General features: G+C 35.4%; 4 protein-coding genes and 1 non-coding gene across 5 annotated transcripts; 2 read left to right on the top strand and 3 right to left on the bottom strand.

Moving 5' to 3' along the window:
- Nucleotides 1-33843: 33843 nt before the first annotated feature.
- LOC145002389 (uncharacterized) lies at nt 33844-34287 on the bottom strand. The gene has a single exon (XM_078961674.1). The coding sequence runs from the start codon at nt 34285-34287 to the stop codon at nt 33844-33846; it is 444 nt and encodes a 147-aa protein (XP_078817800.1).
- Nucleotides 34288-53322: 19035 nt separating this feature from the next.
- Nucleotides 53323-56425, bottom strand: LOC145000901 (Transducin/WD40 repeat-like superfamily protein). Its single transcript, XM_078960204.1, has 5 exons — nt 56070-56425; nt 55377-55628; nt 55113-55256; nt 54375-55043; nt 53323-53714 (listed from the first exon to the last, which is right to left on the bottom strand). The coding sequence occupies exons 1-5, from the start codon at nt 56190-56192 to the stop codon at nt 53469-53471; spliced, it is 1434 nt and encodes a 477-aa protein (XP_078816330.1). The 5' UTR covers nt 56193-56425; the 3' UTR covers nt 53323-53468.
- A 1749-nt stretch (nt 56426-58174) lies between these two features.
- LOC145000221 (V-type proton ATPase subunit a1-like) lies at nt 58175-65338 on the bottom strand. The gene is made up of 18 exons (XM_078959415.1): nt 64961-65338; nt 63811-63855; nt 63587-63709; nt 63354-63461; nt 62591-62701; nt 62333-62506; nt 62110-62247; nt 61866-61973; nt 61646-61753; nt 61371-61519; nt 61002-61155; nt 60747-60907; nt 60447-60653; nt 60186-60369; nt 59998-60081; nt 59711-59907; nt 59567-59626; nt 58175-58719 (listed from the first exon to the last, which is right to left on the bottom strand). Exons 1-18 carry the CDS (start codon nt 65099-65101, stop codon nt 58512-58514), a joined length of 2460 nt encoding a protein of 819 aa, XP_078815541.1. The 5' UTR covers nt 65102-65338; the 3' UTR covers nt 58175-58511.
- A 22757-nt stretch (nt 65339-88095) lies between these two features.
- TRNAE-CUC (transfer RNA glutamic acid (anticodon CUC)) lies at nt 88096-88168 on the top strand. Its single transcript has one exon. It is a non-coding gene; the product is annotated as a tRNA-Glu (tRNA).
- Nucleotides 88169-88203: 35 nt separating this feature from the next.
- LOC145003291 (Cysteine proteinases superfamily protein) lies at nt 88204-89921 on the top strand. Its single transcript, XM_078962424.1, has 3 exons — nt 88204-88314; nt 88815-88915; nt 89047-89921. The coding sequence occupies exon 3, from the start codon at nt 89060-89062 to the stop codon at nt 89729-89731; it is 672 nt and encodes a 223-aa protein (XP_078818550.1). The 5' UTR covers nt 88204-88314; nt 88815-88915; nt 89047-89059; the 3' UTR covers nt 89732-89921.
- The last annotated feature ends 54258 nt before the right edge of the window (nt 89922-144179 follow it).

The following is a 144179-nucleotide window of genomic DNA, read 5'->3' on the forward strand; positions in this document are numbered from 1 at the left end:
TCTCATACGATATCTAGAATGGAGGAATATATGATCCCTTATCTAAGGACACGCGTATCTGATAGGATCAGAGTTGACAACGGCTTTGGAAAGTTACGATTGCAAATCAGGATCTGAAGTCATACGCAGAATCGTTATTAGACTTATCCAAGTGGGAGACTGTTGGATTAGTGTCTAAGTCCATAGCTATTTTGGTATGTACTTGACCCAGTGGTGCATGGTCCTTTTGGGTTGCCTTCACCAAAGCAACTTGATTGGAGAAATATATAGAGAGAGAGGATAATATGATTTATTAATATGTTATAAGAATAATATATTAAAGGAGAAATCATATTTGTTTAATTAATATTGGTCAATAATTAATTAGGAATTAATTTTGCGATCAAGTTTAATTAATTAAACTAGAGGGGCTGATTTGTAATTATGTGATAGTTACAAAATAAGGTAAGGATTATCTTATTATTAGGTTGGACGAATTTAAGGTGATAAGGCCTTAGAATTCGACTATGATAAGGATTCAAGGATTATCTTATGGGTTGCTTTGTGGATAAGCAACTAGATAAGGATAATGACTGAAACTCTATCTCTACACCTATATAAAGACCCTAAGGCTCATGAATTTGTGTATCCCTTCCCAAGAAGTCCTAAGGACGAATTATAACCTCTCTCCTCTCTCTTTATACCTTCTCCATTTGCTCTTGGTGTTTGTAAGCCATTAGAGGAGTGACACTTGTGACTCTAAGCATTCCAAAGTCAAATCAAGGAGATTTGGGATTGTTATTGCTACATAACAATCAAGGTAATATCTTAAACCTAATTATATGTTAATATCGATTTCCATATACTAGAATTAGGGTTTATAGTCTTGGATTCTAAGCATGTACAATAGAGAAACTTAGATCCAAGCATTAGGGTTTGTATGAGCACATATGATGTCTTATGACCAAAACCCATCAATAAGAGGTGGTGGGCCACTTTTGAGTGGGCCTAGGACTCTAGTGTTATTGGGCTGGTGGCAAAAAGAAGACCCATGCATAAGGTTGGGTTACTAAAGATGTAAAAATGGACCTGTTCAGTCGAAGTTCATCTATGAGGTTTGCTATGGGTAGTTTTTGGGAGGTTAGTGACAATCATTCTGTCGGTGATTGGGTGACTTTGATCAGTTGAAACATCCAAAAATTTAGACCCAAAATTTTCATTTTTAATTTAACTAAAAACAGTATTCCAAAACATTGTTCATACAACCCAATAAAATAAGTATGTCAAACATCATAAAGATCAGAGTATGTCCCATAAACAGAATCCATATGGTGTGTGTTATGCAGTCAAACCAAGCTCTTCCTCTTGGAACCGGAAGTACCTAAAACATAAACTAAAAATTGTAAGCACAAAGTTTAGTGAGTTCCAAAAATACCGCATACCATACATATCATATAACAGGCCCCGCCCACACTCGTATAACGGGCCCCGCCGATACTCGAATAACAATGAGATACGGGCCCCACCCACACTCGAATAAAGGGCTCCGCCCAGTAAGCATACATATACAAGCACATACAAGTATCACATGGACAACAGTATAATAAAATAACCAATCGAGGGTCGACCTTGGTGCCTTAGACCCGTTAAACCCAGTACGGAAACTCACCTCGAATGTTGAGTCTCACAGAAATAAGTCGTTAGTTTCTTCCCTGACGACTCCACGAGCTGACAGTACAAAATAACACCCAATAAACACTTGGGTTCCCTGGCCTAGCTTGATCTAAAACTAAGGCCCAAGCCCACAATCTAGAGGGCCAAAAAAAAGTCATCCAAGGCCCTCCTATGGCCTAATTTTCCAAATTGAGCCCAACCCCTCATATAGGCCTTACCTAAGCCCAATAACATTCCTTAGCTCCAAAAGCTTGATTTCATATGGCCCACTAAGGCCCAAAGCAACCAAGTCAAAAGAAACAGCCCAACCGAGGCCCAACGATGTGACGCCCAATCTGACTAAGTACGTAGGGCATACTCAGCTATACGTTGAGCGTACACGCTGCATGGCTCGTACGTTACGCGTATTGGCTTGTATGCCCAACGTACTCCTTCATTAAGCCATTTCTCCTATTAAGCTCTTAATGCTTAAGCTTGATGGTCCAAAACACAGATCTAAGTCCCAAAGAGTACCTAGAACCATAAAGTCACTGACTTGGTGACTTTGCATGCCCCAAAAGAGCCCAAATTCAAAATATAACATTCTACTTCCATAAAAATGGCCATTTCACATGGATGGTTGGTTTTAAACTTCAAAGGTGACAACTTTCTCAATCTAGGACCAAAGGAACACTAAGAGTAGCAACTCTATGCTTCAGAAATGATATGAACCAGAAGATATCATCTAAGGGACCAAAAGGGATCCAAAAGCTAAAGAAAAGAGATCTAAGCTTCGAAAAATCAAGATCAAGACTTTATACCTTGCACAAGCTAGAAATGGAGCAGATAACTCAGATCTACAAGCTTCTCCTTGAACCACCACCTTGATCCAAACTTCTCCTTCTTGAAAATGGGACAAAACACACCAAAATGCACTCAAAAAACCTTCCAAGCATAAGAACACTCAACAATGGGGTTAGGATTTCATCGAGGTTGATTAGGGACAAAAGGGAGGCTGATAGAAAATGTCCTTGGGTCATAATGTTCATTATATAGTGCTCAAACCCTAAATATTAGGATTTTAGGGGTCTGGACACCTATGTTGTGCGTACTTCCTTGTACGCAGCACGTACTTGCATAGCATCCACGTCACATTTACACTAGCACGCCTAAGGTACATAGGGTGGTACGCCCCGTGTACAACACATCCTAAGCCCAAAATGAAAAAGGTCCAATGACTTCAAGGCCTAAACTCTAAATAATTAAATAACCAAAATTTAAATAAACACCTTAGAAATATCAAGCGTTACAATTCTCCCCCACTTGAATTAGACTTTGTCTTCAAAGTTCGCTTCCCCAAACAACTCTGAATAATCTTATCTCATCTCATCCTCGGGCTCCCAAGTCCACTATGACCCCTTACGGTGCAACCACTGCACCTTCACCAACTCTATAACCTTGTTCCTTAACGGTTTCATCTTCCGATTTAAAATAGCCACCAGTCTCTCAATATAATTAAGGCGGTCATCCACCTGAATATCCTCCAAAGATACAACTGCGGAATCATCAACTAAACACTTCCCCAGCTCGGAAACATGAAACATGCTATGAATCCGACTGAGCTTGACTATAAGATTTAGACGATACGCAACCGGCCCACCCAAGCCAAAACCCTAAAGGGACCAATATACTTGGGGCCCAACTTGCCCTACTTTCTGAATCAGATGACACCTTCAGGAGAACCATATCTCCCACCTGAAATTCCATCTCCGATCGGAGTCTGTCAGCATAAATCTTCTGCCTACTCTGAGTTGTCTGGAGCCTGCTCTGAACTTTTTGAATCGGCTCAGTAGTCTTGAGTACCAACTCAGTACTTCCCATGACTCGTTGACCAACCTCACCCAACACATCGGAGTCCTACACTTTCTCCCATAGAGCATCTTAAAAGGAGGTTGATCAATACTAGCGTGATAACTATTGTTATACTAAAAGTCCACTAACGGAAGATACGTATCCCAACTCCCAAAAAAATCTAACATGCATGATCGCAACATATTCTCAAGTGTCTGAATAGTCCACTCATTCTGACCATCGGTCTGTGGATGAAATGTTGTACTGAAATGGAGACGAGTGCCCAACTCTTCATGAAACCGCTTCCAAAACCTGGAAGTAAAGCGAACATCCCTGTCTGAAACCACTGATACCAGCATCCCATGACGTACCACCATTTCCCTAATATAAATACCGGCCAACTTCTCTGCAGAAATACTCTCCTGGATCAGAATGAAATGTACACTCTTGGTCAAACGATCCATAATGACCAAATAGAATCCACTCCGCACACAATCCTGGGAAGCTTCGTGATAAAATCCATAATGATGTCCTCCTATTTCTATACAGGATTAAATGAAATTCAACTATCCAAGTCAACTAAATGAGTTCAGACAGTTTTTTAATGGTTGCATCACAACAATTCAATCTAATTTTTGAAAAAATCGTCCGATTCAATTCGGTTTAGAACTTAGCATTAAACCGGTTTTTGAACTACTCTCATCTTCAATTTCAAGTCCGACTGATTCGAACCAGTTTTTAAACACCAATTGAGTGATCTTCAAATTGGTCAATCAACAACTTTAGATAGGAAGAAAATGGGACAGAGGAACTAAAAACAGAGTTTTATTTCTAAGTTTTAAGGGATATATACACTAAACTCTCAATATTTTCATCGATTTGACAAGAAAGTCTTAAACTTTATTTTTTTGACAGTAAAGTCCAAATTACCGATAGTTTTTGACACTTTTACCCATTTTTTCCAGTTAGCCGGTAATTAGGATTTTTTTGTCAAATAAATAAAGTTGAGGACTTTCTTGTCAAATCGACAATTAGGACTTTACTGTCAAAAAGTTAAAGTTTAGGACTTTCTTATCAAATCGTTTAAAATATTGGGACTTTAGTGTATATATCCCTTTTTTGGTTAGAAATTTAAAGGCATGATACTCTTTAAGCAAAAGAGTCATTGAAACCTTCTCTAGTCAGCTAGATCCTATTACATTCTTAATGTTTGCTTCTTGTTAAATCATTTTTTTAATCTCAACAAACTGACATTGAAAAAAATTAAGATAATCAAGAAAGAAAGAAAGAAAACAACCAGGGTTGTGTTGGCTTTTTGCAGTCCCAAAAATGGAGAAATAAGAATCCGAAAAAAATGAAATTTCCCTTCTTTCCCTTCTCCAGATTCACACTTTTTTGATTAGGCATGTATTGTTTGTGTTTGTATAATATGTCCCCACTTTTTAGTTCAAGATTTGGCAGCAAAGCAAGAAGAAAGTTTTACAAGTCTTTTCACCCTTTCTCGCTCTTTTTTGCATATGTTTCTCCTAGTCGTGATTGTGTCAGGGTAAAGATGATGATGATAAGTCCGGGGAACGGGCGTAGGAAAGCCTTGTGCGGGAAACGGAGAAGGGAGCCTCTCCCGCTCTCTCTCTCTCTTGCTGCGATTGGCCAGTGAATTTTTTTTTTTTTTTTGAAAAACAACCGTTAATCAACGGTAAAAAATGTAATTTTTTTTTGCTGTAACGGCTATTTGTGGTTTTTTTATCCTTTTTCCACTCCTATATATATATATATATATATATATATATATATATATATATATATATATATATATATATATATATATATATATATATATATATATATAACATCAAACATCACACTACCTTCTATTCTCTTTACTTTATATCGACAAAAAAAAAATGCATCCCGACAATCAAATCTCAACTTCCGATCTAAGGAAAAAAAAATCCATGGTTCGAGTATAAATGTCTCTCCTCGCAACATTTTTGTTATCGATTCATCAACTCAAGGAGTTTACTGCCCCCAACTCGATGCTCCCATTCAATCCCCACTACAATTCCAATACCAACATGTTGGCCAATATTACCCGATGCAAGTTCCAAATGTTCCGTCGCAAATGTTTTCAAACTTTGCTGTGTTTCCGGATCAACAATCGTCAAATCAACCTCAACCCCAAACTCAAACTAAAACTCAAACCCAAACCCAACAACAACACCAACTTGTCGATGAATCGGATGATACGGAAGAAGACATGGTTCCTGAAACTTAATCAACACCACCACCACAAAGACGTAAAGGGAAAAAAAACAAACGCACTAGGGTGTCGCATAAGCGGGAAGACAAAAGCCGATAGCATGGATTCCACACGAAGAGCTAGTTTTGGTCAAAGTTTGGATTGATATTTCTGAAGATTCGATTCAGGGAAACGCACAACCAGGAGAACATTTTTGGTTTCTCATTTTAGAACGATTTCGAGAGGAGCTAGGAAAATGTGATGACTACCGTACGAAACATCAATTTAATTCAAAGTTTCAAGAAATAGCAAAGGGGGTTTCAAAAATTAACGGGTTGTACAACAACCTAAAAACCCAACGAAAAAACGGCAAATGCGACAAAGAAATACTTCAAGAAGTGTTGCAGTTTTACCTTGAGGAAGTCGAAAAACCATTCAAGTAGCACGATTGTTAGAAATTATTGGTCCGAAGTCCTAGGTGGAAAAAATACGAGCAGGATTTTATTTTTGGAGTCCAACAATCAAAACGAACGAAAACGGGATCTAGTGGTTACACAACCTCCTTCGATGCTCGGGTCGGTCTATATTTAAATCAGGACGATGAACTCGAGCTAGAAGGAATTGTCCGCCCAATGGGTAGGGACAAAGCGAAGAGAAAGGGAAAAGGAACTTCTTCGAGTGCATCTGATTTCAGCGTGTACATTGACGAAATGTGGAAGATAACATCATCGTTTAATCGATATAATCTAAATTTCTCTGAACGTTTGTCTTTTGCCAAAGAAAAAGAAGAAACAAGAAAAAAAAGAGCGGGTGGAGAGACAAGAAATGGAAGAAATGAAGTTTTTGATGGAAAATGACGACTATCTGTCGGGACCGGCTCTCGAGCTCGTGATGAAGAAGAGGGAAAATTTCTAAAAAAATATTTTTCGTAGGTTGTTGTTGGTTTGTTTGATTTTTAGTTTGTGTGTGTGTGTGTGTGTGTGTATATATATATATATATTTCTACTTTTTAAATTTTAGGCTAAATGTAGGTTTTATTTTAATTAATGAAATGCTTTTTATTTTTAATTAAATTTATGTTTAGTATTAATTTAAAAATTATAATTCATAACAAAAAAATAATTTTATTTAATAACAAAAAAAAAAAGTGAGGGAAGCGTTTCCCACTCATTTATTGGGTTTTAGGTGAGGGAAAGAAAAGTGAATGAAATGACGGTATAGCCCATAAAAAGTAAGGGAAACTTCTCTTTCACTCCTTTCAGTCTAAAAAAAATAATGGCGCTGCAACAAAAGTCACAATTGAAAGTTTTTAGGTTACGAAAATACACTAAAGTTCCAATATTTTTAACGATTTGACAAGAATATCCTAAACATTATTTTTTTTTTTACAGTAAAATCCTAATTGACGATTTGACAAGAAAGTCCTAAACTTTTTTTTTTTTTGACAAAAAGACCCTAATTACCAGCTAACCGGAAAAAAAAAATGGTAAAAATGTTAAAAAGTGTCGGTAATTTAAACTTTACTGTCAAAAAAATATAGTTTAAGACTTTGTTTTCAAATCGATGAAAATATTGAAACTTTAGTGTATGTATCCCAAGTTTTAATAACACCACTGTAAAAACAACATTTATTAAAAATCTTCTTTTAAATTTTTTTTATGTAATAGTATCATGAAATTATGGTTGTTGACTTGTTTCATCATATTTATATTTTAAATAATTTAAAATGTTTCTAATCAATCAAATTCGACGGCTTGTACTATAGAGTAAATAATAAGAATAGCCCATATAGCATATCAGTCGTTACATTTTTATATAATTTTTAATTTGTTTCGCTCTTATTCTTAAGTTTTGTTTTCTATTTGGCCTTAGATCCTTTACTAGGTAAGCAACTTAGCGAAACTCCTGGCGCAATCCAACTAAACACGTATTGAACGGACACTGATTATGCTAATATAAGATGGTGTTTACGAAATTGTCACAAAATTTTTAATATGTTCCGAAAACTTTCAATTTAGCCTTAATTTTTTTAACATAAAAATCCAAATTATTTTATTTTGGTTCAAGTTTATAAAAAAGTTTTTTTCTTCTTTTCTTTTAACAAAAAATAATATATTATTGTGTAGAATCAAATAAGCAGAAATTTTCTGTTAAAAAAAATTAAGATTAAAGTAAAACTTTTCCAAAAATATTGAGATTTTTCTAGCAATTTCTCTTAACACTCTGTACCTAAACTCACAAAATTTGAGATTTAATACTATCAATGTCAATATTAGTATCGAAAACCGGTACGATAGTTACAAGTACTAGTAATATTAGTTTGGTTTATATTCAGTATCGTTTTTTCACTTATTCTAATACATGTGATTCTCATATTAATATTGGCCCCGACCTCTACTCATCCCTATCCCTCACCCACATAAAATAACAAATAATGTAATGAAAATATTTAAAAGGTATCATATAAATTAAAGAGTTCTTTTAAACAAACAAAAGACAAATATCTTTTTTAACAAGAATTGTAATTTTTAATATGCTTAAGGAGTAAGGACTATTCTTGTAATTTACTCAAATTGTTATTTTAACCTTTTGCCAATTTCGACACATGAATCATTTTCCTTTCTTTGTTTCAATTTAAAATTGGTAGACTTTAAAAATGATGGTTTATAGGACTGGGGGTACTTAAATGTTCTCTGCAAACGAATGATTAATCTGCAGAACGAAGTAACACAACTGACAATTACATCATTTTATCTTCCTCGCCATTTTTTAAGTTTTGTACTCTCTTTTTTCTAAAAAAGAATATAGAATGCATTAGTTTTAATAGATATAAAACAAATATATTTATCAACCATAAAATAATTATTTATAAATAATTAAATAAATAATTTAAAATATCTTCTTAAAAATTGTTTTGATTTTCATGAAAATCATTTTGTTGAAAGAAAACAAGATGATTTTTGTATTGACAAGTGTTAATGGATTAATAAATGATAATTAAATATTTGGAATGATGATTAATCATTACCAAGATCAAAATGAAGAGGGATTGTACAAAATAATCTTATATCAGTATGTACTTAATTTTTATGTGTTTGAAAATAATAATGTTATCACATTAATTTTAAAATGTTAACTTTTATATTAAATTGATATATAAAATTATAATTATTTTAACTTACATTATAATAAATATTTATTATAATCATATCACTTATAACTTCTAATCACGACATGTATACGTACAAAACTAAAAATTGTTATTGATTTAGTGTTGTTTAGAAATTATTTATTTGAATATTTTTTAGTTTCAATCATTATGATTAATAGAATTACTAACCGTTATTTGTAAAAGTAACATAATATAATATAATTTTATGTTACTATTAACTTTTAAGTATTATTAATCCTAATTAAGTTAAGTATCATTTATTTGGAAAGTTGTCAATCTTTAAATATTATTAAAAAATAAACCTCATGACATCATCTTAAACAATCTAGGCTCTTGATTATATATCAATCCAATGTTTTCAACTCTTAGATCAAATTGCTGATATCATCTTTCCCAAATGGAATGTATTTAATTCCAATAAAAACTTTTCAATTGTTAAACAAAATTAACTTACATCCGTTGAAATAAAAGTTATTTAATTCCAATAAAATTTTCCCATATTTTAAATCTTGAATTTTCGGTTATAAAAGTTTTAATATGATCAACTTTGAAAACATATTAGTAACAAACCATTTCAATTAAGACATTAATATAAACACGTTTATATTAGTAAACCATTAATATGAAATCCATTTTTATTAAGAAACCATTAATACCAAAAAATCAGATTCAAGTTATCACATATATATACGATTCATCATTTAATTCGTAGCTCACACTTATTTTCAATTGTTGTTTTTCTTCAAACCTCCTTCTACAATATCATTCTTATTGTTTATAACTTCCATTATCATTATCTGCTTCAAACCTTCGTTGTTGTGTAGTAGAAGGTTAGTACCTTCTTTCGCTTTATATATATATATATATATATATATATATATATATATATATATATATATATATATATATATATATATAGTCAAGATCAAATAAGAAAGAAATTTTTTGTAGGAATGTAAGAAGTTTTGTTTCTACATATTTTTTTCGCGAACAAACAAAATGAATCATTAGATGATTCATTTGTAAGATGATTCACAAGAAAAAATTCTCAAAAAAACATCTCGATGATTCATTTATACAATGATGTTGTTATTATTCACTAAAATTATCATAAAAATGATTTTTTTTTCTTAATTTACGTAAAAATGAATCATAAAAATGTTTTTTTGAGAATTTTTTCTTGTGAATCATCTTACAAATGAATCATCTAGTGATTCATTTATTTTGTTCGTCAAAAAAATATGTAGAAAAAAAACTTCTTACCTTCCTACCAAAAAAAATTTCTTACCGGATCTATATATATATATATATATATATATATATATATATATATATATATATATATATATATATATATATATATGTTTGTTCCTATATCAAATATATGTATTCATATATTTCGACTTTCTTTGTTACAAATTACATGAAATCGGTTAACTACTTTTCTGAAACTCTTCAAATAAACAGGAAAAGATATATTACATACCTTTAACAAAACAGAAATTAACTATCTTTGGAATTTTAAAGATGATTATGATTTTTTTAATTATTATGTCATAAGAATCCGGTTAATTTTGGTTTGATTTAAAAATATTTTGGTATAATCCTATTACACTTTTAGGTTTATTAAATAGGAAATAATATATAATCTATTTATGCATCCTTTGAAATTAAGTATGTAAAGAATTTTGTTGACAACTATAATAGTTTTCATACATCTTTATAAATCATACTTCTTTACAGATAAATGCATTGTATACGTATTTTTTATTTCATATAAAAGTTATTCATAATCCTAATTGTTTTCTCTTTCATTTTACACCTATGGCACAAAACTATCGTGATGTGGTTGTGCGACATCCCCAAAATCACGGCCAGAAAGACCGATTTCATTTATGCTTTTTAAAATAATTTCAGAGTAAATCCTTTTGATTTAAAAGTGTTGCGGAATTTGTTCCCAAAACAAAACATGATAAAATAATATTTATCAAAGCATTTCATCAAGAGATGCATTTTCATTATATAATTAAAACTCGGGGTGTCATGTTCCGATACAGATCATAAAGCATAAACGATAACATTACAAGTCATTCAACAAATATATACATATACAGACTTGTAAACAAAACAACTCGATGATTCATCCATCTTACGCCCTTGCGCCACTTCCTGTAATACAAATAAAACTGAGTGGGTCAGGCTTGGGAGCCTGGTGAGCATATAGGGTTTTCAACCCACAATAAGTAAATTATATTTAATTTCACCAACCAATCACTATCCTGATTACCCATTCCCATTATCCTCACTTTACGTCCCTAAAACAACATCTATCTCAAGGGACCTAATCTAGGATTTTCATCGGGACAGATATTACTGCTAAGGGGTTTCCTTAGCCATAGATATCCTAAAGGCAACCATGAGGGGGATAGAGTACACCGGTGAACACATTGTTCACAACACCTACAGGTTATGAACCTGCTAACGTTCCACAAGACTGTCTAGAAGGAGTTTGTGGTCGTTATCCATACTCCGCTGAATAACTAGGTCAACAACAACAACATCAAGGCCTCTCATCTGTTTACTACACACCAACTATCTACCCATGTTCTACCCAACATATTAGTAGATAAAAATATACATTTTTATACATAGTTTAAAACCTGTATAACATTTTCATCCAATATATATTCCACATAACAAATGAGGCATACCCACATAATACGTATTTCATAGAAAACAAATCAGATCTATGAGATTGAAGAGAATGAATATACATTCACACACATAACAACAAAATATACACATAACACATATTTCGTATAAAATACTTCATAATTATGCGTTAGAAGAAAGTAACCACACACTTACATGATCAGAAGATGATCGGACAGCACTACGGCTTGTAGAAGTAGTAATCCTCAGCAAATCTGGAAGATCTCTACAAAAATCGAACTTCTCGCGGACAGAGCTTCGGCTCGGAAAGCGCACTTCTCGGGATCTTCGGGGCTTCGAAACTTGTTTCGGGGCTTGGGAATATTACCGGGGCTTCGGGGTACTTGTGGCACGCAGAACGATACAAAATGGGAGAAAGAAGAGAGAAAATGAGAAAAAGAACTTAGCAGCCACGCATCCTATTTATAGGAGGCTGAAGCCTCGCCGTACGCTGGGCATACAGCCTTACACAGGGAGTAAGTCTCCGAATTCGTCACTGCATGCGTCATCCGAAGAACTCGAGTGCAAGGCGTGTCATGCTTCGCTGTACGCGGGGCGTACGTTGGGCGTACTTCGGATCAGATCGGTGACTCCCCTTCGGATAAGGCCGGTTTTAATAATTAAATCTAATTGTTAATTATTTAATAAACTTAGAAAATTCATATCTTCTTCATACGAACTCCGTTTTCGACGTTCTTTCTATCCACGCGTAGGTGAGACTATGCTGTACAACTTTCGTTTAGACTCCGTCGGCTAATTTTGACTTTATTTTTAATAGGCCGAGACAGAAAATTTCATTATAAATTCATAACTTCTTCGTTTGACGTCCGTTCTCGCCTAACTTTTTATCGCTGCGATACCAACAACGAGATCTTCGATTCTCGTTTAGATCACTAAGGCTAAATATCGCTCTAACGTAAATTTCACTTTTTACGTCATTCAGCGTTGCCGGTTCTGTCGCGAAACTTCAACAGGTCATAACTTCTTCGTTATAACCCGGATTTCGGCATTCTTTATATCTTCGAAAACCTCGTTTCAACTACTACAACATTATCTAAAAATATCAAAAGTTTATTTTACACATAAATTTTGACGCTTATTTTTATTCTTAATTAATCAAACCACATAATTAAGCAATTAAGCACAAAACACATAATACTCAAATAATACACTTCTATTATTTCAAAACGAGTTACAAAGGTTAACCTAGAATATTATATCAACATTAATGACAGGCCCAGAAACACAGACGTTACAGGTTGTCTTTGATAAGGTTGCTAACATCGATGCATCCACGGAAACCAGAAACATTCGTATTCAAGTACTCTTGCTTTCGAAGCAAACTTAAAGAACAACTCAAACATGTTTAACAGCTTGGACATGATTTTAATTGACAAGTAGGTACAAAATTTTCTTTTTATTATTATGTTGCTTTTAATTTATAAAAATTTAAACTTAACCAATTTTTTTCACTTACATGGCACTAAAGTACAAGTAACAATAAAAAAATCCTATTAGTTTGTTTGAAGCCCTCTTTGTTGAAGAATCTGTTATGGGTATGTAATTTGGTATGACCAGAAATAAAGAAGATTACATGCTAGTTAATCATAAGCATAAGAATAATTTCTACAAAACAATCAAAGTTCGTATATCAAATGATTTTGCAGTTATGGTGGATCCTTATAACTTTGTGACTTTTCAGGATTTGATAGTAAGGAATCTCGACACTCGTGTTGCATTTGGTAAGATTTTATTTTAACATTCTACCTTATCTACACGTAAATATTTATTGTATTGGACATCTATAATACAACAACCATTTTTTTGGTTTCCAGATTTTCTTGGTCAGGTTGTGTCGATTAATCCTATGAAAGTGATTATTGAGAATTCAAGGGAGAAACGGTTTTAAGTTAAGTATACGTGTTTAAAACATTTTATTTACTAAAGTGTTTTTCTATATGATACCATGAAACATGTCGTTTGCATGACAATGACATGTTCATATACACTTCAATATACATGTTTATTTTAGCATTACTTAAAACATTTTGAATCCACTAATTATAAAATTCACCTTTTGTCATATAGGAAATAATTCGTTGATCATTATCAGAGAGTCCATTTATGATCTTCTCGCTAACAATCGTTAACAAATTGGTCAAATGTGGTTAGAGCTCTTTCATACATTTTTTTATCACATGTCTTCATACTTTTAAGTTTTAAATTTTCATCTTCAAATTCGATTTTTTAGTTACATACGTTCATTGAAATTGTTTTTTTCTTGTTTAACATACCAACATACTTTGTTTTATCTTTATATAGTAACAATAAATTAAATAAATTTACACAACAATATACATATTTCGAATTTTGTCAGAGTATTAAACTTTACAAAATACAATTCTCTTCAAAATAATTTGCGTCGGTAATTTCATCAATAATTCCACCTAATTTAAATTTGTATTTTCTTTATATAAAATTTTTTAATGATTCCGATTTTTTTTCCTCCAAAAGTATATCAAGCATTTATGTCTTAGATAATGTTGCCCCATTATAATTATTATTTTCCAAAATATATCCGTTTACTGAGGAATTTAATTTAGTGAAGGAAGTAAATGTTAATTCAAACAAAATATATATTCCATAATTATTACACGAATTTATTAAAAAAAATCAAGATGTAAACATTAAACATTTTTAAAATGAAATTTCAAAATACATACAAAATATGATGTTGTACAATGAAATATAAAATTGAATAGACTGAAAAAAAAAACACTATTAAGACAGTCAATCTTGAAAATAGTATAGTTATGAAAAATTATAAAGTAAGATAAAAATTATAAGATATTAGGAGATTTGTAAGTACAATTAGTAAATGCGTTACGCTTATTAGAAAAAAAATAAGATAGTTAAGATTAGTAAAAATGCAATATATAAACTAAGTTATCACAATAGTAATGAAATATCATTATTTGATATTTCATATAATTGAAAGATATACCAAATTACAATGATGATATACTAAAATTATTCAAAATATCACCAAGACCAATGCAAAGTTCTTGCGAGCACAAAATAAATAAGAATAAACATAAAAGTTGGCTCTTATATTTATAATCAATTTAAAATAAACCAATCATGATTTAGAAAAGAATTCTTATTAATAATATACTAAAATTAAATTTTTATAACATTTAACAATCTATAAATTATGAATAAACAGAATAGTTGTCAATATTTAATGCAGTGAAAAAAAACGGTATATTGGTTGTCAATATAAACTTATATTAAGTAACCTTATTATGAAGGAACATACAATTAGAAAACTTATGCTTACATAACAATATCATAACCATATGTGACGAAGAAAGTCATTCAACTAATAAAAAAAATGTTGCGTACAAAGAGGTCCTTCAACGATTATAGATATTTATCGATTTCAATGTATCTTCCATGCATTTCAATAATACCAATAACCATAATTTTTTTTATAATTATTATGTTGTAGACATTTATATGTTTTTATGCGTTCCCCCCTTTAACGTGGGTTGTAATCTAGTTATAAAAAAAAATAGTTTTTTGATATGTTTTAGTTAATTTAACATATCGATTTAGGTTTTACATTTAAAATATTCAAATATTTTTACTATTTTAAAAAACAATCTTTAAACATTTTTTAAAGTTTATTTGATATTTTGATTGAGATTTTACATCATATTTAAATTAACAAATTAAGTATATTGTATTGATAATTTAAAAAATATATTATTAATATAATAATATTTTATATATAATAACATATTTAAATTAATAAGTTGAATACATTAGGTTTGAAAATTAAAAACTTTAACATGTTTCAAATTGATATGATAACCACTTTTATTAAGAGTTAAATAGATATAAATGACAATTTTAAACATTTAATCTTCATCTTGTTGATATCTTGTAAAGAAATCATAATCCTTATCGGTTTAAAACTAAATTCATAAAAATTTATAAAATCATTTAACAGCACATAAAGTAAAAAATATAGTATATTGAGTATATGGTTAAGATCGAGATATTACCCAATATTATTTTTTGTTTAGTAAGATCGTAATCGTAAGACCGGATTGGGGTCGAGAGATGGTGGGAGGAAGAAAACATCTTAATTACAAAACGAAACAACATCATTATGATCTACAATTAAAGGCTTAAGATCACAAACGTAGTGTAATTTGCCTAATTCGAAATGAAGTGATGAAGTGATGGTGGTGTATGATGATTTTGCAACTTGTAATGCTTGATTTCAAGTTGAAGAGAAGAAATTTTTAAGCTCAACAATATAATAAAAATATAGAGGTGCGATCAGATCGTATTAAGATCTAAAGATCGTATTTCGAATCCTAAGATCCCACTATACATATTGTTTCAGATGGATCATAGTGAGATTAGAATCATTTTTGGCGTGTAAGATCTTAAAATTGTAAGATCTTAAGATCAAGATCGTGATCGGGATCTTAACAACCAATTATTAAGTGTTATTTATACGTCAGAATAATATAACAAATATAAAAATAATAGATGTTATTAGGATTTATATTGACATTAAGTGTCACTAATTTAATGAATATATAAACTGATTTTTGTTTCAAATGAATATGATGTTAGATAACAAACTATCTGCAATTACATTACTTCAGATGACTTCTATTATAGTATAAAATATACTAAAATTTTATATCGAGAAAAATGGTTATGTATTTCGCAAATTGGTATTCATGAGAGTATTATAATTAGCTAAGTGAATCAACCGAAAAAAAGTGATATCATGAACAGTCTATGATGTTCTTTAATTTTTTGAGCATTTTTTTTGATAATGTTAATTAATTTATATCTATTGGGATTAATTGGTTTCATAAACACATTAGGATATATTGTCGAGTTACCCAACAAAGGTGATGTACGAAGATCGATAAATGTTGTTCATTATATGTCAAAACAATCTTTACATGTGTATAAGTTGGAATATTGTTTGGGATCCATTTAACCTCAATAGTAGTAATGATTAGTCTGAAATTAAAGAAGGGATTAATGATGTGGCATTGGGTAAATCAAACAATGATGAATGTCTCCATGTTTATGGAAATAGAAATTGTGTATGGGATATCCCTCTTATTCACCAAAGTTAGTTTGTAACACTTGAAATCTAGTAATTTTCCTTATTGTCCTTATTGTTATTAATGTTTCATTTTTGGTCCTTTAGTTGTACGTGAGGCATACCACATGGTATGCTTAGCGTACACATGCGAGGCGGGATCAGGACTCCAGACACGTAGGTTGGGCGTATGTGTATGTACGCAGGGCGTACGTGAGTCATTTAGAAACCCTAATTTTTGGGGTTGGGCACTATATAAACATCATTATGGACCATGAATCCCTTACCAACATCCATTGTCCCTATAGCCTCAAACACGAAACCCTATGTCACACCCCCAAACGAAGGATGGCGGAAACATCCGGGGGTGGAGGACTTCATGTATAGTATCATAACCATAATGGCAATAGTAATTTAAGCAAACACAACAAACATATATATAATTGAAAGAGTTACATCATTGTATGAATTACATGTTTCCAAATCAATTACAATATGTTGACAAAATGTGAAATGTTTGACCCTTAACGTATCATCCTCAAAATGCACTTGATTACATGTTTAGTGATTTCCTGAGAATACAAGTTGTTTGAAAAGTGTCAACACAAAGGTTGGTGAGTTCATAAACTTTTGTTTTAACTTGATAAAAGCCTTTCTCTTGTAAATGTAATGTTTGTTTCAGAAAAATCCAATATTTTCCTGAAAATGTGTAATGTAGTCTTATATCCAGAGACTGAAATGTATAAGTAACCTTTCTTACTTATAGTAAATAATGCAAGTTTAAGTCGACATAAACTCTTTTAATTTCAATGAGATTCCCGTAAATTCCTATGATTGTTAATACTTTCTGTGAGTTATTATAACCATGATGTGACCTAGTTGGCCTGAAACGACGTTCTTCAGGCATCGGAAATGTTATGACATTTGTCACCCCAGACCTGTCGGTCTAACTGTTGCATGCAGTTAAGGTGTGGGTTTTTCAAACCCAATATAGATCTATATACAACTATCACGCTCTCCCTCCAGGAGACTTTGGTTACAATACATGACTTATGGGTAAATGTGAAGCGAATATCTCATAAAGTCATTAACGAATTTACGTATAATGTAATGAAATCCTTTTTTGTATAAATGTACCCTTTTTGTATGAGTGTGTTATGTAATGTATCATAAACTATACCTATTATAGTTTATCAAAACAAGGGTAGTAGTGGTAATGTACGTAAACTATATTTAACATAGTTTATTCAAATGTTTGTATGAAATGGATGTACTTTGATTATAACAATTTGTTATCTTTTATATATGTATCAAAATCCATTTATTAACTGATGCATGTCTATATACCAAGACAAAATTTCATTTATTTGCAATAACATATATTCACATAAAGATGTACACCTTGCTCGACATGTTACAAGGTAAAATGAAATTGTTAGTATTTTTCTATTATTAACAGATTCCATTACTGTTTTTAGAAAATTTATACAAAATTCATAAAAGGTCCAAATCTGAATCCATAAATTTTGGGAGTTAGGAAAATGAGTCTAGTTTGTTCATAAATTTTACCATGATTTTTAGTGACCTCCAACTTAGGTGAAAACGTTCACAAACACAAACTAGTTCAGATAGGTTCTTGAAATGATAGGCAGTTTTGTAAAAATCACCATAAATTGTAGAAAAATCGTATGGAAATTTGAAAGTAGCCATTTTAAAGCTAAGAACTTGAAATACTTGCACCATTTACAGTTTTGAAAACTAAAATGTTTTAGTTGACCAAAACAGTCCGTGAATGGAGTCCAACTTTTCTGATGAAAGTTGTTAGAAAAATTTAGTTGTGTTCTTGGTGATTTAACTTGTATTCCCCCCCCCCCCCCCCCCCCACCTTTAAAACTTAAGAAAATATGAAAATATAGGGGTATGAACTCACATTGTGTGATTTTTTTGGATGGATGTTGGAGAAGGGAAGTGTTCAACTCAAGAACACTTAGAAGATTTGTTGAAGATTCGAAAATCTAACACAAATATGATGAAGTTTGTGTAAGTAATCTATCATTTGAGTAGAAGGAGGTGGGGTAATCATATAAATGATAATATTACTTACCAAAAATGGAAGAATACTTGATGATCAACCTTGAAATCTCGAATTTTTATAGGGAGAAAGTGAAAGGAAATTTGTGTTTGATCTTTGGTAAAATGAGAGAAATGAGTGAAGTGAGGAGTGATGTTCCAACTCTAATAACGTGGGAAAAGGTTGGAAATGATGAAAAAGTACATTGACATGACCTAGGCATGGTAGAAAGAGTGTCGCTGGTCAAAGAGTGGGTGTGAGTGGTTGCTTGTGTCATAAGTTAAAGCAAAGTCAACACTCCACCATAGTTACTCCAACCACTAAATCTTGGATAAGATTTGCATTAAAAACATGATTAATTAAGGCATATGGGTCTTAATATGTTAAAATAAAGTTTTGGGTGAAAATCCCGCTTTAAAATGACGAAAAACGGGCTTAAAATGCTAAAAATATTGAAAACCGAGAAAAAGTGTAAATTTCTGAAATTCTGGCCGAGGATGCGAGGGTTCGGCTCCTTAGGAGCTTAGAACTGAAGGTGAGGCTCGGTTTTTCATGGGGACTGAGAGTAGAAGAGGAACCGAGAGAAGGGGAAGGTGAACCGAAGCTGCGAAGGGAAGTGGCGAAAGTGAGGTTCGGTCATCAGGCGGGTTTCGGTCCTCGGAGTTTCGGTTCTCAGGGGTCTTAGTTCTCGGCTTCTTCTCAGTTCCAGGGGTTTTGGTTCTCCTAGGGTTCGGCTCTTAGGAGGGTCTCGGCTCCTAAGAGGGTTTCGGCTCCTAAGAGGAGTTTCGGCCCCTTAAGACTATTTTACTCATTTTTACTCTGTTTTAAGTGGTTTTTGACCTGGTTAAGGGTTGGGATGACCCAGGTGATTATAAAAATTTATGGGAACTCTTGAGAGAGATTTGGGATAGATTTAAAATGGAGAGAGAAATAGAGCGAATACGATTGAGAGAGGTTATGTTTGTGACATTTTTGAGTGTCCGGCTTCGCAATGCAAGGTCCATAAACCCCATTAAGCCATGTTTTAGTGTCCTACACACTCCCGATGATTGTGTAATAGTGTTTTATCGCTTTGGTTCATTGTTTAGCACTATCCCGACTAAGGAAAATTAAACACGTGAATTTTCCAATTAATGTTTTTGATGGGTTTTAGCCATAAGAACTTTCATATGTGCGCATGCAAAACCCTAATGCTCGGATCTAGGCTTTCTAATTAAACATGCTTTGAATCCAAGACTTCTAATGCCTAATTAGGTTAAATAACAACATTGAAATAGATCTAGAACCATACCTTTGAATTCCTTGTTGATCTTGTTGTCTTGGAGCTTCTAGAGTCACAAATGTCACTCCTCTAATGGCTTACAAACACCAATAGCAAGAAAGATGATTTAGGAGAGAGGAGAGGGGAGGAATTCGGCCAGAGTGTCTCTACTTTAGATGGTGTGTCGAATTCCCTCACCCCTAGGGTCTATTTATACTTGTAGACTCCTTAAGGATTACAGCTTTAACCCTAATTGGATAACTTAGACTTTAAGTTAATCCATATCCTTTCCTTGATAACCCTATGGACGATTTTGGCTTATCCAAGCCCTAGAAATCGTCCATCCTATCTTGGATAAGGATTTATAGTCTAAAGGGTAACTATCAAACAATTGACAGTTCATACCCTCTTATTTAATTAATCTCTTTAAGTCACCAAATTAATTCCAATTAATCTATGACTTATATTAATCAAATAACCATATATTATTCCTTATAATATTTACTCTCTCTTAACAAATCATCCATCAAGTTGCTATGGGGAAGGCAACCCAAAAGGACCATGCACAACCGGGTCAAATACTTGCCTAATATAGTTGCAGCCTTAGACATTATTCCAACAGTCTCCCACTTGGATAAGTCTAGTAACTATACAAGTACAATTCGGTTTGCAATCGTAGCTCTCAAAGACGCTATCAAACTCTGATCTAATCAATCTTGTCCTTTAGATAAGGGATCGTACAGTCCTCTGTTAGATATCATGCTGACAATCCTATGGAATGGTTAGTCTAGCATTTGATTTCTCGATCTCCGATTTATTCGACATAGAACTTAATCAAACACATCAATTCAGTTCTGACCGGGCCCGGCACATAAGTCAAATCAAATCATCGAGTGGCCAAGATATCGCTTTTACCTTTTGATAAAAGTTACAGATAAACTTCGACTTATATGCATTTACTTATTCATTAACCAACTATACACAACAATGCGTTTTATAACACTGAGTTACTGATGCGTTTTCGCATTATCAATGTACAATCAATTAACAAATAATAAACCATATATCTAGGTTTTAAGACTATATGATATTATCGTCTTGCGATCACCTTTTATATCGTATTCCATAAAGTGATTCCAGCAAGCGCGGGTTTGTTCCAATGCTCAAAAGCAATTCATAAGCACTCATGAACGTTGCAGCAACCCTTTGCTATGTCTAACACCATTTAGACAATCTACACACCAATTCATGACAATCTTCATTCATATCTACTTCCAACATATGAACGATTTTGGACAATTTGAACAATTCGATTATTCCTAATAAATTCAATTATTCGGGAAGTCAAAACATGCAAAGTGAAACAATAGTTAAACGATTAACATAAGACAGTTACATTACTCATAAATAAAACTCCTTTATTTAATCGCCAAATGTTAATTACATTTATCTATTATACGTTTCTAATACTATCTAATCTATACTAATATCATCCTTCAGCCCAATACTCCTAGCATGCTGCAAGTGCTTAACCCTACTCAGTCCCTTCGTAAGCGGATCTGTTGGGTTATCTTCTGATGATATCTTCTTAACTATGAGTTGTCCTTCTTCTACACGATGTCTAATGAAGTGATATTTTCTATCGATATGTCTTGATCTACCATGATCCCTCGGTTCCTTGGTCAAGGCAACCGCACCTTCGTTATCACAGAAAATCTCCATGGGCTCCTTTATGGCAGGCACAACTCCAAGATCACCGATGAAGTTCTTTAGCCATATTGCCTCCTTCGACGCTTCGCTCGCTGCGATGTACTCTGATTCGCACGTTGAATCAGCTACGGTTTCTTGCTTGGAACTCTTCCAAGTTACTGCTCCTCCATTTAGGGTAAAGACCCAGCCCGACTGCGAACGGTAGTTGTCCCTATCGGTCTGAAAACTGGCATCACTATACCCTCGCACCTTCAAGTCATCACTCCCTCCAAGGACTAAGAACCATTCTTTCGTCCTCCGAAGGTACTTAAGGATATTCTTCACCGCAATCCAATGTGCTTTGCCAGGGTTCCCTTGATATCTGCTAACCATGCTCAAAGCGAAGGCTACATCAGGGCGAGTACAAGTCATAGCGTACATGATTGAGCCAACTGCGGAAGCGTATGGTACTCGGCTCATTTCTGCTATTTCAGCTTCACTACTCGGACTTTGAGTCTTACTCAACTTGACATTTCCTTGTATCGGTAGTTCTCCCTTCTTTGAGTTTTCCATACTAAAACGTTTTAGTACCTTCTCTAAGTAAGTATTCTGACTAAGTCCAATTAGTCTCTTACTTCTTTCTCTTACTATCCTTATTCCCAAAATGTAAGAAGCCTCTCCGAGGTCCTTCATAGCGAAACACTTCCTGAGCCAGGACTTGACTTCCTGCAGAGTCGGGATGTCGTTTCCTATGAGTAATATGTCATCGACATATAGAACAAGGAAGCTTACTATACTCCCACTGGCTTTGACATATACACAAGATTCGTCTTCGCTTCGTACAAATCCAAACTCTTTGACTTTCTCATCGAAGCAAAGATTCCATCTGCGAGACGCTTGCTTAAGTCCATAAATGGACTTCTCAAGCTTACACACTCTATTTGGATGCTTCGGATTCACAAACCCCTCCGGCTGAGCCATGTAAACATCCTCAGCCAACTTTCCGTTAAGGAAGGCGGTCTTGACATCCATTTGCCAAATTTCATAATCATGAAATGCGGCAATTGCTAGCATCACTCTAATAGATTTAATCTTCGCAACTGGTAAGAAGGTCTCATCATAGTCAACTCCTGGAGTTTGAGTAAAGCCCTTATCGCGCTTTATACGTGTGTACGTTCCCATCCACGTTGGTCTTCTTCTTGAAGATCCATTTGCACCCAACGGTCTTACGTCCGGGCACATAATCAACCAAATTCCAAACTTGGTTATCGTACATGGATTGGATCTCGCTATCCATTGCCTCTTTCCATTTCGCAGACTCCGGGCCTGCCATGGCTTCCTTATAGCTATTAGGTTCATCAAGATTTACTAGTGTACCATCACTAATATACGTGTCCCCTTCGGTAGTAATATGAAAACCATAAAACTGGGGATGAACTCTAACTCTATCGGAACGTCTAAGAGGTAAGGACTCGTCAATCGGTTCAACCGGAGTTTCCTCCTCGGGTTGAGTGCCAGCGGTAGAGGTTCCTTCATCTATCGACTCTTGAATCTCCTCAAGTTCGATTTGCCTCCCACTGTCTCCTTGGCTTATGAGTTCTCGCTCTCGGAAAACTCCTCTCCTCGCAACAAAGACAACGTTGTCCTTCGGTCTATAGAAGAGATATCCAAAGGATGTCTGCGGGTAGCCGATGAAAATACATCGCTCACTTCGAGGTTCAAGCTTGTCGTGAGTATCTCGTCTTACGAAATCCTCGCAACCCCAAACCTTGATGTGTGCCAACAAGGGAGCTTTCCCCGTCCACATCTCGTGAGGTGTTTTGGCAACCTTCTTAGTAGGGACTCGGTTAAGGATATGGGCGGTAGTCTCTAAGGCATACCCCCAAAAGAAGATAGGTAGTGAAGCACGACTCATCATAGAGCGAACCATATCCCATAAGGTTCGATTACGCCTTTCTGCCACACCATTCAACTGCGGTGTCCTAGGAGGCGTCAATTGCGAAACTATTCCACACTCCTTGAGATAATCGTGGAATTCAAGACTTAGGTATTCTCCTCCTCGATCGTATCGAAGCATCTTGATTTTCCTGCCCAATTGATTCTCCACTTCATTCTTGAACTCTTTGAACTTTTCAAAGGTTTCTGACTTTTGCTTGATTAAATAGATATACCCATATCTACTATAATCATCGGTAAAAGTCACATAGAAGCGGTTCCCATCCTTCGTGGTTGATCTAAAGGGTCCACATACATCGGTATGTATTAGGTCCAATAGCCCCTCACCCCTTTCACAAGTATTCGTGAAGGGTGACTTAGTCATCTTTCCAAGAAAACAAGACTCGCATGTGTCATCTTCCCTAAGGTCGAATGACTCCAACACTCCATCCTTTTGGAGTTGGGCTATGCGTTTCTTGTTGACATGTCCAAGACGACAATGCCACAAGGATGTTTTATCCATACTAGTGGAAGAATCAATATTCAAAACATCATTTCCTAAGTTATCAAAAATCATAACAGTTTCATATATTCCATTACACGGTATAGCTTCAAAGTAAAAGACACTATTTAGATAAGCCAAAATAGAACCATTCTCATTATTAAAAGAAAATCTAAATCCTTGTCTATATAAACAATGAAATGAAATGATGTTTCTATCCATTTCTGGCGAATAGCAACAATTGTTCAAATCTAAACATAAATTATTCCTAAGCACTAAAGAATACACTCCAATCTTGGTAACAGGCGACGATCTTCTGTTCCCCATGATTAGATTGATCCTTCCTTGCTCTACATCCCTACTTCTTCTTAGTCCCTGCACATTTGAACAAATGTGATAACCACAACCGGTGTCAAGAACCCAAGAAATAGCATGATTAGAATCGTTAGATTTAATTGTGTATATACCTGCGAAAGATGGCTTGATCTTTCCTTCTTTGATTGCTTGCACGTATTCTGGGCAGCTTCTCTTCCAATATCCTATCTTGTGGCAGTGGTGACACTCTACCTCCTTCGGGTTAGGATAGGGCTTAGTGAGATCAAATTTGGTCCCACTATAAGAGGCACCATCTCGGGCTTTTACCTTGTGATAGTTCTTTGATGAAGCCTTCCTCTTCTTTCCCTTTCCTTGACCAATTGCCAAGACAGGAGCAGCAGACGGATTGGGAGCAGGTGCAACAAACTTGTCTTTGAAGTTGCTCTCAGCGACCCTCAAAAGACCTTGGAGTTTGCTTAAGGTGACCTCCTCTTTGTTCATGTGGTAGGTCATCCTAAATTGGTTGTACATCGGAGGCAAAGAGTGAAGCACCATGTCGATCGCCAAGTCTTCCCCAAAGTCAACATTTAACTTGCGAAGGCGATCGAAATACCTTTGCATCTTTTGCAGGTGCACGGTAAGAGATTCTCCATGACCCATCTTAGCGGAAATCATGTTAGTGAAAATCTCATAACGCTCTTGTCTCGCGTTTTGGTGGTATCTCTCCAATAAGTTTTGATGCATCTCGTATGGGTACATGTCCTCGTAGGACTTTTGGAATTCAGAGTTCATGGTGGCAATCATGATGCAATGTACCTTCGTTGCATCTCACTCATGAGTCTCAAAAGCGGTGATTTCGGCCGGAGTAGCGATTTTGGGGTTGATCTTCTCAAGCTTTTCATCGAGGACATACTCCTTATCCTCATAGCGAGCAATGGTGCGAATGTATCTTATCCATTCGCTAAAGTTCGTTCCATCGAAGGTGACCTTTTGGCAAAGGCTCATCAACGTGAAAGAACTAGCAGCAGCGTTGTTTGCGTTCGACATCTATAGAAAGGACAAAGATAGATTAGAATAAGAATCCCTAATTATCACCCAATAAGAAAAATTAGGGTTAGGATCCAACAATAACATTTACATATTAGAAAAGGGATGCCGTAATCTAACATGAAAATAAATTGAAGGTAAGTGAATGACGATTCACTAATTCTCCATTACAAAACCTAGACTATTAGTCCTAAGTGTATTGAGAATTCCTAGGTTCGGATGAGATTCATTGAAACTATTCAATGACATGTTTAAATCTCGATATGCCCCTCTTGTTTGTGACTGGGATGCCGAGGATCACAAAGTGGGTGTGAATTACCATGCAAATTCACATGGTGCCTTCATTGTAACGATCACCTATTCGATGTGCCGGTAAACCACACACGCTCCATCGAACTATGATAAACAATGAATCACCCTTTGCCACCTTTGCTTAGAACCAATTAGTGTGCCGGTAAACCACACACGCTCCACTAACTTCTTAGCAAGGGTGCAAAGTGTAATTTCATGGGATTGCATCAATTCACTTTTCCTAAAGTAACTAAGATTGGGAAATTTTTAAAACGTGTAGTTACTTTGTATTACTTATTATACTTTTAATGAGAGGATGAGGTTGCCCTATCCTACCCGTTCGGCTAATGACCCTCCACCAATCAAGCAAGCGGTGGGTGTGAGTGTACACCCATTAAGTGCCATTTTATAGGCCGCAACCTTATACCCACCTTATAGATTGGCTTCGTGAATGAGGCCTACTAACGGTAAGACTAGCATTTAGTTATACATATATATATATATATATATATATATATATATATATATATATTATTCTAGTAATATCATATTAGTATAAGGTTGTGTTTTAAACCTTTTAAAACGTAGGGTTTGAAATTTAAGTTGTCTAAATTAAAACTTTTAATCACAAATATAAATTTCAAAACTTGAGGGCGAGTTTTAAACATTTAAAACATGGAGGATCAAATAACAAATAATTCCAATTAACAATTAATATCCTAATTATCTATATTTGATTTATCCAAGATTTCTTTTAAGATAATTATCAAAATAATTAATCAATTATCATATAAGGAAATTAAATATTTTATTAGATGATAAATATCTTTAATTAGATCAAGATTATAGTCATATATATCAAAAAATCGGATTAGGGTTGATCTAATATGATTAAGGTAAGTTTCCATAAGATAAACATGAAAAAAACCCGGTTTTGGCTAATCCTGACGCCCGGACTCGCTGAGTACACAAAGGGACTCGCTGAGTCAGGGCAACTCGCCGAGTCCACTTTGGAACTCGCCGAGTCCATGACTCAGAAACCACAAAATCAAATTTTGCAGGTTTGTTTCAGTTAATCAAGCAACAATTTAAAGAAAACCAAGCTAGGCTCTGATACCACTGATGGGTTTTAGCCATAAGAACTTTCCTATGTGCGTATGCAAAACCCTAATGCTCGGATCTAGGCTTTCTAATTAAACATGCTTTGAATCCAAGACTTCTAATGCCTAATTAGGTTAAATAACAACATTGAAATAGATCTAGAACCATACCTTTGAATTCCTTGTTGATCTTGTTATCTTGGAGCTTCTAGAGTCACAAATGTCACTCCTCTAATGGCTTACAAACACCAATAGCAAGAAAGATGATTTAGGAGAGAGGAGATGGGAGGAATTCGGCCAGAGTGTCTCTACTTTAGATGCTGTGTCGAATTCCCTCACCCCTAGGGTCTATTTATACTTGTAGACTCCTTAAGGATTACAGCTTTAACCCTAATTGGATAACTTAGACTTTAAGTTAATCCATATCCTTTCCTTGATAACCTTATGGATGATTTTGGCTTATCCAAGCCCTAGAAATCGTCCATCCTATCTTGGATAAGGATTTATAGTCTAAAGTGTAACTATCAAACAATTGACAGTTCATACCCTCTTATTTAATTAATCTCTTTAAGTCACCAAATTAATTCCAATTAATCTATGACTTATATTAATCAAATAACCATATATTATTCCTTATAATATTTACTCTCTCTTAACAAATCATCCATCAAGTTGCTATGGTGAAGGCAACCCAAAAGGACCATGCACAACCGGGTCAAATACTTGCCTAATATAGTTGCAGCCTTAGACACTATTCCAACAGTTTTCTCATTAAAATAGCGAGTTGTTTAGTAATTACACAATGTAAACCATAATATACAAGGGCTAATTGAGTCGTCTGGTTTGACTTGTTGACTTTTTTTTACTTTGACTTGACCCGAAATTGACTATTGTCACACCCTAAGCCTCTCATTTGTGTTTTGAGCTCATTGTGTTCATTTTTGGTGGTTTGGGTAATATTCAAGAAGTACAAGCTTGGTGCAAGGAGGCGGATCAAGGAAGAGCTTGTGGATCTCATTTATTTGCTTCATTTCCATCTTCTTTGAGGTAAAAAAAACTAAGACCTTTCTCATTAGTGGCGTATCATTTGTGTGTTTTGGTCACTTTTAGCCCCAAGAATGAGATCTAGTGGTTTAATACCACTCTAGGAGCTTTAAGTTGCCACTCTTGGTGTTTCTAAGGTTCAAGATGCATAAAGTTGTCTCCTTTAAGGTTTAGATTCTTCCTTGCAAGAGTTTATGTCCATTTGATGAAAGTAGGGTATCGTAATTTGAATTCGGGTCTTTATAGGGCACACAAAGTCACCTAGTCAGTGACTTTATGGTTATAGACGCTTATTAGGACTTGGATCTGTGGTTTGGGCTTCTGATCTTAAGCATTAAGAACTTAGGTTGATTTTGGCTTAATGGTTAAGTATGTTGGGCGTACAAGTATGTACATGCGGCATACAACCCAAGTTGCGCGTATGCGTAGCGTACAACTGAGTACGCCCCGCGTACTCAGTCTGTTAGGCTTCGCAACTTTTGGGCCTCAGTTGAGTCATTTCTTGCTTTAAGCCTTAGTAGGCCACCTGGAATCAAGCTTTTTGGCTAAAGTTGGTCTAGGGAAAAATTTTGGGCTTTAGGGTAAGGCCCATGAAGGGGTTTAGGGTTGATTATTTAGTTTTGGGCTTTAAGATAAGGCCCATAAGTGGCCCTTGGTTGATTATTTAGTTTTGGGCCTTTTAGATATTGATTTTAGGCCTTAGCCTAGGCCAAACTAGGTGAAGGGTAAAATGGTTTTTTTACCCCAAGTATAGATTATTGGACTTATGGTTATGGATTGGAACCCAAATATTAATTAGGTGCTATTTTTCATTGATAGATTGAGGATTCATCAGGGCAGCAGCTAGGGATTTGCAGTGAGATTCAACAGTTGAGGTGAGTTTCCTCATCGGGTTTAGCAAGTCTAAGGCACCAATGTCGGCCCTTATTTATTATGCTAGGATAATAGGAGTCTGAGTGACCCTTGCATGTTTTATGTGCTGCTATGTATACCGGGCGGGGATCGATGTCGGGCGAGGCCCGATAACTGGAACATATGTTATTGTTTTATGATCATTGTGTGAATCTGTGAATCGCGTGCTAGTTAGGGTTAAGGATCTACTCAATTTTTACATGATAAAATGCTATAGATGCCTTTGTATGCATATTGTATGAGCTAGTAAACTTGCATGCTAGTGCTGATCAGTCAGTGATATGATGGGCTGATTAGGTTAAGCTTGGTTCCGGTTACTCGATGCTGACATGATGCTTGCTTTGTGCTTTTGGAAGCTCTAATTAGCTTCATCTAACTAGTAAACGAATATGCTAATGGGTTTTGATCATTAAAACATTCCTATGGTGCACATGTAACCCTAATTGATCTGGATCTAGTTCTTTCTCAAGTTATACATGCATAATAATTTTCCAAAGCAAAACCGTAATCTAGCATGCATATTTTCGGATTCAATGAATAAACAAAATTTAGATGAATACCTTTCTTATTGATTATTTGATCTTGACCTTCAAGAGCTTAGTGCCTCAATTGTTGCACCTCTAATGGAGTTACAAACACCACTAGCAATGAGGAAGAAGGAGAAAGGTTGTGGAGCTTCACAATTTTTGGCCAAAGGCTTCTCTAAGAATGCATCGCCGAAAACTGTAACCTAGGGGTTCCTTACAAAGTTGATTTGCTAGAGTTTTCCCACTGGAAACCCTAATTTCCCTTGCTTAGGCCCTAAGAAACATATGGATCCCCATATGGTAAGCCTTGGACAAAAACTCTATGGGCTCCCCATAGATTTTCGTCCATCCTATACCAATAGGATCCAGTAGCCCAAACTACACCTATTACTGATTTACATAATCATTCCCCGTTCTTTTAATCAGTCTCTTTTGATCACTAAATTAATTTAAAATTAATTTCTGATCAATACTAATGAAATAATATGATTTCTCAATTAATATATTATTCTTATAACATATTAATAAATCATTAATTAACCTCTTTCTCTAAAACTCATCCTATCATATTGCTATGGTGAAGGCAACCCAAAAGGACCATGCTACTATCGGGTCAAGTACATACCAATTATAGTTATGGGCTTAGACACCTAATCCAACAGTCTCCTACTTGGATAAGTCTAATAACTATAACTGCAAGTACGACTTCGAATTCCGATTAGAAATCGTAGCTCTCAAAAGCCGCTATCGAACCCTGACCTAGTCAATGATGCGTCCTTTAGATAAGGGATCATATAATCCTCCATTTTGCAAGATATCGTGTGCCCAATGACATGGAACATAATCATTCTCAATTTCCAACAGTTTGTTTCCCGACTTCTAATTTGTCTGACACATAACTTAATTGAACACATCAATTCAGTCCTAACTGGGCCCGACACATAAGTCAACACAAAATCATTGAGGGGCCCAAGATATCGCTTTTACCCTCTTAGGATAAAAGGAACAGATAAACTTTGATTTATATGCATGTACTATTTACTCATCAAATTGTACACAATAACATGTTTTATAACATCAAGTTACTGATGCGTTTACACATTATCAATGCACAACTAACTCGTAATCAACAACTCATATATCTCGGTTTAAAGATTATACCATATTATCATCTCACAATCACTCGTGATAAATTACGTGAAGTGATTCAAATGAGCATGAGTTTAATCCAATACTCAAATCTTATTTCAAGAGCACTCATGAACATTGCAACAAAGCTTTGCTATGTCTAAATACTTAGACAATCTACAAACCAATTCATGACAGTCTAACCTCATAACTTACTCCCAAAGTATGATTGACTGTGGATAATTTGAATAATCTAATTATTATGGAAGTAAAACATGCAAAAGTGAAACAATAGTAAATAATTGACACAAGATAGTAAACTTTACTCATCAATAAATCTCCATTACTTAATCATCAAATGTCAATTACATTTATCTATTACAAGTTTCTAAACATCTATCTAATCACTAAAACTAATATCATCCTTCATACCAATGCTCTTCACATGTTGTAAGTGTTTAACCCTGCTTAGACTCTTTCTGAGAGGATATGTTGGATTCTCCTCTGATGATACCCTCTTGACTACGAGGAGTCCCTCTTTTACCCGATGTCTGATGAAGTGGTATTTTCTGTCGATGTGTTTGGATCTACCATGATCCCTTGGTTCCTTGGTTAAGGAAACCGCTCCTTCGTTATCACATAAAATCTACATAGGCTCATTTATGGCTGGTACAACTCCAAGGTCTCCAATGAAGTTCTCCAACCATGTTGCCTCCTTCGACGCTTCGCTCGCTGCTATATACTCTGATTCGCACATTGAATCAGCCACAGTCTTTTGCTTGGAACTTTTCCAAGTAATTGCTCCTCCATTTAAGGTAAATACCCAGCCCGACTGAGAGCGGACGTTATCTCTGTCGGTCTGAAAGTTGGCGTCACTGTACCCTATCACTCTCAATTCATCACTCCCACCAAGTGTAAGGAACCAGGCCTTATCCTTCGCATGTACTTAAGAATGTTCTTTACTGCAGTCCAATGAGCTCTACCCAGGTTCCCGTGATATCGGCTAACCATGCTTAACGTAGAAGATGCATCAGTGCGAGTACATTTCATAGCGTGCATGATCGAGCAAACGGCGGAAGCATATGGCACTCGCCTCATTTCTGCTATCTTGGCATCGATACTCAAACTCTCCGTCTTACTCAACTTCGTATTGCTTTGGATTGGCAGTTCCCCTTTCTTGGAATTCTCCATGCTAAAACGTTTCAACACCTTGTCCAAGTAAGTATTTTGACAAAGTCCTATTAGTCTCCTACTTCTGTTTCTCAATATCCTTATCCACAGAATGTAAGTAGCATCCCCTAGATCCTTCATAGCAAAACACTTCTCAAGCCAGGACTTAACCTCCTGCAAAGTCGGCATGTCATTTCCTATTAGTAGTATGTCATCAATATACAAAACTAGATATAACACTATACTCCCACTGGCGAGAAGGTCTCATCATAGTCAACTCCTAGGGTTTGAGTAAAGCCCTTCGCAACCAGTCGTGCCTTGAACGTATACAGTTTCCCATCCATGTCGATATTCTTCATAAATATCCACTTACACCTGACCGTCTTACGACCTGGTACATTGTCAACCAAGTTCCAAACTTGATTGTCATACATGGACTGAATCTCCCTGTCCATTGCCTCTTTCCACTTTGCAGACTCTGGGCTTGCCATGGCTTCCTTGTAGTTAGTAGGCTCATATAAATTTACCAATGTACTATTACTGATAAGCGTATCACCTCCATTAGTAATATGAAAACCATAAAACTTCAGTACCATCCTAACTCGAGAGGAACGTCTTAGAGGTAATGACTCGTCAATCGGTTCAATAGGAATCTCTTCCTTAGGTTGACTGCTAGTGTTAGAGGTTCCTTCACTGCTTGATTATTTAAGTTCTTCAAGATCAATTTTCCTCCCACTGTCCTCTTGGCATATGAGTTCTCTCTCACGAAAAACCCCTATCCTTGCAACGAAGACCACATTGTCACTAGGTCTTTAGAAAAGATATCCAAAAGATTTATGTGGGTAGCCGATGAAAATACACCGCTCACTACGAGGTTCAACTTTGTCGTGAGTCTCTCATCTTATGAAATCCTCGCAACCCCAAACCTTGATATGTGCCAATGAGGGAACCTTACATATCCACATCTCGTGAGGTGTTTTGGAAACCTTCTTAGCTGGAACTAGATTAAGGATATGGGTGGCAGTCTCTAAGGTATACCCCCAGAATGAGATAGGTAACACAGTTCGACTCATCAAGGAACAAACCATGTCCAACAAGTTCTATTGTGCCTCTCAGCCACACCATTAAGCTACGGTGACCTAGGTGGTGTTAATTGTGAAACAATTCCACATTCCTTAAGATAGTCGTGGAACTCGATACTAAGATACTCACCACCCCTATCGGAGCTAAGCATTTTTATCTTCCTACCCAATTGATTCTCCACTTCTTGCTTAAACTGTTTGAACTTTTCAAAGGTTTCCGACTTGTGCTTGATCAAGTAGATATATCCATACCTGCTATAATCATCAGTAAAAGTCACATAGAAGCAACTAGAATCCCTTGTGGTGGATATTAAGGGCCCACACACATCTGTGTGTATGAGATCCAACAATCCCTCACCTCTTTCACAAGTACCAGTGAATGGTGATTTAGTCATCTTTCCAAGCAAACAAGATTCGCATGTGTCATCCGACTTTAGGTCAAATGAATCCAACACTCCATCCTTTTGGAGTTGGGATATGCACTTCTTGTTGACATTTCCAAGAATACAATGCCACAAACATGCCTTGTCTAAACCATTAGACGAATCGATATGCAACACATTATTTCCTAAGTTGTCTACAACCATCACAGTTTCATATACACCATTAAAAGACAATGCTTCAAAATATAAAGTACAATTATAGAAAGCATTAATAGAACCAATTTCATTATTAAATGAAAATCTAAAACCTTGTCTATACAAACCATGTCCTCGTCATCTCTGACAAGTAGAAACAACCATTAAACTTTAATCCTAACCCACTACTAAGCAATAATGAGTAAATCCCGATCTTGGTGGCAGATGACGATTTCCTATTCCTCATTATCAGGTTCATCTTTCTATGCTCCATATTCCTACTTCTTCTTATCCCCTGCAAATCAGAACAAATGTGAAAATCACAGCCTTTATCAAGGACCCAGGAACTAGCATGTGATGAGTTATTAGATTGAATAGTATAAATATTTGAGAAGGAGGGCTTTATCTTCCCATCCTTGATGTCCTGCAAGTATTTCGGGCAACTTCATTTCCAATGCTCCTTGTCATTACAGTAGAAGCACGTTGCTTCTTTAGGATCGGATGAGGGAGTAGCAGATCCAGTTTTACCTTTTGATCCGGAGGACCTATCTTGGTACTTTCCCTTGTGACTCTTAGAGGGATCTTTCCTATTCTTCCCTTTTCCATGTCCTATAGTGAGGACGAGGGCAGTAGCAGTAGGGGCGGACTCGACAACTTTGCCTTTGAAGCCACTTTCTGTAGTTCTCAACAAACCTTGAAGTTTGCTCAAGGTGACTTCCTCCTTATTCATATGATAATTCATCTTGAACTTATCATAACAAGGAGGTAAGGAGTGGAGAATGATATCAATCGCCAACTCTTCGTCAAATTTGACATTTAACTTGAGCAACCAATCCACATACCTTTGCATCCTTTGCAAGTGGCTCATGATGGGCTCTCCATCTTTCATCTAGGTTGCTATTAGCGAGGCAAAAATCTCATACCTTTCCTGACGCGCGCTTTCATGATACTTTTCCATCAAATCTTGGCACATGTCATAAGGTCAGTATTCCTCGAAGAACCGCTATGTAGCTCAGGAGTCATAGTGCATATAATTATGCACGACACCTTTGTTGTGTCTTTTTCATGAGCCCTATACTCAGCTATTTCTTCAGCATAAGCTTTTGTTTCATCTATCTCTTTGAGCTCTTTGTCGAGGACGTATTCTTTCTCCTCGTATCACAAGTCCATACGAATGTTGCGAATCCAATCATTGAAATTGGATCCATCGAAGGTGACCCTTCCACAAATGTTCAAAAAAAGAAAAGGAGTTTGAGGAGTTGGAGTTCGATCCAGAAGCATTGCTTAAGCCAGACATCTAAAAAAGTAAAGAGACAAAGTTTTGATTAGATAAAGAATCCTTAATATAATACCCAAATGAAATATTAAGGATAGGACCCAACACAACAATTCACAATTCGGAAGAGGGATTCCGTAATCAAATTGCAAATTATTTGAAGGTAGGTAAAGGATGATTTACCAATTCCACCACGAAAAACGAAATGAAAAATTAGGTTTTAATGAAATGAAATTCCTAGACTCTTTTGAGATTCATTAACTTTTCAATGGAAAGATTTATCTCGATTATGCCCTTCACGGGCCGACTCTCTGTAGCAGTAGCTCTGATGGCGGCGGGAGCAGACCCCTGAGATGCTCCGCGCAGCAGAGGACACTCTGCCTTCCGGTGTCCGGTTTGGTTACAGTGGAAGCACACTGTAAACCCCTTGGGGCAGTCCTTGGCCATATGCCCCTCCTTGCCACATTTGTAGCAAGACCCCGCTCGACAGACTCCATTGTGACCCTTGCCGCACTTTCCACAAGTGCGGCCCTTCTGGCTCCCGGGTCGGGGATCAGCGGGCTTGGCCCGCTTGGCTGCCGGCTGGGACTGTGCCGGCCACCGATCCCTCCCCAGAGACTCCGCCTCCTCCCTAGCCTGAGTCTCAAGCTCAATCTCCCTCTTCCGAGCATTTGCCTGAAGCTCGGCAAATGTCCGATACGAGGAGTTCGCAGCGAACTCCCGAATATCCCGTCTCAGAATGCTCAGGTAACGGCTCATACGTGCCTGCTTGGTGGACACGTGCTCAGGGCAGAACATCGCCCTCTCATGAAACATCCTCGTAATAGCTGTGACTGACTCGGTACCCTGCTTGAGGGTCAGAAACTCCTGTGTCAGATGTTTCCTCTCCACCTGAGGAACGTACTCATCTCGGAACATGGTAGTGAACCTCTCCCAGGTTACTGCCGAAAGCTCAGTCGGTGTGAAGTGTGCCGTCACAAACTTCCACCAGTCCTTCGCTCCCAAGCGAAGCTGGTTCAGCGCGAACCGAACCTTCAAATGCTCATGGGACGAGCAAGTGAAGAAGCATCCCTCCATATCAGATATCCACCTCATAGCTGCCACCGGATCCTGCGTGCCATCAAACTCTGGTGGCTTGGTGTTGCTGAACTCCCTAAACAATGTCGCATCACTTCCCTGGGGTCTTGCCGCAGCAATCGCTGCGGTAGCCGCTGCAACCGCAGCCTCAGAAAGAGCGGCATAGCGCTCGTCAAATGTCTCAATCAACGCGGTCTTAATGGACCCAAACATCTCTGGTAACTCAGCTCTGATGACCGCAGCCACCTCCTCATGAATGATCTGTCGAATTTCCTCATCGCTAGTTCCGGCATCCTCCGGCATGTGACGTGTCCTCACCATGATCAACCTCTGAAATACAACATGCGATAATTAGAATTTACTCGAACACTCTTACATTCGACAATCCTCCCCTCCTTGATTCCTGGTATCCCAAGATTCTTATTTGGACTGTGTACCGCACCGGTGCTTTCAGTAGTACGGGCCCAATACTACTGTTCGCACCGTCTCAGTACACACCCCAAATCTTCCTCTTCGGATCCCAATCCCCAAGTACTCTATTATACTTAAATCACTCTGTAACAGGTCTCACACAAGGTCCTAGCTGCTACCTAATTACTCTCAGCATCTCATAGCAGCTCACCCCTCCCTAGGCTAAGGCATCACAAAACAGGCCACTCTAGTCCTATTAGCAATACCTAGCCTACTCTAGCAAGCAAATACATCACATTAATAATAATTATCACATAATATAAAGGTATTTTGGGAATTCACCGTTCTGGCGCTGGCTGATCGTACACACGTTTCTTCCTGGAAAATCTTTTACTCTTAGAAAACTTTGGTTTTATTTTGAAATATCTCTTCAATTCCTCAGTTTGAGTTCGAATACCCCCGAAGGTGTACCCGAATCCCTCAAACCAAGGCTCTGATACCAATTTGTAACACCGAAAATTTTCAAAACAAAATTTTCAATTTTTTTTATAAAACATAATTCCATTGATATTCATAAAACAACCATTTTAATTATCCAGACAAGACAATACAAAATCCCAAGATCATGATATCAAGCTCCGAATGTGTGTGTGTACGGATCAAGCCGGAGCCTTCCCGCGGTCGTCACTAGTACCTGAAACAATAACATCAACACTGTAAGCACAAGGCTTAGTGAGTTCCCCAAAATACTACATATAACACATATTAGCCACTCGAGGCTAGAACTCTGTGGGTCCGTGCACCCAAACTCTGTGAACCCTCAGGTTCTAACTCTGTGAACCTTCCGGTTCTAACTCTGTAAACATGCACAGCATCAATCACATAGAAGTAATGCAGTACAACACATATCATACATAGCATACAAATACTCTATCACATAACTCTGGTTACCTACTCAAGGTAAAGTATAGTGAGAAGACTCACCTCGCGTGTCTCGGTAAATCGTAAACCTGAAATCGCTAATCACTCGACCTGTCGAGCTGTCGTCCCCCCCTATAGCACAATACACCTCTAATTAGCACTTTCCCAACTAGGGTTGACCACACTATAACAAGTCAATCTAGGTCAACGGTCAACTTTGACCGGACTCGGCGAGTACCCAGGCGACTCGGCGAGTCTGGGCGTGTACACCAATTTCCCTGGAATCCTCCCTTGACACGTCGAGCATTCCCTCAACTCGACGAGTTCCACCTGGCACGAGTTGTGGGGCCACCATGACTCACCTCGCCGAGTCTCAAGAACAACTCGGCGAGTCCAGTTAGACTCATTCCACCTGTCCATTCTGACTCCCCCTTGACTCACTGAGTCCACCTTTCCCAACTCGGCGAGGCCACTCACAGTGTGGTCGGGCAACATTCATGCTACTCGCCGAGTCTGTTCTTCGGACTCGGCGAGTCCATGCCATGCACTGACTCAATCTTGCTCTAAAGGTCAGATTCAGTTCATTAATCCATAGATCCAGTCCCTCCAAGCTCATTTAGCACGTAAAGTTACAATCTTGATGCACATACAACCTCTATATGACCATATATGATGTTTTTGACTCAAATACTACAACACGAGGTCAAAGACTCCATTGTCACCCAAAAAGCTTGATGAGTGAGGCCCTCTGGACCTCTATGGATCCAGATCCAAGGCCTCAACTCAAAGAGGGAACCAATGGGCACCAAATCAACCCATAAATGACCACATTAAGCCCTAAATTGCAACAAGCTTCACTGAACAGAAAATGGTCCAAGATAATACCTCTAGAGTGATGATCTAAGCTCCAAATCCACGAAATAGCAACCTCCTTTGCTTCCTCTTGCCTAGGGTCTCCTTCTTCTTGCTAAATAGCACACACAAGATCAAGAATGGCTCCCTTCTCTTCACAAATCGCTCAAGAACACTAGGGACACTCACTGAGGGTTGGGTGAACACAAATGACGGCCATAAGGCCCTTTAAATAGGCCTCAAACCCGGAGATTTAGGGTTTCATCACACAGCGCAGACTTGCCGAGTCCATATCCTGGACTCGCCGAGTCCAGGCGCGCACCAAGGTTCAATCCCGCGTCCCCACTCAGCGAGTCTGAGCTCCAACTCGCCGAGTCCCTCTCACAATATAACAAAATTTAGATTTACAAGATACCTGGTAAAAATCCGGATGTTACACCAAACTACAACTATTACTGATTTACATAATCAGTCTTCGTTCTTTTAATCATTCTCTTTTGATCACAAAATTAATTCCAATTTAATTTCTGATCAATACTAATTAAATAATATGATTTCTCAATTAATAGATTATTCTTATAATATATTCATAAATCATTAATTAACGTCTTTCTCCAAAACTCATCCTATCATATTGCTATGGTGAAGGCAACCCAAAAGGACCATGCTAGTATCGGGTCAAGTACATACCAATTATAATTATGGGCTTAGACACCCAATCCAACATATGCCAAGTTACATATTATGGGAACTAAATAATTTTAGAAGGTTAGGTTTTAACTCTATTGTGCAGCTCTTGTTTGAGTGCAACCGTTGTAGTGTGAGACCTCTCATTCAAAGAATTATCCAGTTTTAGTGATATGTAATTGTATTCATGAGCTAGTTAGAGAAAGTTAGCGGGAGTTCCTTCTGCAGTTGATGGTGGAAAGTGTTGTGGAGTTTCCCCTAGGAAAACCTAGGATAAGATCAAGTGTTGGGGGCCTTATCTGTGAGGGTAAATTTTATGGCTATAAAGTGACTTGGTAGAGTCAAGGAAATCCTTGAGGAAAGTACGGATAGATGTGGAAGGTAGTGTGGGCCCGTACTACTGGAAGCAGAGTATCTATACTCGATTCAAGGAGGACTGCGATGAAACCAGGGAGCTTGTAGAGTTGTGATGGTTTATATATTTCGATATGTATTCTGATGGTTTATATGGTCTATTTTTAGTATGGTAATATTGCGAGGCAACCTACTAGTAGGTCTAGTGCTAGGATGGCTCGGGCTCAGAATCTGGAGTCGTGCAGCTCGATGAGAAGAATAGGGAGTTCATCTCGTCTGAGATTACTCATTTCATTCTTGATCAGACTCATGCGATCTTCGACACAGTCAAGGAGGGTATTCTGGATGTTTTGGATGAGCGGTTGAGCTTGTTTTACTCTGAGATGATGGCACTAGCGAGAGCATGTTCTTTGAAATTTAGGGAGTTTCGGGAATGTGAGGCTCCATAATATCATGGGGAGAAGGACCCCATAGTGAGTCGAAGGTGGTTAGTAGATGTTGCTAACGCCTTCCACACCAGTCATTATCTCGAGGGGGACAAGGTCATACTAGCTTCCTGCCTTTTAAAGGACAGTGCATCGGACTGGTAGGAGGAGTTAGGACATGTGGTAGGTGATAATATTGTTGATGTGATGACCTGGGAATGGGATAATTTGTCTACCATGTTCTGAGTTGAGTTTGCAGCGGTGATTGAGGTACAACAATTGGCATGAGAGTTTCGGGATCTCCGCCAGGTTACGAAGATGATGGTTGAGATCACCGCGATGTTTAAGGAGAGGGCCCTTCTGGTTCCACAGTATGTGTCCGATGAGGAGATGAAGAAGGCCTGATACCATGCGATGCTGAGGATCAACATTTAACAGTTTGTGAGCCGATCCAGCTGCAAGATGTTGGAGGATATGATAGCTCGAGCTACAGAGAGGGAGATTCACCTGGAGATGGAGAGGAAGAGAAATATGGATGATGTTCAGACATCATGGGGTTCGATCAAGAGGCCCAAGATATCGGATTATAGATCAAGAGGCAATCAGGGTCATATCCATTTTGGCAAGTGCGACGGGACGCACAAGGGACCGTGCAAGGGTGGTGGTTCTGGATGCTTCAAGTGCGGCCGAACGGGTCATTATAGCAGGGATTATACTACTACCACCACCCAGGGATCAAATCTGATTTGCTTCCATTACAATCAGAGGGGCCACAAGAAGGCCCGTTGTCTGAGTTTGGCTGCAGCAGGACCGGTATCAGTACCCACTCCTGTGACTCTTCGGATTACTGACGGCCGCCAGGGCTTTCTAGACGATGGCAGAGGAGGCACGTGCAGCTCCTGATGTGGTGATAGGTATGTATTTTCTCATTATCTCTTTATTTATTTTGAATTGCTTGCTTATGTTTATATGTTTTATTTTAGGATCGTTATTTTTGAATGGTATTTTTGCTCTAGTTTTGTTCAATTCGAGGGCTACCGATCCTTTGTATCACTTGCGTTTAGCAAGAGATTTGTTGGAGCTCCAAGGGAGCTGGATTGTCCTTTTGATGTTGAGATTGTTAATTATTGCACAGTTCAGGTTGCGTAGGTTCATCGGGATTGTACTCTCCAGTTATTTAGCGAGGAGTATCCGATTGATTTGGTTACCATTCCTCTATGTGGGAACAACGTTATCATGGTCATGGATTGGTTGAGCCCTAACGGGGCAGTGATCGACTGTGAGTAGTAGTTAGTTCGGGTTCGGACCCCAAGTGGGGGAGAGTTGGTGAATCATGGGGAGAGACTGCAATGTGGGCCGATTTTGGTCTACAATGAGGGCCAGACGCTATCTTCAGCGGGGTTGCTCGGGTTTTGTTGCTTGTGTCATGCATACCAAGGATAAGGGTAAAGCGACCATGGATGATTTGTCGATTGTGCGGGATTACCCAGATGTACTTCCATAGGATTTTCCTGGGGTGCCTCCAGAGAGGCAGGTTGAGTTCAGGATTGATCTGGTTCCAGGTGTGGCTCCGATAGCCAAAGCACCGTATCGATGGCTTCACCCGAGATGCAAGAGTTGTATACACAGCTGTTGGAGCTGTTAGACAAGGGATTTATTTGACTAAACATTTTGCCTTGGTTTGCATCGATTCTATTTGTGAAGAAGAAGGATGGGTCTCATCGTATGTGTATCGACTACCGGGAGTTGAATAAGGTAACGGTGAAGAACCGTTATCCACTTCCGAAGATTGATAATCTTTTCGACCAACTTCAGGGTGCATCTTGGTTTTCCAAGATTGATTTTCGATCAGGTTACCATCAATTGTGGTTCAGGGATGAGGATATGCAGAATATAGCCTTTCGGACTCGTTATGGTCATTAGGAGTTCGTGGTGATGCCTTTTGGGCTTACCAATGTTCCAGCCGCGTTCGTGGATCTCATAAACCACGTGTATAGACCGATGATGGATCGGTCTATGATAGTATTTATTGATGATATCTTGTTATTCCAAGACTCAAGAGCAACATGAGGAGCACTTGATGGAAGTGCTAGAGACATTGACGAGGGAGAGACTTTTCATAAAGTTCTCCAAGTGTGAGTTATGGTTACGCAAGGTGCAGTTTTTGGAGCACCTTGTCAACCAAAAGGGTATTATGATCGATCTGGCCAAGGTTTACATTGTGATGCAAAGGGAGGTTCCGAGGTCTCCATATGAGATTCAGAGTTTCCTTGGTTTGGTTCGTTATTATCAGAGATTCATCCATAATTTCTCCAAGATAGTTGTTTCTCTGACTCGACTGACCAAGAAGATGGATACATTTCGTTGGGGGCCTGAGCAATAGGTAGTTTTCGAGAATCTGAGATGGCGGTTGTTTAAGGCGCCAATTCTGACCTCATCAGAGCGTGTTGATGATTTCGTGGCTTATTGTGATGCTTCGATCACAAGTTTGGGTGTAGTGTTGATGTAGAGGGGTCGCGTGATCGCTTACGCCTCGAGGTAGCAAAAGCCTCATGAGGCGAATTATCTGGTGCATGATCTGGAGTTGGGGGCCGTAGTTTTCTCCCTCAAGATTGTACTAAATTACCTCTATGGGGTCTGTGGTAATTTTTACACAGGTCACAAGAGCTTGTGGTATTTGATGGATCAGCCGAATCTGAATGTGAGGCAGCGTCGATGGTTGGATGTGGTGAAGGATTATGATTGCGAGATCCTTTATCACCCGGGGAAGGCCAATGTGGTGGCCAATGCTCTCAGCCGCAAGGTGGTCACGGCTCCGATCAGAGACATTTGCTTGAGGATTACCATGATTACTTCATTGTTAGAGCGGATTCAATAGGTTCAGATCGAGCTATGAAGGAAGAGCATCATAAGAGCGAGCTTATTATGGGCTAGGTGGCTTCCTTTAATTATGATAGCAATGGTTTTATTGACTCTGCATCATCAAGTTTGGGTTCCGTTTTGGGGTAGCGTGTGCCAGATTCTCACGGACGAGGCTCACAAGTCGAGGTTCTCCATTCATCCTAGGGTGACGAAGATGTATCTGGATCTTTGTCTTGATTATTGGTGGCCCTGCATGAAGTGGGATGCTGCCTGGTACGTGGAGTGGTGCTTGACTTGCAGGAAAGTCAAGCCCGAGCATCATTGACCTCACGGAAAGATGCATTTGTTGGAGATTTGTCACACCCCGAAACCTAGGGCGGAAACGTTCTGGGGTGGAGGTGACTTCATGTTAAGTATCATAACCGATATACATAGTAAGCGAAGTAAACACAAAACATTACATTACATAGATTCATTACATCAGTTTGAAAGTAAAGTAATACAAGTTTCATAGATACATAAGTTTAAACAAAAGAAAGACGTGACTTCCATACGCTCCGTCTTCTGCAAAAGAACACGGGATACCTGTCTAAGGAGAACCTGAGAATACAAGCAGTTTTAAAAATCAGCATAAATCTAGTGAGTTCATAAGCGGTTTGTCTTCTGAAAATGAACAAGATTCCTTTAGTTTTCTGAAAAAGTTGTTATCCAAGAAAATCTCATATTCTGTTAAAAGTAACGTTTAGTTATCTGTATTGTTACACAATTCTGGTTATGAACAGTTGTTATCCCAGGAAAATCCTATATTTTCCTAGTACGTTGGTTACCAATCCGAAATATAATGTACAAGTAACTACCATACTTAAAATGTTTGTGTGAAGTTTTCCTGAAAGCCTGGTTACTCTTGAAATGTTAGTTTTAACACGTATATAAAACTATCAACATAGTAAACTAATTTCAAAGGTTATTATTTTACTATATTCATTATTAATAACAAGTAAATCTTTGTTATCCAAATTGCGAGTTCTATAACCATATTATAGACTAGATATGGCAAAGGAAGGCCAGTATCATTTATGGCTTTTGTCACCCTTGAACCTTTTGGTTCGGCTGTAGCTAGCAGCTAGGTGCGGGGTAGTCAACCCCGTATAGATATATACACTCAAGTCACGCTCCCTATCTAAGAGATTCTGGTTACAGAGGCGGTCCTCCACTCGCGTATCTCTATGGAGTGTTCTCCGAGGACGTGTCTCCAATTTATAGGAATAACAAATCTACAAGTAATAATGCAGAAAAATCATGTTTAAATTCTATTTACAAAGACGATCCTCCACTCGCTATCTCTGTGGAGTGTTATCGAGGATAAAACAAATGTACTAATCTAATGCTTTTAACAATAATGTTATGGAACAAATCATTTGTGAAATATATAATATAACTTTATATAATAAGATATGAAATCGGTTTGTAAACTAATTCTGCAAGTCAAATAGTTGGTTAATACGGTTTCAATTTGTTAAAAGCAAGTGGAATATGGAACATTTCATTTGAAATAATAAGTTTAAGCACAAGATATTCTTGTACTTTTGCTTGTATTCCCCCCTGAAAACATTGAAAAACATTGAAAAAGGGTAGGGGTATGAACTCACCGGACGAGGAACGTGTCGACTAGGATGCTAAACATCGGATCGAGGCTTGAAAACGTGTGAGGTTCCTATGTAATATTAAATGATACACAAATGTATCTAATTAGTTCTTAAATCACTAATTAGTTGAGGATATACACTTCTAGTGGCGAAAACACTTCATTTCAAGTGTTTGGAGTGACCCGGGTGACATCTATGGACATATATGGTTTGGATATGGAGTTTAATCTTCAAGAGTGAACTCCCAAGAGAGTTCACGGCCCTAATGACCCACTCTCCATGAGTTTACGGCCGTAAACTCATGGTGGGGTGTTCTAGAGTGCTTAATGGCCTTATATCATTTTAGGGGTGATGCTAGATTTGGTTTCAAGGCATTGGAATGAAATTTGAACATGCTAGGGACCAATTGAGGAGTTTACGACAGTAAACTATGAGTTTATGGCTGTAAACTCTTATATGCCATGACTTAATGTGTTTTGGGGGTCCTAGGTTAATCACATGTGATTCAACTCATTTTTACAAGCCAAGGGGTGAATTTAGGGCACCATTTAACCCATTTATAGGAGTTTATAGCCCAGGAACCCATTCCTGGGGGGTTTACGGCCATGAACTCCTAAGGGAAGGGTTTTCATCAAGTTTAAGGCTTCTAATTCGTTTGTGGTTGCTTCTAGATATTAGTTCAATGCTTAGGAGGTGTGTAAGTGGAATTTTAACACCTAAAAAGGAGTTTACTACTCATGAAAGGGTGTTTACGGCCCAAGCATGTTCTTGGGAAGTAAACTCATGTTTACTCCCTAAATGATGAGTTTAAGGTGTTCTAAGTCCAATCCAATAGGTTCTAAAGCCATATCTAAGCTCCAATGGTGGTTTGGAAGGGTTTTAAGGCTCAAAAACCCCATTTATATGTGTTCACGGCCCAAGATTGTTCTATGGCCATAAACACATGTTTATGGTCCTAAATCATGATTTGAACACGAAATTGAAGGCTAAGGATGCTAATCTATGAGTTAGGGTAGTTACCTTGGTGATTTGAAGCTTGATATGAGTGATTTTTGGACCTAGATCTTGGATTGAGGAGAGAGGTTAGAGAGAGAGTGAAAAGGCTTCAAATGAGGCTTAAACAACTTTAAATATGATTTGGATTTTAGACACGATGGAATTCTACCCGATACTGACGTTAACCGAGGCTTTTGGTCGCACCCGATTAAGTTGTCGTAACCCGATATGGTCGAAACTAAAATTTTTCTAATTACTTTTTTCGGGCGTTTTCATGTGTTTCTAACGTGTTTGGATACTTACGAGGTCAAAATAAAAGTCTTAACTTAAATGACCTAATTCAAAAACGAAATCAGAACAATTCGCTTAAGATGAGTTTTACGGACGGAACGGGTTACGGCGATGGAGCAACTTCGGGTTGTCACAAGATTCCCGTATGGAAATGGGAAGAAATCACCATGGATTTTATCATGAAGCTTCACAGGACTGCATGCAGAATGGATTCGATTTAGGTCATCGTGTATCATTAGACCAAGAGCACGCATTTCATTTTGGTTCAGGAGAGTATTTCTAAAGAGAAGTTGGCCGAGGTTTATATTAGGAAGGTGATGGCACGTCATGGGGTTCCAGTATCAGTGGTTTCTGACAGGGATGTTCGTTTTACTTCCAGATTTTGGAAGAGGTTTCATGAGGAGTTGGGCACTCGTCTTTATTTCAGTACAACATTTCATCCACATAATGATGGTCAGAGAGAGTGGACTATTCAGACTCTTGAGGATATGTTGCATGCGTGTGTGTTGGATTTTAACGGGAGTTGGGATACGTATCTTCCGTTAGCGGAATTTTCGTATGACAACAATTATCATGCTAGTATTGATCGACCTCCTTTAGGGATGCTCTACAGGAGGGAATGCAAAACCCCGATTTCTTATGGTGTGGTCAGTCACCGGGTTATGAGGAGTACTGAAGTAGTGCTCAAGACCATTGAGTTGATTCAGCAAGTTCGGAGCAGGATCCAAACAGTACAGATTCGGCAGAAGAGTTATGTCGATAAGCATCGGTCAAACTTAGAGTATCAGGTAGGGGATATGGTTCTCCTGAATGTGTCAGCTTGGAAAGGTGTCATCCGGTTCAGGAAGCGGGGCAAGCTGGGCCCCATGTATATTGGTCCTTTCAGGGTTTTGGATTGGGTCGGTTGGGTTCCTTATCACTTGGATCTTCTAGATGAGCTCAGTCAGATTCATAGTACATTCCACGTCTCTCAGTTGTGGAAGTGTTTAGTGGATGATTCCGTGGTGGTACCATTTGAGGATATTCAGGTGGATGACCACCTGAATTATATTGAGAGGTCGGTAGCGATTCTAGATTGGAAGATGAAAACCTTGAGGAACAAGGTTGTTGAGCTAGTGAAGGTGTTGTATCAACACTACAAGAGATCGAAGTGGACTTAGGAGCCCGAGGATGAGATGGGACAGCACTATCGGGATTTTTTTGGGGCAGCAGACTTCGAGGACAATGTCTGATTCAAGCGGGGAAGAATTATAACACTTGAATCTCGATAAGTTTCCTTATTGCCCTTATTGTTATTAATGTTGCATTTTTGGTCTTTAAGTTGTACGTGGGGCGTACCACATCTTACACTTAGCGTACTCATCCGAGGCGGGATCGAGACTATGGACATGTATGCTAGTCGTACGTATATGTACGCGAGGCGTACGTGAGTCATTTAGAAACCTTAATTTTCGAGGTTGGGCACTATATAAACATCATTATGGACTATGAAACCCTGATTTCTCAGCCTCCATTGTCCCTATAGCCTCAAGCACGAAACCCTAATCCTTTCATTTGTGTTTTGAGCTCACTGTGTTTATTTTTGGTGGTTACGGTTCATATTCAAGAAGTAGAACCTTAGTGCAATGAGGTGAATCAATGAACAAATTGTGGATATTGTTTATTTGCTTTATTTCCAGCTTGTTTGAGGTAAAAAGCTAAGAACTTTCCATTAGCGGCTTAGATCTATCATTTGTGTGTTTTGGTCCCTTTTGGCCCCAAGAATGAGATCTAGTGGTTTGATACCACTCCAGGAGCTTTGATTTGCCACTCTTGGTGTTTCTGAGGTTCTAGGTACATAAAGTTTTCTCCATTAATGTAAACCCCACAAATTCGGGCTAGTCAATTTAGAGACAATAAACGTCAAAGATGACTTTTCGATGGAAGAATATTTAGAATGAATAATCTTAACCAAGTTATAGTATATGTCACAAGGATTCCATACATATAAAGAACGTTGAAAAGAAAGAATCTGAGAAGGATGAAGCCTACTATCTTCAGAAGATAGAGGAACTAAGGAAGAAGAATGCAAAGCCGACATTGATCATGAAAGAAGCAAGCGATGACGATGGAAGAGTTGAGGTGTGGTCAACAAACTCTAAAGATGATGAGATCAGGAACCCACAAACGGTGAGTGACTTTTGGTAAATTTAGAAGAGTAGGTCTATGAGAGTAGGAGTTTGATGGTTCAAAACGGTGTTGTGGAGCAGATAGGATACGCAACAGACGTCGGTAAAAATTCCAAAAGTTGTTTCACAGCGAAGACTGTTTTGGAGTATATGACAGAATGTGAAAAGGTCATAGATAAGGTACACTCTATACTTAAATCTCTTAACATTCTTGTGTCTCGTTATGATTCAAAACTAGACGATTTAAAATATACTGTTTCTAGTTTCAGTGATAGTTTACGAAGAGCTCGTCTTAGTAATGCTAATCTAACTGATCAAATCAACAGGGTAATTTTTAAAAGTGAAAAGAGGATATTAAGGATTAAGAAGTTGGAACTAGAGCTCACTAGAACTAGAGATGACATTAGTTATCTTAAGAGAGACAGTATTGCTTTTTTAAAACAAAGGAACATTTTTTCTTTAATTGTGAAGCGGTTATATTTTAATATTACTCAACTGCATCTCAATTGTGAAATAAGAAAAGGATTGCACAAAATGATTTTTCCCTTTCTTGAGCTGAAAGAGGACGAAATCGATGCAGATTGTTATTGTAACAACCCAAAATACGACTCAAAATTTTTTGTTTTAAGATTACTAAAAATCACATCATCGAATGTCATATATAATAAAAACCATGGAATGAATAACTCAAAATTCATAGTAACTGTGTCAAAACAAAAATGTATCAATCATAACAAAATATCTGAATAAAACTCCCAGGATAAAACTGAAGTTGTGGTGTGTGCGATACCATCAACCTGAGCTCTTCCCCTTACTAGCGGAAGTACCTGAAACCAAAACTGAAACTGTAAGCACAAAGCTTAGTGAGCTACCCCAAACTATCACATATCATACAATAACAAATAAACAACTATTGGGCCATGCGCACTGCATTGGACCGAAGTCCGAAAACTGTATCGAATCGAAGTCCAGAACTGACTGCGACCTTGTTCCCTGCATCGGACTAAAGTCCGAAACTAGATGCATCGGACCGAAGTCCGGAACTGACTGAACATAGCATAGCATAATCATAACTACTAGCATAAACACATATACTGCATACTGCATTGGACCGAAGTCCGGAACACATAACACAAAGACATGCTTGAATCATAAAGACATCAAGCACACCACACTGAACTACTGCATCGGACCGAAGTCCGGAACTACTGCTAATTAAACGGGCCGGCATTGTGGTTGTAGACCCGTTCCTACTGGAAGGAAAACTCACCTCGTAATGTTGGTTGCTGAGATACTGACTCTAAAACTGGCTGACTGCTGCTCCGGAACTCCCCGACTACAAATCCCAACAAGACTAGATCAGGTACTGATAAATGCCTTTAGGGTAAAATGACTATTTTACCCCTAGTCAAAGTCAACTCTCAGGTCAAAGTCAACTTTCAGTTGACCGGACTCGCTAAGTCAAGGCGTAGACTCGCCGAGTCCCTCCATCACTAGATCTGACTCTAACTCACCGAGTCCCTTCCCCACTCACTAATTCACCCTAAACTCTCAAATCGGGGAAAAACGAGGACTCGCGACTTGACTCGTCGAGTCCTAAGCATGTCATTACTATACAGTCGATTTTGCTTGATTCCAATGCATCTAATACATAGATCTGGGTTCCTAGGACTGATTTCACACGTAAAGTTTCTAACTTTACATTCATGCATGCACATAAGAAGCTAAAATGCCCAATAAGAAGCTAAAAGAGGAGATCTAGGTTTGGAATGGGTGTTTAGCTTAATAAAGGTGGCAACCTTGAGCTCAAGGAGTCCATAAATGCTTAGATCTGAAACCCATTCATCTTAACTTCCTATAAAACAACCTCAATGTTTAGAAAATGGCAAAAGAAGCAACACTAGCAAGCTTTTAAGAAGATCTATATGATGACAAGCCAAAATTCGAGCTTTATACCTTAATGGAGGCTGGAATTATGACACAAGAACTCAGATCTCCTTTGCTCCTCTTGAGAACATCTCTTCTTTCTTCTTCTTCTAACTTCAAAATGCACCAAAAATCCTTCACAAGATGAGAAATACACCAAAAAGCTTAAAGGGAGGCTAGGGTTTGGTAAAGGATGCTCTAAGAGTGATGGAGGATGGTTTGGGGCGCATAAATGTGTTTAAATAGGGTGCAAACCCTTGAAACTAGGGCTTCATCCAGACAGGCAGACTCGCCGAGTCCCAACATATGGACTCGCCGAATAGCCAACCTAAATCGCGTGAACATCCCGTCTCTACTCGACGAGTCGGGCTATAAACTCGTCGAGTACCCCTTAAGAAATGAAAATACTTATTTAAATTACATACCAGAAATGGGGCGTTACAATTATAAGTGCGAATCCATTGTTTCTTCTGATGAAGTTTCTGACTCATACAGAATTGGACATCAAAAAATCGAAGAATACATTAAGTCCAAAGACCATAAGAATATGCTGAAACAAATGTTGAATGATAAGGATAAAGAACAAATCAAATCTGATACTATGCAAAAATTTGACTCATTATGCAATAAATTAAATTCAGAAAATACTTTTGATACCAAAAACGTTTCTGAATTTGATGAAAGCCATATGAGTGAAATTTTTGTATAGGATGAAATAGATTGTTCTACTTTTGTTCAAAATACCGATGAGCCTAAGAAAAATTTGATTTCTGAAAATTCCATCGAATTCATTCGTATTGTTGAAAATAAAGGCTCTAAAGTTTTAAATGAAAAGGCCATGGTTTTTCCGAAAGTGCAAACAGTTCTGAATCAAGTTTTTATAAAAACTGGACTGAACAAAAATGATACTATTGAACCAACATCCCTTGTAAATAATGATAATGTTGATGGTTGTGATGAATAATTCTGGTTCGGGCCAGTAGACAACGCAGACGAAACAAAAGGTCTTTCTGAAATGACCTCCAGGAAAACAAAAGGGGAGTACGTTTCGGAACCACTGAATCGTGTAAACCTTTATTACGATCAAGGAGGGCCAAGTGGCACGAAGGATGTTCCCAGTGAAACCTCTTTTGAACAACACGAAACGCCAGTCAGAAAAGAGAAACCTAAATTTATCATTCATAAGTTAGCTGAAGAGCTTATTGCTAAGAAAAGACAATTAAATGCTAGATATAGGAAAAACTTACAAGAAAGAAAGAGTTTTTGGAAAAATAAGAATTCCAATCAAAATTCTGTTAATTCATAAAGATTTTCAAGTCAAAATACGAATTCTTCTCCAATTCAAAAACCAAAATCAAAACGTTTTTCCAAACCAAATGTTTTAAAACCACAAGTTTCTAAACCAATTGAAAAGCCGAAATCCAATGGTCCTCCGAAAACACAGTCTTCAAAATCTGTCAACACATCAAAAGATGTTAAGGGCAAAAGTAAAGTTGTTTCGGAACCGGAGATTTATCTCAAGGAATACAAGGCAAACTTGAAAAGGGAGGAAAATGCATTCGCGAAAAGGATGGCTAAGAAACACAAAGAATTTAATCAACAAAAAATAAAATGTTGTTGAAATTAATCTTTGTGATAATAAAATGGAAGTTTTCAAAATAATAAAAGAGAAGAATAGTGTTTTGATAAAAAGATCCTTTTGGGTTGATAAGACTAAGATTTTTCCTGTTCTCAAGAAATGCTCACAAGTCACAAGGACCCAAGATGGTTTGGGTTCCTAAATCTCTCTAAATTTTGTAGGTAATGCGTGACGAACAGTATGATTCATAATGGTATATCGACAACGGATGTGCATGTCACATGACTGGAAGGAGAAAAGAACTAAGATAATTCATATCGTTAAAGGATGGCAGTCGAGTAAAGTTTGGAAATAACGCTACCGGGGAAATCAAAGGATATGGAATGATCACAAATGGCGAATTCTCCATTCGGAAAGTAGCTTACGTAGAAGGCCTACAACATAATCAAAGTTGCGTTTATTGGTGTCAACGTTGAGGTCAATATTAGTTTGTTCGTCAAAAACGTCTAAGGAACTCGAATTGCAGGACCTCTTTGATTGTACCTCCAACGATGTTGGAGTTTTAATCCATTTTTGATCTTTCTCACAATCTCTCATATTTTTTCATACTTGAAAACATGACCCATTTCGATGCAATATTGCTCTCTCGTTGCTTTGAACAAACCGAAATCGTTGGCACCACTTTGTTTTTGCGAAACAAGCTTGTTGTTGATCCTATTAAATATGGTGCACCTACGACTAATTGGAGTTCACTTACTATGTGAAATCTTTCGAGCACGCTTTCCCAAAAATCAATTTTCCTCATATCATTTCCTATAAGTTCATTTTTTGAAGTACCGCACCATGCAACTATCAAAGCGTACTCCCCATCCAGTGTCCACCATAGTTGAGGTTCTTCACTTTCCGCGATCGCTTTTCCTTTCCTTTTCCATTTCCCTCTGCTCCACCATAGTTGAGGTTCTTCACTTTCCGCGATCGCTTTTCGTTTCCTTTTCCATTTCCCTCTGCCTCTCCTACTACCTCCTGGTTGCTTTCAGCAACCGTATCTTGCGATGGTTGTGTGGGTGGTTGTTGGGTGGTTGTTTGAGTCATGAAAGAAAAAGTATTGAAAAGGTTTTTTTTTGTAGGTTTGGGTTTTGTTGCATGTAAGGTGATGTAGGAAATTGCATTTGGGGTAAGGTGAGATTAAAATAGTTTCCTTGAAATCGTATTTGTTGTGAGTTTTGAGTGTTGAGGAGGTTCATGTAGCTCTCATGTTAAGTGAACCTCATCAGAGTAGTTGTGTTTATGTTTAGTGGATGGGTGTTCAAGTTTTGCTCCCTAAATTTTGTTGAAAATTAGATTGATTTTTGTAAATAAATGGGAGAAAGAAAAGAGTGATGTAGGAAAAATATTGTGCATATATATGTGTGTATTTATATATAAAGAGTAATAAGTAAAAAAAAAATCTTTTAACCGTTCGAAAACAGTAGTTTTGACCATTCCAATTTTTAATATAGCACATTACAACTCATTTTAGTGGCAACAGGATAACTTAACGGGTGAGGCTTGGCTTTGTGTCGTTGAATTGTGGCCACATTAGCCTTAACACCCCACAACAGGTTCATACCTTGCAGTCTTAGTATTTTTTTCCTTAAAACAACTCAATTTTAACGGCTTTAATTTAACAACTCTAATTTTCTAAAAACAACTTCAATTTTTCGGGGAAAAAAACAGTTTCCGTTTATGAGAAACAACATTGGTTTATTAAAAACAACTTCGATTTTCTAAAATCAGCTTCAAAAAAAAAAAAAAAAAAAAAAACTTTTGTTCACTTGAAAACAACTTTAGTTTACTAGAAAATAGCTTTAGTTTATCGGAAAACAACTTTGTTTTCTAGAAAACACAATTTTTAATGGTTTAGAACCTAATTTCGATCCCTGATGATTTTGGTTCTGATTTTTTGAAAAACTTAAAACATGGAGGTTGTAGATCATTATATTAGATTTTTATAGAAGTTTGCATCAGTTCATTCCGATAACATGAGTTTTATATGATTTTTATAAGACAATGTATTGTTTTTAAAAGTAATGTAGTGGCTTTGGTTATGTCGAAACCAGAAAATAATGAATCATTGACATGAATCAATAAATTAATAGAACTGTCATATGTTTTGTAAATATATGAGATTTTCTTATGGTCACGTGTTTTGAATGCATACTTGTTTTGAAGAATGCCCTTTTATGTTCCATTTGTCATAAAATGTGTAATAGTCAGGCATCTGTTAACATGAATTTTTGATTTAAAAATAAGATTAGAATGTAACATTAACAAGTTAATCAAGCTCCAACTTGCCTATTTCATCATTGATTAGCCCTAAAATAACTCTTAATAAGATTAGAGTTTGAAAACCTTGTATGCCAAGATATGAAATCAATTTGTAATAAAAATTGTTAATAACTAAAAAAGTAAACTAAGATAGAATTGTACTTTTAAATTCACCTCATTTATATACGTACATGATACACCACAACTACTTACACCATTTATTCAACAAATCATGCATACACAACAAACTTATCATAAAACAAAATACAAAAACAAGATATTAATTATAACATCAAACAATATTACACTCGGTTGAATTTCCATCATCTAAGGAGGCATCAGCATCAGAAAACCCCATGACATAACCATCACCTTCATCTTCTTCCTCATCATCACTTCCAAGTTCATCTCTATTTCGTCTTCTTTCTATGTAAGCCAATGCTTGCCTTCTATGAAGCCGCAAAACATGCATTATCACATCGGGCGTCAGTGTAACCCGTGAATGATCTTCCCTCCCTCGCCTGTTTGACTCCACAATCTATACAATCCATAAAAAAATAACCACAAACATTAAATGAACACACTATACTCCATTTGGCATCTGACATAATCTAAGTCAGACTGTCTGACTAGTCTAGTCTGAGTCAGACTGTCTGAGACAGTCAATAAGACGGTCTACTAATCCGAGTCAGACAGTCTACTAACTCAGACAAAGTCAAACAGTCAGTCAGACAATCTGAGTCAAACAGTCAGACAATCTGAGTCAAACAGTCTAACAATCTAAGTCAGACAGTCTACTAACTCAGAAAAAGTCAAACAATCAATCAAACAGTCTACTAACTCAGACAATTTGAATCAAACAGTCAGACAATCTAAGTCAAACAGTCTAACAGTTTGAGATAGACAGTCTACTAACTCAGACAATCTAAGTCAAACAATCAGATTGACAGTCTACTAACTCAGACAGTCAGACAGTCTACTAACTCAGTCTGAGTCAGACAGAGTCAGATGGTCTGATAGTCTGAGTCAAACATTCTACTAACTCAGAGGGTCTACTAATTAAGACAGTTTGCGTCAGAGAGTCTACTAACTCAGACAATTTGTCAGACAGTCCGACTCAAACAATGTTTTGTGTTTGGCATGCATCGGACTGAGACTGTAGTCGGTTTGACTCAAAAAAGGTTTTAAAAGATCATACCTCTTGTAAATCATGAGGAAGGGGAAGAATGTCATCAGAAACAGGAACCCAAAGCTTTATATTCTTTTCCAAACCAGATGAAGCAAGAACAGGGATACTAGGATGAGGCTCAACTTGATTCACTATACGCCTATCACCTTCCATTACCCTAACAAGTCTACCTCCTTTTTTCTTCCAAATAAAAATATGCCCACAATCCGATCCACTCATAACATACTCACAATTCGGCCCAAAAAAACTAACCCCTTTAACTGTCAATGAATTCCTATGTCCACAATACACTTGTGGATCATCCAAATCATCCGAATTCATCACATTCAAGGGATTTGGTCCTAAACCCCCGTTGTTTTTTGGAAAAAGATAAATGAGTTCATCATTGTAGGAGATAAGAAGCTCACTTGTGTTGGAATATGACATTCCAGTGATGTGGACATCGTGTGTTTCTGTAAGATGTTTTGGGCAAAACGTGTTGACTGGTTGGTCAAAGTTTCTGATGTCGTATAGACGTGCGTATTTATCTGAACCTCCTATGGAGAAAAAATTAGGGTTTCTTGGGTCGATTATGATTGAGTTTAATCTTATGGTGTTTGAGGAAGAGTGGCTGTGGTTGAGTTCTGTGAATGGGGTGCAACAGAAAAGCTTTGTGGAGGAATTACTTCGCAAATCAAACTACAAAATATTTGTAAAACAAATTATACTTTTGGAATGTAAGGGTAAAATGGTAATTATAAAACTTACATGCTGAACTAATCCATCTTCACCACAGCTGTAAAATATGTGGGGACTTCCAGGCTCAACTGCAAGCTTGTGAACTCGTCCATGGTGTTTACCTAATTTTTTCGTTTGGACATGTCCATTCTCTGCTATTTGACCAAGTCTTACCTGAAAATATAAGTTATGTTTTGAAATTTGAATGAATGTATATATTTGAAACTAAGTGATAAACTAAGTAAGTTTCATAAACATTATAATGTAAAGGACATAATCTATGAAACAAGTAACCTGTCCATCAGCAGCAGAAGTAACTATGGTTCTGTCATCAGTGAAAGGCATGATTCTAGCTTGAAATATGTTGTCTACATGACCAGAAGCATATGAAAGGACTAAGGATTTAGTTGCTACATTCCAGAACATAACTCGTCTGTCATCAGAACCTGACACAAGGTGGTCACCACAATGGTTGAACTCTATTGTGTTTACACAACCTTCATGCCCATTTAGTTTACCAGCAAGATCAATTCTCTTTACAAGAGCCTGCAACAATAATCATAATCTAAGGTTAATTCAAGGACATAGAAGACTCATGTGGTCATAAAGTGAATATCTTGTAATTGTTGGTTGATGATTTGATTCGATGGTGGAATCATAACTTAGGTTAAAATGGGGGAAGCAGATTAACGTATACTTTAACCATCTATCAGTTAAATCGATTAGAATGGTTGCTTATGATGTAATCAATAGTTTTGATTTGCGAACAGACTTTCGATCCTTCATCAAAATAAGAATCTAGCATTACATCAATACTTAACTCGCAAAGTAAATAGAACGTACAATCAATTTAAAATTTGTAAAACTTGAGCTGAAATAGACTGTAAATACAATTTGAAGATAAAACTCCTAACCAATTTCATGATTTCGATATAAAACTCCCCATTAATTTCACAATCGTAAATATATATCTGGGGGAAAACGAACCTCGGAAGCAGAGATTCGGCGACAGAAGTTTCTGGGAGGATTGAAACCGATTTCTCTCTTAAAAACCTCCAGAATCTCATGTTGCGAAGGATCCCTATTCCTATCATATACGCTACTCTCCATTATAGCTTCAGTTGCGCAACAGATGATGGTGTGATGATAACCGATCGATAATCGAGGTTTCTTGAGGTTTTTCTACAGTGGCTAATTCCTGCGCAACAGTTAGAGTAAATGGCATCTCGTGATGCATCCCCTTTCCGATTCACCCCTCGTGTTCTCAAGATCTCTAGTCTCTAGGAATTAAACTCCTGTGTGTATAAAATTCCATATACGTCTCCATCATGTTATGTGTGTAAAGTTCATTTGATGCTGATTTTTTTAAATTATCGTGTATAAGCACCATCTAATGTCAAATTTAAATCAACTCCGGTTAATTGGGACCTTTTTTTAGAGGTTAATGACCTAATTTTGATTTTTATCTATATTTATATAATAATAGTTTTTCCGTATATGTTTGATATGACTAAAATAGGGCAATATTATTAGTAATCATCGGTAACATTACTGAATTACGTCAAACAAGTTTACTAATCAAACATATATAACGAAAAAAAACGGTTACCTAAATATGAACAAAAATCAAAGTTCGTTAACCATTTTTCTAATATTATGTTCTTTATCTTAAATGCAAATAGTCATATAACTCACTGATGTGACATTGAATTGGGTCTTGGTGTCGAATTTGGATCAGATATCTAAAATATGGGTGGTAACACCGCCTAACAAATAACAACATTGCATGGTCGCACACTGGCATATCTAGTCCCTTACTAGCTCGGGTGAACTGGGTTGGCTCAGTGCCTAACCTAATTGTCCATTAACCTAGCTCTATAGATAGAACATCTCATCCTCCATGGAGGATCTCTCATTCTCAAACATGAGCCTCCATTGTATGCATACTCTTCCCACAAAGATGGATCTCTCCATCCAAGAGAAACCATCTCTTCACACACGTCGATCTTACTTGATCGTCAGAGCTTATTTCTAGGCATAGTCTCTGGTGCAATTTTAGCAGTTTTGTTCTTTAATGACAGCTAGGAATCAAATCCAGAACTCATTAACAGCACCTACTCCAAATTTGCGATTTGTATCTGACACCAAGACTCAATTTCATGTCACATCAATAGGTCTTATACCTATTTGCACTTAGCATAACGAACCTAATATTATCAAAATGGGTAACGAACTTTGGTTTGTATCCTTATTTAGGTATTTTGTACACATGACCAATAAACTTATTTGACTTTTTTGACTTATTTATAACATAGTAATATCACCGATAATTGCCAATAATATTATCTTATTTTGAACAGATCAAACAAGCTTACTTATCAAATGTGTATGAAAAAACATAATTACCTAAATATAGACAAAAACCAAAGTTTGTTACCCTCATAGATCATTAACCCTTTTTTAATCAATCTTCAACACACTAAGTGAATATTTCAATCTCATGTGGAAATCTCTATATACAAATTGTTGATATTTGGCATAAAGTTCCATCATTCAAGCATCAAGCCTAAAGTTTTTGTTATAGATGTTTTTGGTATTTTGACATTTAATATAGATAATACGACAAGTTTGACAATCATATACATTAAAGTCATTAGAACTAGAAACGTTTTGAGTATAAAACTTGGTATTTCATTAAAATATTAGACATGCACCAACACACATGTTAAAAAAATATATAAACATTGAGAGACTATTCCCTTTTTTTCGTATCAAGTTATGCACAAGTAAAATGACAAACAAATAATTATATTTTACTTTAAAAAATATTAATATTATTAATATTCATCAATTTTGACATCTGGTTGTAATATAAAGGAAGAAATACAACAAAGAGTTAAAGATATATTAAGCCGAATTTTTTGGGTTTAATTCATTAAATCATATTGTCCAAAATAAGTCAAAAAAGAAACAACCATATATATTGTTGTCCACATTAAGTGGTTACTCGTTAAGTCAAAAAGAAACAACTCATTAGACTAAGAGTAGTAATTTGTGTAAATTTTGTTCATTATACTACTGAGTAAACACCATAATAGAAAAATGTATAGATTGCAAATCTACAGAATACGCGAATCTGATAATATGATATAACATCCCCTCTTTACAGCACCTACATTGTAATATAAACCATATTTGTGCAAGCAGGGTTTCTACAATGCTATGTTAACTGAAAAGCTGCACATGGGTAAAATAAAAAGTAAAAATAAAAACATATCTAACTACCCAAAAATTCTGTGTTTTAAGGTTGTTGTTACCCTTTTTACGCCTGTGTGGGTGGGTAAAAAAAAAAGACTCTGATTTTGGGAAAACGTGTACTTGTTCCCCAGAAAAGGTGAGGAGAAAACTGTCATTTTACTAGGACTAGTACTAATCTTCATCATCAGCTAATACAGCAGCAAATGAGAAAGGTTTGAATTTATAACCATCGCCTTGATAGAACTTGTTTTGAAATTCCACCCAGTGTAGCCTCAATGCATGAAGGAAAGCACTTAGTGTCTCCATCATTAACAGTATAAATGCAGTTGCAAAAGCAAACACCGCTAGCCCCACCATTCGGATTATAAAATTATCATACCTAAAAATCCATATTTAATTAATTCTTAATCAATGACTAAATCCAAAATTTTGGTCCTCATTTGGGTATAACTGATTTGTGCAATTTTGGTCCTCATTTGAGGTTCTTGTAACATTTTTAGTTCATGTTCCAGTACAATGATTATTTTAAGTCCTCGGGTATGGCTATTTTTGCAGCTTTTGTCCAAAAATAGTCTTTTCACTTGGAACGAGGGCCAAAAACGCTACGAAAACCTCAAATAAGGACCAACTTTGTAACACCAAAATTGAAATTTTCAGTTAAACTCAAGGGACCAAAAATGTAATTCACTCATTCCAGAGCAAATTACATTTTTGGGTCCCTGGTTGTATCCGTATTTGCAGTTTTTGGTCCCAAAAAGTTTTCACTTGCAATCTTGGTCCTTATTTGAGGTTTTTATAACATTTTTGGTCCTGGAGTATAACTGATTTTCGCAATTTTGGAGCAAAAAAGTCATTTTATTTAGTACAAGAACCAAAAATGTAAAAAACCAGCAGGGATCAGAAATATAATTACATATTTGGTCCCTGGGTATAGCGAATTTGGCAACTTTGCTCGAAAAGAAATTTCTCTTGCAATTTTGGTCCTTGTAAATATTTTTGGTCCATGCTTCAAGTAAAACAATTATTATAGTCCTCTGAGCATGGCTGATTTCTTGCAAATTTGGTCCAAAAATATAGTCAATTTACTTTGAACAGGAACAAAAATGTTACAAATAAGGACCAAAATTTGCAAGAGAAACTTTGTAGGACCAAAACTGAAAAAATCAGGGACCAAAAATGTAATTTACTCAAAATTTCAAAAAGGGTTCTAGAAAGAATCGGCTTACCCCCAAGCAAGGAGGAGAACTTTCTCATAGAATACAGTGGATAATTCTGAGTGAGCTAAGCTGTAATGAAAAAAAAAACATAAAGTATAAGCTAAAATACAGTAAAGAATAAATAAAATTATAATGAATGTGAATGGTGTGTACCTTAAAGCCCATAATCGAAGGTATGAAGCAGTATTGGAAACAGAACCAAGTACAAATTCAATGGAATGTATCATTTGATGTACAAAAACTTCACTAAAATTGAATTCCTCTTCGTGGCGTTGTCTTGCAGAACCAGGTTCGGAATCGGTGTCTCCCTCGGATGATCTAAGAATCCCGTATGCACGACCTTGGAATCGCTAAAATACAAAATAAAATACAAATAAGAATATATGGAAATAGAAATAGTATTTGAAGTTTTAATAAAGTGTTTTGGGTATGGGTAGTACCTCAGCATGAAGTCTCTTTAGAATGAAAGGTTTGGGGAAAAGCATCCATGGAACAGCAACAAGAGCTGAAAACAACAATAGGATCTGCAAAATGAACGGAATTTAATCATAAAAATCAAACCAAACACACCCTGGCCTTATATTCTACGGAATCAAAGATAGAGAGAGAAACAATAAATAGATGATACCTGAAGAGGCCTTTGTCCCCAAAACAACTCATTTTCACCAAGATCATCAAAGGGACTCAAGAACATATAAATCATGACATGATAAAGATCCGCTTGAGAACCCGTGCACCATTTTATGATAATCAGAAGTGAAAGATACCCAAAAAGGCTGTTTAAAAATATCATCTGTGGGATAAACTGGTACCTGAAAATAAGGTCCACAAATTAATTCATCTATAAACATTTTAAGTAAAATATAAGTATGAAACATACAGTATATACCTTATATCCAATGAATTGTTGAAGAAAATCGAATTGAAATAACTCAACATGATTCCAAGATTCATCTGAGCAATTCCAAGCAAAATAGACATTTTCATTTTGAGAGAGTTTAAAAAGGGTAACTCTGAACGACTCCCACGCCAGCTAGGATCCACACCAAATGGATATGCATCGCGATATTTGATTAAACCAACTGTATATGCATCGCTGTTGATGGAAAGTGGAAACAGAAAAATGATTGTTTAGTGCCAGCTGGCAAAAGTTTTTTTTTTTTTAAAGAAAATCAAATAATAAAAATACCTGCATGAGGGGTCACGGCATCTATATGCGGATGCACCAAATATATGATAAGGAACAGAAAAGAATTCGTTGTAAATTAGACCACAGTAGATGGAAAAAATTGACATTAAGAGAAGTACATAACGACCACCAAATAACATCTCCATGAAGCTCCCAAGTTTCTGCCAGAAATATATATAATGTTAATAAGAGTAGTGTGAATTTATTTATAAGAAAATAAAATCAGGATTTTCTTTTTTAGAGACTGTGTTGCACCTGAGTACTAAGCTTTCCTTCACGTGCTATGAGAACTAATGCACCTATCAATAAGCATATTCCATGTCCCCAATCCCCAAACATGACAGCAAAAAGAAATGGAAAAGTAATTACAGTATAAACTGCTGGATTTGCTTCTTGGTATTTAGCAACACTGCAATCAATAGAATTTCGATATCATTAACTTAATTAATATTGTAATTATAAAATGTTTAGGTTGGATGGAATGGAATGAGTCATTACATTCCTTTTCCAATTCCCTCGTGCCAAACACTACTATCATAGTGTTTAGTTCATATTTCCTAGAAAGGAAATATGATTTATAAAATACTTAAATATAATATATATATATATATATATATTGCTTACCCATAGGCATCAACAATTTCTTGATATGCATTTGTAAAACTGTTAGTTCTGAAATATGTTGGAGGTGACTCCACAGCATCCATTACATGAAATATGATGCCCACTTGTGAGTTGCTATCAAATGTTGCACGTTGCAGTGCCTCCTGAATCTAATACAATACAACAAAATGGAAGCATTAAATAAGTTTGAAAAAGGAAAATTTAATATATATCTAAATGGTTATCATTCATAATTCATACATGCTCAAGTAATAAACTTAAAGCAAAGTAAGTACCTGGGGTTTAGCAAATATCGGGCACCATCCCTCTCCAACTAGACACTTTTTTGTAACATCAAAGTTTAACATGTTCAAAGTATCAAACACAGCTTTCTCTCTTTTAACCTAGAATGTTATCACATAAAATATACAACACAGTATTTAGAAAAACAGAAATAACATCATTCTCAATGTATGATAATTTTAATACATGAAGCCACAAATAAGCACACCTTACCATGTTCATCCATACTATTAAGCGAAACCCAATGGAATGAAGAGCAGCATTCCTGTGTCGAATTCCAACATCTAAAGTGGTTTCCAACTCAGAAAGCCTTGATAGAACCTGTAATAGGATAAGTTCAGAAAACAATTTTGAACTCCTTTAAAGAAAATTTAAAAAAAAAAAAAAAAAAAATGAAATTATTTAAACTAAGGTAATATACTAATAGTCTAATACCCATTTTGATTTGAAGACACACCTCTTGGGTTATTTGAGTCTGCTTTGTTATGTCCTCTGGAACGGGGTAGCAACTTGCACCAAATGCTTCACAGATTTTGAGGATTTTTGTCTTTGCCTGCTCTCCAGAAAAGAAAACTACAAATACAGTTTTCTCAACCTGCAAAGAAGCTTATAAAGTAAATTCATTGAATTTTAAAAAAATAATAATAATGAATGGAAATTATGAGGGCATCTTAACAAACCATTTCAGATGTTACAGGATCCATGATGAGGTCATCTGCAGTTGCTTGATTGAAAAGCAAATTTCCCCTTGTTGCACGAAACAACATTCTCTCGAATAATAAAACCTTGGATTTTGGGATAATGCCACTTATAAATCTAAGACCTGATAAGTTTGAGGCTCCTGATTGTGTTGCCTGTGTGGAATTTTACAAGTTTTTTAGTTTTTTAATAATATAAAAGGGAGTGTTAAAAAAAGGAAAAACATGCCAAGTTTTTACCTGTTCAAGTAATGAGACTGAATCTGGATAGTCACTGGCATATACATTTTCTTCTAGTTCTCTGCCATCTGCAGTTTCATAACTTTTACCTGAGAGAAGGAAATCTCCTGCCTGAACAAATCATGATGGTATTCAGAATTATGATTTTAGGAATTAGGATATGCTAAATATTCTACTAATCAGAAATCTAGAATAGAAAATTTGAGTTAATTACAAGAATAGTCCCTGTGCTTCCTGGCTTTTACCATTTTAGTCGCAAAATTGAAACCTTTTTCAACTTGGGTCCTTATTTCAAGGTTTCATATCTATTTTGGTACCTAGGACTTTCTCTTTTTGGTCCTTATTTCAAGGTTCCATGGACCAAAATCGAAATGAAACGTTAAAATAAGGACCAAAATTGGAAAAAGTTTCAATTTTGGACTACACACGGAAAAATTCAGAAATCGCAGAGACCATTTTTGTAATTTACTCTCGAAAAATAATTACAAATTAAAGATGTTGATCGAGTGTGAATAATTTATGTTGATGAGCATGATGGCCACATGTACTAGATACCATTTACCACAATGTCGGAAGCTTTTGTAAACTTAAAATGGTCAAAAAAGAAGGTAAAAGGGATACTTTATAAGATGTACCTTTATTCCACATCTAACAACAAATGAGATTAAGATGAGATAAAACAAGAACAAAAACATACTATAGCCATTTATATGACATTTTCTATCACAAAAAAGTGAGAAACAAACATTTATGTGCAACTCACCTTCTGCAGCACCATTTTGAACTCCAGCAGCTCATTATATGTCTGTTGTAGTTTCTCACTGTTGGCATTCATCTCAATAAGTTCATGTTCATGTTCAGCAAGTTGTATCTGTGATAAAAAATGAAAATATAATAATAAGTTCATGTTTATACTAAAAGCCAGGCTAGATAAGAGTTTCTTTTGTTTTTTTTTAGTTGGTGACTGGTGAGTAAAACAAGGAGATAAGTACAGACCTCCAATGCCTCCAAGTCCACATCTGGTTGCATTGTTGGAAGAGCAGAAGATAGTAAACCAGCCTTGTGTATCTGATCTTTAAAGAAGCGAAGCTTTCTTGACATCTCAGCACATCTTTTTACCTATCAATCATGGCACAACAGATACAAAAGCAAACAGAAGATGATATAAATATCACCTGATTAATGAGTGATATGAGCTATGAATATGATATAACAATTACCTGATTAACAAATGTTCTTTGAAATGGGCTTTTATCTTCATTTAACTATCAATAAGAATCAAAAGCAGTAGATTAGCAACTTGCATGAAGTGTAAAAGAAAAAGAAACTAAACGAATAAAAGGACATTGATATTTGGATGTACTTTGATCTCAAGGACTTAATAAAACAAGACTTGTAAAGCCCAAGACCAAATATACAGAATTAGATGAAAAGTGAAAGAACACACTAACATTTAACAGTTACAATGAGCTTCACACAACTCCATTTCACAAGCAATAGCCATTATCTCGAGTCTCGACATTCTTAACCCACTCGTAGGGATTATTTAGACAATTTTTATTCAAAGAGTTAAAGACACAGGCCATCACCACTAACTGACATAAAGAACTTGTTTCACTAATTATGTCTTCTGCCACCCATTGTAAGCATTTCAAAGGGCATCTACATAGGAGGGGGGAACTTCTGCTTTAACAATAGTCTATGTGCAATCCACATCACTCTAGCACATCCCTCTATATCATAACAATAGTCTCAAACATTTTGTTACTCTATGCTTAAACTAATGGAAAAGGGGATGGGATCTTTAAACCTTCTAGGAGACTAGGACACCATGAGTCTATAACATATGATAATCCCAACATGCTTGCCCTACCAGTAAGGAGATGAGAATCCATAAATAAGGTCACCATGCTTGCCCTTGCTCTTGGACATTGTGATTTACCTATCATGGCGGTTTTGAGGCTAGTTGTTAGAGCGGTCACAGGTGCATTTACCTTTTTACAACCTATTACAAGGTTGGACCTGTGATGCCAAATTACCTTCAACATGCAAGTTCATAGGACCACTAGTGTAAATTTTAATAGCTACAGCTAGATTAATGTTCGAGTTACATTCATTCTTAGTTTTACACCAAATTAGCATTCGGCAACAACTAGATTTGAAACTTTAACTTGGATGGAGCATTAACTATTCAAAACAACAAACTACTACTACGAATGGGAATGGATGACAAAATCTACAGAGGATTCTCTATAATAACCAAGATCAAAACCAGAAATACGGATATCAGCAATTCAGGAACCATGAACATAAATGCAAACATACAAATATTCACATACATATATAAATAAAGTTGGATCGAAAGCATACGTCACGGAACTGGAGTAAACCGAGTTCGCCAAGATAGGATATGGCGCGGTGAGCGGATTCAACCGGAATGATTAACTGGACGAACGTCATCTTCTCCGAGCGCATCAGATCCATCTCCGGTAAATTCTTAAACAATTCCATGATTATTCCTTCCTACTACTAAAACTTTAAATCTAGCGATTGATGAATGCTAAATTTGAGATATGTAGGGCTAGATCTTCAGATCTGGCCTCTGTAAATTCATGCCGCGTGGTTTCTCTCTCTCTCGATCCAAAAATGAATCTGATACGGGAGAGTTTTATTAGTGTACAATTATATGATACTTTTAGTGTTTTGGGGCAGATGTCAACTGCCTTTGGACACTCGAAGTTGCCCCTCTAATTCCTTTATGCGCCTAAAAGTTGATTGTAGATCCGGCAAAGAAACGGTTTACTTTGGCACAAGAATGATCTTACTTACCATTAAACGATAATGTCTATTTTGGTATTATTTTTCTTAAAAAAAAAAATTACGGCAAATCTACATTACTTCTAAACCATTCTTAATTTCACTTACGGATTTGAACCTTCAACCTCAAAAATCAACACCGGATACCGTTGGGCTCGTTAAACGATAATATTTTCAAATTAAATATATATGATATTATATACATCATTATAGAATAGGATGCGATCACTTCCAAAACTGAAAAATAAAATCAAAAAATCAAAAACCAAACCAACTTATGATGATACGATATTGGTTCGATCCCCGATATATAACTGAACTAAGGTGGTTTGTGAGCCTAAATAAATAAGTATTTATAAAAAACCAACTTCAACGGCTCCTAATATAGGGTGGTGTAATTGGTTTATTTTTTAACCAATTAAAGTGGTTCTTGATCCTAAAACGTAGCTAGCTATAGATAACTAAGTTATAGAAAAAAAAAATAGTTTATTGGGAACTCATATAAAAATTGAAGGTTGTTAAAAAAAAATAGTTTATTGGGAACTCATATAAAAATTAAAGGTTGTTTAAAGTTGATTGAAATAAATAGTCCGACAACCCATGTTTAGGTATGTATGACTCGGTCAATTGTTAATCAATTAAGTTGGTTCTTTAACCTAATGTGTAGCCAAAACAGAGAGCTAAATGTTGAAAAAAAATCAACTTATTCCGACCTCGAACGAAAAGGTTATGAGGGTCGGAATATGGTCAAGTGGCCCCTCAAATTTCAGTTCTAAACCTGAAAAAAACGATAACCAAATACTCGAACCCTGCAAAAATCAAAACTGGTTTTTAGGAATATAAGGAACCGAGAACCAAACTGCTTTACATATTCGGTGTTCATATTGTTTCAATTTCGGTTCCAATCAATCCAGTATTTTGGTCATCCATATTTTTAGTCGTTCACTAAAATGACTACAATAAAAAGTAATATGTCACTATTAAAATCATTTTGTTTCAGATTTTAACAATGACCAAGCCTCGTGCCAAGCATGGTGGTGATATAGTATACATTCGACTTTATTACGCTTGGTAGCTTATTTTAATTTATAAATTTAAATATTTTCAAGATAAGTTATGAATTAGTATGCTTTGTATGATTTTAATCAATATTATTGTGTCCTATATTGCATTTTTAGTTCATAAATAACAATTAGTTAGAACAAAACATCCATAAAATAAGACTAACGACATTGTTGGTAAATATTTGTTGAGGTCGTGAATATGTTTCATGAGAGCCAAATTCACAAGTATTCTCTAGTAGTGAATATTGGATTAACCTAACCTTAACATGTCAATTCATTGATCGGCATCATTAAGTTAATTTTGAAAATGGTTGTAGCTATATATCCTTCGGCATGATATATATATATATATATATATATATATATATATATATATATATATATATATATATATATATATATATATATATATATATATATATATATATATATATATATATATATATATAAACACACTAGGCGAATGCCCGCGCGTTGCACAGAAATAGCTATATAGTTGAAATCTTTACAAATATATGATTTTTTGAATATAACAATAACGTTGTTGTTAAATTTGATACAATAATTTGTAATATACTAAATTGATATAATATATTGATTAGTTTGAATTATATGATAATATATACATTTATTATAATTTCATAATCTCAATCGTTTGAATGACTTCTACCCGCGAGTTACACATAAATAAAATTAAATATAATATATGATTTGATGTTATTTATAGTTGTTTTTATTGTTAATTAATTTTTTAAAATTTATTTGCTTAATGTTTTAATTTATATCATTATAATTATTTAAAACATCAAACATTGTTTTTTTATTTTAAAGCTAACAATATAATCATTTATATAGAGTTGTTTTTAATTATTGTTATTGTAAGTTATTTTAAACTACTTATTTGGAAACTTTTAACGATTATAAAAATATATTTAAAAAATATTTTAGTTAAATTGAAATTACAATTTAGTTTTTGCTTTTATCACTACAATTTATCACTTTTAACTATTTACAAAATATTCTTTAGTTTTTTTAAATGAAACTGAAATTTATATTTGAGTTGACATTGTAATGCGCAGAAACACCTATATAGTTGAAGTTTTTACAAATATATATATATATATATATATATATATATATATATATATATATATTAAAATATAACACTAATGTTGTTGTTAAATTTGATATAATAATTCGTATATTAATTTGATATAATATATGGACTATTTTGAATTATATGATAATATATAAATCTATTATAACGTCATAATGTCAATCGTTTGAATGATTTCTACTCGCGAGTTACATATCAATAAAATTAAATATTATATATGGTTTAATGTTATTTATAGTTGTTATTTTTAACTAATTTTTTAAAATATATTTGCTTAATGTTTTATTTTCTATCATTATAATTATATTAAACATCAAACATTATTTTTTGATTTTAAAGGTAACAATATAATCATTTATATATAGTTATTTTTAACTATTGTTATTATAAGTTACCTATTTAAAATTTTTTAACGATTATATAAATATATTTAGGAATTATTTTAGTTAAACTGATATTACAATTTAGTTTTTTGCATTATACTATAATTTATCACTTTTAACTATTTACAAAATATTGTTTGGTTTTTTTAGTGGAACTGAAATTTATATTTAAGTTGACACTGTAATGTTATATTTAAATTAACAATTTAAGTATTTTGTCCAAACTGTTCAAAAATTGTAGTTTTAAACTGATAAAGGTTTACATGAAACAACATTTTAAATCTAATAAATTAAGTATAATATGTTAAAATTTAAAGGCATAACTTTATAAATAGAAGTAAAGATATTATTTTAAAATTAAAATTTAGTCTATTTATGATTACACTTTAGATTTGATATTTATTTAACATTATTAATTAACTTACAATCATTATTAGAAAGACACTACAATTTATCACTTTTAATCATTTATAAAATAATCTTTGGGTTGTTTAAGTTAAATAAAATTTATATTTAAGTTGAGCCTATAATGTTATATTTTAATTAACAATTTAAGTATTTTATACAAATTGTTCAAAAATTATACCTTTAAAATGATAATGGTTTACATCCAACAATATATTAAAACTAATAAATTAAGTATAATATGTTAAAAGTTAAAAAAACATAATTTTATAAGTAGAATTAAATATATTATTTTAATATTGAAATTTAGTTTATATATGAATACACTTTAGATTTAATATTTATTTAACCTAACTACCAAATTATAATTATTATTATAAAGAAATTGAAAAGTCATGGGAGTTTCAAATGAATGTGGTGAAAGGAAAAAAGAATGGGGGTTTCAAATGCATAAGATTCAAGAAAAAATGTTAGTTTTATAAATATGTATGATATATATATATATATATATATATATATATATATATATATATATATATATATAGGTTTTTTAATAGGGAAACTCCATTAAAGTCCATATGATGTAACGTCCCAAAATTCAAAATGAAAAATTTTGTTTTTATATTAAATAAAACATCAACCAATCGTGTTTATCAAATCCAAAAGGGAATTCATAATGTGTTCATAATCATCCAAAACACAACATATACAACAGGAGTCACAAAGACTACAAGCACACAACATATCCTAATGTCCTACAGTCTAGTAAGCAAACTCACATTAGTCTGATGTCAATCAAATAGATGATCGGGCTGCTGAATTGGAGAATCCCCTCACTAACCAATAAAATAAACCCCCAATTAATAATTGGGTCATAAACCATAACCAGCAATCTAGTTCATTAGTCTAACACCCAGGGTAAAAGACCATTTTACCCTTTCCTTACTTGGCTCAATAACCGAGGCCCAAACTCAATAGCATTAAAAGCCCAGTAGTGGCCCAATTCTTAAAGGATGCCTAAAGCCCATATGGGCCCAGATCTAAGAAGGCCCAAAGCCTAACAATGACCCAAATTCAGAAAGGTTGGTGGCCCTACAAAGCCTAAAACCCTAATAGTCTAAATATGGCCCAAACCACATAACCTCATTGGTCGAGTACGCTAAACGTACCCCTAGTACACCCGACGTACTAGGGTGCTACACGGAGATAGGGATCCAGACGCGTATGCATAGCATATGCTTGTGTATGCACGAGGTACACACCCATTTTGTTTTTGTCATTAAGCACTTAATGCTTAAAACCAAATGTTCTATCACATAACCAGACCTTGTGGAATGTCTTATCACATAAAGTTATTAACTTGGAGCCTTTACATGGCTCAAATGAACTCAAACCCTAGATTTAGCATCCTACTTTCACCAAATGGACATAAACATATACATGGTTGAACCTCAACCAACAAGATGCTAACTTCATGGACCAGGGGCCTCAAAAACATCAAGGGAAGCAACTCATAACTTTTGGAGTGGAAGAATCCTACTATATCTCATTCATGGGGCTAAAAAGTGAACAAACTCCATAATAAATAGATCTAATCACAATGAGCAAGTTCCAAGATTTATACCTCAATGAAGCTGAAAATCATGAGTGGAATCTGGATCTACAAGCTCTACCTTGATCAAAGCTCCTTTTTCAAGACTCTTCTTCCTCACGGTTTATCAACACACACTAAAACACACACACAAAGAGGTCAAATCTTCTCTAGAGAGGTTATGGTTTCAAAGTGAGGCTAAAAGGGTAATGGAGGTTGGGGAAATAAGAGGATGATGGGTCATAATGTTGTTTAAATAGGGTCCAACCCCTAAAATTTAGGGCTTTTCCCTAGATAACGTACACCCAACATACTAGGAGTACGCCTAGTGTACGCACGCTCTCCTAAAAGTTACACTTTACACATTTGGGACCAAATTTGCAAATTATTTACATGTTAAGGGTAAAAAATGAACAGTACCTTGAATCGGGTGTTATAGTTCTTCCCCAGTTGAATTAGACTTCGTCCTCGAAGACTACTGCCACAAATAACTTCGGGTAATGCTCTCTCATATCGTCCTTAGGCTCCCACGTCCATTCAGAACCCTTTTGGTGCTGCCATTGCACCTTCACCAGATCCACCACCTTGTTGTGTAGAGTCTTCATCCTCCTGTCAAGGATCGCCACTGGTCTCTCTATATAATTCAGGCGGTCTTTCACCTGAATATCCTCTAATAGAACCACTGCGGAATCATAAAAAACATATCTGTAGCTGAGAGACGTGAAAAGTGTTATGATCTGACTAAGCTCCTCCAGTAGATCCAAACGATATGTCACCCTACCCACCTGGGGTAAGACCTTGAAAGGACCAATATACTTAGGGCCTAGGTTACCCTGCTTCCTAAATCAAATGACACATTTCCAAGGTGAAACCTTCAGGAGTACCATATCTCCAACCTGAAATTCTAAGTTTGATTGACGTCTGTATGTGTAGCTCCTTTTGTCGACTATGTGTTGTCTGAAGTTTGACACAAACCTGTTGAATCAATTTCATCGTCTTGAGTACCACTTCGATACTCCCCATGACCCGTTGACCGACCTCTCCCTAATATATCGGGATCCTACACTTCCTCACATAAAGCATCTCAAAAAGGGGTCGATCAATGTTGGCGTGATAACTATTGTTATACGAAAATTCCACCAAATGAAGATATGTATCCCAACTACCGCCAAAATCTAGAACACATGCACCCAACATATCTTCCAAAGTTTGGATAGTCCGCTTATTCTAACTGTCATTCTGTGAGTGAAAAAACATGTTGAAATGCAGATGAGTACCCAACTCCTCATGGAACCTCTTCTAGAACTTGGAAGTAAACCGGACATCCCTATCAGAGACCATAGAAATCGGCACCCCATATCATGCCACCACCTCCCGAATGTAGATATCGACCAGCTTCTCCGCCGAAATACTCTCCTGAATCGGAATGAAATGTGCGCTCTTGGTCAATCGACCTACGATGACCCATATCGAATCCACTCTAAGCGTCGTTTGTGGTAACTTTGTGATGAAATGCATCGTAATCTCTTCCTATTTCCAAACATGAACTCCCAATAGATCTATTTTGTTGTGAGGTCGCTGATTTTCAGTCTTGACTTTCCTGCAAGTCAAGCACCTCCCCACATATCGGGCCACATCTTGCTTCATGCATGACCACCAATAGTTGATCCAGAGATCCCTATAAATCTTTGTTGCTCATGGATAAATAGAGAATCTCAACTTGTACGTGTCCTCCATTAAAACCTGACGTGCATCACCCCAATATGGAACCCACACCCTCCGATGAAGGGTCAATAACCCATTGACTATCATAATCAAAGGAAGCCACATGACCCACTATACACTCACTCTTCTGGTGTTCTTCCTTCATAGCCTCTACCTGAGCCACTCGAATCTACTTTAAGAATAGGGTGATTATTGTCATTCTCAAACATACATCCCTGACCGAAGTTGCAACCACCTTGCAGCTGAGAGCATTGGCCTTCCCCAGGTGATAAAGGATCTCACAATCATAATCCTTCACCATATCCAACCATCTATATTGCTTCATATTTAGATTCAACTGATCCATCAAACACCTCAGGCTTTTGTGATTCGTGTAGATAGTACATCAGACCCCATAAAGGTAATGTCACCAAATCTTGAGGATGAACATCACAACCCCCAACTCCAAATCGTGTGTATCGTAATTCACATCATGATCCTTCATCTGCCTCGAAGCATAAGTGATCACATGACCCGCTACATCATCACTGCACATAAACTTGTGATCGATGCGTCATAATATACTGCAACATCCTCAATGCCCTTTGGTAAGGTTAGAATTTCCCCTCACACAATCTCTGTCTCAGAGTCTCAAAAGTTGTATGTTGCTTAGGCCCCCAGCGAAAAGCAACAATCTTCTTCATCAACATGGTCAAAGGAACTGCTATCTTGGAGAAATACTAAATGAATCTCCGATAGTAACCCACCAATCTAAGGAAACTCCAAATCTCATATGGAGACCTCGGAACTTCTCACCTCATCACCGTCTATACCTTGGCCGGATCGACCAGAATATCATTCTGGTTGACAAGGTGCCCCAAAAACTACGCCTTATGCAACCAGAACTCACACTTAGAGAACTTCACATACAATCTCTCGCTCCTCAGAGTCTCTAATACCTACCTCGGATACTCTTCATGTTGCTCTTGGGTCTTGGAGTAGACCAGGATGTCATCAATAAACACAATCACTGACCAATCCAATATGGGTCTGCATACGCGATTCATGAGATCCATGAATGCAACTGGAGCATTGGTGAGCCCGAAGGGCATCACCACGAACTCGTAATGACTATAACGAGTTCAGAAGGCCATATTTTGCGTATCCTCTTCTCTAACCGTCATTTGGTGATAACTTGAACAAAAATCAATCTTGGAAAACCAGGATGCACCCTGAAGTTGGTCAACTAAATCGTCAATCCTCAGGAGTGAGTAACGGTTCTTCACCGTTAGCTTATTCAACTCCAGTGGTTGATACACATCCGATGTGACTCATCTTTTTTATTCACAAACAAGATCGGCGCTCCCCATGGTGAACTACTCAGCCGAATAAATTCCTTGTCTAATAGCTCATGCAGCTGTGTAGACAACTCTTGCATCTCTGGAGGTGCCAACTGATAAGGTGCTTTGGCTATCAGAGTCGCACCATGAACCACGTCAATCCGAAACTCCACCCTTCTCTTCGAAGGCACACCGGGCATCCTCAGGAAACAGAGCTGGGTACTCCCAAACAATCAGTACATCGTGTACACTCTACAGTCACCTTACCCTTCTCCTAAGTATCCAAAACAATTATGTTGAAGGTAGTGTCGGGCCCGAGCCGCTGAATAGAGAGTCGGCTCATGCTGAACACCCTTTCCCTGGATCACTAACTCTCTTCCACTTAGGGTCCGAATACGTACCAACTGATGCTTGCAATCAATCACTGTCTCATTGGGGATCAACCAATCCATCCCCATAATAACCTTATTCTCGCACAAAGGGATACAAACCAAATAAGTTGGGTATCACTCACTAAACAACTCCAATACACAATCCCCATGAACCCTCGATCCCCATACAGGGTGATCATTAACAATATCAACCTCTAATTAACAATCCATCTCCCTCGGAGCATCGACAAACCTGTTGCGGAGCGCGAGAGATATAAAGGATCGGGTAGCCTCCAATTAAACAAACACCAAAGTAGGAGATTACCCAAGACCATGGAAAAAAGAAATTATACCAATTCCGGTAAAAAAGGTTCGACAAACCTACATGACATATAGATAACACTGGTAATGGGCATCGAGCTTTCCAAAATGGGCTCAAATGACACAGAGCAAGTACAACTTTCGGAATAAATGCTCTTTTCAAATAGTAATGTGAAAATAAAAGCACAAATGCACGTAGATCGGCAGATAATGATATCGAATCATCACTGAGCGAAACATAACAAGGACCAAATGGTATACATAAGCTATGCATATCAACCCGACATAACTTACTTTTCCAGTTGCCATTGGAGCGCGATAAATCTGGGGAAAGGGGAAAATGACGACTGCAGAAAGAAAACCAATCACAATACTTCTTCAAGCGGTAAAAATAGCGAAACAAGGTGACATCAAGTGGTATTTCATGAGTGACACAAAAAACTTCGAAAATAACAATCTTTGACACTGCATTAGGACATGGTTGGACAATATGAGCTTTATAGTAACAAATAACTTCCAAAAAGAAGCGAGACGGGGGGTAACCGTAACCCGCAAACAAGATACCTGAGATAGAACCCAATCTTACCAGGCGGGGCATACGAACAGACGACGATGAAGATGGAACTTGGAAACCAAGTACATCAGACATGTGATATTCGTGAGTGTATCGCTCCAGCATACAACAGTCAACTTCAGATGCAACTGCAAACATGTCCTCACCCATACCAGTCATAGTGATGAGAAAGTCAAATCCTAACACAACTCAAATAAGTTTTTAAAAAGCAAATCAGGCTTACCCGCTAAATAATCAGAGGGACCGGTTAAAGCATTTATTAAGGGCAATCTAATCAAAGTAAGAGAAATGATGTACGACAACACAAGCATTTAATACACCCCATGCAAAGGATTTTCCAGTACCTAAGGCGAATCCACAAGCCTGAATGGCAAAAGGATTTTCCAGTACCTAAGGCGAATCCACAAGCATTCTAAAATTCACATGTTCCAATTGTTATGTTTTATGAGGAAGTGGATATCAATGTGGCTGTAGACCAACTTATAGAAAAGATAAGCACCATCGGTTTTGGTTTGGTTTTTTTCTTATTTTTTTAAAATGTTCTAAGTTTTATATGCTTATGGCTTTGACACATTTCTTAGGAGGAAACTCCAAAATGCTTTTCTATAAATCAAATTAGAACCAATATGAGGGAGTTGAATGAGTTCGTTTTCGAGGTTTATTAGGCCATCCAATAATCTACGGTTGGTGAAATGGTAAACATCAAACATGGGCAATTAGACAAGAATGGGAGGCATGTTTGATTACCAAGTGGATAGAATTTACTTTCACACTTCCACTACGGAAGATATGCGGATAAAGGAATATGCACATCAAATCCAACCACGTCGGTAATCAACAATTCCATTTCCCCTTCTGACCCCCGCAATGCGGGGGAACCTTCCCTAGTTTTTATAAAATAAATTTTCTTGAATAACTAACCAATTATAAAAATATTTTCAGTTATAATCAATGTCAAAACGTATAACTCTTAATTCAGGATCTTACAATATACAAGCAAAAACTCTTAGAAACACCCATGACACACTAACATGAGAAACTTTTACAAGAATAGTCAACAATTAAATTCATACAACAACCACTTTACACTAACCATTTCCCTACAATAGAAAATTTCAACCTTAAAGTCAGGCTTATTCATCTATTATTGAACTTCCATGGAATAAAAAACGAGGAACCACATAAAAATCTAAAGGAGTTTTAATTGTTTACACTATAATGAAATCCCAGTGTAATTAACACAAAAGACCATATCAATTTAATGGCATTCTCCTTCACTTTAATAGATCGTGCAAAACTTTGGCTCTTTAACATACCTCATAGATTCGTGAACACATAGATGATCAACATGGGTCGTCTCTTTCCCAAAAAGCACTTTTTTTTAATTGAGAGCATGACATAATATCATCGATATTTATCAAGGCAATAGGGAATCGTTTCATGCTCATTAGGAAAATTTAAAGAAATGTGTATGGTATCTTGAAACTGCAATCACTATAGTATTTATTTAAAGGGTTTTTGACATGAAAGTCATTAAGTTTGTTAAATTTTATTGGTTTTTCAACGTGAAGATTTTTTATTCGTTCATGTCGAAAGTTTGTCAAGTTTTTTTTTTTTTTTTTTTTTTTTTTTTTTTTTCTTGTTACCTATAATAACAGGTTTCTAAGGATGAAACCGATAAAACTTGACAAACTTAAGAACTTTTATATCAAATTTGAAAAACTTAGTTAAGGTAACAAAACATAAAAGATTTGTAAACTTAAGTTTTTTTTTTCTTTTTTTTTTTTGCAAATTTGATTTCATATTTAAGGGTTTTTTTTTCTCAAATTTGTAAAGTTGACGACAAAAATTAAAAATTAAAAAAAAAAAAAAAAAAACCTTGGCAAATTTTAGGTTTTAGCACACCTAAAATCCTTGTTGGGACAAAACTTTCACATTTTGACAAACTTAAAAACTTTTATGTCAAGACTCAAGAGCCCTTATATAAATGGCTCACACGAATGAAGTCTCACATGTAAAGAGGCACCATTTACAAATAATTTTATATATCAATCCATTTTCTATCGACAATTTTTATAATAAGTTACGATTTTACTAAATAAGGTTTTCCTTCAAATAGAAGAAGTAAATAGATCATAATTTGAGCCAATTGCATAGGTTATAACTTAAAGCTAATAAGATGTGTTACATGTAGTTCTCCAATTTCATTAATTTGTGTAAAAAATGAAACATGCAATGAAAGGAACACATATTCTTCAAATTAGAAAGGAACACATTTTCTTCAAATTTTCATCAAACCAACTCAAACTCTTTCACCAAATTTGATCTCTAATAGCTAGGTTTCATCAAATTGTATTGCCAAAAGTTCCCAAACATCAAAATTTCCTAATTTCTCTATTTTGCAAGTTTAACAATGGACCACGAAACAATGACCTTTCTTTTTCCAATTTCCCACCTTCTCTATTTAAAATCTAGCCCACAACTTCTTTTATGCTTCTACTTTAAAGCCTAACGTTCCAACATAATATTTTCTCCTCAATTACTTTGTAGTTTTGGACATATATTCTTCATATTGAATAAGTGGGTAAAATAACCTGAATCTTGAATTTTCAACTATTTAATTAATAGAATAATTCTTACGAAAGTTGGGATGTTAAAGCTTGTCGGTTCAATGTTTTTGTTTGCGTTTGAATTTTGGTTTTGGGTTCACAAAATTTCTGGTTTTATAGTGAAATTCCAAAATTGAAATTAAAAAGCACTAACTTTTCTTTAATATATGACATGCAAGTTGAATGACGTCTTGTAATCGATCCATCTTTATATCACTTAATGGGTTAATGGTGTCTTGAAGCTTTATGTTTTTTGTATTTTAGTGTTCAATAAAGAAACTCAAAAAAGCAAAGCATCAATTTTTTTTTTTGCTTGTTAGATGATTTATGAATTTATAATATTTAAACCTACAACCTAAAAGTTGTTAAAAAATCAATGTATATTGTTTGATATCAATGGGTCAAACAAAATAATTGCCATCATAAGGTACATTCATTATTAATGGAGGCCTACATATGTGTGAAATAAGAAACACATATTTGCACATGAAAGTATTTGTGTACGTCCATACAGAAAATTATAGACAATACAAATTCAATGTATTCTTTCTTTCTATCTCACGAATTTATTAGGGTGGTGGGGTTGATGATATTGTCAGTGAAACGAATCCTTGAAGTAGTATTTGTATGTTTTTAATATTTTATGAATTAGTTTTATATAATTTAAAGTAGTTTGTGTTTATTTTAAAATAAAAAATATAATGAATTGGAAAAGATAAGAAAAATGAGTTTCAAACTTTTAATATGGTGTCAGATGGAAGGGATGGAAAAGAATGAAGAAAGAACAATTGATGTTGCATTAATGTAACTAGTGGGTCGAAAGAGATGGAGTGGTGGACTCCCTCTACCCTTAAAAATGTAAATAAATTCATTCATATTGAATTCCTTGGTGTTCATTTTTATTGGTTCCTATCATAGAGTTCAATAAAAGAAGAGTAAACAGGAATTATTTTGAACTTAGATTTGATCATTTGAACTTCAATTAATGTATTTAAAGTTGTATATAGTTAAATGGTTTTTAACGTAACTTTACAAAGAGGTTAAATCACATGAAAAGTTTATACGAATTTTTTTTTGAGAATCTTTACTCTTTAGGAAATTAGGATCACATGTTTTTTTGTGTTGAGAATCTGTCTGCAAAGGTTTTCTTTCTCGATTTTATAATATTATGCAGCTAAAATATGGTATGACTAAATAGAAATTTACGGCCACGTAAAAGTTTCGTCATATTAATGGTCACTAACACTTTATCACTACTCACACCAATGACACCATATTTGCTATATTTACTTGGTATACTCATCGTACCATATCTTTTTCAATATAAAGAAATAAATAAGTTAAAATACTAGATTTTAATTAAAACTAAGACATTATGTTAATTTAAATAAAAATAAAAATTACTTAGTAAGAAAAATGTTACATTAATTTAAAAAAAATGAAATTATTTAGTACGGAATTTAATTTTCATCTTCAACATTTGTATGTCCCTACGTAAACGATTTCAAAGAAGTACACAACTCATACCAAACATTGATATATAGAAAATGCTTATGGTTAAGTTGAACATTTTGGTATTGTTTTAGCGTCGTATCGATCACCTCAAAGTCGCTACTCCTATTTGGATGTGTACTTTTGTGGTCGTTGTAAATGTCGTTGAATTTGGTTATTTAAACCTTATAACGAGCCATTTGATGAAAGTCTGTCAAGATGCCGATAAACATCTTTCCTCATTTCGTTGTGGAAGTCGTTTCAAATAGATTGCCAAAAAGTTTCTCTTAGTTTAAATGGGTATTCGAACACCGAAATCCAAGCACGAATTAAAACAGTTTTTTCCTTTTCATCCCAAGGTTGTTAGGTTTGGAAATTTGATGGTTATGGAAATTGTTCATTGTATGGAGTAAAAAATTGTATGCGAATGTATTGTGGTTTGTGTAGTATAGAACAAATAATGTGGAATATATTATAGTAAAATGGTTATATTTATAGGGAAAAATGTTGAATTAATGTGTTTTGAGCCCTCTTTAATGCTATTTTTGCAATCGGCGGTAAACATCACAAAGCACCACGATCGTTGTGATGAGGATGGTATACACGGGCATGGTGCACATGTTACCTGGCCACAAAACCTTCTCGCGACATCCATACTTCATGATCTAACTGTAACGAATATTTATCTTCGTTGTTAAAGATTGATTAATTAATAAAATATAAACACAATAAGGTGTTTATTATTTCCATAAACTCTTGAAATGCATACACCTTTTCTTTTGGAACAACATAGCCATATGTATATTAGACTAATAGCAAAAAACTAATAAAAACCAGATTACAAAATAACAATAGATTAGGCGGATTGTAGAGTCAATATAACCGGTTCATCTTGTAATTCTTATTTTTATTACAAATAAAAAAACAAAACAAAACAAAACAATGTCATACAAAATATCTATTTTTCTAGGTCTAGACATTCAAAATAGAAGGTTGTTCTGGAATTTGCACACAACCCAAAAAGTAGAGATAATCATCGCGTCAATACATTTTCGTTGCACCACATTTAAGCTCGAATTCGTAGTCCATTTAATCCGATATATGACCGTACATGAATCAACAATATCCAAATTCCACCATCTTCCAATGAGTTTCCAAAGACACACAACCATACGGTAAGAAGTAAATATGTGTTTTCCAATCTTTAACTTTGTCAACAATGTTCACACGGGTATGACTAAGATTTAGAGTCACTCGCCAAAGCAAAATGTTCAATTTATTTGGAACTAAGTGGTTCCATCGAGTCATTATCCTACTTCTAACCAATATATCGTTGTCATAGAATATGCACGTGAAAGAAAAACCGAATACTCGCATGTCGAGTCCACGTGCCACTCCATTAAATCCTTTTGATATGAAACAAAAAAAAATCTAAATCAGAGTAACCAATCCATACCAATGGTCATCCACCACGCCCCTTCTTGACCTTTTATGCAAGAAGTCTATCCACGTATCAACATCTAGTTGTTTTGACTCCAAATAGTCTTTGTGCAGATCTAGAGAAAAACCATTGGAAATTGTTGATTAAGAGGGATGTTTTCGATCCACTGACAAATTTATTTTAAGTAATTAAGGAAAGACATGATCCTTTTTATGTTAATTATTTTATAGGTGCGAATGCTCATTTTTTAAAGCTATAATATATTAAAAAATAGCTAAAATCAAATAACTAATTGTTATAAAACATTAAAACATGTGGGAGAAATATAAGGTATGTTGTAGTTTTTATTTGAACATGAAAGTTGTATTTTTTATTTGTATAAAGTTGTTTGACAAAAGTAACTTTAAACTTTTAAAATATATAAAATTACATAAAATAATATATGGATAAGACGTACTTGGTATTTTTAAGAAAAACCTAAAAAATTTGTTATAAGACAAACATTTTTTTAAACGCTATTTGAAATAACTTCTAGATCATAAGTCTTTTATTCTAAAATTAAAACTTTAATCTTATACTAATTTTTTTTTTAATTCGATTTTCTATAAATCTAAAAGCTCAAGCTCCTAAAAGTGAGCAAAGCTTCTTAAAAACTTGTTGTCAAACGCACCCATAATATTCAAATAAGTTTATGTTACTAAATCATGGCAATTTATTTTTGTGCACATATATTAAATAAGCACCAACTTTGTTCTACCTGTGTTATGTTTGGTACGCCACAAGTATCTTATAAGCTAACTTATTTTTCAATCATTTTTAGGTTGTCTTGGGTGGTTTTTTTTTTCAAGAAGAGTTGTTTGGCCTCTTTTGTCTGTTCCATGCAGAGAATGCGCAACCGTTTGATCTTGCAGACTATTTGTTTTTCAAAAGACTGTAGACCTAAACATATTTGTGCACCCTTCTTAGAGTAGACATGGACCAACATCTTCTTACCTATTTATACATCTTCTATCAAAATAAAAACAAAACACATCATTAATGATTAATGATGGCATGTTCTCGTGGTCGTGGATCATATCTGATGATATTGTGTTGATTTAAGGTATTACATTTATTTCTTATTTCTAATTTTTTTTCTATAACACACACACACACACACACATATATATATATATATATATATATATAACGACAAATTTAATATAATTGTAAACTACTTTTAAATCCACTTATGTATTAAAAGGGACTTAAATCTTACTCAACCTTAAGAAAGAAAAACAATATCTCATACCATTAGGTTAGAAGTCATTTGATATAAAATACTTAATTTCTTTTTGAATGTGCATATATGCGTGAATGTTCATATATATGCATGTATGAACATTTAGTGATTTTTTCAAAAAAATTTAAAACCAACACAACAATGAAACTCTAATACCAACATTTAAGATAAACATAATTTGAAAATGTCAAAAAAGCACACAAAACATAAATGTGGGAAACATGGAACTCTAATATCTTTTTATATCATTTTAACAAATTTCAGTCATTTTTACCACATATTATTTTTTATGTATCAGTTAGTTTTCAACTAACAGTTAGTCTTTTAGTTATTAATAAGTTTTTCAGCTAGTTCGTCAAAAATAAACTAGTTTTTTTATCTATCAGTTAGTTTTCAACTAACAGTTAGTCTTTTAGTTATTAATAAGTTTTTCAGTTAGTTCGTCAAAAATAAACTCAAAAAACATTTTCAATTTAAAAATTAGCATGAATGTTGGAAGCATGGCAAATGGCTATACTAGTACCACCCTAAAATATAAGGATTATTTTTTGCAAATCATAAATATTAATTATATCTATTTTTTTACAAACCATAATAACTTTTTTTCGTTAGAAACTGTCAATGTAGACATACATATGTGTGATAACAACATTGGTCCATGTTTGTGTGTTAGAAATCATAAATCTTTACCAACATTCTAGCAAACTAAGGCTCTACGAACACGTTGGTGATGTAGCGTCATTCCTGCTGATGTTTTTAGCCTTTGATAAATGGAACATGCTAAAGTGGCTAATGGATCCTGATGACCTCATCTAAGGGTTGGTCAAAGATGACTTTAATTAATGGGCTTGTTATATAGGGTGGGGGTAGACGTGCCCAAAAAAACCGGTTCACAAACCGAACCGGTCAGTGAACCGGAAACCGGTGTACCACCGAACCGGTTCAGCTTTGAACCGAACCCCCCATGAACCAAACTGTCAGACCGGACCAATTCGTTATTTTGATCGTTAGGATCGGTTTCGAACCGGTTTAATAAGAACCGGTTTTTTGATCCGGTTTTGAACCGGTGTTGAACCGATTTTTTGATCCGGTTTTGAACTTATTAGCCAAAAAAAAAAGCCCAAAAAAAAAATAGAATATCTTATTTGCATCGAACCGTTTTTGAACCGGTTTTTGCTGAACCGATTTCTATTAAACCGGACCGGTTTACATATATTCGGATATTTTTGGGGCTGAACCGGTTTGAGTGTGAACCGGTTTTGACTACTTTGACCGGAACCGAACCAGTTTTTTGAACCGGTCCGGTTCAGAAAAAAACCGGTTTTTGCATGCCTAGGTGGGGGTGGAGAATAAGCTTACATATGGAAGCTAGCTATAGAATTTTAGACAAATCAATGTCGATTTTAAAGGCAGGGTGGATGGGTGGTGGATCATGTCGATTGATTGTATCCTACTTGAATTATAAGTATATTCAACAACGAATTTTTATGAGTTTCTAATTTTTAACTTATATGAAAAAGCTAATTTAAGAAATTTTTTTGGTCGGAGCAAGAGCTTAAAGTTTTGAGTAACTTACACGAATCACACCGCCGTTCCAAATATATTTTGGGCCCAGAGCGAAAGAAAAAAAATGAGCCTTTAAAATATATAAATGTTGTCAAGTTTTTTATAATAACTCAATAATTGAAAGAAAATTACTTATTCTATTTTCTAAATATAACAATTTCCATAAAAAAATTGGGTCCTTTTGAAATATGGGCCCTTGACGGTCGCTCCTATCGTCCACCCTCTAGGACGACCCTGACGAATCATCCCACGTGTAGGTGCATAAAGCACGTCCAGTCTTTATTTTCAAAAATTAACTTGGACCGACCGTCGTTACTTTAGAACTTACACGCTTCATCCATCCGAACATAAAAAGACAATTTTACCATTATTTATTTATTTTTTGATTTATTTTCTATTTATTGATTTGTTTATTATGAAAATAATTATTTATTGCCTTTTATTAAATATATTAAATAAACATGCCTTAAACCCTAAGCATGTCGTCTCTCTCCCACCATTTCTTCTTCAGTCATCTCTATTAGCATCATCGCCGACTCCGACGACTTCAAGACATCTCCGGCTACTCCAGACACCTCCGACGATGCTATCAAACTCTCACCCATCACAAACCAACCCACCCTCCATTTTCCATTTCACATTTTTCTTCCGTCCTCACTAAAACTAGGTTACAAGTCCATCACACAAGATCGGAGAAGAGGGACATTGATATTGGAGAAGCTTGTTCAGATCGAACCCAAATTGTCTCCATTGATGATCCTCATCTGCAAAGACACGATGATGCAAACTAGGGATGAAAGTGGGTCCAAACCCGGACCGGATGGACCCGGACCCGAAAAACCCGGAACCGGTTAACGGGATTTTTTAGAACCGAAAACTGGACCGGTATATTGGAACCAGTTCCGGGTAAAGTGGGTCTAGAACCGGAAAACCCGGAAAAACCAATTTTTTTTTGGTAATTACTTACTACTTAGTGGGTTGAACTTTGAAATTTTTCATATTGATATCCCGACTTTGGGGGATTGTAACTCATTGAATATGAAACCAAAATTAATAAAATTATAGTAAAAAATCATGTACAAACTCTAAAATACAATCTGGAAAAAACTTCATGTCAAATCGACTTTAAACGAATGTTATATGCATGTGTTATCATTTTCACATAATACAAAATACAAAAACAAATAGTTGAAAAGTTGAAAATTTTCAATTTTGATATCCCGACTTTGGAGGACTGTAAATCATTGAATGTTAAACCGATTGTAACAACCAAAAATTTCAACAAAATTTAAACTTTTCAAAAACATCCCAATTCATTAAGTTATTACAAAAAGGTTTTCAAAACATTTATTATCAGAGTATTCCCAGGTCCATATCATAAAACATAAACACGAGGAGCGGTACGATCACGCCTTTGCCTTGCCACAGTCTTCTGAAGAACCTGAAAAACATTAAACCACAACTGTAAGCCTGAAAGCTTAGTGAGATACCCCCAAAATACCAACCACATATACCATACACATAACATGCTATATCATATTGAATCACAGAACAACCATGCATATCGGGTCTACTGTGAGACTGGTCCGCCGTGTCGGGCCTTCAGTCCACCTTCCGAGTCCAGTCATGTCCCTCGAGTCTGCAGTGTGGTCGGTCCGCCCGCACCGGGCCTTCAACCCACCTGGTCCACTCTCTGAGTCTACAGTATGACTGGTCCCCCCGCATCGGGCCTTCAGTTGGCCTGGTCCACTCTCTGAGCCTCGGCACGTCTGGTCCGCCCTCGTGGGGCCTACAGCCTATCCGGACCACTCGCTGGGCCTTCGGAACAACCGGTCCGCCCTGGGTATCTTGGCCTACAGCACGAAGCAGGACCCGCCTCAACCCAACTCCATTCCAAACAACCATGTGCACATAAACATACAATCATATAACAATTCATATTCAATCAAACCGATCTAGCAGATCACGTAACATAACATACTCTAAGCAGGATACCGACCTAACCGGTCACTAGCATAGCATCATCCTATATACCATGATACCAACCTTAACCAGGTCTCCAACAAATACTATCCTAACTACCAGGATGCAAACATATCAAAGCAATAACATAACAACAGATACCCGGATCTCAATCCGATAAAGGGCCGGCCTTGGTGCCTTAGACCCTGTTGATATAGTGAGGATAACTCACCTTGAAACTGCCGGCTGAACGAATAACCCAAGCTGCTCCGACTACTGGTAGGATCTCCACCACTCGCCAACCACCAATATACTGAACTTAAAACAATATTCAACAATTACCAAAATGCCCCTGGAAAACAACTGGTCAACCCTTGGTCAAAGTCAAAGTCTACAGCTGACTGACTCTACTCGTCGTGTCACCCCGAGACTCCCCGAGTCCAACAACTCTGAGTCCACACGCACACATCTCACCGAGTCCTCCCTTGACTCACCGAGTCACAGCCCTTTCAAAAGAAACTTGGACCCTACGACCAGACTCGCCGAGTCCAAGAACAGACTCGCCGAGTCTACGACTATCTTCAACCTACTCGCCGAGTTGTTCTTACAACTCGCCGAGTTCCAGGCCATCTTCATCCAACTCGCCGAGTTGTTCTTCCAACTCGCCGAGTTCCAGCCTTTCTTCAAGCAACTCGCCGAGTCCACCCATGTGACTCGCCGAGTACCACCGGGTCTGAATCCATACAGAGGCTTTCCAAGCCATGCAGATGATCCAAACCATAGATCTACCCCTCCTAAGGCCATCCATCACGTAAAGTGGCAATCTTTACGTGAATCCAAGAAGATCTAGGCATTATCACTCTAGGGTTTGGGTTTGGGACAAGATAGCTCCATCAATCTCTCAAAAACAGGGACCTTTATGCATTCAAACCCCTTCTCCATTTCAGATCTGAGGTAGCAACCTCAGATCTAACCTCTAAACTCCAATACATCAAAATATATGATCTCTAACACCTCCAAAAACGATGAATCTAGATAATAGCAGCTCAAGCAGAGAAATAATACCTCAAAAGGAAGCTCCAAGAGAAGATTAATCCGAATCCTTGCAAAGCCCTTTGATCCAAGTCTATTCTCCTTCAAGATTTCTTCAACAATCACTTCCCCAAGCTCCAAATGCACTCAAATCCTCCACAATCACATATCTAGGGTTTTTGGACTTCAAGGGAGATCAAAGAGGCTGGGGAGAGGGTATAATGTCCTTTAAATAGGGCTCATCCTCCGGATTTAGGGTTTTCTCCACTCAGCTCCTACTCGCCGAGTCCATCTTTGGACTCGCCGAGTAGACTACTTAACACGCGACCAAAGTCGTGACCCTACTCGTCGAGTCCACCCAGGGACTCGCCGAGTTGCCCTTAAACAATTTCACTTTTAGCCCTTCAAATCTACTCTTGATATTCCAGGATGTTACACCGATAATGACAAAATTATAGTCTAAAATAATGTATAAACTGTAAACTACAAGTTGGAAAAAACCACATGTCAATCCGACTTCAAACGAATTAGATATGTATGTTTTACAACTTTCACCGAATACAAAAAAAATGAAAAATTAAAAACTTCCAGCTTTGATATATCGACTTTGGGGGACTGTAAGACAATGGATATAAAACTAAAAATGGCAAATTTATAGTCTAAAATCATGTACAAACTCTAAACTACATGTTGGAAAAAACCGTATGTCAATCGAAGTTGAAACGAATGAGATATGCATCTTTTAAACGTTTCACAATAAACCGGTTCCAACCCTAAAAGTGGTTCCGGTTCCAAAAACCGGTTCCGGTTTTTAGACCCAGTTTACCCGGACCCGATGGACCCAAACCCGGATTACCCAGAACCCGGATAAAGCCAATTTTTGAACTCGGAACCGGAACCAGTTCGATATATTCTGGTTCTAACGGTTCCGGTTCCGGTTCCGGTTTTCCAGTTCTAAATCTCATCCCTAATGCAAACCCTAGATGATGTGACAATGGCAGCGTGTCGGTGGCGATAGCCACTCATAGTTGGCGATGGTGGCTCACTGGTCGAACGACGTGCATATTTACAATCCCATATTGCCATCTCCCTCGGTAATGAATCATATTTGCAGGTTTACTAAATCAGGATTGATTTCAATTTAAGAACCCTAAATCCTTTGCTTTCAATCGAGTCTGTATCGAATCAAATTTTCCATCTCCCAGATTCTTGCTTCCTAATTTACCCTGGTTATTCTTTCCCGATTTGCAAGTGGGTTTTCCGATGGAGGATGGTGGTGATGTTAACAATAAATGTGACAAGTTCAATGGTGGTTTGATTATATGTTGTTGGTTTGGTGATAATATGGTGACTTGCACTTATTTTTAGTGAAACATGTTAACTTTGAACGCATGAATGAGTTGAGTGAAGTGACGGGTGACAATGGTGCTATATTTCCGGTGGTGGTGGTTAGGTCTTATTAAACAAAATAAAAAAGTAATTAAAATAATTTTTAATAATTAAAAATAATCAGACAACTAATTAAAATAATTTTTTATAATTAAAAATATAAAAAAATGTTAAAAATAAAGGAAAAAAGAAAAGGAAAATGGCATTATCGTTTTTTTATGTATCAAAAGGGTTGAAATGTGCAAATTTAAACTAACGATGGATGAACCTGCAAGTTTTAACGACATGAGAGATGATCCGAGTTAATTTTTGGAAATAAAGACTAAACATGCATTTTGGATGAGGGACAATTTGCGTAATTTGCTCTAAAGTTTTTGTTTTAAACAAAAACCTTTTAGTCAAAAGGTTACTTCAAATAGATTTTTGGAAGTTTTTAAGTTTTGTATCATTTTTACAACTATTTTTGCCAAATAAAAACCTAAATCCTTTTAAGTACCAACTAATTTTGTCAAACATATATCATATGTTGCAAGTGGTAGTTTAAGAAAGTTATTAATATTTTTTAAAAATGATATTGAACTAAATTTTCACAATAAGTCTATAATGATTATTTTTTTATAAAAATATTTTAGCCAACTTCGAAACTTTATCGACTACTTTTGTAAAATATAATATCACTAACATGTAAAGACTGTTGTTTTTTTAATGTAGGGTTATATAGAAAAATGACAACACACTGTGATATAATTTCCATCTACTATTTGACTATTCTATGCATAATAATAAAAACAAACATGAACATCCATATGAAAGTTTTTACATTAATTTTTTTTGATGCCACACCACTAAATAAAAAAGTTTAGCTTTCTTCATAACATCAAAACTTTATGATGAAGCTCATGTTAGAGTTTGTAAACTTAATATAATTGAAAAGATACATGTTAGAGTTTGTAAACTTACAAACAAAAATAAAAAGTCAACTTCTTTTTTACTTTAAATCAAGAAATAAAATATATATAGAAAATATCCGACGAGTCATTCACAAATCCGTTGTAGTCTAGTTGGTTAGGATACTCGGCTCTCACCCGAGAGACCCGGGTTCAAGTCCCGGCAACGGAATTTTTATTTTATCAATTTTACTCGAGCGAGATATGTGCCATATCGTTATCTTTTTTCTTGTACAAGCTCAGAAACAAGTATTCAACACTTTTCTCCTCCGTTCTCCAGCCGATGTCACACATCCATGATCCATCGCAGCAACAATGGTATTTTTCCTTCAGATTATATATTTTCCTTCTTCTTTATATTTGTATGATTCGTCTGTAAATTCGCACACGAACACCGAATTAAACTGTTACAGCGCCACTTAAGCTAGGGTTTTCTTTCGTCTAATCTCGGAATTCCCTTGATCTCATTCCTGTGCTATTTTGATCTTGCGTTTAATTATCATTGCTTTGATTTTGAAATTTAGTCGTTATTGTTGCCTGAATCTTACTTATTTAGTGTTCTCTAGGATATGAACTTTTTGAGACAGAGGACAGATGAGATTGATGTAATGCTTGAATCCCAAACATTCCGTGGGTTTTAGTTGTTTAAAGTTCCAAATAATGATCATTGTCCATTTGTTTAACGTTATCAATGCCATCTTCAATTAAATTGCTTTGATTTGGTGTCAAATTTGTTATTGTTGCTTGAATTTCAAGTCATCCTATGAGTTTAGTTTTTGAATTTCAATTAAACTTGTTGTAAATTGTAAATGTTGCAGGTTTCGGATTTTGACAATGGCAATTGATGCTTAAATTGGAGAACATAAAACCACAAAACCACCTCCACCCCCTTCTCTTTTCAAACTCCATAGTCTTTCAGGTATTGTGTTGCTTCCAGATTCATAGAATTCTTCATTTTTGATTTTCACTTCATGTTTGTTTATCAACATCAAATGTATAATCTAATTACCAAACGAGAGTAAAATGACCAATTTACCCTTCTGTTTATAGACACCATATCAACATGGCTAACGAAAAGATCCTAAGTTACAACGACGTAATCCTCCTCCAATCAGATCTCACCATTTTAAAAAACCCATGTTTTCTCAACGACCGAATAATCGAATTCTACTTCACTCATCTCTCTTCACTCCATTCACAACAAATCCTCTTTCTCCCTCCTTCAATCACCTTCTGGATAACAAACTGTCCAGATACAGACACCCTTTCAGACTTCCTCCAACCCCTAAACCTCCCATCAAAACAACTCATCTTCTTCCCAGTCAACAACAACGATGACGTGGCAGTGGCTGAAGGCGGGACCCACTGGAGCTTACTTGTATTTTTCCAAACCAAAAACTTATTCGTCCACCATGACAGCTTCCATGGTCTCAATAACCACCATGCTAAACGGCTTTACAAAAGAGTTGTTTCGTATGCTACTGGTGATTTGGATGATACTGAAACAAGGTATATGGAATACGCGCGGACCCCACAACAAGTCAATGGGTTTGACTGCGGGTTGTATGTTTTAGCGATTGCTAAGGAAATATGTAGGTGGTTTGATGGTGATGGGAACAAAAACGAGGATGATTTATGGTTTTTGTTTGTTAAGGAAAGGGTTACTTCAACAAGTGTATCGGGAATGCGTATGGAGATTTTGGAGCTTATAAGAAGCTTAAGAGAGAAAAAGTGATGTTATAGGGTTTGTGACAAAAAAAAGGAAAAAGAAAAACGGGTTTCATGATATTGTAATATGTAATTGTGTTGTGATTTCTCATGTTGTTTGTTGAACAGTGTGACAGGCTTCGTGGGCCTAAATTCAATTTTTGTAAGTGGGCTTGCTTAGGAAAATGGATAATAGGTGTGATTGGGCCTATATATAAGTGGGTTTAATTGGGCCTATGTAGAATAGGATTGAAGTGCTAAGACTAAGAGCATCCATATGATAGTTTTTTTCTTCTTGCAAATGGTTATTTAGGCATCAATTGAAAGCTACATCATCACCGGATGCAACTTTTTGAAATGCTTTCAAGCCACAAGTGGAGCCCTATATGCTTCCTTTTTCCTATTGAGTTTCTTTTATTATTATTTATTTTAAAACTTACTTTTTAAATAATTTATAAATAATCATGTTTTTGTTTATTTGTTATTGAATAATTATTATCTATAAATAGTTTAGGTATTTGTTAAAATATATAAAGTAATTGTTGATGTGGTTGTGAAATTTTCTTTTGAAAGAGACTTGATATTGCACTGATGTAGATTTTTTATTTATTTATTTTTTTTTTCAAAAACTGATATGCTACCGCTAAAGACATGTGATATTGTACTGATGTAAATATCTAAGTTTTAAAAAAGTAAATTACAAATTTAGTCTTCTTGTTTTATTAAAATTGTAGGATCCGTTAAATTTTGAAATCACACCCATGTAAATAAGTTTAAAATTTGGATTGAATTTGTAAATATGAGTAAAATATAAATCCCATATTCACAACTAAATGCAAACTTATGGGTGACATTAACAACTAGACTACCACTCAATTCAACGCCACCTAAGCATTTTAGCATTTCACAACCAATCCATTAGGTTGTGGAAATGGTGTTTACAAGTGGGTTGGTGGTGAAGGAACAAAAAGGAGGAGAGAGAAGTAGAGAGAAAATGAAACTCACGGTTTTTTATTGGGTGTCTTCATACGTCTGTAGCACCACTATAGCCCACTCCACACCCAACCCACCAGCCTGTAGGGCGGTGTTCACCGGTGGGTTGGTGTGCCACGTAGATGCCACATAGGAAACTCATGCATGAATACATTCCCACACAGGATAGCCTTAAAATGGTTTCAAAATATGGATTGAACTTGTGATTTTGAGTAAATTAAAAGGGACCAAATTTCTAATTTACTTTTCCAAGGGTCGACCAAAATGTAACTAGATTTCGACATTCATGAGACTGATTGGACATTGGATCAGTAAAAGTGTAAAACCCTGAGTATTTTAATTTTTATTAAAAACGTGTTAAATATGATATGATTTTTTATTGAATAATAAATCTCTTGATGATATAACGCGGTTTGTATAATTGTATAATTGTATAAGTAATTATATTAGATTGTGAGGACCACCACTTTTGAAGGGCTAATTTGCTATTAACTCTATTTTGTTTTAGTTAACGAAATGTCCTCGACTATACGAAGATACCATTAGCATATAATACCCTTTTTACAATTATAAAATTCATGGAATAATATATAGTAATTATTGTATTGAGTAAAAAGCAAAAATCATGTAAGCATCTTTTTGAAAATAATATATTTGAGAAATGAAAGAGAGGAATATTAATGATACAATGACACTTGTCTCAAAAGTAATATAGGAATGCCGAAATCGCCAAAATATTAAATAGAAATATTAACAAAAATAAGGAGTTTTTAACCATAATTGAAAAAAATATTTACCATTTTAATGTCATTTCAAAAATATTTATCAAAATGATCATTTTCTATACTTTTTAGTTTTCTTTTCAGTTATTTATTTATTTTAATTTTAAATATTTTTTTTCTCTTTTATTCACCATTTTATTATATATATATATATATATATATATATATATATATATATATATATATATATATATATATATATATATGGGTAAAGTGAATATACCTAACAACCTTATATAAGCTTAGGTACCTAACCTCATCAAACTACGTCATTTTGCATTAAATTTTCGTTGCAATCATCCAAGGTTCTTAAACTTCATCCGTAAACTTGATTTACTTCAATTTTTTTTGGAAATTCAACATTATATTTCTCCTACATCCTTTCATTTGTAGCGGTAGGATATGAAGCCCATCAGGTGGTATCCGATAGAAAGACGTAATGTAAAAGAAAGATATTGGTGAAAGTCTAAAGATTTTGGAAGTAATCAAGTTATGTGGTTGAAGTTTAAGAACCTTAGGCAATTATAATGTAAATATGATACATACCGATGTAGTATTATGGGGTTAGGTACCTAAGCTTATATAAGGTTGTTAGGTATATTCACTTTACCCTATATATATATATATATATATATATATATATATATATATATATATATATATATATATAATGACAGCTTTTATTTTAGTTTTTTTAACCTTTTTTTACTATTTTTTTTTAAATAATAGTTTTTTTAATCTTTGTTTTTCTGTGTTTTTTAAATATCTGCTTTTTTTATACAACCTTTTTACCATCAAATTTTCGCCATCAAATTTTAAAAATACAATATATTTTAAGGTGCAAAAACTCCAAAATTCATATACAATATTTTTAAGGTAAAAAAAACAAACAAAACCTCAACATTGTTTGTTAAAAAATAAACTCCAACATTGTTTATTACAAAAAGAAAAAACATCAAAATTAGCTTGAATTTGAACCGGTAACAAATCTTACCTGTAAAAAAAAAAAAGAAAAAAAAGAGGAAATAACCACAACACATACCATAAAAATATTTTTTTTAAAACTACCTTGACATAGACGGACATTGTTTTTGATTATGCCCCGGTTGCTTACAAATTCCACAAAGATTGACGTTTCTTCCTTCTTTAATATTCGTACCAAAAATGATGTTTGTCTATGCCAATGTAGTTTAAAATAAATATTTTTATGGTATTTCTTGTGGTTATTTCCTCCTTTTTTTTTTTTTTTACAAGTAAAGATTTGTTACCGGTTCAAAATCAAGCAAATTGTGATTTTTTTTTTGTAATAAACAATGTTGGAGGGGTTTTTTTTTTTTTTTTTTTTTTTTTTTTTTTTTTGGCAACAAGCAATGTTGAGGTTTTGTTTGTTTTTTTAGTTATAATTTTGATAAATATATGTTGTTGAAATTTATTAATCATTGACATTAAATTCTTAGTCATTGACATTAAGTTGTAACGACGTGAAAATTTAAAACAATTTTTCATTTTTCAAACATAACATATCTCATATAATCATCTCAAAACTCAAGTGTATCAAATGTTATCATGGTAAAACATATCCCAAAATCTCAAATACAAAGTCCTCTGTCAGTGTGTACAAATCATGCCGACACATTTCCGCGATCATCGCTAGTACCTGAAACACATATCACATAACGCAGTAAGCATAAATGCTTAGTGAGTTCCCCAAAATACCATATACAACAAATTCGCCACTCGAGGCTATACTCGGTAGGACCCTCCGGCCCATGTGTCACAGCGGGACCCTCCAGTCCCATAGCTCGTTGGACCCTCTGGTCCGGTCTAGCTCGTGTCTTCCGACCTCATAAATCGTTGGACCTTCCGGTCCGGTCTACAATAACACATAGCATAATATCACATATACAAGATGCATAACTCAACTAAGCACATAAGACCTTCCGGTCACACATAAATACCACTTTAGGTAACGTATAGTGAGAAGACTCACCTCGTATGATGTTTGGTAACTCACGTGCTCAATATATATCCCCGAACTTGAAACAATGGTCTAGCCCCCGCCTAATCACATAAAGTAATTATCTTAAATCAATAACGACTCTCAAGGCTAACTAATCCCTTCCTATGTTCTCTTAGAAGGCTAAAAAGACCATTTTACCCCTCTAATGGTCCAAAAGTCCACATGTTGACCAAACCTCAAAAGTCAACGAAAGTCGACTGCAGGGAGGTACGTTGTGCGTACTAGCTCTGTACGCGGGGCGTACTCCGTGGTCATCCAGAATCAGGGAACTCGACCCGCTACGCGACGCGTATTGGGATTATGCCCAACGTAAGTCCCAGTTTCATACTTTCATGATTTTTGGTCTGAATAGATTAAGACATAAGCTCATATCTCAAATCCAGGCACTCTACTATCTCTTAAGCCATAAAGTCGAAACCTTTAAGCTTTTGCATGGCTATAAAGGTCACCAATCACTTCAAACACATATCCTCTTTCCCCATTTAGCCCTAATCTCATGCATGACTTAATCTTAATGTCCAAGATTGGATTTTTATGGATCTACAATACAAAATACACTGAAATTGGGTAGATCAAGGTCCATGAATTGCTATAAAAGAGTGGTAAAGTTTGAAGCTTTTTACCTTTGTGAGAAGCTCCATACTCAGTTTAGCTCAGATCTAGTAGCTTGGACTCCGATCTCTCCTTTTCAAGGTCTTCTCTTTTTCTTCACAAGCACACCATGACACTTTCAAGCTCAAATACACACACAAGTTTAGAACGAAGGTTTATCTCTTTTAGGGTTTCACTCTCTGGAAATGGTGGTTGGGAGAGTCCATAACATTCCTTTTATAGTGCTCATGTCTCATTTAGGGTTTTGAGTCTGGTCCCATTACGCCCAACGTAGCTATGGTACGCCCAGCGTACCTGGGTAGAGTCTGCGTCAAAGGCACACCCATCATATTATTCAGTACGCCCAACGTACCCACTCGTCACCCTTTTCTATTTTGAGCTAATTTTGACAACTTGGAAAAGAAGAAGGATTAACGAGATATACTTAAATTTCAGGATGTTACATAAATGCAATAATAATTTATATATTAAGTTGATATATAAAATTCAATTTTAATATTTTAAAACGTTTTCTAAGATAAAAATGACTAATGAATTATGTAACTATTTTAAATGTTAATGGAGACCTTTATTTATAGAATAAATTAGCTTATTAAGTTTATTTACTATGACGATATGACATCAAATTCGTATTTATCACGTGTATTTTTTGTGTTATGTTTTTTTTTTTTTATCCCACATCGCTAATAAAAAAATTGAAGTGAAAACAATTAATTATAAATAAAGATGCAAACACATTTTTTATCCCATATTGCTTACAAAACAAAACTCATGGAAAAACATATATCTATGAGATATATCCAGATAAGTCCCAATATTTTGGGCAAACTTTTAATAAAGTCTTAAATTTTATTTTTTTAATAAAAAAGATCTGATTTTTTCATATTTTGAATAGAAAAACCCAACAAACCGGCTAATTTATTCACATTTTGAATGGATAAAGATATTTTTTACATATCTATATCTATTTTTACGTATTTTTGTATTTTTTATGTTTTTTATGTATATATTTGTGTGTTTTTATGTATTTTAAATGTATAAACGTGTATTTTTACTTATTTATATGTATTTTTAACTATTTTATATTATTTTTATGTATATTTATGTGTTATTTTTTTTATGTATTATATATTTATATGTATTTATACATATTTATGTATTTTTTACAATTTTTTATATAGATATTTATATATTTTAAATGTATAAACGTATCTTTATCTATTTTAGGTATTATATATATTTTTGTATATATTACATATTTATGTATTTTTTAAGTGTTTTATATAGATGTTTTTGTATACTTGTGTATTTTAAATGTATAGACGTATTGTTTTACGTATTTATATATTTTTATCTATATTAAATGTTTAATTGTATTATTTTTACGTGTTTATATATTTTTTACGTAAAAATAATACAATTAAACATTTAATATATACATAAAAATACATAAACATCTATATAAGAAAATTAAAAAAATACATAAATACGTAAAAATATATATAAATACATAATACATAAAAAAACACAAAAAATATGTAAAATACTTTAAAAAAATACATATAAATATGTATAAAAATATGTTTATACATTTAAAATACATAAATATACAAAAACATCTATATAAAAAACTTTAAAAAACACATAAATAAATAATACATAATTTTTTTTAAAATACTTAAAAATTGATATAAATGCATAAAAAATACGTTTATACACTTAAAATGCATAAACATTTATATAAAAAGCTTTAAAAAAATACATAAATACGTAAAAATATATAAAAATACATAAAAATACATAATACATAAAAATAACAAATAAAAATACATAAATAATTATGTAAAATGGTTAAAAATACATATAAATAAGTAAAAATACACGTTTATACATTTAAAATACATAAAAATACGTAAATATATATGCATATGAAAACATATAAAATACATAAATATGTAAAAATAGATATAGATATGTAAAAAATATGTTTATACATTACTTAAAAATTTTGACGAAATCTACAAAAAAAATCCCATTATTTTCGAAAATTAACAATTTAGTTCCATGATCTGCTGAACAGGTCAAAAGGGGGGGTAAAGTGAATAAATTAGCCGGTTTTTGGGTTTTTCTATTCAAAAGGTGAAAAAATCAGAACTTTTTTATTCAAAAAATAAAAGTTAGGACTTTATTATTTTTTTTTCTGGAAATATCATTCTAGAGAAATATAAGAGTTACTCAACTTAATGGAAAAAAAAATCGAAGAAGCATGTGTATCGAATCTACCACTTTAGGAGAGAGTTTTGTTGACCGATAATGCCATTAAGCTAGTTGAAACTAAATGGAATATTTGAAGTTCACATAGGGACTACATGGTTGAAAGTTGTTATGAATCAGCCTCACGCTTCGAGCCAACAAGCCAACAACTTATGCAAGTACCAATTATAGTTTCTTATTTCAACTAAGAAGATGGTAGTGTATTTTGAACACTACTATATGATTTGTTTGATTTCTTTATGAAATTGAGTTGTTTTCATTTTCATTACGTATATAAAAACGATACAAAATGATAGAAGAACCTTACAAACCTATTACAATGACATTGAACTAATTATAGTAATGTACCGACATGATTAGTCGTATAAACATCATAATAAGAAAAACACAAAAAACAATGAAAGCCAAAAAAAAAATCAAAATTCTAGTCATAAACACCATACTACTATTGTGTGCTTAAAATATTTGTTTCATTATTGGATTCAGTAGGATGTTGCTTAGTCATCTTACTCGAATGCTTTTGCATTTATATGAAAATCTCTTTGTACCAAATGTTATGTAGTTATTCATAATACCACTCACAAAATATATGGATGTTTTTTCACTCCATGAAATTGAAAATACAACTTTAATATCAGACATGCATCTATGAAATGGTTGATTTCTTTGTTTGTGTATTTTACTTGAGAAACTTGAGCCACTTGAACGAGAGTGCATAGCCATTATTTTTCTTAGTAAATTGTGGCAATTGGCAGTCCCAACATGTAATCTATATAAAACCTTATCCAAAATGTACTCTAATTAGTCTGAAATGCTTGAAATATAAGGTGTTGTTTGTTTTTTCGAAGCAAAAATATCTGAAGTCTGTGGACCACCTCTGCAACCCTCTGTAGCAGAAGAGGTGGAACAAACGGCTGCAACATTTAAAAAAAAAGTATGTTTGTTTTTAACGTTTGCAGACTGCTGCAGTAAGTTAAAGTAAGACGTGAAGAGGTTTGAAGCAGCTGGTTTAGTGCTGCGCCACGCAACACACGCGCAACAGTTTTTAAGTTAGAAGTCTTCTGAAAACCAAATAGCTGTGAAGGGCTAAGTGTTGCGCGTGTGCTGCACGGCACAACAATAAGAGGTCAGAAGAGTTTTTTTTTAAAAAAAACAAACAACACCTAAATGTACTCGAGATATATCAAATAAATCCAGTTAAATATTGTTGTAGATGTAAAATAAATTACAATTTACTATAAAATAACTGTATTTTCAATCACAAATCTGAAAATTATGACAACTAAATTGTTTTTTCATAATCACTAGAACCTTGCATATTAATAATAACATTTTCAAGACCGCGAATAAGTTTTTCACCCTCCTTATCGGCACAACCAACCCACTTTTCTATCACTTTAATCTTTTTCTTAGTATTACTAACCTATTTCATCTTCTCTTTCGTCTCTACTATGGTGTTGTTTGTTTTTTTTAGATAAAATATTTACAATTTACAGACCACATCTATATACCTCTGCAGTAAAAGAGGTAAACCAAATATATGTAGTCTGCAAGAAGAAAATTGTTTGTTTTTTAACGTCTACATTCTATTAAAATAAACTGAGATTTAGATACACCGGTTTTTTTAATCATAAAAAAAATATTACAACAAACTAAAATTTTCATCAACTATAACTAATTCACAAATATAGTTAGGGTTGAGCAAAAACTGAACCGATAAAAAAAACTTGATAAAAACGCAAGAAGCCGAAAACAATAAACTGAAACCGATACAAAATTCGACGATGTGATTGAGATTCAAAGGGATAAATTTTTGTTGGGATTCAATAATCAAAAAACTTAATGAACTTAGTTATTAACGTGGTATAAATTATGATAACTGAAAAATAAAACTTCATTAAGATTTTAAATATTATATATATGAACTAATTAATCGATGATATTGTTTATATCCTAAATAACATAAAAGAAAGTTACCATATTTACACACTAAATGTAAACATGCACAAAAAATAAAATATCTACAAAACTATGTCAAAATTATATGGATAAATATATTATCTGAATAGAAAAACATGTACATAATCATATATATAAACATTTGGGTTAATCCATAATTATGATATAAAAAACAAATAACTACATAAAAAGAAAAGATGATGAAAAAAGTATAAAAAATGAAAATCGACACTAATAATTACAAAAAAATATATATATTTTCTTTTTTAAAAATTATATATATATTGTGGAAGAAGTAAGAAAATGTTAGAAGACATAGATCCATATATGCACTAAGAAGAGGACACACATATCTTTTTAGGTATATGATCTTCTAAAAAACAAACAGTCTTCGAGATCAAACATCTGCACGACGCAAACATAAAAGATCAAGAATAGATTTTGCAGAAAAACAAACACCACATAAAACAAAGTCTACACATTCATTAACTATGTTATTCTTTTCTTAGTCCATTTGTTGGTCTCTTTAGCATCCTTAATTGTTTTAAATATATAATCAAACATCTTAGGTGACTATGGTCACCACAATAGGAGCCTTGATGATCTTGTCCCTACTTTAGGAAATACGTTAAGATTAGAACAAAAATAACATTTATCATATTCACAATGCCAAATACTATCTTCATGTGATGTTGTAACTAATTTCCCTTTCACTGGATTACTTGAATGAACTCATGCTTATAGGAAATTGATTGAATTACTTCAGATGATTTTATAGATAAGTGAATGAATCAGTTTGACTCTGGTATGAATAAAGAGTGTTAGTTAACATGTTTATATAATACTTGAATAAAATGGTATATGATAAATAACAAAGATTGCTAGGTGAGTTCATACAGGACCAAAATGTTCAACTTACCGGTCCAAAATGAACCGGAGTACATCATGTCGAATTCCAGACCATTTTATGTCTGTTTTAAGTGTTTTGACAATTTGAAATAAATACCAATTATCTTTAAATAAGATATTTCGGTTGATAGTTATTTTTTCAAATTTTGAAAAAGTTGATTATTTTGTTTTATTGATTCATTTGTAATGGTCATTTTTATAAATATCCCAATTAACCAAAACCGTTGTTGATAATATGAAATTGAAATTAAAGAATTGATGGTTTTTTATCCAAACCATATTGCGTGATGAACATTGAGATTTTCTTTTTAATCTTTGGTTGTAATGGAAAAAAATGGAATCATATATACACAATATGTGACTTGTTTCGTTTTCTTGACTTGTTCCGTTTCTAGTTTTTTTATATAACTCATCTAAAATGTATATGCTTATAAAGATTAGTTAAATTTAAACTCTTTTTATATCAACATATATAATGCTTTATGAAGTGTGAATCAAAATTTTTGTCGTTTATGATATGTAAATGATATGAATTTATGTTAGATGTTTGATTTTTCGTACATATTATCCTCAAAGTTTAATTTTGGTGCACAGTTGGTCTATGGTTTGGATGGCATGACAAAGGCTCAACAACCTTATCAAAATGGCTATTTCGTCCTTATCTTGGTCTTCTTCAATAAAACCCCAAAAAATATTCGTCAAAATCCTTTCACTTTAAACTCTAAAATTCAACAAAACCCAAACATGAAACTTGAAGTAACACAAAATCAAAATCCACATAAAAAAGTAGAAAACATCTAACCTAAAATTAAGATCCAATTAAAAGCACGAATGGTGTGCAACTTTTCTTCATCTTCAAAAATAAACAAATAAATAAATAAAATCTCGATGTAAGAGCAAGAGCAAGATCAAAAAGATTGCTCGACAAAAATATATAGTGGGAGAAAATATTCAACAAATGAAGATAGAAAACAAATAGCAAGTCGTTTGACGAAGTATGGATGGGTGGTGATCCATATTTTTGGTTTTTCCCCTCGCGGATGGAAATCTATATTCAATATTATATATAATAAATGGTCAAATACTTGTGGGAAGCATGTTATCTTTCTCTAATAGCATCTAGATTAGGAAGAAAAATATTCAAGGGGTAATTAGGTCAAATGAAGGTCTCTAGTTATACACAAAAGGACCAATAATTGGTTGTATACAAGACATTCTATACACCAAAGTGCCAAAGTGTTTTTAAATTGGTATCCTCTTAGACATCCTATGAACACTTTTATTAAAACTCAACCTATAATTAACTACTTATAACTAACTTTTTCAGAAATCAATACGATTTCAACTAATAAAAATACTTCAGAAACTAAGTAGGGTGTCTATATAGTAAAATGAGAACTATTTTTAATCAATCTCATCAAATATATGTGCATAAACACCCCCTCCTCACACAATTTTATCATGAGGAAAGATCGAAGCGTTTAAACTGGATTGAAATTAATGAAATAATCCTGTTGGAAGCCATTAATGAATATGATGGCGTACATGCAGTTTGATGGAATTGGATAACTCGAAAATGGCCCACTACTACTTTGTTACCAATAAAATGTATTTCAATCTAGGTATGCTTCATTCATTGATGCTCAATCGGGTTGGTTAAAAGGTGGAAACCACACACATTGTAGCTCTATACAATTGTAGCTATGCTAAACGGGGAAAAAAATGAAGTTTTGGTAGAATTTTTGAAGCCGACAAGTCTTAATGACTACAACGACTATGACGGCCACCCTATGAAACTCAGCTTTGACACGGGACTGAGATATAACTCTTTGTCACTTGGAGGAACAATAAAGAAGGTTGGCGTCAAGAACCGTAGGGTGATTGGATGTGGATAATTGTGTGATGGGCCATCCTATAGGTAAGATATTTTAACCTTTTTGAGATATTTAATTCATTTTAATTTGTTATTAATTAGAAATTTAATTTAATAAGTTAAAAGGTGTAAGAATCATATGATTATAATGGGAAAAGTTGGATGGTTGTTGTATATTAGGTACGCATCATTAAACAATTAACTATATGATGATGATAGAAATCAGTTTACTTGAGGGAAAGGACGAAAATCAATTTGCTCTAAAATGAACGACCCTGGCCGGCATGTGAACAAACTTAACTTATCCCTTTAGGTCAAAAATGTCAACAAGTGATAATTATGTCCTATAAATAGGAGGAAGAAGATGAGAAAGGTATCTTAGTTACTTTGTTTCTTATGGTTTCATGCAATTGGTAAGGATTTATCCATACTACTTGCATATATTTAAATTGAAGAGTATATATCCATATAAAATTGTGAACTCCTAACCTTAGGGAATGCTTGAAGTCGAAAATCATCTCCATATTAGTTTTAAACCGAAAAACTGTAAGTTTATGCATTAAAACCAAATTTGGGAACAAACTAGACACTGGAATATAAAATAAGTGAGACGGGATATCAAGGATATTGACAAACCAAAAAATATAAAGAAATATTGATGAGTTTTGGTCCTAAGAACATCCTATGAGCTCACACAAACCCTAAAGCTTGGATCTAGGTTTCTCTATTGTACATGCAAGTTATCCAAGACTATAAACCCTAATTCTAGCATTCAAATAATCATATTAGCCATAAGAATAAGTTTATAATGTTACCTTGATTGTTATGTAGCAATAACAATCCCAAATCTCCTTGAATTGACTTTGGAAGGCTTACAGTCACAAGTGTCACTCCTCTAATGGTTCACAAACACCATAAGCAAGAGGATGAAGAGGAGAGAGGTTGGAATCTGCCCAAAAACGTGTGAAACCGTAGAAAGATCATTAGCCACGTTTTTGGGTCATAAGGATCTTATATATAGTAAGGCTATTAGGGTTATCTAACAAGGAAACCCTAAATTAGATGCTTAAGCCCTAAGCAACCCATGGAGCCCTTTCCTCAAGGCCTTGGACGATTTCATATGGGCTTCCCCATAGAATTCGTCCACCTTATCATATAAGATAATCCATGGCCCAAATTATAATTATCTTATAATTACAATTCCAGTCCCTCAAGTTTAATTAATCTCTTTTAGTCACAAAACTAATTACCAATTAATTATTGACTAATATTAACTAAACAATATGATTTCACCTTTAATATATTATTCTCATAATACATTAATAAATCATATTTAATCCTTTCTCTCTATAATTCATCCTATCAAGTTGCTTTGGTGAAGGTAACCCAAAAGGACCATGCACCATCGGGTCAAGTACATACCAAAATAGTTATGGACTTAGACACTAATCCAACAGTCTCCCACTTGGATAAGTCTAATAACTATTATGCGTATGACTTCAGATCCTGATCTGCAATCGTAGCTTTCCAAAGCCGCTGTCAACTCTGATCCTATTAGATACGCGTGTCCTTAGATAAGGGATCATATATTCCTCCATTCTAGATATCGTATGAGATATGATTTCAAATCATTCTCTTTGTACTATATCTCGATTCCCGATTTATGACGACTGACTAACTGAACAAATCAAATTAGCCCTAGCCCGGCCGAGCATTTACGTTTGTCATCACTAAACCATCGAGGGGCCCAAAGATATTGCTTTTATCCTACTTTGGATAAAAGGAAGGGATCAACTTTGATACAATGTTCGCTTGCACTTACTCACCAAATCACACACAATAATATGTTTTATAACACCAAGTTACTAGTGCGTTTACATTTTATCAACGTGCAACCGATTAGCAAGATACAACTCACACATCTCGGTTTCAAGAATATAAGATGTTATCGTCTCACCAATCACTCGTGATACAATTCATGGAGTGATCCAAGTGAGCGTGGGTTTAATCCAATGCTCAAATTCATATTCATAAGCACTCATGAATGTTGCAGCAAACATTTGCTTATGTCTAATACTCTTTTAGACAATCCACACACCAATTCACGACACTCTTCATTCATACCTACTTCCAACATATGAACGATTGTGGCCCGTTCGAATAATTTGACTGTTCTTAACCAATTAAATTATTCAGGAAGTCAAAACATGCAAAGTGAAACACAAGAATAATACTAATCCCATATGGCCTCAACCCTTTGAGTATAAATAAAACTCCTTTTATTTATCACCATATCGATTACTCATTATTTGTCGTTTTGGGTAATCAACTTCTTACTTGAATTATAACACTTGTCCCATGCTCTTAGCATGCACACCATGTTTACCTACGGTTCTTACTTTGTGAAATAGATCAAAATGAACACATTTCCTATCATTCTCATTTCACAACTCCAAATCCTTTTTCATAAGTGAAAGAACATCAAATTCCTGCTACTTATAGAATATGCTAGATTCTAACATTCCATGCAATGATTCTTTCGTAATGTCACTGCACCAAAGTCACAAGAACTATTGCCAATGATATTACCAAATCTTCTATCGGAGATTGTTACAAGACAATTCCTGAGATACGATGTCTCTCACTCAAAGTACATTCCTTTGAACATCCTTTTGCATAAAGGTTTCTAATCTAGTCAAAGATTTTTCAATATTCAATTTCCAATATGGACATGCTTCCATATTTTCCATATGACAACTTATTCTTAATAGAATCTTATCTATTCATAATAATGTCAATATGGTCCATTCAATACCATGCTTCCAACTACTCACAAACAACCAATCCTCGTCAAACTTTGGATTGTCCTTTAATAGTTGTTTAATTATTTTAGTCAAAACCAATTCTAGTCCCTTTTTCCTCTAAATGCGCTAGACATTTGGAAAATTTTAGAATGGTCAAATATTAAAGCATTTGCAATTGATCCTATACCCGAAGCGTATGGGACACGATGCATAATGTTTTATTTGCTATGTTCTCAAAATTCGAATTCTGAAGAGGAATGCCGTAATCATAATTGAAATTTTAATAACACACTATGTACCTTTGACTAAATTTATTATCATTTCTCAACCTAAGCCTTTAGATTTGAAACGAAGCATAATATTCTCTCCCTTAATTATAGCAAAACAACTTTACACCCCTTACTACTTTGCAAGGTATAACTCTTGTTTTCTATAATTAATATTGCCAACTTGCAATACTTGCCTTAATAATCATACAATCATAACATTTATGCTCCCACTATCATGATGATTATTATAAAACATAACATTTATGCTCCCACTAGCTTCTACATGTATTCAAAACATCTTAACTTCCAGAAAAACAATACCTATTGAATTTCTTAAGTCCATGTTTCTAATACTTAATGCTTTGATAATCTTTTATCAAGGCTTCTTGAACTTATACACCTTTTCCTTAGATAGTTCATATGTGTGTCTAAACAATTAAGACTAATTGCCAAACCTCACAATTCAAATTATGGAAAGGGATACCATAACCATAATCGAATTCGAGAATGCAATTTTACAATCATTATCTTCTTAAAATCTTTCTTAGTGAAAGCATTTCCTCACAATCATTTTCATGAAGGAGGAAATCTTATGACATTTAGATTTAAACGGTGTATGTGTTCCTATCCATGTGAATTTGTTAAAACCAAAGTTTACGACAAATTCAAACTCATATGGACCGAACTTTCTTAATCTTGATTTCTTACCTTATGGTAGCACAGCTGCCCACCACGTCTTCCAAGTAGTTAAGCAGCTCACATTTTCCTATCAATGTACCTTTCATTGATCAAGGTGCCTTGCCTTTTATGCGTTCAAAATGAGAACTCATAGGACTCCCATGCATAATTAACTCAACTGGAACAGCACAGAAACAACATAATGTCAACACGATAGGTTGCAAACCTCAACTCGTGTGCTAGTGATGATCGATAAGGTTTATTTGATTTGTTCTTGAAACCTTTCAAGACCATTAAGACTCCCACTGACTCCTTGACATATAAGATTCTCTTGTCAATAACCATTTCTTGACAAAACACATATTCAAGAGTTAGTGTAGCTTCTATCAAAACACTTCATAAATTAGTCCTAGTTGGTCTTTGTCTTATCCAAGACATCACAACTTTCCACATTTGATGAACGTTATAAACCTTTTAATACTTTTCACTCATTATCACAATCTTAACTCTAAGACTTGTTTTGGAACGAAGTATGATTGACTTCTTGATTTAACCATTTCTTCAATTCTTGATTCCTATACTTAGACATACAATTGTACTAAGACTCACGACTCACTTAGAGGATCAATTAAGATATGGTTCTTAATCATAAAGACCTATCATAAAGCATAAAAGGTACTCTCCCTTCTTCTTAGAATGGAGAAACTTTTATCTTTCTGCCTACTTGATTCTTCTTATTCGTTTTGCTATTGATTTAAACCTTTTCAATCAATTCTGAATTACACTTAATCTTATAAGTATAATCATATTTACTAAACCTTTAGTAAATCATGATGAATATCTTTGTTACTCTTATGGTGGACTTGATCAACACATAACCTTGTGTACTCGATCTTCTAGTCCTTTACTTGACACTTTGTCAACGAATTAGTCTAATTTCCAAATATGAAATTTCTCATTCATCATGCAACCAAGTTGCGTGATTCCAAATTTCTGTCCAATTGAAATTTGGGCGATGAGAAACTCTCCATATTTGGTAAATTCTCGACTTTTTCCATAAACACCATAAATAAGAATCATATCCATTTGTTGTAGAAATATTCAAACATCAATTTTCATAACGATTTCATTGCAAAGAAGTAAACAAATAAATAAATAAGTCAAACCAAAATTTATTTTATTTATAAAAGCAGCGGAAAACATTTGTCCTTACAATGCAAAATCCATTGAAAACTATGTATTTCAAAAGGAAAATTTCTAACAACTCTATCATAACTATCTAAGCTCAAAATCTAATCTTCAAGTCAATGCGATCAAGATCCAGTTCTTGTGATTAGATTCATCTTGCTCTTTCACAAAGCTTCCTTTCTTTTCACCGATCCTACAAAACATTCAAATGCAATCTTATCACATCATGTATTTTGAAACAATGAATAGGAACTTAACGAAGTTAGATAATGGATTTTACCTGAAGCGCATACTCTTTGACTCTCCCATCTTTGGAATTTTCAGGCTCTTGGGGCAGACTTCTATCCAACACCCTTTCTCTTGGCAGCAAACGCATGTCTCTTCTCTTAGAACGTCCTCGGAAGCATGGTCGGTTGACTCTCCCAACAAATACGCTCCATTGCTTCACCAAATCATTTTTGATTCAGCAGCAATGAGCATGTAAGTTAGGTCAATGAGGTTGTTGTCATGATCCATCATATAATACTTTCTTTTGAACTCATTATATGATTCAGGAAGTGACTGCAAAACCCAATTTACAGCCAACTCATTCGGGAATGACACACCCAACATTATCAACCTATCAATGTGTGATTTCATTCCTAGAACGTGGGCACACACGGGCTTACCATCTTCATGTTTCATTTCCAATAGGGCTTTAGTGATATTGAACCTTTCAATTCTTCGATCTTGTGGGTTAGGGAGAACAATCGGAGGAGGAGGAGGAAGTGAAGCATGATTTCTTGTTCCTCGATCGAATCGTGGAATATCATCTTCATGTGGAATGCTTGTTCCACGGGATTTGAGAAGACCATAGTTGTCGAACTTTGACATCTACAAAACGGGAGAAAACAAATTCAAGTTAGTTGATCGATTGAGTCCTTAGTAAATCACCCAAATGAGATACTAAGGATAGGACCCAACACAATACGCTACAACCTAGAAAAGGGATGTCGTAATCTAGTTGCATAATATTTGAAGGTAAGTGAATGACGATTCACTAATTTCCACCATGAAAAACGAAAAAGAAATTTAAGTTTTAAATCTATGAAAACTCCTAGATCCTTTGAGATTAATTGAACATTTCAATGGCATGTTTAAATCTCGATATGCCCCTCTTGTTTGTGACTGGGATGCCGAGGATCACAAAGCGGGTGTGAATAACCTGCAAACTTACATGGTGCCCTCACATGTTACAATCACCTATTCGATGTGCCGGTAAACCACACACGCTCCACCGAACTATGACAAACATTGAGTCACCCTTTGCTACCTTTGCTTAGAACCATTTAGTGTGCCGGTAAACCACACACGCTCTACTAACGTCTTCGCAAGGGCACAAAGTGTAATTTCATGGAATTGCATCAATTCAATTTTGCCTAAGTAACTAAGATTGGGAATTTGAAAAACATTTAGTTACTTTGTATTTCATTATATTTATAATGGAAGGTTTCGTCCTATCCTACCCGTTCGGCTAACGAACCTCCACTAGTCAAGAGTGCGGTGGGTAAGAGTGGATACCCATTCAATCGCCATATTATAGGCAATTTCCTTAAACACCCCTTATAGACCAGCTTCGTGAATGAGGCCTACTAATGGTAAGACTGAATTTTACTCATACATATATATAATGTTAGACTTTTAATGTTATATATAGTATAGGGTGTATTTTACACTTTTAGAATACTAGGTGGTCAAATTTAACAATTATACTTTTAATTCAATTAAATTGTAAACCAAAACTTTTATGGATTTATTAAACCTCTTTTAATTATACACCTTAATTAATTAATAAAACCACAAGGGTGTGATTTGAACTTTTTCAAAACATTACTAGGGTTTTAGAATTTAACATTCCTAATTAAACTTTTAATCAACTTTTAAATTCCAAAACTTGAGGGCAAGTTTTGAAACATTTCAATACATTAGGGTTTAGAATTTAAATATACATCACAATTAAACTATTAATCAAAATTAAAATTCCAAAACTTGAGGGCAAGTTTTGAAACCTTTTTCAAAACATTAGGGTTTCAACTATTTAAATTTCAAAACAACAAAACTTTTGGGTTCAAATTTAAACTATAAAACCTAAAGGGAAAAATATGAAACCTTTCATAACAACAAGGATCAAATAACAAATAATTCAAATTAACATTTAATCACATAATTATCCATATTTGATTTATTTAATGATTTCTTGCAAAACTATTTATCAATTTACTCAAAATAATTAATCAATTATCACATAAGGAAACAATTATCTTATTAATTGATAAATATCTTCAATTAGATCAAAATTATAGTCAAATATATCATATAATCGGATTAGTATTGATCTAACATGATATGGTAACTATCCATAAGCAAAAACAGCAAGACAACCCGAGATACCCTCCATTTGATGAGTTGACTCGTCGAGTCAGGCTTGGACTCAAAGAGTCTGCATGGACTCGGTGAGTTCAGCTATGGACTCGGTGAGTCCAGCCTCCAAAACACCAAAAAATGAATTTTTTTGAACATGTAATGCATCAATACAGTTGAAACCAGTCTAGTCTCTGATACCACTGATGGGTTTTGGTCATAAGAACATCCTATGAGCTCACACAAACCCGAAAGCTTGGATCTAGGTTTCTCTATTGCACATGCAAGTTATCCAAGACTATAAACACTAATTCTAGCATTCAAATAATCATATTAGCCATAAGAATAAGTTTATAATGTTACCTTGATTGTTATGTAGCAATAACAATCCCAAATCTCCTTGAATTGACTTTGGAAGGCTTACAGTCACAAGTATCACTCCTCTAATGGTTCACAAACACCATAAGCAAGAGGATGAAGAGGAGAGAGGTTGGAATCTGCCCAAAAACGTGTGAAACCGTAGAAAGATCATTAGCCACGTTTTTGGGTCATAATGGTCTTATATATAGTAAGGCTATTAGGGTTATCTAACAAGGAAACCCTAAATTAGATGCTTAAGCCCTAAGCAACCCATGGAGCCCTTTCCTCAAGGCCTTGGACGATTTCATATGGGCTTCCCCATAGAATTCGTCCACCTTATCATATAAGATAATCCATGGCCCAAATTATAATTATCTTATAATTACAATTCCAGTCCCTCAAGTTTAATTAATCTCTTTTAGTCACAAAACTAATTACCAATTAATTATTGACTAATATTAACTAAACAATATGATTTCACCTTTAATATATTATTCTCATAATACATTAATAAATCATATTTAATCATTTCTCTCCATAATTCATCCTATCAAGTTGCTTTGGTGAAGGCAACCCAAAAGGACCATGCACCATTGGGTCAAGTACATACCAAAATAGTTATGGACTTAGACACTAATCCAACAAATATATCACTAGGACAACCAAGTTGACATGAGTTAGTCGAACAACTCCGCATGCTTGGTTAATGGTTACCGAGTTACCTAATTTTAAAGTTTATGTTTTTGTTGTTTTCTATAAAAGTTTTTACTTTTGAGGGCTAAGGTGGATCGATTTACATAAAAGGGTTATGAATTTTTTTTTCAACCATTAGGTTATTACCTTACTAGATGATATGATAGGACTACTTCCAAGTAGATTCCTATGACGTTAGTAAAGATGTATGTGGCAATTTCTCGCTAAGTGGAATATATAGTTGATTTTATTAGCACACATCCCATGAAAAACTAAATGTTTTCTAAGTTTACATGTGGTTATTTGTGTTTATAATATATGTACTACTTAATGCGATGATATAACTATATACCATATAGTGATGTTATGCCTTTATTGTTATGCTAGGATTGATACTAAAACGTTTAGATGATTTTATGATGATAATGATGGTGATACACTATTTTTGTTAATGATGTGATCTCACTTTGATGTTCTTGGACCAAATATTGTTAGTTTAATTGTTAGGTTTATATGTATAACCTGATTATGACATGCTATTATAATGGTCATGCTAGGTCTATATGCATGAATTGATGATGACAATGATATATGTTATGCTTGTTTCCATACTAAAGTTATTGCCTATGATGATCATCTTACATGCCACTTTTCTAAAGGTAGACACATGTAGGGTCATTATATATTGTTTAGGGGATATGGGTTGACATGATAGGGTGATGTGATAACTAACAATGCGATACCTTAGAGCAATATCGATGATAGATGTGTTACTATTGGAGTGCAATGATGTAGAAAAGCCATTCTAAATGGGCCAATAAACAATAATTCACTTGCTACCATTAGGTGTTCTTTGATTTCCTAAACGTAAGATGTAATCTAAGGATATCCGTTCAATTTACATCTTTTTTTTGTTTGCTTTATAGATTTACGTTTGATGCTCCCTTGTTTGGTTTCCTTTATGTATTATATTTGACGTACCTCTTCCCTATTGATGTACCACATAATTACGAATCCCCAAAGTCATGTAGTCACCCATGAATATTAGATATATAATATATGAGATGTAAATTTTCCTAGGGGTAGGAAAAATATGCATACAATGTTAGATTATGTGACACCAGATGTGTTTTTGATGATTTAACGTGCCATTAATGTTAGATGTTGACGTGATCTCATATTCATGCTATAGTCATATGATGTTTATATATTATTATTATTATGGAGTCAAAACTATTTTTTCTCACCAGGATTTCTAGTCTTCATGTATTGTTTTGATATGTGTTGCAAGTAGAAAGTTAGAGACAATTACATTTAGAGATACATGTTGACATGAAAGATTATAGAGGCACTCATATTTATTGTTATTAAACCTTTTATCATTTAAACTTAGTGTTTATGATATCTTGATGCCTTATGAGAGATTGATACGTCCCTCGTAACTGTTTTACATTTCAAAAAGACAAAATTGCAAAAATGGTCACTGTTTGTCAAAATTCTATGATTATGGTCCAAAAAAGTTTGGTGGTGCATTAGTGGTCCAATTTTGGATACCTCGTATGCTTTTGGTATTTATGGTTGGCATTTTTGTGTGGCTTTGGGCCCTGGCCAACCTGAAATGACAAAAATACCCTTAAGTGATTTTTTTATTTCTTTTAATTTTATTCTTATTATATAATTAAAAAATAAATATAAAATAAAATTTCATCACTCTTAAAGACATTAAATCTATCTATCTATCTATCTATCTATCTATCTATCTATCTCTCTCTCTCTCTCCCTCCATTGTATTGGAGACTGGACCACCATCGTTATCGACCCACCACCACCTGTTAGACTTCCATCACCACCGTCACTTACCCAAACAGCTTAGCTCTCCTTCCAGAAAAATGAGATGTGTAATGGAAAGTCAGAAAAATGGGATATGTTGTTGTGGTAGAAGATAGTGGAGCTCGACGGAGCTTTTGGGTTTTTAGTTGTCATTTTTCGTCTTTCAATGACGAGGGTTTTCTGCTGCCGCCACCACCTTTTTCAGCTTCTGTAAATCTCCTTCCACCGCCACCATTCTCATTTTCTAAAACCCTAACGCCGCTGCCCTTGGATAAGGGTTTTAATTCGAGATCTGGTTTTGATATTCGTCTAATTTTTGTTAACAAAAGTCAACAAGGGTAAAAAAAGTCAATTATGCGTATATTAGGTCCAAAAGGAGAAATTTCATTTTCGTAACATCCTTAATGTATTATTGAATATTATAATTCTACGTACGCTATTTTGAATATGTTATCGAATAAACTCTTTTGTTGCGATCAGTAAACTACAATAATGTAGTAACTCGATAAAACACACAAATATTACCGGGAATTGGGTAATGTTCATAACATGAGGTTTACGTGTTCACAAATCCATAAACACGTTTTAAACATCATATGACCTAGTATTTAGTTGATACTTCGGTTTATTTCCGGGAAAAAGGTCATACATCAAGAAAATGAAAGTTATCACTATTTAACACTCATATTTTATATAACAAATTGGGAATTAGTAAAAATATAAGGTCTTAATATTATTATTAATAATATCAAATATCATCATTTTTATTAGTTATTAAACCTTACCAACTTCTCAAATCCCATCACACTTTTATAAAAATACCAAACTTTTATAAAAGAGTCTAGTTTTTATAAAACATGCATAAGACAAATTATGTCTAGTCTCTTCCAACATATATCCCCATATCCAACACCATCATACCACCTTTATATTTTATAATCAAAAGAAATCTTACTTTATATATTATAATATAAAGAAAACTATACCTTGATTATTATATTCTAAAAGCCTTAACCCTAGAATTTTATAATCAAAAGAACACCATTTGCTACATCCCCATGCAACCAACCACTCTTCTCCCCTCTCCTCTTTATAAAACTCAACCTTCTCCCCCACCCGTGATCCATATTTAAAATTCTTACACTCTCTCTAGTGATTCTAAGAGCTTCAAGTTGTTTCCAAGTGTTTTTGCTAGTATTTTGGCAAGAATCTTGAAGTTCAAGGAGGTGTTGTCTTCCAAAGCTCGAATTCTACCTCATCTTTCTCACCATTTCTTGTCATCTTCAAGGGAAATCACAAAAGGTGAGTTCATACCCCCTTTTCTACTAGTTTTCACTCATTTTACACTTTCGGGGGAGGTTACATGCCATGCAAACAAAATACATTTTGGACAATAACTTTACACAAAGGTCCTAGATCTGGTATATGTTGGATAAAACTTTTAACCTTTCGGTAATACTCTTACATGCATGTTTGTGTTCTATTTATGAAATATATACATATATCCATGTTTTCAAAGAAAGACACAAGTCTCATTCTTTCATATGCACAAGCTTCTAATATTGGATCTATTGTATGGTGGATAATATATTTATCCATTGGATAATATTACTGCACATTGGATATACACAAACTAACAATTTTACCAAAAGTATAGTTTTGAAAGATTAAAACTTTGTGTTTACACATTCGATAAAACCATTACCCCTTGAAAAATACCATTATCCATTGGGTAATACTATTACACACTGGGTAACCAACATACATCCACAACAATACTTTGAACATGGGAAAGCTTTGATTTCATTTACAACCTAGAATAACATATTTTTGACAAGTTATGTGAGACAGTTCCTCAACCATTACGCTAAGTCTCGACCTTATAATCGTTAAATCTTAAATGAGTGTGAGAATTGTGTATAGATCTATATGGGATTGACAACCCCCACCAAAACTGCTAGTTACAGCTAGACCGGCAGGTCTGTGGTGACAATTGTCTTAATATTTCACGACATCCAAAGAAGCGTCTTGGTGGGCAGAATTATAGTTGATAGCTCGATTATAGGGGCTCACTATAATATCAAATAGTGAAATTCTAGTGCAAAACACATTTATAACTATGGTTATTTACTTATACATAACATTTATAAGTATGGTTGTTTACTTATATACTACATTTATACGTATGGTTATTTACTTATACGCTACATTTGTAAGTATGGTTATTTACTTATACACAACATTTATAAGTATGGTTATTTACTTATACACAACATTTATAAGTATGGTTATTTACTTATATACTACAGTTATGAGTATGGCTATTTACTTATACACTCGATTTTTGGATAATAAAAATCACATGAAAAGTCACACTTTTTATAAGTTTAGAAGTTATACGAACTTTTATTTTATAAATTCTTTTGGATACATAATATAAACATACATTTTTCTTTTACGTTGAAAGCATACAAATGCAAAACTTTTTACAAGATGAAGATACAATTTTCATCTACGGAAAAGTATCAGATTTTTCTACAACTGAACTCTTATGAACTCACCAACTTTATGTTGACTTTTAAAACGACATGTAATCTCAGGAAAACAATTAAGTTCAGATTAATGGAGCTACTTTTGAAGACAAGACACCAAATATCATTGCGGGAACTACTTTATTTGATAACATGAAAACCTTGTAATCTATTTTGATACTAAGTAATATTTGGGTCAAGTAACTGATATAATCATATGATATGATGGTTGTTTATGTACTTGCGTTTCAATGTATACAATTATTGTGATACTGTAATTCTGGTTCCACCCCCGGATGTTTCCACCATCGGTTTGGGGGTGTGATAGATTGGTATTAGAGAAATTGTCTATAGTGAACTCAGTATATACTTCCATGTAAGAAATACAACATAGATACAGGGACTAATACCTCTGACTAAATTTTCTAACTTACAATTATACTTTAGAATATAATAATAATATTATAAAAGACTATACATATACAACCAAAAGTAGTGTCACAATCAAACAAACCAAGAACATCAAAGTTTAGGCTGGACACTATGAATAGACTTAGTATAACCTGTTATCGATTCATGGGAAGATGTAGCCTGATCAACTACGCCTGACTAGGGTTTGACCGACATGTAACTAAGTGTGGGCATAGTGGACTATAATATAAAAAATCGAGTAAATCTACATAACAACACTTAATAATCCTACCAAGAGTCTACACTTACAGATTAGTAGTATTAGTCACTATATTAGGAATCACATAGTGCACACACTTATATGCACTTTCGTTCTTAGACATGAATGGATTCCACCATGGAGACCCCTATTACATCGCTATGGTAGCTAGTGATTGGATCAAGGAAGAAACAGAGGAGATTCACGAGTAAGTCCTTGAGGAGGATCCTAAAGAGGATTCTAAGGAGGAGTCAGAAGAGGAGACAGACATCGGGGGGATCATTGACAAGCCTTATCCGATCAGGAGCATTGATGGTCCCTTTCTACCTCCATCTCTTCAGGATATGCCTCCATGATGGGGTGACACAGCTACAGTCATGGGTGAGAATATGGAAACTACGACCCACGTACACTCCCTAGAGGAGATAGTGGCCACCTTTGAGCGACAAGCCCTAGCAGTTAAGCCTAGAGCAACGACCACAAAGCAAAGGGTAGAAGAAGCTACTCGTGAGATAAGCGAGATGGTTGGACATCTTATACGCTATTTTGGCATCTAATAAATAGGTTAGAATATTGAGGTCATGCCACTCAGACGAAGCTCAAGAATCCGCACAGGACCAACACCAACCCCAACACTGATATCCATGGATGCAGCTGCAATCGAAGAAGTGATTGCACAAGGGGTAGTAACCACAGTAGCCAGCTACCACGCCGATAAACACGAGGGGTCAGGACACATAAACAATAGTTCCCATAATGACTCAGGGGAAATTCTCGAATTGGCTCCTACAAAGACTGTTCTAACTGCAAACGCAAAAGTATCTATGGCGATGGAGGGGTAATCGAACTAAGGCGTTGGATTGAAAAGACTGAATCCGTATTCGAGATAAGCTCCTGTGCACTTAGAGATTCAGGTTGATTGTTGGAATCCTAAGTCGAGTAGGACTTGGAGACCAAGTAAACTTGGGATCATGGCAAGTCGGTCATAGTTTCCTAATTATATTCTAATACAAGTCGATAAGCGGAATCTATATATACATTTCTAGATCAGTTTAGGATCATAGAAACAGTTTGTATTTAATATTGGTTTTGAGTTATTTTCCAATTAATCAAAGAGTTGTTTGATTAAATATTGTTTTGCAATTAGATCGTCGAAGAAATTGTCGTAAAAATCATCAACAACGAGATTTAATTGAGCATCGATGACATGTTCAACTAAATTAGCGCGAAGGTTATGGCATCCAACTCAGCCGTATACTTCCATTCTGCTCGACATGCATTCCAGACTCACGATTTCTCCGTAAATGAGGATTTATAATTATTGAACGCGGACTTTCGACTTTATTTTCTAGTAGGTAAGCGAGTATTGTTCGCATAACTTCCCTGATAAATGTTTGTAACACCCTAAATCTGGTATGTCTTGAAACCCTCAAGAATTTCATTTTAGCATAATTGGCCCTTTAAGTACGCTGGGCGTACTTAAGCGTACGCTTAGCGTACTATGCTTGAATGGACGCGGAGGAACTAGAGGTATGCTGGGCGTACCAAGCCGTACGTTGGGCGTACATGCCAGGGGTCCAAAACCCTAATTTTCGGACATGAGACCTATTTAAGCGACCTTAAGTCCCTTGGACTTAACCCCTAGAGAGCCTCCACTACCTTAGAACGTCCTTACACTCCAAAGAAACTTGTGATACCATTTTGAGCTCTAAAAAGTGCATTTGTGGCCCTTTTAGTGATTATTCCAAGAAGAAGAGGTGGTTAAGCAAGCTTGGAACGAGTTGGTGCTTCAAGATCCTACATCATAGTCATCTTGCAAAGCTTCTGGAGGTAAAAAGCTTGGATCTTTCATCTTAAATCCCTATCTATAGTTAGGATTTTCTTCCTAGTCCCTTTTGTTGACTTTAGACCTCTATTTGTGAGTTAAGCAACTCCAGATGATGAGAATGACAAATCTGAGTCCCCTTGGTCCTTTGGAACCATAAAAATTGAGTCTTGATGGGAGTTTTGGCTTCATGCATGGGTGAAAGACCTTGGAAAGGTCTTAATGGAGGTGTTGGGTGTATATGAGGCATGCAAAGGCATAAAGTTGCCAACTTTATGCCTTAGGACGTCTTATGAAACTTAGGTCTGGCTTTTGGACGTAAAAGGAAACGAGTATTAAGCAGTTAATGGAGAAAGTGCTTAAACTGGTTGTACGTTGGGAGTAACCCAATGTATGCCGCGCGTAGTCCCAAGACCCTAGTATGCTGCGCGTACCAAGATGGTATGCCGAGTGTATGCATCATAGTTGGGCCGAATCTGTTTTGGATCTTTGAGCCTCTGGTCTTACTTTGGTTATTGGGTTGGGTTGCATTTTGTGAATTATGGGCTATATCATTTGGTGTGGGCCATAATTATATTGATAGGGCCTTATTGGGCCAAGTAGCCCATTAAGGATTTTGGATTTGGACTTTGGGCCCATTAGCAATGGATAGATAATTGGGCCTTATCGATGGATTGGGAGTTTGGCTCTCCCTTGGTTAATCAAAGTCCTAACATTGTCTAATATTATTATTTAGCACCGGAGGTTATGGACTGTTAGGAGAGAAACTTTTGTATTCAACAGTTAGAGGTGAGTCTCCTCACCATACCAATGGGTCGAAGGCACCAAGGCCGGCCCATTAGCTATTATGTATATGCTATTTGTACTATTTGATATGCAATGTGCCAGTTGTTTCTGTGTATCATGTAGGGAAGACCTCTGGGGGTTCCCGATGCATTTAGGTGTAAGACCTTGGAGGGTTTCCTTGGCATCCTAGGTCAAAGACCTCAGGGGTTCCCGAGGCACTTAGGTGTAAGACCTTGGAGGGTTTCCATGGCTTCCTAGGTCAAAGACCTCGGGGGGTTCTCGAGGCATTGGGCTAAGACCATGTGAGGGTTCCCATGGCACCCAGAGTATGACCCTAGAGGGTTTCCAGGGCTTCCTTATGTGTTGTTTTGCATGGCTTATGTGTTCTGTATAGCTGCTAGCTAGCATGATATGTTATACGTGTTTGTGAGTGGGTGTGCTATGGGGAACTCACTAAGCTTTCAAGGTTATCGTTTGTGGATTTGTTTCAGGTACATCTGAGCCTAAGAGCAAGGGCAAGGCGTGATGGTGTGGCGTGCACTCTTTCTCTCTTTTTCACTAATATGTTTTGGGACACTCTCATGATTTAAACAAGGCTATAATGAATGTGCATCTGAAAACAATTATGTTGGGATTTCATGGTTTATGCAAGTGTGTTTACTAATTAAAAATGAAAATTTTCTTTGTAAAATTTGGATCGTTATAATGTCGATTCCCGCAAAGCCAATGTATCCGACGCAGTGGATGATGATGAAGACATTTTTTGAATTGTGAATATATGGAATATAAATGTTTGGTATTTGTTTTGTTGTTTGAAATGTGTATCTATAATAAATATTTTTCCTTTTGAAAAATATTCGTTTTAAAAACGTTCACAAAAGAAATGGTCAAAATTTGAGGTGCGGCAAGACACTATAGCAGTGGCCTTACCACAACACAACACACCAAGCGCTGTCGTTTTCACCGCACTATTGTGGTGACACATCACCTACCGCGGTGTGCGGTTCCTTCCACTTTGACTGACCCAAAAACTCATTTTTACCTGCTTGATTTGTTGTTCTTCTAAAAGTAACGACAAATGAAGAAATAACTCTATTCATATATTAATGAACCACATATCATAACTCATGGATAAACCTAATCCGATATTTCTAAAGTTCATTAACATAGGAAAGTCTTTGACAAAGTTTTTTTTATTTGGATCTCAAATTTTGGTTAGATTTTTTGGCTTTGATTTGGATCTTGTTTTCGTTTTTGTTTTAGTTGAATATGGCTTTAATTTTAGAGTTTACGGGGACAAAAAATATCCATTTTATCTTTAGATTTCATGGAGTTTTTTAATACCACCTAAGCCAAGGATAAAAGATGCAAATAAACTAAATCATAAGGACCACATTAATAACAAATCAAACGTTGGACTAAATCTATGATATCCTAACCTGAAACCGTACAAAACCAACCGTTTCTATTATAATATGTTCGATTTTCGAATGAAGGTAATGTAGCATGAGATAGATAAGGGGAGGGACAAAATTGTCAGAAAAGAAAAGTCTGAAGTGCCTATTTGAATATAAGACAAAGCTGAAGAAGTTTCTATGTGAAAAATCTTTAGTTACTTAAACAGAATTTCTTGGATTTTTCATGTCAGTCTTTAGTTCTATATTATTTAACGCGTTGTACTTCCCATTTTACCCTTCACCTGCTTTCACTTTTGTCACAATGTTTTTCTTTGACTAACAATATGGTCTGACCAGTCAATGCTGTGTGCATCATGTCCCCACCGATAAACAACCTCTTCAAATAAAAAAGCATAAGTAATTATGTCTTAAATTTTGGATTTTGGAATTTGAATATATAATCAAGATACTTACAATGAGGTGTATGGTTTGATCATTTAAAAATGATTAAAAAAAAGTATAAATAGTATTTATTGATTAGACTCTCTTGTTAGTTCAAAAAAATTATTGGTTTTGATAATAATTAAACATGAGAATGACGGTATAATACGGGTTGAAGATTTTGGCTACTGAAAAATAATCATTTAATCATTTACTTTGTGGTTATCTTGTTTTCGTATTTATCCTATAAGTTTAAGTTACGTTTTTTTATATATACTTTTTCAATATACAATTTACTAATTTCTTATATGATATAGCCTAATCTTTCTTTCACCATTGTTGCATCTCTTGCCACTCTTCATTTACTCATTAAACTCTCTTTCTCCAACTTCCTGTTATGATGCAACCAGATGCTGCCATCATCTTGATAAAAATGATAAATTATCGGGTGATCAAGCTCCCCTCCCTCCTGTACAACTCGAAACTCTCATAATCATCGTGTTCGTACTAGTGCACAAGAAAGAAAACGAAAAGTGTACTTAAAATGTGAAATAAATTGTTTTTTTTTTTTAAATCATAAAATTGTTATTTATCAATAAGAATAATAAATAAATAAATAATAGTTATTTTTTAATTATTAAACAATACATAAACAAATCAAAATGTTTACTTATTAAATAAATATAATTAATTATTTCTTAAAGTCAATTAATTAATTAAATAAGTTTGAGTTACTAATGTAAAGGCCCGATGTTCCTAAAAACCCACCATTAATGTTAGTATAAAAGAAAAAACATTTAGAGGTTTATGATATAAAGAAAGAAAAAGAAAACAATATATATACCTTAAGCTTCAAATTGCCAATTGATCGTCTTTAACGATGAGCAACATATAAATTGAGAAACATAATGAGATTTATTGATATGATTTCATGATTTCTCCCATTGAAATCGATGCAACCACAATCTTTTTTGAGCTTGATTATCATTTTTTTTTTCAAATAGAATGTTTTGAATGGGTTATGGTCATCTAGCTCCCATTTGGACCATAATAATAATCTCCTTACGTGTTGATGGATTAAGATTTGTAAACGGCAAAATTAGTAGTATTCAATCATTCATTCCATGGAGGAAATGATTGGAAAAAAAATCTACCTTTAATGAAAAAATTCATGTTTTTAGAAACATGTTATATCTTCTTAACTTGTGATTGCTTATTTAAACTGTTTATTAGTTTATTGCGGTTTGACACGGTTAATAAGTTTTTTTTTCTATTTTTTTAATGAACAAAAATGAAAATCCTTATTTAGTTAAATAAAAAGTTATCGTAAATCACTCTAAAAAAACTTATAACCTATTTAAACTAAATTATCATACTAACCTTATCACAACTCTACGTTTTAATGTACATATGTCTCATATGTATTTTTTTTGGTTATTTTATGTGAGTAAAAAGAATTTGACAACCCTAAACAATAACTTATCTAACTTATTTTGTTTTGGTACCTAAAAAATTAACTCAAACGTTTTTATTAAAATTTTGTTTGGACACCAGTTAAACTAATAAACACTTTTAAAATAATCATAGTTGTTTTCATAAACAATCCCAAACACCCCTACATGTATCATTATTCTCGAATTACCAACTGAATAAATATTTTTTCATTCAATTTTAGTTTCAATTTCATTTCGTTGGTAATTAACACGTACCAAACATGGACTTATTTCTATATATTTTTGTAGATAAATTAAGCTAATTTAATTATGTTAGCTAAATATAATGTAATGTAGTATATTATATATATATATATATATATATATATATATATATATATATATATATATATAAATTAAGCTAATTTAATTATGTTAGCTAAATATAATGTAATGTAGTATATAATTTTAGAGTTAGAGTTTTTGAGAATATAAGGTTGAAGATTAAGAAATTCCAGTTGAGAAGTATTCCCTAAAACACTCTTTGGTTTTATTTGGAAATGGACTAAGAAAATGGCTAAAATTTAACCTTATTACATGGTATTTTACATGTTTTCATTATTAGCTAATGATCTCAATACCTTATAATATAAGAGAAATTAAATTGAAATAAAATTATGAATTTTATTTAAGACCTACAATGTTAGATAACTTAAAATATGATTTACGTAAGAAAGAATGAGCCACGAATGATAGGATCCAAGGAAGATTGAGTGGAATCAATGATTGTTTGTTTATTTGTTTCTGACAGAAAACGACAAGTAAGAATATTTGTTGGTAAGCCTTGAGCCCTTGGGAACATAATATATTATTTAATTCTTTCTTTATTTTAATCATTTTTGAAAGGACAAAATTGCATGAATAACGTAGAGTTTTGAATTTTTGATATTTTTTTTTAATGATGTTTGGTAAGATACAAAATTATAATCCGGTTAAATTTATATCGTTGATATTATAATTAAGATCTTTTGATTTGGTTTTATAGCTTTGTATATATATTTTTACTAAGTCTGATAAAAAGTTCGGTATGATTTGATCTTACGTTTTGTTTTTTTTTTTTTTTTTTTTTTTTTTTGTAAATTCATTAAAGAAAAAGGAAGGAAAATTTTGACAAAAAGAAAGGGAGGTGAAAGAAAATATTCATTATTCCGTGTTTCCGAGTTCGAAGGAAATGAGAGAAAATGAAAGGAAAATTTAAGTTTTTGAGTTCCCGAATTAGGAGGAAAAAGAAAATAAAACATAAAATTATCATTTCCCTCACTTCCCAAATCCGCCCAATTTGGAAGGAAAATAAGGCTCCAAAATCTTTTCCATCCCCTCACTTTCCTTCCATTAATGAAACTCGAAACATAATTTTCCTTCGATATCCTTCACTTTCCCTCCGTATCCTCTCATTTCTCTCCTTAGGCTAATCAGACATTACTCAATCAATAACTATTAAATAATTCTTTATATAATAACAAAAGGCAAAATCCTATGAAAACCTAATCAAACTACATTGAGCCAAAGTAAGAGCACTAAATTTTAATTAAAGCAATAAGATCCAGTCTCGTCGACCTCGTTATATTGTTGTTGCAATGGAAAACGTAATCACATTAGTAAGAGTTGATAATGGATTTCTTTTTTGAAAAGAATAATTGGAAGAGAGAACTCTCAAACGTGTAATGCGAGTTTAAAAATAAATTGTATATATTTATTTTAGAATGATTGATTTTTTTTTTCTACATTTTATACTTATTAATGTTAATACTTTTATTACCTTAAAACACTGAAAAATAATAACATTATCAGTCACCTCTCCATAGGTCTCTCACTGTATTTTAATTAATTTGTTGTGTTTGGGTTGATAATGTGTCGAGTGGATAGCATGTGCTATTCGCCCATTTTGGCATTTTCTTAAGTACTAAGCAACAAAGCAACTCGCTCACCGGTCACCCCTTTGATCATATTTGCTACTTTCTTAATTTAATGATATATAAACATTTATGTATCATCAAATTGGATTTACGATAGTTAAATATAATTTCTATTAATTGAAGTGATAACATGATAGGTAGTTTTTTACATCCTAACTTTATTATATCATATGTCATTCTTTATTATAATAATAATCTTTGTATAAAACAGATACAACAAACATATAGTTGATGTATTTTGATTGTTATATAAAACAAGTACAACAAACAATGTATTAATTGAAACATTTGTTTTATTTTGTTTTTTTATTTTTTTATTTTGTTCCTTTTTTTTTTTTTGGAACTGTACAAAAATGCTTGTATAACAGTATTGAAGTTCTAAAAGTTTATACTCATTATTGAATGAAGATCTCACCGACACTATTCTATTCCGTCCAACACCACATTAATTGTTGGTGATTTTGGTACCCTCAAACATATTAGTATAATCACGATTATCAGAGACAAATTGATGATACTTTTAGCTATATTTTGAGTTTGAGAGATATAGATTGCATGCTTGTATAAACTAATTTGATCTGTGGAACACCAGGATCTTGGTTATAGTGCCCTAGTGGGTAGGGTTCCAAAGGGTATCACCCCTAGCATGGTTAAGTGACTCGACCTTGCGGGGTGCATGGAAGCCCCCACTTGCAATAGGATCCATATGTATATGTTCATTTTTTCTGCCAAAATCCTAATGGTCACATTTGTTTCCAACAAACACGACTTTTCTCCCCATTTCATCCAACTTTGACTACTAAGTGTGTGTTTATATATATATATATATATATATATATATATATATATATATATATATATATATATATATATATATATATATATATATATATATATATATATAGACACACGCATGCATGCATGTATGATTTGGTTTACAAGGAACATTTACACATAGTATTATTTTATTGTCTTTAAATGCATAAATTGAGAATAATGCATTTTGTGTTTGTTCTTTGATTTTGCCTGGAATCAGGATATTATTTTCTTGGATTAACCCAAATTTGAAATTGTAAGGTCAAAACTACGGATTTTAGAAAATGTTTTACATACGATACTTGGATTGAAAATGAAAAAGGAAAACACATAGTTGTTCTTAGTCCATCATCTGTTAATACGGTGGAAGATGGGAAAGGTTAGAAACAAAACAAATGAAAGAAAAGAAAAAGAGAGGAAAAGAAACAAGGATCCAAGAAGAAAATAGCACTAGTATGTTGTAAATACAAAAAAAAAAACAGGTTACATGAAACGTGACTATCTTGTTAGAATAGGAAATAATGGAGAAAAGAGTTGTGGAAAAGAATCACAAGATTAGGGCCTACAAACCCCACAAGGTTTGAATTTTATATTTGGTATAGTTTATGTTAAGAATTATGTAAACCTAATACCCGATACATTTTATTTGTAGGATGACCAACTTGCATGGTGTAACGTTTGGTTACTGGTACATATTTTTAATATAAGTTTTTGCATTTTTACTCTGGGACTCAATGAGTTAGAGGCCCTAACTCGTCGAGTAGATGCGAATTTTGGACGTGGGTGGAAGAGTCTATTCGTTGAGTCGGAAGCCCCAACTCGACGAGTAGATCTGTCTGGATAAAACCCTAAATTTTAGGGTTTGCAACCTATTTAAACAACTTATAGGGTCTCCACTCCAGCCTCCATCACCCTCAGACCCTCTTCACGAAACCCTAATCAATTGTTGGGTATTCTTGAGTTTGTTGTGCCATTTTTGGTGACTTTGAAGCTTGGGAAGGAAGAAGAAGCTTGGGGATACTAGAGGAGTCAAGTGGATCCAGGAATTGTGCTTCATTTCCAGCTTATTTGAGGTATAAAGCTGATACCTTGACTATTCATTTCTTAGATCTCTATTTCGGGCTATTTTCTACCTTTTCTAAGTCTTAGTGAAGCCATGTTCGGGATTTTATGTATCAATAGGGTTATACTCTAGATCTTGAACCTTTGAGGGTTCCCATGACATAAAGGTGCCAACTTTATGGCCATGGGAGTCCTATGCACCTTGTAGACTTCATTTTTGGGTCTTTTGAGCTTGAAGACCCATGCATGGACGTAAATTTGTCACTTTACGTACTATATCGATCCTTGGAGGTTAGATCTATGTTTGGATGCATTAAGCCCGGTTAAAATCAACTAGATAAACTTGGACTTTGGGGGACCCGACGAATCGTTCATAGGACTCGGCGAGTCGGGTCATGGTTCCCCAACCTTTTTTGTTTCTAAGCAATCTGGTTGAGTCTAGAAGAGGACTCAACAAGATGGATGTGAATATGGACTTAAAGATCAAAGAATTCAACGAGTTTATGGATGAACTCGGCGAGTTCAAGGCAATTTCCCGACTATATGAAGAAGAACTCGATGAGTTCAAGGAAGAACTCGGCGAGTCTAGGACTAAACGTTCCAACTTACATGAAGCATAACTCAATGAGTTTAAGGATGACCTCGACAAGTCGTGAGCAAAAGGTCCCAATTCTGTATGAAGGAGAACTCGACGAGTTCTTGAAAGAATCGATGAGCAGGATCGAAGTTCCAACATTTTGTGGATTATGCAACTCGACGAGTTGGTGAACCAACTCGGTGAGTTGAGTCAACCAGATGTTGACTTTGACCAAAAGTTGACTTTGACCAAGGTGTTGACTTTGACTTTGACCTGGGTTGACCCTTGAACGGGTTAAGAGTATGAAATAATAATTAAGGAAGGTTGTTATGTGTAGGAGTTTGAAAGCAGTTGATCCCAACATCGAGGGCAGTTCAGTTACTACACGACATTGAGGTGAGTTACCTTCCTATAGAAGTGGGTCGAAGGCACCAAAGCTAACCCACTAGTAAGAGTTATAGTAGGGATAATTGTCTTTGTGATAATTATTTGGTATACTATTATCTGTTATGATTATGTGCTAATATGTTATGATGTTATATGATATGTGATAGGAGGGGTAGGGTAGATCCCAGTACCGGTCAATAGGGCCGAAGGGGTATGCCAGAACCCAGATAATTTAGGCAGTACATGTCTTGTATGTTTATGCATTAGGTTGCTATGTGGTAGATTAGGGATGAAATAGTCCCACGTACTGGTCGAAAGGACCAAAGGGGTAGGCCAGCACCCTGATATGCTAGGAAAGGTACCATCCGACAGGACCGAAGGGGTAGGCCAACACCCTGGTATGCTAGACAAAGTACCGGTCAATAGGACCGAAGGTGTAGTTAGTACCCATGTATGTTATGCAGTATGTGTTATGTATGGTATGTGGTATGATGGGGGAACGCACTAAGTTTTGTTCTTGTAGTTTTTAGTTTTTTTTTTCAGGTACCTCTTCATCGAAGGGGAAGGAGCCGACACAGTAGCAGCGCATCACACACACAGGATTTCCGAATTATGAGATTTTTGGGATTGTACTCTGACATTATTACTATTTTCATGAGATGGTTTTGAGACATGTGATTACGGTTTTATGAAATGATGTGACATGATGATGTTTTCTTATAAATGTTTTTCTAAATCGTTACATCAAAATGAAATTTTTAGCCTTGTAATTTGGAATGTTACACATGGTGAATTAACTCATGGATGATGAGTCATATATACAAAGATATCCACTTGTTTGCGACTTTCCAAATAGTAGATGATAGGTAAATACTTTATATAGGAGATAATACAAATTCTCCAATTGTTGGTCATGTAAAATTAGAATTTAGTTATGGAAAAATTCTTCGTATTGGGAATATTAACATGTCTCCAAGATTATGAAGGACTTAGTTTCAAGTGATGTATTAAATAATTGTAGTAATAAACAATTCTATGAGTCTGGTAAGTATATCTTATGAAAATGTGATATATTTGTAGGGTTCAGGTATTATTATAATTAAATGTTTATATAAATATAACTAAAAGTATTGTGGATTATATTGATATGATTAATTCAAAAATTATTGCTTCTTCTCTCTAGCATGCATGTTTAAGATATATTTATTATAAATATATATTGAAATATATGAAAAATGGTTTGATTCCACCATTTGAACTTAATATAGATAAATGTAAAACTAATTTTTTTTTAACTATGATAAGTAGACAATCTTTACCTAATGTAAAATGAAAGTCTAATATACTTGAACTTACACTCAGTGCTTTATGTGATTTTCATGCAATTTCCTCCTTAGGTATTAAGATATATTTTATCACATTTATAGATGATTGTGCACATTTATTTTCCATATTAATGACTCAATCATTGTAGATTTACCTAAGCAATTTGATATGGACTGACAACTTGAGCTTCCTAAAGATTTAATTGCATGATAAGGATTAGACCTAGATTCAAAATTGACACACAAGTATAAAAATTTGTAAAGGGTTATGCTACTTGCTTTATGAGTTAGTAGTTGTGTAATTATGATTATTGTTTTATGTATTTCTATGATATTATCGATGACTGATTTTTTGGAGCGATCAAGAGAGAACTAAAAGAGTTAGTTTACTTTGAGGTATGTATAGGAATATTCTATACGTAGTTTAGAAACTATTTTGATCAATAAGATTCAGTTTTAAATACAACATGTTATAAAACTTTTGTAACATCCGGACTCCCAGGTATATTATCTATTTAATTATTTTTTAGGACTATTAAGCAACTCGACGAGTTGGTGCTACAACTCGTCGAGTAGAGTCGCGTTGTGCCACGTGGGATTAATAATCTACTCGATGAGTCAGAGATCCGACTCGCTGAGTAGACGCTATGAAGTGAAACCCTAAATCCCTTGGTTTGGGGCCTATATAAGGGCACTTATAGCCTCATTTGCGGCTCATCAGCTGCTTAACCTTACTGTGTGAAACCCTAAATGAGTGTAGTGAGCTAAGAGAGCCTCCAAGCTAATCTTGAAGGATTCTAGTACATCTTTGAGGAGGAAGAGGAGTTTGTTCAGTAAGGAACAAGAAGGAGTTGTTGGGGTTTAGGCTATTTCGTCCAGAGCTTCAAGAGGAAGGTAAAAAGCTTGAATCTTTCCCCTTTATTTGGTTAGATCTCATGAGTTTGAGAAATTAGGGTTTTCATCACATTTTATTTGGGAATTCGAGAATACGAAGTTATCTAGAGGTTTAAACCTCATATCTACACCTTGTGAGGTCCCTAGAGCCCAAAGGTCCCAACTTTATTCATCAATGTGAGGAGTATTGTGTTTAACACCTTGTGAGAACATGTATTGGTAGATTGGAGCAAAACCACCATGCATGAGCGTAAAGATCGAAGCTTTACGTGACAATCGAGCCTTAGGATGATAGATCGAGTGTTTGGAGTGATAGATCTGCCTTAAATCGTCTGAATGAGAATTCGGATTGAAGGGACTCACCGACTCCATCAGCTGACTCAACGAGTTGGTTAGGGTTTGTCGCGATGAGTTGGACCATGTGATCGCTCGACGAGTTAGGGGTTAACTCGACGAGCTACACCTTCACAAGACATATGAGGAATGAGTGGACTCGACGAGTTGCATGAGTGCACTTGGCGAGTCAGGTCAAACATGGACCATTGACTTTTGTTGACTTTAGGGTTTGGTCAACATGAGTAATAGAGACCATGGAACGGTAAAATAGTCTTTTACCCATTCCAAGAGTTAGAGAGAAAGAGAGAAAAACCTTTGGTGTATTTGAGTATGAGTAGAGTATTAAATAGATGCTTATCCTATGTGTTAGGCAGAGGCTAGTTTGAGAATTCTGAGTATGAGACTTTTACTTGCTAGCTTATGAGGTGAGTGTTCTCACTATACATACCTAGAGTGGTAATATGGGTGTGTGTGACTGGAGGGTCTTATATGTTTATTTGAGTGTTGTGATATCCTGAATTGTGTGATTTATGCCTTGTATTATTATGAGTTATAGAGTTAGGACCAGATGTTCCACAGAGTTAGGATCGGAGGGTCCATCAAAGTTGTGGGACTGGAGGGTCCCACTGAGACACATTGACCGGATGGTCTTGCATAGTATAGCCTCGAGTGGCTAAAGAGTTGTATGTGGTATTTTACAGAACTCACTAAGCTTCATGATTACCGTGTTTTGTGTTATATGTTTCAGGTACTTCTGAGGATCACGAGAAGGCGCAAGCTTGATTGTACACACATCAGAGATTAAGTATGACTGAGAGGATCCTGGAGTTTCGATATATACAGTTTTTGATTATGAGAGTTGATGATTTGACATTGTGACATTTTGGGATTTTATTACTGTGATAAATGTGTTTTTAAATTGAAAATTTTGGTTTGAAAATTTATGTCGTTACAAGTTGGTATCAGAGCCCTGGTTTGAGGGATTCGGATGCACCTTCGGGTGTATTCGGACTCAAACTGAGGATTTGAGAAATTTTTTCAAAAAGAGATAATTTTTCTAAAAATAAATGAGAAAGATTTTAAGAAAAAATGAGTTGGAGTAGTGTGTACAATCAGCCAAAGCCCGAACGGTGGTTTCCCAAAATACCCTTACTTTTGTGTTATGAGTTATTTATGAGATATTTTATGTGATATTATGCATGCTAGAGAGTAGGCTAGGTATTTCATATGTTAGGACTAGAGTGGCCTGATCTGTGATGCCTTAGCCTAGGAGTTGCTGCTATTTGTGATTGCTTTTGAGTATGAGTATTAGCAGAGAACACCTAGAAATGGTTCTTGAGTTAAGAGGAAATCTAGGAGAGACACCTAGATGAGTTTGTGAGAAGTCTTCTGAGAGAGTAGGTTGTGCTTTGCGAGATATAGAGTACTTGTGAATTGAGATCCTAGGAGGAGGACTTGGGGTGGATACTGATGTGGTGTGGAAGGTAGTATTGGGCCCGTACTACAAAAAGCACTGGATCTATAGGCAGTCCAAGTAAGAATCCTTAGGGTGCTAAGGAACCAGTAGGGGCGAGTGATTGAGTGTGAGCATACTCAAGCGAGTCTCTGATTATTTTGTGTAATGTTTCAGAGACATCATGGTGGGTACGCACCATAACCCAGAGAGCAGTGGATTCAGCGATGGTGAGATTCACAGGATGATTCATAATGAGGTGGTCGCAACCATATGAGAGGCTATCCCGGAGGTGTTTGGGTCTATCAAGACCACTCTGATCATGATGTTTGATGAGCGATATGTTGTTGTTATCGAGGCGGCTGCTACTACAGCCACCGCAACAGTCACTATTGCCAAGCCACAGGGGGTGACTCATTGCTGTACCGGGAGTTCAACAACACAAAGCCACCAAAGTTTGATGAGAATAAGGATCCGATTGCTACACTGATATGGATCTCTGATATCAAGCGGTTCTTCTACACTTGTTCATGTCTAGAGCACTTGAAGGTACGGTTCGCATTGAACCATGTTTGCTTGGGAGCGAAGGACTGGTGGAAGTTTGTGACAACCATTTTTACTACTGCAGAGCACACTGCAGTGATACGGGAGAGATTTACATCGATGTTCCGAGATGAGTATGTTCTCTCGGTAGAGAGGGAAAGATTGGCCCAGGAGTTCCTGTCTCTCAAGCAGAAGACAAAATCGGTGACAGTGTTTACGAGGATGTTTCATGAGAGGGCGTTGTTCTACCCTGAGCACGTGTCTACCAAGCAGGCACGTATGAGTCGGTATTTGAGCATTATGAGGAGAAATATTCATGAGTTCGTGGCAAACTCGTCTTATCGGTCATTTGATGAGCTTCAGGAAAATACCCGAAAGAGGGAGATTGAGCTGGAGACTCAGGTCAAGGAGGAGGCGGAGTCTCAGGGGAGAGACCGACGGCCAACACAGTCTCAATCGGCAGCCAAGCGGGCTAAGCCCGCATATTTGAGATCAGGAGGCCAGAAGGGCCATACTTATGGGAAGTGCGGCAAGATTTGTGGGGGGACATGTCGAGCGGGGTCTTGCTACAAGTGTGGCAAAGAGGGCCACATGGCGAGGGATTGCCCCAAGGGGTTTGCAGTCTTCTTTCACTGCAACCAGACCAGCCATCGGAAGGTAGAGTGCCCTAACTAGTTATGGGATCAACACAGGTATCTGCACCTACTGCTATGCAAGCTACCGAGGATCGGACAGTGAAGGCCGATGCACCAAAGGTTCCTGGGAGCACCTTGTAGCTGACAGCGGAGAAGGTTCGTGCATCACTAGATGTCGTAGCTGGTATGTGTTCTTTTTCTTATTCTATTTTGAATTATTTTGTTCTTATATTGTGATGTGTATAGGTACTTTTCTTGTGAATTATGTACCTGCTTTGGTGTTATTCAACTTTGGTGCGAGTCGATCCTTTGTGTCATTAGCATTTAGTTGTCACATCAGTATCTGACGTAAGGCGTTGAGTCGACCTCTGAAAGTTTCTATAGTCGATGAGCATGCGGTGTTTTCTACTGATGTGATTCGGGGGTGTGTGCTCAATATTTTTGGTGTTGAGTTTCCGATAGATTTGGTTCCGATCGCGATGGGTGATGTCTGTGTCATTGTGGGCATGGACTGGTTAAGTTGTTTTGGAGCTATGATCGACTACAAGTGTTAGTTGGTGACCATATGAAACCATAGTGGAGGAGTGCTTATGATTTATGGCGAGGGTATCCAATTTGGGTCATCATTCTGCTCGGCTGCCAGAGCGAGACAGAATCTACAACAGGGTTGCAGGGGTTTTGTTGTGTATGTGGTGGATATGCGGGTTGCTATCGGGAGACCGAGTTCTATCGCTGAGGTTCCGATAGTGAGTAAGTTTCCAAATGTTTTTTCCAAGGAGTTACCGGGTGTGCCTCCCGAAAGGCAAGTGGAGTTCCAGATTTATTTGGTTTCGGGAGCGATGCCTATCACCAAGGCACCTTATCGCCATGGGGAGCATCGATCCTTTTTGTCAAGAAAAAGGATGGTTCAAAGTGGATGTGCATTGATTACCGGGAGTTGAACAAGCTGACGGTCAAGAACCGTTATCCGCTTCCGAGGATCAATGATTTGTTTGTGGTATACTGAGATGCATTTGGGGTCCTGAGCAACATGCCCCATTCGAGACTCTTCGCTAGAGATTATGCGAAGCCCTTGTGTTATCCCTTCTCGAGGGAGTTGAGGACTTTGTGGTATACTGAGATGCATCTATATTCGGGTTGGGTGCGGTGCTGATGTAGAGAGGGCACATGATAGCATACACATCGAGGAAATTGAAGCCTCATGAGACTAGATATCCCACCCATAATCTAGAACTGGGGGCTCTGGTGTTCACTCCCAAGATCTATCATCATTATTTGTACAGGGTTCGGTGTACCATATACACGGACCACAAGAGCCTGAAGTATCTCATGTATTAGCCCAACCTAAATATGAGACAGAGGAGATGGTTGGATGTGGTGAAAGACTATGACTGTGAGATTCTGTTTCATCTGGGCGAGGCTAATGTGGTAGCCGACGCCCTGAGCCGTAGAGTAGAGAATGCTCCAATTCGAGGCGTGTGTATGAGGATGATGGTGATCATTCTAGTCTTAGATAACATTCGAGAGGCCCAGGTGGAGGCCATGAGACCAGAGAACCACAAAAGGGAGCGGGTGATTGGTCAGGTGCCTGAGTTTGTGATGAATAGTCGAGGGCTTATGACTTTCTGAGGGTGGGTTTGGGTGCCCTATACGGACGGAGCTCGACATATAATGATGGAGGAGACATATAGATCGAGATTCTTGATCCATCCTAGGGCCACTAAGATGTATTTGGACCTGAAGAAAGACTACTGGTGGCCCTGTATGAAGAGGGATGTTGCTTAGGTAGTTGAGAAGTGCTTGACCTGCCATCGGGTTAAGGCAGAGCACCAGCATCCACATCGTCCATTACAGCCTATGGAGATTCCCCAGTGGAAGTGGGAATAGATCTCTATGGACTTTATTACCAAGTTACCGAGGACTACGAATGGAGTTGACGCGATTTGGGTGATTGTGGATCGACTGACTAAGAGTGCTCACTTCCTCGCTATTAATGAGAGCTCCTCTACAGAGAGACTGACTAAGATGTATGTGAGAGAGGTGGTAGCACGGAATGGAGTACCGACCTTGATAGTGTCAGATCGAGATGTGCACTTTACTTCCAGGTTTTGGAAGAAATTTCATTAGGGGTTGGGCACGCGCTTGCATTTCAATACGGCGTACCACCCGCAGACGGACGGGCAAAGTGAGCGGACGATTTAGACGCTTGAGGACATGTTGTGTGCATGTGTTATGAACTTCGTAGGAAGTTGGGACACTCATTTAACCTTGGTTGAGTTTTCTTACGACAAAAACCATCATTCGAATATTGGTATGCCTCCCTTTGAGCTTTTGTACAGGAGGAGGTGTCAGACTCCCATTTGTTGGGGAAAGGTGGGGCAGAGGGTGATGTGTGGAACTGAGATAGTGCTGAAGACGACAGAGCAGATTCAGTAGGTCAGACAGAGGTTACTGACAGCCTAGAGTCGCCAGAAGAGTTACACGGATCGGTGACGTTCCGAGCTAGAGTTCCATGTGGGAGATTGTCCTCCTGAAGGTATCCCTATGGAAATGGGTGATCCGATTCAGGAAATGGAGAAAGTTAGGGCCCCGATACATCAGTCCTTTCAGAGTAACTGCCAGAGTGGGTAAGGTAGCATACCGGTTAGAGCTACCTGCAAAGTTGAGTCAGATCTATAATACGTTCCACGTGTCTCAACTAAGGAAGTGTGTAGCCGATGAGATAGCAGTGGTGCCATTAGAGGACATTCAGGTGGATGCGAGCCTGAATTATATTGAGAGGCCGATTGCGATCTTGGATCGAAAGGTGAAGGTTTTGAGAATTAGGAAAATTAGGTGCCTAAGGGGCCTAGTTATAGTCCAAGATAACTTAAGGACAAAGTAATATTTGAAGGATTAAATAATAGATTTAATCACAATCCAAATCCTTTTCTTATTTACCATTAGGAGGCTTTTGGAAACCCTAAGAAAGGCTCCAAAATCGTCCATGCCATGGATCATTCTAGAATTGACTCTTTTTTTCAACTATTGAACAATTACAATTTACCCCTTGAACATTTAATTAATTACAATTAATCCCTAATTAATTCAATATTAATTCTGATTAATAATTAATCAATTATTACATATTTCAAAAGAATTTGCTATTCATACAATAAATTAACAAATCATTAATTAAAAAAATTCTAATTAATATATTAATCCAATAATATATGAACAAAACGTTTTATCTCTCTTTCCTTTGATCAATCCAAGCCATTTCATAGTTATGAGGCAACCCAAAAAGGACTTTACTTTTATTCATCAAAATGATACCAATTTAGTTAGGACCTTATACACTTAATCCAATAGTATCCCACTTGGATAAGTTTCTAACTACAATTGTAAGTACAACTCCGAATAACCAGTAAAGAATGTTTTCCAAAGACACTGCCAAACTCTAATTAGATGTTGGTCCTAAGATAAGTGATCAACTATTCCTTCATTCTACAAGATATCATATGGACACGAGAAATGGATTAGAATCAATCTCATATACAAGATTCTGTTTCTTGATTTTCCCGATTTATGACAATTGAATTCAAACTACTAATTTAACACATCAATTTAGTCCAAGCTCGACCAAGCACTTCAAATGTCAGCAACAAATCATCGAGTGGCCCAAAGATATCTCTTTTCCTGTTAAGGCAATAAGCTTCAACTATATAATTATCAATTTCACTCACAGAATCAGGCGTGAAATTACACATTATAATACATGGTTACGAGATGCGTTGGAGTAAACCAATGTATATCAGATTTGAAAAATATGACTTATATACCTCTGTTTAAAGAACAGAAGATGTTATTGTCTAAGAATTACTTATGATTGAATCCATGAAGTAATCTCTAAGCATGGGTTTAACCAATACTTAAAATCCTGATTTTCAAAGTATTCATGAATATTGCAGCAATCCTTATGCAATTTACAATCCCTATGGACAATCTACAATCAATTCATGATAGTCTTAAATCAATACTTACTCCCAAAAGTACAAACGACTATGGCATTTTGAATAAATTAATATTCAGGAAGTAACACACAAAATGAAACACAATAATATACCAATTGTCCTATGGCTTCACACTCTTTAAATGTAAATAATTCCAGATTATCTAATCACCATATTAATTACAAATTAATCTATTGTATAGATGTTTTGAGGTAATCGACTTAATGACTAAACTTGTCAACATTTCTCATGCCAATGCTCTTAACATGCTTCATGTTTTCCTTTAGTGATCACTATTATGAAAGAATCATCAGAAATATATTCACTTCACAACTAGGAATCAATACTCATCTTTATATTGGATGTAATGGAATTTACTCCTTCTATGCCTTGACCTTATGTGATCTCAAAATCCTTAGTCAACATGACTTCACTTTCAATACAAATCCAAATTCAATAATGAAGTTTTCTAGTCTAAGTACACTCCTTTGATACTTCACATGCACTAATGCGGTCTTACCCACATTGTCGAATCTACTGCCATCTCCTACATGAAACCTTTCATGCTACAAATTAATATAAATCTCCATTTAGACTATGACTCAAAATCATTTTTAAAATTTATGTCATCTCTAAGTTTTCTCAATCATGTTCTTTTCTAGAAGCAACCATTCATTGGTATCATTCAATACTTTAGAATGTTCTTGACAGTTAATAAAGGATTATGTTAAACAATTTCTTACACAACCTCTTGATGCTCAAAACATCCAAGACATCATAATAATAACAAGTCATAATTGGTTTATATGCTTCATAGCTATTAGACTTATCCAAATTGATCAATGTTTTATCACTAATCAACGAATTTGCTTCCATAGTTAGATGAAACTCATAAAACTTGGGAGTTTCTCTAAACCTACTATATTTTTTGAAGAGGTAAGGTAATGTCATTTGACTTAATTGGTTTATCAACTTCAGTTTGAGAGCAAGTGCAAACTATAGTTTCATTGTCGGTCATATCTTGAATTTCTTCAAGTTCAATATGACTCCCATTGACTTCTTGATATCTATATGTTCATTCTCTCAAGGAACATTCCTTATGAGCTATAAACACAAATATCAAAAGTATTTATTGAATATCCTACAATGTTAACACTTAATAAATCTCAATTAAAGTTGGTCATTAGTTTATCATCTAACGAAAGACCTCACAACACCAGATCCAAATGTGATGGAACTTTCCAACTCCACAATTAATGAGGTGTCAACAAAACGCGTTGGATACATGGCTTAAGAATGCTCAACTAATTCAAGTGTATATTCCCCAAAATTCGTGAATGGTAGCGAAGCACGACTCATCATAAATCAAACTAGATAGTGTTCGATCCTCCTTTTAGTAACATCATTACATTATGATATCTTGGAGAATCCAATTGTGAAACAATTCCACAATCTCAATGATGATCATAGAACCCAATACTATGGCATTATCCTTCCTTTTCATATTGAAGAACCTTTGTATTCTTGCCCATCTTTATTCCCTACTCAGTTTTGATACTCTTTGAAACTTTTCAAAATTTTAAAACTATGCTTAATCATATAAACATAACCACATTTGTTGAACCTATCAATAAATATAATTCCATAACTTGTTGTGGATCTGATAGGTCTAATTGCAAGAAGATTTTCTAAACATAAAACCATCATCTTTATAAGCTACAATTATCACCTTTCCATTATGAAATGAACATTGAAATTCATGTTTATACAATCCATAAGATGAAATTTTGATTTCTAAACATCTCCGAAGAGTAATAGCAAGCGACTAGATTTATCCTAACTCCATTACTATACACACGCTCAAAATCGTCAATCATTGAGACATGCGGCATTCGTCGATTCCAATGATCACGTTTAGCTCTTTATGCTTAACTTCCTTCTTTCTTATAGACTCTATAATGTCATCCAAATGTGATTATCATGTAACATCCCAAAATTTTTGAACCAAAAATTTCATTTTTAATATAACTAAAACACATTTGTAACTTTGTTCACACATTGAAAAGAATTTCAAATAAAACATTTATCAGATTTCATTCCTAGAAATTACGTATTGCGGGAAACACATGTGTATGCATTGAGTTCATCCTTTATCTGAAAACTGGAGGTACCTGAAACCAAAAATGAAAACCATAAGCACGAAGCTTAGTGAGTTCCCAAATACCACATACAATACAATAAACATACTGCCTAACATATTCGGGTGTTGACTACCCCTTCGGGGTCTATTTCACCCCTACCATGCAAGCATCACAAAGACAACTAGCATAAATACTACTCTACTTAGCTAATTAGCATACATTGAGCAATGAGCCACCTCCTAGTATTTCTTACATAATGCCTAGGGCTAACCCCCAGGTCTTCCTACAATACATAAACCAAATAGGCCGGCATTGGTTCCTTTGATCCATACAACCAATAAGGAGACTCACCTCGAATGTTGAAGCTCACTGTAAGAATCCTTAGTTGTAGCCTTGACAACTCCCTGAGTTATCAATACCAAAATATCACCTAATTAGCAATTGGGTCTCAAACCATGATCCATAATCCAAACTTGGGGAAAATGACCATTTTTACCCCTGTCCCAACAAGATTCATAACCATGGCTCAATCCCAAACCAAAAAGGCCCAAAACTATAAGATCCATAAAAGCCCATCAATGGCCCAATTTTCCAAATTGCACCTAATCCCATATGGGTCTTATCCCAAGCCCATATTCTCCCCAGTACACTCCAGGTTACTTCAACTCATTGAGTCTACTCCCAAGTTAGAATCACGATATTGCGATCTAACTTGTCGCGTTTTCCTACAACTCGTCGAGTTCCTTTGCTTTTCAACAGAATCGGGGCAACCCCAAACCAACTCCTCGAGTTCAACCATGAACCCAGCGACTTCTTCGATCTGCCAAACCACTTAATGCATTAAGCCCTTTTTCTTGAATCCAAAGGATCCAAACCTCAGATCCCCATCCATAGGGATGTCTAGGAGGATAAATTTCCAACTTCACTCCCAAGTATCATCCATGACGCTACACACTTAAACCCTATGTCCTTTAAGGAAGGTATTGACTCATTAAGCCCTTAAACTATCATCTCAACGCCCCAAAACACACATCTGATGTCTAAGGGTGGACAAATCATGTAAAGTTTATGACTTTACGTCCATAAATGCTTGAAACACTCTCTAAGGTCCATTTTAGGCTTCGAAATGAACATATGGCAAGCATGGGACATAGGGGAAAATAAAGCTTGCAACTTTAAGCTTCAAAACATCATTTAGGGGTCAAATCTGCCGTAATAATCCATGGAATCCTCTTCTGTCACAACTAGAAAATTTTGGGTTGAGATTGTGATTCTTGTACAACAATTTCTCTATGTAACCCTATTTATTGAACTATTGAAGTTCAAAAAAACAATGTTGTTTGAATACATATGTACACATACTAAGAATCAAGATGTAGCATCCTCTTACAAGCCCAGGTTTAATATAATAGCTAAGCAAAACAATTATTGGGTTGTGATTAGGAGTTCTCGGCCAAAATATCCTAGGTCGAAAACCCTTTCTCCTTGGGCCTTAATGGACCGAAAACCCCCTTTAGTGGGCCAAATTAAGTCTGAAAGTTCATGCCCACTTGTAAACTGAAAACTCCCATAAAAAATCCATAAGGAACGAAAACCTCATGGAGGGGTGTTTTCGGCCACCCTAAAGTTGAAAACCGCTCCCTAGATTAAGAAGATCGGTTTTGGCATAAGACAAAAAAAAAGAGAAAAGAAATCACAATATGTGTGCCAAATCATTGCTTTACACTTCATCACATAGGAAACAACCACACCATGCATGGAATTACCTTCCATGTCCCCATGCATGGCACTAATGAAACCATCAAGTATTAACCAAGAAACTTTCCCCTCCCCATTTAAGGGGTGTTCGGCCGCAAACACCCTCACACACATAAAAATCATTTACAACTCATCTTACTCTCCAAACACTCTCTTCTTCTCTAAAAATTTCGTGAACCACCTTTAAGGGAAGACATTTCTTCAAGTGGTCCTAGAAAAGTTTGGTAAGTTTCTTGTGAAACCCAAAGCTTAGTGAGTTCCCCCCATCATACCACATACCTGAAAACAAAAATGAAAACCGTAAGCACAAAGCTTAGTGAGTTCCCCCATCATACTACATACCATAAAACAAACATATTGTCGGGCATTTCTGGGGTGCCCGACCTACCCATGTCAAGCAGTTATGGGGTGCTGACCTACCCTGCCAGGCGATTCTGGGGTGCCCGAACTACCCATGTCAAGCAGTTCTAGGGTGTTGACCTACCTTCTGGTTTATTCCAATCGGCTTCGGGGACTATTTTACTCCCTACTAATACCTCACAAAACATAGCATAAGCATACTTCCAGACATATGTAGGGTGCCCGACCTACCCTTCGGTCCTAACAACCGAACTTGGGGACAATTTCTTTCCTACTACCACTATCACATATAACTTATCAGGCTAGCACATAAACATAACAGTTAGTAGCAAACTAGACGATTACTACAAAGACAAGCATCTCAACTATAATCAACTACTAGTGGGCCAGCATTAGTGTCTTCGACCCACTTCTACTGGAAGGTAACTCACCTTGTAAAGCGAAGTGTATGAATTGTCCTTGCTGCCAGGATCAACTACTCTCAAACCCTACACATAATCATCTTTTTTTAGTTAACATTTCATGGTCAACTTAAGTCAAGGTCCAAGTCAAAGTCAAAATCATGGTCAAAGTCACTTTTGGTCAACTTGTCTAGTTGGTCCACCAACTTGTCGAGTTCCATGATACAAATTCAAGACCCTTTGCAATAAACTCGGCAAGTTCATCCTTTGACTCGCTGAGCCTATCTTCATGTTAGTTAGGATGTTTAGTCCTTGACTCTTCGAGTTCCCCATGAACTCGTCCAGTTCATCTTCATGCAAGGTGATGCTCTTAGAGCCAGACTCGCTGAGTCCATCTTCATGTTCTTGGGACATAGCCTTGAACTCGCCGAGTTAGCTCATACACTCACTGAGTCCCATGACTTCTAGGTCCTCAAAGAGTCCAACTGACTGCATGCTCTTCTAACTCAACTCATGATCCGTTATCAGAAGGTTTTTGGTGGGGAACTCGACCCAACTTGCTGAGTCACATGAGTCACTCGCTGAGTCCCTCTATGTCCAAAACTATATACTCGATTTCAAAGGGTGCTGATGCATTCAAAACATAGATCTGACCTCCTAGGCTCCATAATACACATAAAGTTCCAAACTTGAGTTCCATGCATGGGGTATTTGGCTCAAATGGCCCTAAAATGGAGTCTACAGGATGCATGGGGTGCTTATGGCCATAAAGTTGGCACCTTTATGCCATAAGAACCCTCTATCGTTCTAGATCTGAAGTCATACTCCTTTATAACCACAAAATCCAGATTATGACTCTATAGAAGCTTAGGAAAGGTGGAAATGGACCCTAAATAGAGATCTAAGAGATATATGGTCAAGGTTGGAGCTTTTTACCTCCAATGAGCTGGAAATGGAACACAACCTCTAGATCTACTAGCTTCCACTTGAACTCCCAAGCTCCTTCTTCCTTCTCAAGCTTCACAACCACCACAAACACACAAAAATGGATCAAGAACACTCAAACAAGGTTAGGGTTTTGATTTAGGGATTTTTGGACATAGGGAGGCGATGAGGGAGGCCATAAATAGAGGGTTAATGTGTTTAAATAGGGTGCAAACCCTAAATTTTAGGGTTTCATCCAGATAGGCCTACTCGTCGAGTCAGGGTATCTGACTCGGCGAGTAGGTTCTCCTTCCCGCGTCCAATTTTAACCTCTACTCAAAAAGTTGGGGCCTCCAACTTGCCAAGTCCCAGAACAAAAATGCAACATTTAAGAATTAAATTACGTACCAACAACCAGGTGTTACAACTCTCCCGCACTTATTTCAGACTTCGTCCTCGAAGTCTGCTACTGCATTCGGGATAAGCTCGGCGTAGTGCTCTATCATCTCATCCTTCGGCTCCTAAGTCCATTCTAAGCCCTTGCGGTGATGCCATTGCACCTTCACCAACTCGAACATCTTGTTCCTCAGGTCCTTCGACTTCCAGTCAAGGATAGCTACTGGCCGCTCGATGTAGTTCACGCTGTCGTCCATCTGAATATCCACTAGAGGGACCACTGTTGAATCATCTGTCAAGCACTTCCGTAGCCGGGAGACATGAAAGCTGATGTGAATCTGGCTAAGTTCGGCTGGCAATGTAATTGTGTCTAGATCTATACGGGGATTATCAACCCCACACCAGAGTTGTTTGCTGCAACCAGATGGGGCCAGTCTATGAGGACAACTATCTTACCTATTTTGACGCCTGAAGAATGTCGTACAGGCATAACAGTCACATCAAGCATGGTTATAATAAATCGCTTAGGGGTTAACAATATTATCTTGATTTACGAGAAGATCACACTCCATTGGTTTTATAAATCATAAAACTACATAATATTTTTCAGTACACTATTATCACTATTCTGGTCTTAGGGTTTTAAGACTACAGATTTGCATACTTCAGAAAATATTGGATTTTCTGGGAACATAAACAGAAACATGAATCATACGTTTTCTATTTTGGTATAAGTCATACAATTCACTATTTTAGAAAATATTGTATTTTCTGGAAACATACAATACTTTTCAAACAAAGCAGATACAAACCCTTTTCATACAAAAATGCTTATGAACTCACCAACATTCATTGTTGATGATTTTCAAAATGACTTGTATTATCAAGGAACTAGTAAGCAGTTACTTAAGCCATCAGGAACTGGATTTTTGTTGCACTTTGGAATTGTTACTTTTTCAGTTAATGATGTGTATACTTTGAACAAATATAATATGTAAACAATGTATGTTTGTATCTCTTAGTGTATGTTGTTTGGGTTGCTATGTCCATTTATATTCAATTATGATGATACTATAAAATGACGTCATCCGCCCCCGAACGTTTCCACCATCCTGGTTCGAGGGTGTGATAGATTGATATTAGAGCATTGTTTATAGTGAACTATTATATATAACCATATAAGATATACAACTATAAATACAATGGGACTAAAACACTCTGACTAAAAGCATGTTTTAAAAATATAAGTAGTTTTATAAAAGTATACCTACATGCGAGTACATTAATAGTAGAGTCCTAATAGGAAACAAATAAAAAGTCTTAAAAGGAGTTGGACATCGCGACTCAACCTATATATTTATGTAGTCATATCTAGGGTAAATATAGCCTGATCAACTATATTTATTTGATATATGACCAACTTTAAATCAAAAGGGTCTAAGAACGAAACTAAAAGAAATAAAATACTATAGGGGTATTTTGGTATTTTATATATTTTCTCGTGCTTATATATTCTCATACAGATGCCATGGAAGACTTTCCCCACACAGGAGATCATTTTCCTTGAAACTAGGGGAACGGGGGATGGATAGAGAAGGATCCAGAGGAGGATTCGGAAGAGGTCGTGGAGGAGGAGATCGACGAGGAGTTCGACGAGGAGGAGGAGGATTCGGACGCAGAGTCTGAAGTCTGAAGTCATCAATCCTCCCTACATGGATAGGGCACCAGCGCATCGATGGGGATACAATTGTAACATCCCAAATTTTGAGGCCCAAAAATTTCATTTTAAGATTATGTAAATCATAGAACATGTTACCAAAACATTTTCAATATTACATCATTTATATAAACATAAGTCATGTCTTAAAAACCATATCACCAGGAACAATGAAAATTAGAGTACAGTCCCAGAAAAATCTGACACAGAAACCATGTGTGTGATGCGTTGCAACCCCACTAGCTCCTTCCCCTTAGACGAAAAGGTACCTGAAACCAAAACTAAAACTGTAAGCATGAAGCTTAGTGAGTTCCCCCATCATACCACATACCATAAAACATCATCGGTATCTTACAACTGGTATCTGCCATTGGTATCTTTCAACCGGTAACCATCATCGGTATCTTTCAACCGGTACACGCCATCGGTTTCTTTCAACCGGTAACTGGGGACTATTTCACCCCTAGCACTAGCATACAGTAACAAGATATAATCATACAGTCAGGCATAACTCGGTACTGCCCTACCCTTCGATCCTAAAGACCAATGTCAGGGACAAACAATCCCTTCTACACACATAGCATATCACACAGGAATATCTCATGACCAAAACATGTAACCATACCAAGATAATTATCACAAAGACAATCATCTACCGAATACCCCTGTTGGTGGGCTGGCATTGTGGCCGTAGACCCACCCCTATTGGAAGGTAACTCACCTTGATGTCGCGTAGTGTCTGAATTGTCCTCTGCGTGAAGATTGACTCTCCTCGACTCCTCACTCCTTACACGACAACCCTTCTAAGTCAATGAATAAAACATACAACCCTAACCAGGGTCAAACCAAGTCTAGTCAAAGTCAGCATTGGTCAAAGTCAATATTCAGTTGACCTGACTCGCCGAGTTGGCCTACCAACTCGTCGAGTCCATGATCCTCTATCCCGATACAAACCCCGATTCATCTCGTCTAGTCTAGCAAGAACTCGAAGGGTTCTCCTACGATAGTAACAATAGGACCATATTTATATGACTCGTCGAGTTCATTTTTGAACTCGTCGAGTTCATCTCCCTCATATGAACCTGTCCAGTCTACGACTTGCCAAGTTGTATGAACAACTCGTCGAGTCCATCTTCAAAGGTTGGGAGATTTTCCTTGGACTTGCCGAGTCTACTCAATCCACTCGTCGAGTCCCATGAGGTCTAGGTCCTTTTTCGTGTCTAAACAACCAAGGGACCTCGTTCCTAACAACTGATCCATCCTCAGAAAGGATTTGGTGTTCAATGGTCAATGACTCACCGAGTTCCAAGAACAACTCATCGAGTCCAACCTTGACCATAACTATACAGTCGATCTGAAATGGGATCCAACACACCAAAACCATATATCTAGCCTCCTAATGTTCATTTTATACGTAAAGTTTCAAGATTGATGCACATGCATGGGGATTTTAGCTTAAAAGTCCATAGAAAGTGCTCTACAATGTGCATGGGGCTCTCATGGCCCTAAAGTTGGCACCTTTATGCCATGAGACCCCTCTTAGGGCCCAGATCTGAGGTCAATCCTCACTCAACCCCTCATAATCCGAAAATGGCTTAGAAAGCCAAAAAAAAAAAATCCCAATTCCAAAGATGAATAAGCAGATAGATAAGTCAAGACAGAGGCATTTACCCTGATGAAGCTAAAAATAGGGTAAGATCTTTGGATCTACAAGTCCCAACTTGAAATCCCAAGCTTCCTCCTACCTTCCAAGCTCCAAAAATCAACCAAGAACACCAAAATGACCTTAACACACACACACACAAACGGCTAAGGTTTCGATATGCAGCTTTAGGGGAGTGTTAGGGACAAGGGAAGCTGAGTTAAGGTGTTTATATAGGGTGCAAACCCTTATATTTAGGTTTTCACTCTCCCAACATCTACTCGCTGAGTCAGTCACCCGACATGTCGAGTAGGTCACTTAAAATGTCCGCGGGTCACGACCCTACTCGACGAGTTGATCCTCCAACTCATCAAGTCCCAGAGAAAAAGACAAACTACTTGAATAAAAAGTCAT

Source organism: Lactuca saligna, chromosome 6 (genome assembly GCF_052625555.1).
Source record: "Lactuca saligna cultivar CGN05327 chromosome 6, ASM5262555v1, whole genome shotgun sequence".
Lineage (NCBI taxonomy): Eukaryota > Viridiplantae > Streptophyta > Magnoliopsida > Asterales > Asteraceae > Lactuca > Lactuca saligna.

Bases quoted from the DNA above. Each gene is read 5' to 3' on its own strand.
- LOC145002389 (XM_078961674.1), bottom strand. From the start codon at position 34,287: ATGAAAGATGGAGAGCCCATCATGAGCCACTTGCAAAGGATGCAAAGG.
- LOC145000901 (XM_078960204.1), bottom strand. From the start codon at position 56,192: ATGGAGAGTAGCGTATATGATAGGAATAGGGATCCTTCGCAACATGAG. The intron at 55,629-56,069 runs GTTCGTTTTCCC...TTATTGTTGCAG, and splicing joins GCCGAATCTCTGCTTCCGAG to GCTCTTGTAAAGAGAATTGA. The intron at 55,257-55,376 runs GTTACTTGTTTC...TTATATTTTCAG, and splicing joins CTTCTGCTGCTGATGGACAG to GTAAGACTTGGTCAAATAGC.
- LOC145000221 (XM_078959415.1), bottom strand. From the start codon at position 65,101: ATGGAATTGTTTAAGAATTTACCGGAGATGGATCTGATGCGCTCGGAG. The intron at 62,702-63,353 runs GTGAGTTGCACA...TGATTTGTTCAG, and splicing joins TCAAAATGGTGCTGCAGAAG to GCAGGAGATTTCCTTCTCTC. The intron at 61,156-61,370 runs GTAAGCAATATA...TATTGATTGCAG, and splicing joins GAAATTGTTGATGCCTATGG to TGTTGCTAAATACCAAGAAG.
- LOC145003291 (XM_078962424.1), top strand. From the start codon at position 89,060: ATGGCTAACGAAAAGATCCTAAGTTACAACGACGTAATCCTCCTCCAA.